A 144179-nucleotide genomic window follows, 5' to 3' on the forward strand; every position below is an offset into this window, starting at 1 on the left:
TTCAACATTGATGGAGTAACAAAGGTATTTCAGGATAAGCAGAACCTCAAAAAATTCATGAATTCTAAGCCAACACTAGAGAAAATACTTAAAGAAATAAACCATAAAAGAGAAAAAAGAAGCAGACTCCAGAACTAGAGAAGAGATGAAGTTGATCAGCAGGTCATCCAATACGAAGAAATAAGACTATATCCAACAGAAGATAGAACACAAAATGTCAGGAAATAAACAACACATTTCAATAATGTCACTGAATGTCAAAGGACTTAACTCTCCAATCAAAAGGCACAGACTGGTAATGTGGATTAAAAAATATAATCCAAATATATGCTGTTTGCAAGAAACACACATTACAGCAAAAGACATTCACAGACTGAAAGTGAAAGGATGGAAAAAGATATATCATGCCAATGGGGACCAAAAAAGGGCAGAAGTAGCAACACTGATATCCAACAAAACAGACTTTAAGCTAAAACACATCAGAAGAGACAAAGAAGGGCACTTCCTTTTATTAAAAGGAACAATCCACCAAGAAGATATAATGATAGTAAATATTTATGCCCCGAATGTGGGTGCAGCCACATTTGTAAAACAAACTCTCTGGGACATAAGATCTCAAATAGACCCAAATACAATAATAGTGGGAAACTTCAATATAGCTCTCACACTGCTGGATAGACCTTCAAGGCAAAAGATGAGTAAAGACTTTGCAGAACTGATGAAAACTATAAACCAAATGGACTTAATAGACATATACAGAATATTTCAACCAGGAAAAACAGAATACACATTCTTCTCAGCAGCCCATGGCACCTCCTCCAAAATAGATCACATTTGGGGACACAAAGAAAGCACCAGCAAATTCAAAAGATGTAATATAATTTCCTGCATCTGTTCAGACCATAATGGAAGGAAAGTAGAAATCAACAACAGGAAATCCAAAATAAACTATTTAAATACATGGAGATTGAATGATACACTCTTGAACGACGAGTGGGTAAGAGTGGAAATTAGGGGAGAAATATAGAAATTTATGGAATTAAATGAAAACAGAGAAACAACTTACCAGAATCTATGGGACACTTTGAAGGCAGTGTTGAGAGGAAAGTTCATAGCATTGAGTGTCCACATAAGAAGAACAGAAAGCCACCAAGCAAATAACCTAATGACATAACTCAAGGACCTAGAAAGACTGCAACAATCTAATCCCAAAGCCAGCAGAAGGCAAGAAATTATTAAAATCAGAGCAGAAATAAATGAAATAGAGAACAAAAGAACAATTCAAAGATTCAACAAAACAAAAAGCTGGTTCTTTGAGAAGATTAATAGGATTGACAAACCCCTGGCCAACCTAATCAAAAGAAAGAGAGAATAAACTCAAATTATTAAAATTAGAAATGAAAAAGAAGACATCACCACAGACAGGATTATTAGAAACTATTTTGAGAATTTATACTCCAACAGACTGGAAAACATGGAAGAAATCGATAGATTTCTAAGCACATATAACCTACCTAAACTGAACCAAGAGGACATAGCAAGCCTAAACCAACCAATAGCAAACAAAGAAATAGAAACAGTAATCAAAATTCTGCCAACAAAGAAAAGCCCAGGCTCCGATGGGTTCCCAGCTGAATTCTACAAAACTTTCAGTGAAGAACTAATATCAATACTTCACAACTTGTTCCGAGAAATTGAAAGAGATTGAATTCTTCCTAATTCCTTCTATGAGGCCAGTATCACATTAATCCCCAAACCAAATAAAGATACTTCAAGAAAGGAAAATTATAAACCAATATCCTTAATGAACATAAATGCAAAAATTCTAAACAAAATACTAGCTATACGTATTCAAAACCATATCAAGAGAATTGTACACCATGACCAATTTGGTTTCATCCCAGAAAAGCAAGGCTGGTTCAACATACACAAATAAATACATGTTATTCACCACATAAATAGAACTAAGAAGAAAAAACACATAATCATTTCAATAGATGCTGAAAAAGCATTCGATAAAATCCAATACCCCTTTATGTTAAAAACACTGCAGAAAATTGGAATAGAAAGAACATATTTCAACATCATTAAGGATATATACAATAAACCCAAAGCCAACATCGTATTTAATGGAGAAAAACTGCAAGAATTCCCTTTAAAATCAGGCACAAGACAAGGATGCCTATTATCACCTCTCTTCTTCAATATAATCCTTGAGACTCTTACCACAGCAGTAAGACAAGAGAAGGAAATCAAAGGAATTCAAATAGGAAGAGAGGAGCTAAAACTATCCTTATTTGCAGATGATATGATTCTTTAAAATATCCAATGAACTCAACCAAAAGACTTCTGGAGCTGATTAACCAATTCAGCAAAGTTGCAGGATACAAAATCAACCTAAAGAAATCAGTTGCTTTTCTTTATGCCAACAATGAATCCACAACAAAAGAAATAAAGAAAACTATTCCATTTACTATAACCTCTAAACCAATAAAATACCAAGGAATAAACCTAACCAAAGATGTAAAAGACCCCTACAGAGAAAACTACAAAACATTAAAGAAAGAAATTAGACTTCCGGGAAGATGGCGACCGAGAAAAGTGGGGCTTAAGAGCCCCGCCAAAAACAAATCTCCATTACCACAAAATCAGTGCCTTTCAAAGCCAGAAAACAACATCACCAGAGAAACAAAAAAAATCACCAGGCTCCAGAGAGAAAGTGGACTAAGAACAGAGCCACAGAGGAGATCCTCACGCCCGAGGACGTGGCCTCACGCCCGAGGACGCGGCAGCAGCGCCATACTACCAGCGGCACCAGCGAATTCACAGGACGGCCACAGCAAGCCGAGGGGAGCCGCTGCGGAACAGCCAGGCGGGATTTCTCGGCGCAGAGGGCATCTAAAGCTCCCAGTGGCTGAGCTCAGCACACGCTGCAGGGATTCAGAATGGAAATCAAAACCAAGAAAAAAAACACCAGCCCCACAGCCGAGGGCGTAGCAGCGGCACCATATTGCCACCGGCGACAGCAGCACTGAATTCACCGAATTCAGTACAGCTACATCTGCGTACTCAACAACAGTGAGTCAAATTGCAGGCCACAGCGGAGAAATCCCAGTACTGTACTCACTGGGACTTGACCCAGTGGGAGAGGGGCGGTGGCAGTGATATCACACCATAGGAGAACATGCAACCTGGCAAACCCCACAGTATAAAGCAGCCTCTATCGACTCTCTGGGTCGGAGACTCTGTGATACAACCCAGTAAAGGAGTAGTGGGGTCTGAGATACTACTGACTCGAGATCCAGAACACCTTAAGTGAAGTCATAGTGACCCAAGGGAAGAACCCAGAGAAGGCACAAATATCCGAAATCATGGGAAAGAGGAATAATACTGGAGCAATGAATGCTCACAACCCCACAACATCAGAACCCGATAAAACAGAAAATCAGAGATTTCTAGAAATCAAATCAGGAAAATAACTGTAGAAATAATAGAGGTGCTTCAAAAAGAACTCAGAGAGAGCCAAAAAGAGATAAAGGATGCAATTAATGAAGTAAAGGCCTCAATTCAAAGCACAAACAACCGATTAGAACACATGGAGAATAGAATCTCGCTCTTAGAAGATGATCATTCCAAAAATGAACGCATAGTTTCTAATCTAGGAAAAAATATCTGACAGCAGGAATCTGATATTGAAGAAATATGGGCCCATTTTAAGAGAGCTAACCTAAGAATAATTGGAATAGAGGAGGGAAAAGAAAGTGAAACCAAAGGGATCAACAATCTCTTCAAGGAAGTAATAGCAGAAAATTTTCCAGACATAGAGCAAGAGGCCGATACACAGGTCCAGGAAACTTATAGAACTCCCTTTAGACAGGATCGGAGAAGAGGATCCCCACACCACATAATTGTCAAAATGACCAATGTGGAAGCCAAGCAGAAATCTTAAAGGCAACAAAAGCAAAGGGCCAAGTGACATTCAGAGGCAAACCAATTAGAATCACTCCAGACTTCCCAAACCAAGTTATGAGAGCCAGAAAGGCTTGGAGTAACATATTCCAAACTCTGAAAGAAAACAACTTCCAGCCAAAAATTTCCTACCCAGCAAAACTTTCTATCAAATTAGCTGGGGAAATAAGAAGCTTCCATGACAAACAGAAACTGAAGGAATTTATGTCTTCAAAACCAGCACTAGAGAAAATACTCAAAGAGATTAACTACAAAGAAGAAATAGGTAACACACATCAGAACTAGAGAAATAAGATTTTCCATCCAACAGACAACTAAGATTGGTTATCTGTGGAGATTCATTATTTATGTTAGTCTGTTACCTATCTCTAAAGGGTATTGTTTGCCTTTATTGTTGTTAATTTTTAGGATTTCTAGTTGGAATATTAATATACCTTCAGATATAGCATTTGGAAATATTTTATCCCATTCTATTAGTAACTGTTAACTCTGTTTACATTGTCTTTGGATATACAATATGTTTTTTATTTTTTAGGGAGTTTGTATACTCTTCTCTTGCCTGTGCCATTGAAATCATAACCAAGAAATCACTGCCAATTTCAATGTTGTGAGGTTTTATGACCCAGATTTTCTCCTAAAAGTTTATAGTCTTAGATTTATATTTAGGTCTTTTATCTATTTTGAGTTAATATTTGTATATGGGATTAGGTAAGGGTCCAATTTTATTCTTTTCCATGTAATTATTATTTTTCAACAATATTTAGTTAAAAGATTATTATTTCCACCACCAAATGTTCGTGGAAACCTTGTCAAAAATAACTTGACAATATAGGGAAGAATTTAGCTCTAGGCTTTTATTTAACTCCAATGGTTTATATATCTGCCTTTAGAATAGTACTACACTGTTTCAATTATTGTAGCTTTATATGGTTTGAAATCAGAAAATATATATCTTCTAGCTTTGTTCTTTTTCAAGATCTTTGTGGGTACCTAGAGTCCATATTCCATATTAGGATAGATTTTTTTCTGAAAAATAAATATATAAATATATGATAGTTTCACCTAAAAATAGAAAAAATAGATTCTCTGGTAAGAAAGAAAGCAAAAAGAAATATTGAAATGTTATCTTTAAGTCATCAAAAGCTTGGTATCAGACAAATGAAACTGTTATGTGAGATTATCATTTTTAATTTTTGATAAATTGCTATAATACTAGATGTCAATCACTAAGCCAAGCATGGGAGGGAGGGATAGGGAGAGAATGGGGTGGGGATCGGGTTGGGGCTGATTGGGCAATGTGTGCATGTATGTCTACAAAAGTATGTATCCCACTATGATGTATGAATACAGTGCACCAATTTTTAAAAAAAGTTAATAAAAGAGACCTCATGAAAAAAAAAAAAGAAAGAAAGAAATTGAAGAAGATCCCTTGCTCTTGGATAGGCAGAATTAATATAATCAAAATGGCCATTCTGCCAAAATTGATCTATAGATTCAATGCAATCCCCGTTAAAATACCAACAACATTTCTCATAGACCTGGAAAAATCAGTTGTGAATTTTGTATGGAGGAAGAAAATCCCCAGACTAGCCAAAGCAATTCTCAGCAACAAGAAGCAGGCAGGAGACATCACAATCCCAGACTTCAAATTATACTATATAGCAATAGTAGTAAAAACAGCATGGTATTGGCACAACAATAGGTAGTCTGACCAGTGGAACAGAATAGAAGATACAGAAACAAACCCACACATCTATAGTCAACTGATCTTTGACAAAGGGGCCAAACTCATACGCTGGAGAAAAGACAGCCTTTTCAACAAATGGTGCTGGGAGAACTGGCTATCCATTTGTAGAAAGTTGGATCTGAATCCTTACTTCTCACCATGCACAGGAATCAACTCAAGATGGATCAAAGACTTATAAATTAGACCAGAGACTGTGAAGTTATTACAGAAAAGCATAGGATCTACACTCCAACATATAGGCACAGGGAGTAACTTTCTCAATAAGACTTCCAAAGCATAGGAAATTAATGCAAGAATTAATAAGTAGGATCTCTTCAAACTAAAAAGTTTCTTCTCATCAAAGGAAACCATCAAGAACCTAAAGAGGAAGCCTACAGAATGGGAGAAGATCTTTACCAGCCACCACTCTGATAGGGGGCTAATATCCAGAATATACAAAGAGCTCAAAAGACTCTACACTAGCAAAACAAACAACCCAGTCAAGAAATGGGCAACTGAAATGAATAAACATTTCACAAAAGAAGAGATACAAATGGCCAATAGATACATGAAAAGATGTTCAACATCACTAGCCATCGGGGAGATTCAAATCAAAACTACTCTGAGATTCTATCTAACCCCAATCAGAGTGGCAAACATCAAAAAATCCAAGAACAACAATTGCTGATGAGGATGTAGGGAAAGAGGAACTCTTTTACACTGTTGGTGGGAGTGCAAAGTAGTTCAGCCACTATGGAGATCAGTATAGAGATTCCTTAGAAAACTGGGAATAGATCCACCATTTGATCTGCCTATACCACTCCTGGGTATCTTTCCAAAGGGGTTAAAATCAGAGAACTATGTTAACATAGGTATACCCATGTTCATAGCAGCACAGTTTGCAATAGCCAAAATATGGAACCAACCTAGATCTCCATCAACAGATGAATGGATTGCAAAATTATGGGAAATACACACAATGGAATTCTATTCAGCTATAAAGAAAAATAAAATAATAGCATTTGCAAGAAGATGGAAGGAACTAGAGAACATTATGTTAAGTGAGATTAGTCAAGCACAGAAAGAGAAGGGACATATGTTTTCTCTAATATATTCTAATATATGTAATATATTCTAATATATTCAAGTGGTAATACCAGAGGGATTCCAGATGATGGAGGGGAAATCTCAGCAAAGCTTGAATGGAAGTATAGGAGAGGAAGAAAGCTGAGGTTGTTCAGTGGAGGAGCTACATGCGAATATGTATAATAGAATACATACAACATGATTAACCTGGACACTCTCTTTGGGGGGGAGGGAGTGGGAGGGGAAAGGGCATGAAGCACAATGTAAATGTACACCACTCTCAATATGTTCCACTTATAAAAAAATAAAAATTAAAAAAATAAATAAAAATTCTACTTATGCACCTATGTATATAACTTTATATGATCAAACCTATCAAAAGGAAAACAAAACAAACAAAGAAAAAGTAAGCCTGAATGGCTGAAGGGGGAAATAGTCTTACATATATCAGTAGGACTGTAAATTACTTAAGGCTTTCTGGAAGGCAGTTTGACAACAAACAGCTTTCAAATTTTAAATGTAAATGCTTTCTGATTCAGGAATTCCATTTCTGTGATTATATTCTATAGATGTATTATCATATGCACCAATCACAAATCTGGCAACATTTTAAAAAAGACTCTTTAAATGTTTATAAAAAAGGAATGGTTAAAATAAATCATAATTCATACAATGGAAATTTATGCAGTCATCAGTAAGAAACAGGTAGTTTTTCATAGGTACTGACATCTATCTGTTGTAAAAGAAAAACAAGTCACAGTAATATTTATAGCATGATTCCACTGTGTAAACAAGTCAACTTCCATAAGACTCTCTGTGTACAAAAGCATAGGGAATTAGTCTGAGATGACAGTGCTGGACATGGTTACCCCTGGGAAGATCAGTGGGGTAAGGACCAAGAATTTAGTTTGCTGTCATAACAAAAGACAACGTGCAGTGTGGCTTCAACAACAGAAATGCATTTTTTCAGCCTGAAGGCTAGAAATCCAAGATCAAGATACCCATAGATCTGGCTTCTTACAAGGCCTCTGGCCTTAGCTTGTAGGGGACTGTGTTCTCAGGTCCCCTTCCCATGGCCTTTCCTCTGTGAGTACACATGCCCAGTGTCTCTTCCGTATCCATATTTTCTCTTTTTATTTTTATTTTATTTATATTTTTTGCAGGTCTGAGGATGGATCCCAGGGGCATTTGACCTCCGAGCTACACCCTCTGCCCTATTTTTTATTCTTTATTTTGAAATAGGTCCTCACTAAGTTACGGAGAGCTTCACTACTTAGCTGAGGCTGTCGGCGAACTGGTATCCTCGTCTCAGCCTTCCAAATGCTGGGATTACAAGTGTGTGTCACCACACTCGGCTTCAGATTTCCTCTTTTTATAAAAATACCAGTCAGATTAGATGAGGTTTACCCTAAGGGCCTCATTTTAAATTAATTTTCTTCTGAGCCGGGCCTGGTGGTGCACACTTGTAATCCCGTGCTTGGGAAGCTGAGACAGGAGGATCGGGCAGGTTCGAAGCCAGCCTCAGCTGGCTTAAGAGACCCTGTTTCCAAATAAAATATGAAATAGGTCTGGGCGTGTAGCCTGGAGGTAGAAGGCCCCTGGGTTCCATCCCTAGTACCACCAAAATAAATAAAATAAATATATAAATAAAAATAAATTAATTAATCGTATTCTAAGATCCGAGGAGTTAGACCTTTAACATGAGGTTTAGGGGTTATTTAATCCATAACTAGGTGATCTCCACATTTTGATCTATATTGTCTCAATTTTTCATGATGAGCATATATACATATGAGCAAATATGTATATTTGGTACTGGGGATTGAACCCCGGGGCATTCTACCTCCAAGTTATACCCATGGCCCAATTTTATTTTTATTTTAAAATAGAGTCTGGATAGATTGATGAGAATCTGTTGAAGTTATCCTCAAATCTGTGATCCTCCTGTCTCAGCCTCCCAAATACTGGGACTACAGGCATGCACCATCATGTCCAGCTTCTTTTGTAATTTTTTTGTGTGTGGGGGTGGGGGTGGGGGTACTGGGAATGGAACCCAGGGGCATTCTACCTCCAAGATACACCCACAGCCCTATTTTTTTATTCTTTATTTTGAAACAGGGTCTCACTGAGTTGCAAAGGGCCTCACTAGGTAGCTGAGGCTGTCCACAAATTGCAATCCTCCTGTTTCAGCCTCCCAAATGCTGGGATTACAAGTGAGCGCCACCATGCCTGGCTTCTTTTATAACTTTAAAAACAATAAAAAAGAAAAAATCAACTAGAAAACAAATGCTAATAAAAATGTTAATATAAATTATCCCTAATGATGACAGGTGATTCTTATTTTTTGTTTTGTTTTGTTTTGTTTTTGGTTCTGGGGATTGAACTCAGTGGAATTCTACCTCTGAGCCACACCACCAGCTCCTTTTATTTATTTTGAGACAGGGTCTTGCTAAATTGCTGAGGCTAGCCGCAAACCTGCGATCCTCCAGTCTCAACCTCCCAAGTACTGGGTTAATAAAAGTGGGCCATTGAGCCTGGCTAAGAATAAAAATTATTTTAATAAAATAAATAAACCCAGAGCTTCCTCTTGAGTATGGAAATTAGTCTTACTCATGGACCTTTTGTAACTGGCTAATGATCTTCAATAATCAATAATGACACTTCACTTAGAGTCAAACTATTTAAAATATGCAATCATTCAGAGATGGCACATGATTCTTAGGGTGTGAAAATTGATATATGTTTTCTCGATTTTTCAGATTACAGTAGTAAAGTGAATCTAGTCTTAAATTAGTAGCCTTCTCAAATAATGATTCAAATTAAAGATTTTTCCAAACAAGCTTTACATTATGCCTATGTTGTTAATCAATTTTGTAAATTGCATACTTTTTCTTTACTCTTTTCCATTAAATAACAAGTCTTAATCCCAACACCAAGGCAGGCATGGTGGTGGATGCCTGTAATCCCAGTACTTGGACAGCTAATACAGGAGGATTGCAGGTTCACAGCCAGCCTCAGCAATTTAACGAGGCCTTTTGCAACTTAATGAGATCTTGTTTCAAAATAAAAATTAAAAATAGGTCTGAGGGTGTAGCTCAGAGGTAAAAATGCCCTTTGGTTCAAACCCTGCTAACACACACGCACGCATGCACGCATGCATGCACGCACGCACGTACACATACGCCACCAGTAATAAGGCCCTACATGGTAATGGTCTCTCTTTTGTTGTACTGGGGATTGAATGCAGGACCTTTCTACCTCTGAGCTATACCCCAAACCCTTTTTTATTTTTTATTAGGAAAGAGGGCATCACTAAGTTGTTGAAGCTGACCTCAAACCTGTGATCCTCCTATGTTAGCCTCTCTAAGCACTAGTTCAAGCCAGACATAGTGGCCAGTGAGCCTCACTTCGACTATTTTATGTCAAGAAACATACAGTATAGGCAGTAAATAATCCTATCATATTATGAAATCATTGTAAAAAACAAAGGCATAAAAGAAAAATACAGTATCTCGTAACTTCAATACTTACCTACTTTGCAGCAGAGGTAGAACTCAGTGGGGTAATACCTGCAGACTGCTGACTCCTGACTTCTGCAATTCTTCCTCTGGGCTCACATAAGCAGACTACTGCGAGGTGGTGGGTTTTCAGTCTCATTCCCAGAAGCATCCACTCTGGGAATGGAGAAACACAGGAGCTTCAAGTGTCCTAATAAGGAAACTGCTGCACTTTTGCCAATCAATGTGGCTACTTGGGAGGATAGAGATGTCTTCCAAAGTGGATTTTATTTTTTTGTTTTTTCTCCTTTTTTGCCTCAGAAATGGCCCTTGGTAATGGTAAGAGTGGATTTCCCAGCAATGTAAGGCAATCTTAAGTAACAAATATGGGAAATTTTGAAATTTTCCTTTCTGTGGTCATTATTCCCAACAATTTTCTTCCTGTTAAGAAGATACCAATAACTCCTGATTATTCATGAATCTACCAGAATTAGAATATGTTGCAATTCCATCTCTCTCTCTCTCTCTCTCTCTTTTTTTTTTTTTTTTGGTGATACTGGGATTCCTGGAAGCCCTTCTACCTCCAGGCTACACTCCCAGGCCTATTTTTACATTTTTTTAAATTTGGAAACAGGGTCTCCTAAGTCAGCACACGCAGCTGGCTTCGAACCTGCGTGATCCTCCTGTCTCTGCCTCCCAAGCGCAGGCAGAGAAAGGAGCGTGAGCCACCACGCTCGGCGAAATTCCATCTCTTTATCAGCCAAGTTTTGTCAGTTGCAGATAGTAGTTTGCATTTATCATTGCTTTCAGAAAAGGTTTTTTTTTTTCACATGTTTAGTTGTAATAAACCAAACAAACACTGGAAAGTTATTTTGGACCGAAGATTTTAGAGGAGCGGGCAGCTTTCAGTATTACATCACTGAATGTGATGTACCACAGTCTTTGGCAATAGCAATACTGTATCTACAAATATTTTCTTCTCATAAATTTTAAAATAAAAGCTGGCTTCAATTTACAGTTATCTAAACATCTTTTTCTATACAATTCTATGCAAGCTGCAAAGGTTACACAGTTTTGTTTACCTGCTGGAAACAGAGTGGGAAAGAAGGAAGGAATAGCCAGTTGCCAAGTGATTGGGAGCTACTGTTTGCTCTTGGCTTCAAGTCCCTTACTTCTTTCAGGTGTGGAACCTACACCCTTTTGTCCCCAGGAAATAAGAAGCCAGGCTCTTCAGCAGGATGAGTTGAGGTGTTTCCAAGTGGCCAAATAATCAGCAATAATTTTAATAAGAGGGACTGAAAGAAGACAGATAAAGGAAGATGGGGCTGTCAGGCAGAACCAGAGAACTGTGTTGGCTGTTGTCTGCTGTTTGAACCTGGCAAGCAGTATGTTGAACCCTGCTTACAAACACAAGGTACTCCTTTACAGTTTACCATGCACTTGCACATTTAACAATTAACTTGGCTTTTTTTCTTTTTTCATTTTTGTCCTGGGAGCTGAAGCCAAAGGCATTCTACCTCAAGCTACACCCACCAACCCTATTTTATATTTTATTTTGAAACAAGGTCTCACTAAGTTGCAGAGGGCCTCACTAAGTTGGTAAGGCTGGCTGCAAGCCTGGGATCCTCCTGTCTCAGCCTCCCAAGTATTGGGATTACAAGCATGTGCCACCATGCCTGGCTTAATTTGGCTTTCTTAACACCTCTATGGTGAAGAAATGGCAGGTCTAAATAGTAAATACTATTTTGTATCATTCCAAGGAAGTTTTCATAATTCAATTATTTCCTGCCTTGGTAGCCTTAAATAAAATAATTAACTTCCTATGTCTTTTTTCTTATGTATACAATAGTAATAATAATAATAATAATAATAATAATAATAATAACTACTTTATAAATTGATGTGAAGACAAAAAGTCCTCAATACATGGCCTAGCATATAAAAATTTCTCATCTTGGCCAGGTGTGGTGGCGCACGCTTGTAATCCCCACACTTGGGAGGTGGAGACAAGAGGATCGCGCAGGTTCGAAGCCAGCCTCACTGGCTTAAGGGACCCTGTTTCCAAATAAAAATATAAATATAGGTCTGGGAGTGTGGCCCGGAAGTAGAAGGGTTCCATCCCCAGTACCACACACACACAAAAAAAAATTTCATCTAATAGTTTCCTACTTAGCTACTATTTGTAATCAATATTTTCTGAAATGGTTTCTATCTTTGGTAGGATGCTGCAAAATTCTTTCTCTTCCTAAGACTGCATATTCACTCACATTTCTTCTTAATGTCTTGTGTTTAATATTTCTATCTCTATTTTTTGTGGTACTGGGGTTTCTGGAAGCCCTTCTACTTTCCGGGCTACACTCCCAGACCTATTTTATATGGTTTTTATTTGGAAACAGGGTCTCTTAAGCCAACAGGCTGGCTTCGAACCTGCGTGATCCCTGTCTCTGCCTCCCAAGCGCGGGGGTTACAAGCATGCGCCACCACGCACAGCTAATATTTCTATCTTTTATGTACTGGGAATTTATTTGGATACACGGAATAAGAAAGGGATGTTGTTGTTGTTGTTGTTGTTGTTGTTGTTGTTGCTTCCAAATGGCTACAGGATATAATACTTTAAACAACAAAAGCATGTAAAATATACAATGTCCCACAAGAGTAAGGATAGCACAATTATTTTAAAATGAGACCAGTTCAATTTTAATTTTTTAAAAAGAAATTCTATATAGGGTGCCTTTTCTCAAAATAATATGAAATTATTCTATTATCTTGGTTCTTGACATAAAAAATAACAAGAAATTATCTTTTCTTTTCATGGTATTAGGAAAAGAATTTTACAAAAAGGTTATTCTTTGGAAATGAAATGAGAAAAATAATGGCATGCTAGTTGTATTAACTCCTATTTATTGCTGACAGGAAGGCTGTATAAATAATTCATGCTTTCAGATAGTTAACAAAGCAACATAACAGGGAAGGGAGGAAGCATGCATTTTATTTGCTTATGCTTACTTTTTAAAATTAATATAGTTAAATGAAATATAGAAAGAGAAAATAAGTTAGACATGGAGAAGAAAAATGAGTAGGAATATAAATAGGAAGTTGGAATAAAGACAATCTAAAAATACCACAGATTTCTATGCATTTTCTATGAAATTGACACAGATATATCTCTGAGCTTTCAACTGTCAATGCAGTATCAACCATAATCTCATTTCTAAAATACCAAGTATCTATAAGAAAAAGTAAGGCAATTTCTCAGAAGCTACTATATGAGAATAATACACACAGGTAGATATTGTGGTTGTCTTCCCAGAATCCATTCTCCCTTTCATCCTTCCTAATATAATCTTAGTTTTGTTTCCTTCCTCATGTAGCATTTACATTTGAAGGAAACTGATTCCAGATGTGGACTAATTAACATAAGCTAAAGAGTGATTTGTTTAGGAATGAACATATGATTACATTCTAGTCAATAGGACAGAAGGAGATGGTTGCTTGAAGCTTTACCAGGAAAATTATTTCTTGACCTTGAGTGACCAATAAGAAACCAGTGTCTCTTACCTGATGTATGTGAAAAGAAGCTGCAGTTGCTGCTGATGTCCATCTCAGCATCATGAGGGAAACCAGCTTGAGAACAAAATAAAACATACAAGAAGAGTCAAGACAACTGAAGAGAAATGGGTTGATTTCACTGCACTTGACGTCTATACTACTACTGGACATCTACCTATATGAAAATCATTCTTTACCAGTTAAATTCCAATCTCTGATATTTGTAGTCTCAAACATGCTGATGCATATACCATGAAATGTGTAAAAACATGCTCTTTTGACCAGGCGTGGTGGCGCACACTTGAAATCCCTGTGCTTGGGAGGCGGAGACAGGAGGATTGCGCAGGTTTGAAGCCAGCCGTGCTAGCTTAAGAGACCCTGTTTCCAAATAAAAATATAAAAAGTAGGTCTGGGAGTGTAGCCTGGGGGTAGAATGGCTTCCAGGAACCCCAGTACCATCAAAAAAATAAAATAAAATAAAATAAAATAAAATAAAATAAAATAAAAATAAAAACATGCTCTTTTTCTCCCAGACTTAACAACTAAGTCAGGTAACACTGTATAACATACCGTTCCCTTTCAAACACCTCTATATCTTTTGAGCATTTATCATGTACCTGTCTAGTGTACTAAGTTTTGGGAAAGTACTGATGCAGTGATGATGTAACAAGTGCTATGGAAGATTACTTCTTGCCGCAGGAAGATCTCATCTGCTCTGAAAGGCAAGCAGAAGGCTGCCATAGAATAATCCATTTATTTTTTTTAATTAATTTATTTTTTAAATTGGTGCATTGTAGTCATATATCAATCACATTGGAGTACAAGACTTGAGAGGATATACAAGCACACATCATCCAATTAGCCCTCCTGCAGGCCCCGTCCCATTCCCTCCCCCTCCCTCCATCCCACACTTCTTTGGTGATTTACTTTGATACATTTGTTTATGTACCTCCTGCATTTTAAAGAGGCTCCGTCCTCCAGTATTACATACCCTCTGATTGGTCACATTAGTTGCTTCACTATAGGGCCCTTTATAGCTCAACCTCTTCCTGTTGCCCGTTTCCTCCTAGTTATTGCTGATTAAGGGAAGCGTCTGATTTATATTTTCTGCGATATTTCTCTGTGCATGCTGCGTTGCAAGTACCAATCCCACTCTTGATGGTCCCAGTAGTGCCCTGGCTACTCAGTGGACTGATCCAGACCTCGCTGGCTCACGCAGCGGCCTTGCCTCATGGGAGGACCCAGTTCTGGTCTCGCTGGCCCCTGAACCGGTCAAACCCCTAAGCTGGCTTTTGTCCCGACCTTGGAGGCCGCAGGAGTGAACTTGCCTCACGCCAGGCTCCGATGCTGGCCATTGGCCCCTGCACCAGTCTAACCCCTTGGCAGGATTCCAGTCCCGGCCTCAGAGGCCCCAACACTGGTAATGCCTCACGGCAGGCTCCGATGCCGGCCTCACTGGCCCCAGCACCGGCCTAACCCCTCGGCAGGCTCTTATCCTGGCCTCGGAGGCCCCAGTACCGGCCTTGCCTCACGGCAGGCTCCGATGCCGGCCTCACTGGCCCCAGCAGTGGCCTAACCCCTCGGCAGGCTCCGATGCCGGCCTCGCTGGCCCCAGCAGCGGCCTAACCCCTCGGCAGGCTCCAATCCCGGCCTCAGAGGCCCCAGCACTGGTCATGCCTCAAGGCAGGCTCCGATGCCGGCCTCGCTGGCCCCAGCACCGGCCTAACCCCTCGGCAGGCTCTTGTCCTGGCCTCGGAGGCCCCAGTACCGGCCTTGCCTCACGGCAGGCTCCGATGCCGGCCTCGATGGCCCCAGCAGTGGCCTAACCCCTCGGCAGGCTCCGATCCCGGCCTCAGTGGCCCCAGTACCGGCCTTGCCTCAAGGCAGGCTCCGATGCCGGCCTCGCTGGCCCCAGCAGCGGCCTAACCCCTCAGCAGGCTCCAATCCCGGCCTCAGAGGCCCCAGCACTGGTCATGCCTCAAGGCAGGCTCCGATGCCGGCCTCGCTGGCCCCAGCACCGGCCTAAACCCTCGGCAGGCTCTTGTCCTGGCCTCGGAGGCCCCAGTACCGGCCTTGCCTCACGGCAGGCTCCGATGCCGGCCTCGCTGGCCCCAGCAGCGGCCTAACCCCTCGGCCGGCTCCGATCCCGGCCTCGGAGGCCCCAGCACTGGTCATGCCTCAAGGCAGGCTCCGATGCCGGCCTCGCTGGCCCCAGCACCGGCCTAACCCCTTGGCAGACTCTTATCCTGGCCTCGGAGGCCCCAGTACCGGCCTTGCCTCACGGCAGGCTCTGATGCCGGCCTCGCTGGCCCCAGCACCGGCCTAACCCCTCGGCATGCTCCGATCCCGGCCTCGGAGGCCCCAGCACTGGTCATGCCTCACGGCAGGCTCCGCTGCCGGCCTCGTTGGTCCCAGCACCGGCCTAACCCCTCGGCAAGCTCTTATCCTGGCCTCGGAGGCCCCAGTACCGGCCTTGCCTCATGGCAGGCTCCGATGCCGGCCTCGCTGGCCCCAGCACCGGCCTAATCCCTCGGCAGGCTCTTATCCTGGCCTCGAGGCCCCAGTACCGGCCTTGCCTCAAGGCAGGCTCCGATGCCGGCCTCACTGGCCCCAGCACTGGCCTGACCCCTCAGCAGGCTCTTATCCTGGCCTCGGAGGCCCCAGTACCGGCCTTGCCTCACGGCAGGCTCCGATGCTGGCCTCGCTGGACGCAGCAGCGGCCTAACCCCTCGGCAGGCTCCGATCCCGGCCTCAGAGGCCCCAGCACTGGTCATGCCTCAAGGCAGGCTCCGATGCCGGCCTCGCTGGCCCCAGCACCGGCCTAACCCCTTGGCAGGCTCTTATCCTGGCCTCGGAGGCCCCAGTACCGGCCTTGCCTCACGGCAGGCTCCGATGCCGGCCTCGCTGGCCCCAGCACCGGCCTAACCCCTCGGCATGCTCCGATCCCGGCCTCGGAGGCCCTAGCACTGGTCATGCCTCACGGCAGGCTCCGCTGCCGGCCTTGTTGGCCCCAGCACCGGCCTAACCCCTCGGCAGGCTCTTATCCTGGCCTAGAGGCCCCAGTACCGGCCTTGCCTCACGGCAGGCTCCGATGCCGGCCTCACTGGCCCCAGCAGCGGCCTAACCCCTCGGCAGGCTCCGATCCCGGCCTCAGAGGCCCCAGTACCGGCCTTGCCTCACGGCAGGCTCCGATGCCGGCCTCGCTGGCCCCAGCAGCGGCCTAACCCCTCGGCAGGCTCCGATCCCGGCCTCGGAGGCCCCAGCACTGGTCATGCCTCAAGGCAGGCTCCGATGCCGGCCTCGCTGGCCCCAGCACCGGCCTAACCCCTTGGCAGACTCTTATCCTGGCCTCGGAGGCCCCAGTACCGGCCTTGCCTCACGGCAAGCTCCGATGCCGGCCTCGCTGGCCCCAGCACCGGCCTAACCCCGCGGCATGCTCCGATCCCGGCCTCGGAGGCCCCAGCACTGGTCATGCCTCACGGCAGGCTCCGCTGCCGGCCTCGTTGGCCCCAGCAGCGGCCTAACCCCTCAGCAAGCTCTTATCCTGGCCTCGGAGGCCCCAGTACCGGCCTTGCCTCACGGCAGGCTCCGATGCCGGCCTCGCTGGCCCCAGCACCGGCCTAATCCCTCGGCAGGCTCTTATCCTGGCCTCGGAGGCCCCAGTACCGGCCTTGCCTCAAGGCAGGCTCCGATGCCGGCCTCGCTGGCCCCAGCACCGGCCTAACCCCTCAGCAGGCTCTTATCCTGGCCTCGGAGGCCCCAGTACCGGCCTTGCCTCACGGCAGGCTCCGATGCCGGCCTCGCTGGCCCCAGCAGCGGCCTAACCCCTTGGCAGGCTCCGATCCCGGCCTCAGAGGCCCCAGTACCGGCCTTGCCTCACGGCAGGCTCCGATGCCGGCCTCGCTGGCCCCAGCAGCGGCCTAACCCCTTGGCAGGCTCCGATCCCGGCCTCAGCGGCCCCAGCACTGGTCATGCCTCACGGCAGGCTCCGATGCCGGCCTCGCTGGCCCCGGCACCGGCCTAACCCCTCGGCAAGCTCTTGTCCTGGCCTCGGAGGCCCCAGTACCGGCCTTGCCTCAAGGCAGGCTCCGATGCCGGCCTCACTGGCCCCAGCAGCGGCCTAACCCCTCGGCAGGCTCCGATCCCGGCCTCGGAGGCCCCAGCACTGGTCATGCCTCAAGGCAGGCTCCAATGCCGGCCTCGCTGGCCCCAGCACCGGCCTAATCCCTCAGCAGGCTCTTATCCTGGCCTCGGAGGCCCCAGCACCGGCCTAACCCCTCGGCAGGCTCTTATCCTGGCCTCGGAGGCCCAAGTACCGGCCTTGCCTCATGGCAGGCTCTGATGCCAGCCTCGCTGGCCCCAGCACCGGCCTAACCCCTCAGCAGGCTCCGGTCCCGTCCTCGGGGGCCCCAACACTGGCCTTGCCTCACGGCAGGCTCCGATGCCGGCCTCGCTGACCCCAGCACCGGCCTAACCCCTCAGCCAGTTCCGGACCCGACCTCGGACGCCCTAGCACAAGCCTTGCATCATGGCAGGCTCCAATGCCAGCCTCGCTGGCCCCAGCATCGGTCTAACCCCTCTGCAGGTTCCAATCCCGGCCACGGAGGCCTCAGTAGTGGCCTTGCCTCACAGCAAGCTCAGATGTCGGCCACTGGCCCCAGCGCCCGCCTAACCCCTCAGCAGGTTCCGATCACTGTCTCTGTGGTTATTATTTCAAAGGTTCCAGTTGTAATGTATCAGATCTCTGCCTCCCCCGAATATTGGCCACTGGCATTGTCACTGCCTCCACCGTTTCAAATCCTTCCCAGGCTCTTTTTCCACTCTGAAAGTTGTCCAGTGTTCCTAAGCATGCGTGATGGTAGCATTCGACATTTAGTGTAATTTCTCCAAAAAAATAAAGTTGGTAAGATCCGGTTTCTGCTTCTCCTGAATACAAGTCTCCACCACCATCGCGAAGAACTCTTTCAACACCGCATTTCTCCTTGGTCTCCGCTAAACTCTCTCCTTATATGTGATGTCTGAGATTCTTAACAATATAGAGAAATAGCAGTCCTCTTTCACGGCGAATTTTTCCATAAGTTCCAGTGCATTTAGATAAGTTTTGTCTGCATCTCCAGTGTCCTGGCATCCATAACGGCTTTCTTACCACCTCTCCGATATTTTTCTTTATCTTTTTCTGTTCTGGGCCCGGTTTCTCCAGGGGTCTGGCGTGCTACTCGCAGTTCGGCCGGGACCCAGAGTCCCGCGACCCGGGCCCCATCTGGCGTGCCCAGCCCGCGACCCCCGCCCAGAACCCAGCGTCTTACTGGGTCCGGTTTCTCCAGGGGTCTGGCGTGCTACGCGCAGTTCGGCAGGGGCCCAGAGTCCCGCGACCCGGGCCCCATCTGGCGTGCCCAGCCCGCGACCCCTGCCCAGAACCCAGCGTCTTACTGGGCCTGGTTTCTCCAGGGGTCTGGCGTGCTACGCGCAGTTCGGCCCGGGGCCCAGGGTCCCGCGACCCAGGCCCCGGCTTTTGTGCGCCGCGCGCAACCCCTGCCCAGAACCCAGCGTCTTACTGGGCCTGGTTTCTCCAGGGGTCTGGCGTGCTACTCGCAGTTCTGCCTGGGGCCCAGAGTCCCGCGACCCGGGCCCCATCTGGCGTGCCCAGCCCGCGACCCCTGCCCAGAACCCAGTGTCTTACTGGGTCTGGTTTCTCCAGGGGTCTGGCGTGCTACGCGCAGTTCGGCAGGGGCCCAGAGTCCCGCGACCCGGGCCCCATCTAGCGTGCCCAGCCTGCGACCCCCGCCCAGAACCCAGCGTCTTACTGGGTCCGGTTTCTCCAGGGGTCTGGCGTGCTACGCGCAGTTCGGCAGGGGCCCAGAGTCCCGCGACCCGGGCCCCATTAGGCGTGCCCCGCCCGCGACCCCCACCCAGAACCCAGCGTCTTACTGGGCCTGGTTTCTCCAGGGGTCTGGCGTGCTACGCGCAGTTCGGCCCGGGGCCCAGGGTCCCGCGACCCAGGCCCCGGCTTTTGTACGCCGCGCGCAACCCCTGCCCAGAACCCAGCGTCTTACTGGGCCTGGTTTCTCCAGGGGTCTGGCGTGCTACGCGCAGTTCTGCCTGGGGCCCAGAGTCCCGCGACCCGGGCCCCATCTAGAATAATCCATTTAAATCGAGACATGAAAGATGAAGCGTTCTTTACCAGAAGAAAAAAATTGGCAAAAGAAAGAAATTTCCTAGGCAGAGGAAAAACATGTGTCTCAGACATAGTGAGGTTGAAATTGGCCCAGTAGAGGTGGAACTGGCATCAAGAGGTAAAGAATAAGATGAAATAGAGCTGAGAGAATAGGTAAGTGTCTCATAAGCCACATGAAGGATCTAGAGCTTTAATGGTAATTGGATAATCTAGAATGGTTTTAAACAGAGGTGAGATAACATATTTTTCGAATAATTCTCCAAAGGGATGGGAAGGGTTCAAAGTGGATACGAGAAGCCACATTAGGAGTCTCTTGCAGTAGTCCATCTGACAGATGATGATGGCCTGGATGCAACTGGTAGCTTTGAAGTGCACTGACTAGAAAAATGTACAGGAAATGTACTCTGGAAGATTTGTTCATAATGTGGATGTGACAAATGAAGAAAAAAGAGAGAAGTAAAGAATAATCATTGGGTCTGTGTGCATAAAAGTGGTGCCATTTAGTTATATAGCAGGAGGGTAAGAGTAGGCTTAAAGGGAGTAGGAAGTGAGATAGAGTTCAGTTTGGATCCTGTTAATTTTTTCCAATGTTTTATTATGAAAAACATTCACACATACAAAAACATCCAAAGAATTCCTCATTTTATATCCATATGCTTTACAACTCAAACTTGTAATTGTTTAATTGTATTTTAACACATCAAATGTCAATCCATCTTACTTACTAATATATTTCAAAGTCACAGGAATCAACACATTTTAATCCCTAACCACTTCAACAATGCACATCATCAACTAGATATTAAATATTAGTTTATGGCTCCTGATTTGAGGTAAAATTTACATGCACAGATCTTGTGTATAATTCTATAAAGTTTGGTACTGCAGTCATGCATTGCTTGATGCAGGGATATGTTCTGAGAAATGTGCCATTATTAGAGAAATGCTCATTATAAGAACATCATGGCATGTATTTACAAATACATAGATGGTATAGTTTATTACACACCTATGCTACATGGTTTAATCATTGATCCCAAGCCACAGATCTGTATAGCTCATTATTGTGCTGAATGTTGTAGCTAACCATAAAAGAATGATGAATATCTAAACACACATAAACATAAAACATATAGTGTAAAAGATAAAAATGGTACATCTGTACAGGGCATATACCATGAATGGAATTTGCAAGACTAGAAGCTACTCTTAAGTTAGTGCATAAATGTGAAGGCCTAGGACATTACTATACACTTCTGTAGAGTTTATAACACCATATAGTCAGGCTATACTAATTTTATTAATTTTTTTTTCTTTCTCCAATTGTGTATTAAAATTAATTTATTGTAGTTCTTTTACTTTATAAATTTAAAATGTATATATATATATATAATTTTTATTGATGCACTGTAGTCATATATCACAATGGAATACAAGACTTGTGAGGATATACAAGCACACATCATCCAATTAGCCTTTATCCTCGATCCCATGCTTGATTGGTGATTAACTTTGATACGTTTGTTTATATACATCATGAGTTTTAAAGAGATTCCATCCTCCCCCATCCCATCCCCTCTGATTGGTCACCTTAACTGCTCCTCTATATGGCTCTTTCTTCAACTAGATCTCCTCCTATTACCTATTTCTTCCTAGTTTTTGCATGTTAGGGAAAGCATCTGGTTTTTTATTTTCTGTGATATTTCTCTGTGTATGCCACATTGCAAGTTCCAATCCCACTCTCGATGGCCCCGGCACTAGCCTGACCACCCAGCAAACTCTGATCCTGGCCTCACTGGCTTCAGCACTGGCCTTGCCTCATGGCTGGCCCGATCCCAGCCTCACTGGCCCTAGCACTGGCTTCACCCCACAGCAAGCTCCGATCCCGGCCCCAGAGGCCCCAGCACCAGCCTTGCCTCACAGCAGGCTCCAATCCTGGCCTCGTTGGCCTCAACACCGGCCTAAGCCCTCAGCAGGCTCTGATCCCAGCCTCGGAGGCCCCATCACTGACCTTGCCTCACAGCAGACTCTATTCCTGGCCTCCCTGGTTCCGGCACCTGCCTAACCCCTTGGCAGGCTCTGATCCCGGCCTCGGAGGCCCCAGAACTGGCCTTGCCTCATGATGGGCTCTGATCCTGGCCTCACTGGCCCTAGCACCGGCCTCAGGCTCCAATCCCGGCTTCACTGGTCCTGGCAAAGGCCTAACCCCTCCGGTACCGGCCTCAGGGGCCCCCGCACCGGCCTTGCCTGATGGCAGGCTCCGATCCAGCCCTTGCTGGCCCCGGCACCAGCCTCACCCCTCGACAGGCTCCAGTCCCGGCCTTGGAAGCCCCAGAATCAGCCTTGCCTCACAGCAGGCTCCGAACTTGGCCTGGCTGGCCCTGGCATCGGACTCACCCCTCAGCAGGCTCTGATCCCAGCCTCAGAGGCCCCAGCTCCAGCCTTGCCTCACGGTAGGCCCCAATCCCGGCCTCGCTGTCCCCAGCACCAGCCTCACCCCTCGGGAGGCTCCGATCCGAACACCCTCTTCACACAACATGTTGTCCCAAGTTCCCCAGCGTGCGCGGTGGTAGCATTCTACCTCTGGGGTTATTTCTTCAAAAGATCCAGGTGTGCTGCATCAGATCTCTTCTTCTCCTAAGTACTGGCCGCTGCCATTGCCGCTGCCTCCACCATCTCATTCTTTCCCAAACTCTTTTCCCACACTGCATGTTGTCCAGTATGTCTGAGCATGCACAACAGTAGCATTCCACCTTTGGAGAAATTTCTTCAGAAGATCAGGGTGGGTTGGATCAGATCTCTGTCTCTCCCAAATACAAGCCTCCACTGCTACCACAGCCGCTGCTGCCAACACTGCCGTCCTCCTAGGTTTCCGCTTATCTCCCTCCTTACAGATGATGTCCAGGATTCTTAAGCATGTAAGGACAAAGCAGTCGCCCTTTGCGGGGAATTTTTCCAAAAGTTCCAGGTCAGTTGGATATGTTTTGTCTGCATCTCCAGAATCCTGGCTGCCGCCATGGCCATCTTAATCCCTCTCCAATATTTTTTCTTTTCTTTTTTCTTTTTCTTTTCTTTTTTCTTTCTTTTCTTTTCTTCTTTTCTTTTGAATAAGAGAAGACAGTATGTGTGGTTTGAAGAGGTTGTGGGATCAGGTACTTAGTAGCAATAAATTTTTTCTCCATTCCAAGAGTGGAGTGCCACAGTCTCATCGCGCAGAGCAGGATCTGCTGTTCTAAGCGCACCACAGCCGGTGCAACACAGAAGTGCTGAAATCCTCAGTATGCACGGCTCGGTCTCCTGCCTGGCACCAGGCCTTCCTGGGAGAGGGCTGGGCCGCCTGCCCCCCACCCGGCACCAGCCTTCCCAGGAGAGGGCCGGGACGCCTAAATTTAAAATTTTTGACTTTAATATACTTTTACTGGTGTGTTGTAATCATACATCACAGTGAGGTTTAGTATGGCGTCTTTTTAAATTTCTGACACTGTTGTAATAATAATTGGTTTAAAATACATAGAAGATTCAGAAACATATCCGCACACTTATAGCCAATTGTTTTTTGACAAAGGGGCCAAAAACATACACTGGAAAAAAGATAGCCTGTTCAACAAATGGTGTTGGCAAAACTGGTTAACCATATGCAGAAAATTAGAAATTAATCCCACTTTCTCACCCTGCACAAGAGTCAAATAAAGATGGATCAAAGACTTGGAAATTAGACCAGAGACCTTGAGGCTCCTTGAAGAGGGCATAGGTCCAACACTGCAACACAGAGGCACAGATACAAACTTTCTCAACAAGACCCCAAAAGCACAAGAAACTAAAAGGCAGATCAATACGTGGGATTGCACTAAATTGAAGGGCTTCTGTAAAGCAAAAGAAACTATCAAGAACCTCAACTAAGAGCCAATAGAATGGGAGAAGATTTTTGCTACGTACTCCTTCAATAGAAGACTAATATCTAGACTATACAGAGAACTCAAGAAACTCAGAACTATGAAAACAAATAACCCAATCAAAAAATGAGCAAGTTAACTAAATAGATTCTTCACAAAAGAAGAAATTCAAATGGCCAATAAATGCATGAAAAAATGCTCAACATCATTAGCAATCAGAAAGATCCAAATCAAAACTACCCTGAGATTTCACCTAACTTCAACTAGAATGGCAATCATTCAAAACACAAACAACAATAAATCCTGGCGAGGATGTAGAGAATTGGGAACTTTAATACATTGTTGGTGGGATTGCAAATGAGTGCAACCACTTTGAAAAACTGTATGGAGTATCCTCAGAAGAATGGGAACAAACTTACCATAAGATCCAGCAATACCTCTTCTGGGTATCTACCCAAAAGGATGGAAACTAAACTACCAAACTAATGCATGTGTATCTATGTTCATAGCTACACAATTCACAAATGCCAAAATATGAAACCAGCCAAAATGTTCATCAACAGATAAATAGATTACAAAACTATGGGATATGTACACAGTGGAATTTTACTCAGCCATAAAAAGCACAAAGCACAATTACATCATTTACAGGGAAATGGATGTAACTGAAGAACATTATGCTAAGTGAGATTAGTCAGTAACAAAAAATAAGAAATTGGATGCTCTCCCTAATATGTGAAAGCTAGGGATAAAATGGATCATAGGAGGAACTCTAAACAAAGAAGGAGATTCCATAGGTGATCTAACTGAGGGGATGGGAGAGGGGAAGAGGGGGAAGATCTAATGTTCATGATGTACATTAATAAACATATCAAAGTCAATCATTAAGCCAAATATGAGAAGGAGGGAGAGGGAGAGAATGGGGCAGGAATTGAGAAAGGGCTAATTAGGTGGTATGTGCATGTATGCCTCCACCATCTTGTACTCCATTAAGATGTATGACCTCAATGCACCAATAATTTTTTTAAAAAACACAATTTGTACAACTATACAAAAATATTTTTCCTTATATCTTTATTCCATAAGATTTTTTCCATTTTCAAAAGTTTTTATTTTCCAAACATTTTTGTTAAAAAAAAAAAACTATGACACAGGGATGGAAGTGTAGATCATTGGTAGTTTTTATTTTCCAAACATTTTTGTTAAAAAAAAAAAAAACTATGACACAGGGATGGAAGTGTAGATCATTGTAGACTTGCTTAGCATGCAAAGGCCCTGGGTTCACTCCTCAATCAATACTGAAAGAAATCAAAAAAACAAAACCCAAGACACAAACACACTCATTAGTATGACTAAACAGGGTCAGGATCATCAAAACTCTTAAAAGATTATCTAATTTCTATTAAATATAAAAGCTAAACACCTACAAAAACTCAAAACAATCAGGCATTGCTTAAAAATGGAGCTACATTCTAAGAAATGAATCATTAGGCAATTTTGTTATTGTGCAAACATTTCAAAGTATGTTGAGACAAACCTCGATAACACAGCCTACTACACAACTACACCATATAGTAAGACCTAATTTAAAATACTTATTTTTTAAGCCAGGCATGGTGGTGCATGCTTGTAATCCCAGCACTTGGGAGGCTGAGACAGGAGGATCACACAGGTTCTATGCCAGCCTCAACTACCTAGTGAGGCTCTCAGCAACTTAGTGAGACCCTGTTTTCAAATAAAATAGAAAATAGGTCTGGGACTATAGCCCGAAGGTAGAAAGCCTCTAGGTTTCATCTCCAGCACCACAAAATAACTGATAAATAAATAAGTAAGTTAGTAAATAAATAAATACTTGTTTGTTTAACTTTCTTACTTTTTACTGGTGCACTATAGTCTCACATCATGATGTGGATCATGTCACTGGCATATATTCACACAGTCCTTGGTGACCCCCCCCCATTTCCCCATTTCCCTTCCTCCCAATACTGAGTGTTCAGGTTAACAATGTTATATTCACATGTATACACATAGTCCCAGGTTAACAATGCTATATTCAATGTGTATACATGTGAATATAACATGTAGCTTTTCCATTGATGAACCTCAGCCTTCTCCCTCCCCTCCCCTTCCTTCCTGGCTTCCCTGAGTTTTCCCTTCCATTATCTGAAGTCTCTCTGGTATCCCTAATACTCCCTAGCTTGAGCATACTAGAGAAAACATATGTCCCTTCTCTTTCTGAGCTTGGCTGATCTCACTTAACATAATGTTCTCCAGGTCTTTCCATCTTATTGAGAATTACATTCCTTAGAAAACTGAGAATGGATCCACCATATGATCCAGCTATACCACTCCTGGGGTTGAAATCAGAGAACTACAGTAAATATGCATACTCATGTTCATAGCAGCACAATTCATAATAGCCAAAATATGGCCACCCTAAGTCTTCATCAACAGATGAATGGATTGCAACATTATGGGAAATATACACAATGGAACAAAATCATGGGATTCACAAGAAGATGGAAAGAACTGGAGAGTATTATGTTAAGTGAGATGAGACAAGCACAGAAAGAGAAGGGACAAATTTTTATTGTTTTGAAATAGGTTCTCACTGAGTTGCAAAGGGCCTCACTAAGTAGCTGAGGCTGTCCGCGAGCCGCGATCCTCCTTTCTCAGCCTACCGAATGCTGGAATTACACAGCATGTGCCACCATACCCTGCTGTTTGAGAATTTTTGAGTTCAATAAACTATGATTTTTTTTGTTGCAGGGCTTCTAGAACCTTTAATATGTTGGTGCATTGTATGTTTTCAAGATGGCAGAGGGTAGACTTTTATGTTTGAAACCCTTTACAAAATAGCAAGTGTTTGATATAACAACATACTTTCAGAAATGCTATCTCCAGCTGGGCTAGTAATCCAGTTCTCGGAGGTAGGATGCCCCTGGGTTCTATCACCAGTTCTGAGAAAAAAGAAAAAAAAAAAAAAACTATATCAGGCCAGCACAAAAATGCTGCAAATAAAAACATTTTTTTTCTGAGTCAAGGAAAAAAGAATTAAGCTTATTAAGGGAAACCTTATATTTTAAGTGATACAAAGCATCTACTTTTTACCTCCAAGCTACATCCTCAGCCCTATTTTTTATTCTTTATTTTTTATTTATTTATTTTTTATTGGTGCACTGTATTCATACATCATAATGGTATAAAGAAAATACTTTTGTAGTCATACATGCACACATTGCCCAGTTAGCCCCTACCCGATCCCTACCCCGTTCCCTCCCCATCCCTCCTTCCCATGCTTGGCTTAGTGGTTGACTTCTAGTTTTATAGCAATTTATCCAATATTAATGATGATAATCTCACATAACAGTTTCATTTGTCTGATACCAAGTTTTTGAAGACTTAAAGATAACATTTCAATATTTCTTTTTGCTTTCTTTCTTACCAGAGAATATTTTTTTCTTTTTAGGTGAAACTATCATACATTTATTTATTTATTTTTCAGAAAAAATCTATCCTGATATGGAATATGGACTCTAGATACCCAAAACGATCTCAAAAAAGAACAAAGCTAGAAGATATATATTTTCTGATTTCAAACCATATAAAGCTACAATAATTGAAACAGTGTATTACTGTTATAAAGGTAGATATATAAACCATTGGAGTTAAATAAAAGCCTAGAGATAAATTCTTCCATATATTGTCAAGTTATTTTTGACAAGGTTTCCACAAACATTTGGTGGAGGAAATACTAATCTTTTAAATAAATTTTGTTGAAAAATAATAATTACATGAAAAAGAATAAAATTGGACCCTTACCTAACACCATATACAAATATTAACTCAAAATAGATAAAAGACCTAAATATAAATATTAAGATTATAAACTTTTAGAAGAAAATCTGGGACATAAAACCTCACAACACTGAAATTGGCAGTGATTTCTTGGATATGAATTCAATGGCACAGGCAACAAAAGGGTAAAGAAACTCCCTAAAAAATAAAAAAAAAATTGTATATCCAAAGACAATGTAAACAGAGTTAAAAGTTACTAATAGAATGGGATAAAATATTTCCAAATGCTATATCTGAAGGTATATTAATATTCCAACTAGAAATCCTAAAAATTAGCAACAATAAAAGCAAACAATACAATTTAGAGATGGTTAAAAGACTAACATAAATAATGAATCTCCACAGATAACCAATCTTAGTTGTCTGTTGGATGGAAAATCTTGTTTCTCTGGTTCTGGTGTGTTACCTATTTCTTCTTTGTAGTTAATCTCTTTGAGTATTTTCTCTGGCGCTGGTTTTGAAGACATAAATTCCTTCAGTTTCTGTTTGTCATGGAAGCTTCTTATTTCCCCATCTAATTTGATAGAAAGTTTTGCTGGGTAGGAAAGTTTTGGCTGGAAGTTGTTTTCTTTCAGAGTTGGGAATATGTTACTCCAAGTCCTTCTGGCTCTCATGACTTGGTTTGGGAAGTCTGGAGTGATTCTAATTGGTTTGCCTCTGAATGTCACTTGGCCCTTTGTTTTTGTTGCCTTTAAGATTCTCTGCTTGGCTTCCACATTGGTCATTTTGACAATTATGTGGCACGGGGATCCTCTTTTCCGATCCTGTCTAAAGGGAGTTCTATAAGTTTCCTGGACCTGTGTATCGACCTCTTGCTCTATGTTTGGAAATTTTTCTGCTATTACTTCCTTGAAGAGATTGTTGATCCCTTTGGTTTCACCTTCTTTTCCCTCCTCTAATCCAATCATTCTTAGGTTATCTCTCTTAAAATGGGCCCATATTTCTTCAATGTCAGATTCCTGCTGTCATTTTTTTTTCTAAATTAGAAACTATGCATTCATTTTTTGAATGATCATCTTCTAAGAGCGAGATTCTATTCTCCATGTGGTCTAATCGGTTGTTTGTACTTTGAATTGAGGCCTTTACTTCATTGATTGCATCCTTTATCTCTTTTTGGCTCTCTCTGAATTCTTTTAGAAACACCTCTATTATTTCTACAGTTATTTTCCTGATTTGATCTTCTAGAAATCTCTGAATTTCTGTTTTATCAGGTTCTGATGTTGTGGGGTTGTGGGCATTCATTGCTCCATTGTTATTCCTCTTTCCCGTGATTTCAGAAGTTTGTGCCTTCTCTGGGTTCTTCCCTTGGGTCACTACGACTTCATTTAAGGTACTCTGGATCTCGAATCTGTGGCATCTCGGTCCCCACTACTCCTTTACTGGGTTGTATCGCAGAGTCTCAGACCCTGGGAGTCAATCGAGGCTGCTTTAGACCATGGGGGGTGCCAGGTTGGGCATTCTCCTATGGTGTGATATCTCTGCCACCGCCACTCCCCCACTGGGTCAAGTCCCTGGGAGTACAGTACTGCAATTTCTCCTCTAGGGGCCACAATTTGACTCACTGTTGTTGAGTGCACAGCTGGAGCTGTAGTGGACTCGGTGAATTTGTTGCTGCTGCCGCCGGTGGCAATATGGCGCTGCTGCTATGCCCTTGGCCATGAGGCTGGCATATTTCTTTTCTGTTTTTGAGCTCCACTCTGAGTCCCTGCAGGGTGTGCTGAGCCCAGCCTCTGGGAGTTTTAGATGCTCTCTGCGCCGAGAAATCTGTCGAATTCCTCCTGGCTGATCCGCAGCGACTCACCTCAGCTTGTTGTCCACCGCTCCTCTCTGGAGCCTGGTGGGCTGTTGAGTGCGTTGGTCTGGTGCCATCTGGTGAGCTCGCTGCTGCCTCCGGCAATAAGGCGCTGCTGCCATGTCCTCGGGCGTGAGGCCGGCTTATTCCTCTCTGGTTCTGAGCTCCCTTATGAGTTCCCTTCCTCTCTGGAGCCTGGTGCTGCACAGGAAAATCGCGCCCGCCGCTTCGCACCGCGGCTCCGGCTGCAGCATTGTGGTCTGGTTTCTTTCTGGTTTCTCATTTTTCCAGCCCTCTTTTCCTCTGTCCCTTGTAATTACATTTTTTGTTTCTCTGCTGATGGTGTTTTCTGGCTATGAAAGGCACTGATTTTGTGGTAATAGAGATTGGTTGTTAGCAGGGCTTGTAAGCCCCGCTTTTCTCCGTTGCCTTCTTCCCGGAAGTCTATTCTTTATTTTGAAACAGGGTCTCACTAAGTTATAGAGGGCCTCACTAAATAGCTGAGGCTGGCTGTGAACTGGCAATCCTCCTGTCTCAGCCTCCCATATACTGGGATTACAAACACACACCACCAAGCCCGGCTCAGATGTGCTCTCTCCTAACTAGCTGTGATCCTGGACAGCATCACTTTAATCTTTTCTAATCTGACTCCTTTCCTACAGCTACAAAAGCAAAAATCCCCTGTTCAGAGATCTTTGTGGCAGTATCCAAATATAAATGCATTTGAATAACACAGAATTAGAGAGAATACAAATGTCAAAATGGAAACCCCCAGACTGTCCAGTTAGAAATTCCCTCTGGTTCTCCTGGCTCATGTACTGAGTATTGAACACATTGTGGTTGGGCTGGTTCAAGTGTCCCTAGAGGCAGAGTAAGGTTAAAGGTGCATACTTTCTGGGACAAAGACAAGAGAGATGGAACACATCAGCAAGCCAATGAGGAAGGGTCCACTCTGTGGGCCTTCCCACCGATAGCTATGCTCACTCCATTGTCCCCTTCTCCATGTGGCTTGAGAAGATTTGTGAGGAAACAGAAGTGGGGTATGTCATAAAGATCCAGAATAAACCAGATGATTAGTCTGGGGATGGGGAGTATCTGGGGGGTGGGGGGGGAAGGCTAAAACATTGGCATAAATACCTGCTCTAAAATATCTTTCATCCTATCTTCCACATTATCTTATCATAGTGAATTCCAATAATCAGAGATTCACTAAAGCTAAACTGATTTCGAAAAGTTTAAATACCTCTGGGAAGTTTAGCATTATTAAGTATCCATTTGGAATGAGAATTCACTCAATTAGGCCACACTGCTCTTAATACTTAGTACTTGACATTATGTACTGAAGTGGGAAGAGTAGAAATTGTGATTGGCAGAATTAGAAAGGCAAGAACTGCCTGCGGTGGAGGTGGGGGTGCTCCTGTGCTAGTGAGGGTGGGGGTGGAGAATGGGTCCAGAGAAGACGTTTCTTCTTTGTAACAGAGAAGCACAAACATGGAAGGGTAATAAAGTAGAGGTTAACAGAAGATTATTAAATTCTACGTGGCTCCTAGGGTATATATTCCTTCCTTTTCGTTTTCCTTGCTCCTTAGCTTTATGGTTTCCTACTGGAAGACTGCAAGAAATCTGGAAATAGGGGTTAGACTACATCATGGGTGAACTTGTTGTTTATAAGTTAGACCAAGAAGCTAAAAAACATCTATCATTATGATGGCAAAATTCCAAAGGACCTTGTAAGATGAGAAATTATGGAATATAACCTGCTTATGAGTTGAGAGTGTCCCAAAACGTTCAGGCAGTACATACCTACTAAATGCCTATTAGGTGCTGAAGATCCAGTGGAGAATAAGAAACATCTCTGGACTCACAAAGCTTAACAATCGTGTTTGCATTTCACAGGTCAGTCAGAAGTACAGAAAGTGAGTTGGAGGGAAACGAGGTTGAAGCCAGGAGTCTGGCCATCGGGCAACTGCAGCAATGCCAGACAGAAACTTAATCTTCATCGAAGAGTTCTGAGTAAAAGGCCATCAGTGGGCAGACTGTAGGATCTCATCACCCTTGAACTTGGGTTTATCATTCCTCCATTTGGTCTGGTGTAGGGCTCTGTATCAGGGTTCAATGCAGGAAACTGAAACAATTCCAGTTATTTCAAATATAAAGAGATTTAGAATAAGGCTGTGGGCCCCTGAGTTCAACCCTAGCACCCCCCCACACACACACACACTAAATGCAGTGCTGGCAGTGGGCAGACTGGACGCTCTGCTCTGCTGTGGGGTGGGTAGCAGTGACGATGGTGATAGCCTGAGGGATGACTGAAGGAATGGGTGGCCATGGTGGGAAGACCTCTGGAACGCAGCAGGGCTGGAATGACCACGAGACCAAAAACCCAGGAGCTTCCTCTCCTCTAGACCTTGCAAAGGCTTTGTAAGCACCTTATTCCTTATTCTAAATCTCTTTATATTTGAAATAGCTGGAATTGTTTCAGTTTCCTGCACTGAACCCTGATACAGAGCCCTACACCAGACCAAATGGAGGAATGATAAACCCAAGTTCAAGGGTGATGAGATCCTACAGTTAAAAAAGCAAAAAAACAAAAACAAAAACAAAAACAAAAAACAACAAAAAAACCCAATAACAACAAAAAACCACTTGTCTTAAAGTAAATGCTCAATAATTTAGACATCTACTAAACTATTCAGATTGTTGGATTAGATTATTGATATTATTACTAGACAAGATTTAAGAATACATAAAATTCTAGGTACCTGATGCAAAAAAACACACTTCTTCTGAAAAATGTCAACAAAACTCATTCCTTCCTGCTTTAGTTGCCATGGCTTATGCCTTTGCAATCAGGTGGGGCCCAGATGCTACTTTAGCCACAATTGCTTGGACCAGGAACTGGTGAAGAAGCCCTAGGACACCATAGTGAGTATGTACAACAGGGAGGTCAATTGACCTAAAGCAGCTGATTGGTGCTGACCCTTCCCATGTGGTCCTTCTTACACTGCAACATCCACTCCTAGCCTGCTACAGACCCTTCTCCATATTGCAGACATGGTGGAGGGTTTTTTGTTGTTTTTGTTTTTGTTTTTGTTTGCAGGTCTGGGGATAGAACCCAAGGACATTTAACCTCCAAGCTACGCCCCCTGCCCTATTTTTTATTCTTTATTTTGAAACAGGGTCTCATTAAGTTGCAGAGGGCCTCATTAAGATCTGAGGCTGTCCACAAACCACCACGATCCTCTGGTCTTAGCCTCCCGAATGCCGGGATTACAAGTGTACACCACCATGCCCAGCTCGACATGGTGGGTCTTTTAAACTTGCAAATCAGATACCACACTTCTTCTCAGTGGCTTCTCATTATACTTGAAATTAAATGATAAATCTTTACAATACCATCACATTGGGAGTAGAGTTTCAATTTGTGGGTTTTAAGGGACACAAATATTCAGTCCTTAACAAAATACAGCCTAATCTGAGGCATGGGTATGAAAGGAAGGATAGTATGAGGTAAGATAAGGTCCCTGTAGTCATTCTCTATCTGGCTTCCTCGTTTTACTCACACTATTCTTCCTCTCTTATCCTTGCCTCAGATTAGGGTGTATTTTGTTAAGGACTGAATTTTTGAGTTCCTTAAAATTCACAAATTGAATCCCTAATCCCAATGTGATGGTATTTGGAGAAGGGGCCCTTGGGAGGTAATTAGGTCATAAGAGTCATCAGTGATGACTCATGAGAGAGATCAGTGCCATCATAAGAAGAGACCAGAGATCCAGGCAGATTTTCTACTGGCTGTGAGTATACTATGAGAAATCAGCAATATGCAACCCCCAAAACATCCCCCAAAACAACCCAACCATGCTGGCACCCTGGTCTTATTTCCAGCCTCCAGAACCATGAGAAAGTCATTTCTATTGTTTATAAATCATCCAGTCCATGGCATTTTGTTACAGCCATGTAAGGTCAACATTCTTGGTCAACATGCTCATTGTTGTAATACAAAACAACTCACCACACAACTTAGAAGGAGGAAGGTTTATTTGCTCACAGTTTTGGGAGATTTCAGGGTTCAGTCTATGTTGGGCTGGTTCTGTAAGGCTCAGGACATGGTGGCAGGAAGAAAGTCGGGGGCTCTGCTCTCACACTGCAGAGGCCAGAAGCAGAGGGGCGGGTAGAGCCATATAATCCTCAAAGCCACACCTTTCCTTAGCAATCAAGCTCCACTTCCAACATTGCTACCTTGTTTCCATGAGGGATAGGGGGACATACTAAATCCAAACACACCAATGAGTTGGTGAAAAAAAATAATCAGCTTTTGGTGGTATTATTACCAAAGTTCTCACTCAGGAAGAACAGATTCAGAAAATTCAGATATATCGAGTGTTTTGTGTGACTGTATTTCTAAGGTTTCCCATCGATGAGGAAACAGAAGCAGGTTTGTCCACCACCCACAGTTTCTGTTCCAAAGCAAAGTCAGCTCTTATTTTAGCTTAGAGCCTCCTAGAAAATTCCCTCAGCTTTTCTAAGGCTGCTCAGGCATATAGTCTCATGCAGACACATTCAATAGTGTCTTCCAACAAATCCTACACATTCTGTTTTGGAACCAGAGGAACTGAGCAGGTTCTTGCTTTCTCTAAGCCTCTCACTCATGACCCCTGTTCACTTAGCGTGTCAGAGCCTCTGGTTGCTCTCTGGGCAGGTGCAAAGAAGAATGAGACCCAGTACTGTCTTCAAAGGACCAACCACTTGACAGAATATTTACTGTTCTGCACAGCCAGGCTCAGTGCTTATGGCACCAACCCTGAAGAGTCTTTGTGAGAATTAAGGACAGCATAATTAGCTGTGAGCCTGGGAGATGGTAGATGCTCCTAAATGTTAGCCTTTTTTTTTTTTTTTTTTTTTTTTTTTTGGTACTGTGGATCGAAACAAGGGGCATTCTAACTCTGAGCTACATTCCTAGCCCTATTTTTTTTATTATTTATTTTAAAAAAGGGTCTCACTAAGTTGCAGAGGGCCTCAGGCTGTGAACCTGGGATCCTCCCATCTTAGCCTCCCAAGTACTAAGATTTACAAGCGTGAGCCACCATGCTCGGCCATTATCATTATTACTGAGGCTAAAATTTTGCAAGCTCCTTCCTAAAACTTATGTCTGAAATAACTTTCATCTTGGAAGCTTTTTTGTTGTTTCCCATTGTTAATTCCTTTTGGTTTTCTCGACAAACATTTAACAAGCATCTACTATGTACAAGAAGCATAGAGAACACGGGAAATAACATCATCTTGGCCCCTGTAGCTCTTATAACCCAGGTGGTGTAACACAAACTTTCATACTTAACAATTTAATGATTAAAAGAAGGGGAAGCAAGCCGGGTGTGGTGGTGCACGCTTGTAATCCCAACATTTGGGAGGCAGAGACAGGAGGATGGTTCAAGGACAGTCTCAGCTACTTAGTGAGGCCCTTGCAACTCAGTAAGACCCTTTTTCAAAATAAAGAATAAAAAATAGGGCTGGGGGTGTAACTCAGAGGTAGAATACCCCTGGGTTCCATCCCTAGTACCTCAAAAAAAAGTGTGGGGGGGAAGCACAGAAGTATCATGAAAACACAAAACAGGGTAAAGACTGACTTAGTCTGGGTGGTCAGGAGGCTTTTCTGGGCAAGAACAGTAGAGCTGAAGTTTGGGAGAGAGGTAGGAATTAACTCAGCCAGGGTCTGGATGTGAGAGGTGGGGACACTTTCAGGCAGAGGGCATAGTAGGAGCAGGGCTATGGAGCAGCAAGGCAGGCCTCCGTCAATGGGGTGTGCATGGGGGGCACCATGGAATTATTAAGCATAAGTATGAACTTGTAGAAGAAATTAGAATGGAAATCCTGGGTCTGAGCATTAGTTCTAGCATTTATCTGACCTCTGTACATATATTTTAAGTCAGTCTTTAACTTTTAGGAACTTCTATTTTGTCATCTATGAAAGGAGGTCAGGATAAAATGATCTTTAAGATGATTATAGGGATTCTATATACTTTTAGATCATCTGATATATGCTAGATATTTACTCATTCTTTCTTCTTTGTATATGCCATGTTTCTGGTTTATGGCCCCCAACCCTTGAACAATCTGACTCAAACTGGGCCAATCAGATTTACTCCCCTAGGGATTTTAAATTAGGCTAGTACCTTGAACAAAGGAGATTAGAAACTGGAAGATTGTTAGGGAAACCACTTTCTTCCCACTGGGTAAAGTAAGAAGTAGAGAAAGGAGAAAGGAGAAAGGAGAAAGGGAGAGAAAGGGAGAGAGAGAGAGAGAGAGAGAGAGAGAGAAGTAAGAAGTATATGGGCAGAAAAAAGCTGCCAAGGTCTTGACAGCATCCAAGTTCTTTTCTAAAACCTGGTGTATGTCTCCTTTGTATTCCATGAGACATCCCTGTATCTTTATAACACCTTTTCTTTAAGCCATCTTGAATTACACAGTGGGTTGAAGAAGCACAGTGTTTAATGTGTCTCCTTACCCCCACCCCTTTTTTGGTTTCTTCTTTCAATTTTCATGAGATCCTAAGTAGTAGGACAAACCATCATTAACACTCCCTTCAAGGATGAGCACACCATACCCTGGCCACAATGACTGGTTTGTGTATGTGCATGAGACCCAGTTAAAGCTAATCAATGGCTTCCCTAAGATGGAAATAAGGAGTTGGAGAAAGAAGTTCTCTTTCTTCTGGGTGGCAACTGAGATGTTGTTTGGGAAGCTAAGCCACCATTTTACCCTCTTTGTGAAGAAACCCTGTCTATAGAATGAAACCAAGCAAGGATAAGCCAACCCATGAGAGGTAAAAAAAGAGAAAGAGCTCTGAATTCAACATTTTGGCCTCAGATTCTACCCTGCCAAAAGCCAAGTCCATTCCTCGACTTTTCTGATTACGTAAACCAATGAGTGTCTTTATTATTTCACTTAAGTCCGCTGGTATTGGGTTTCCATTACTTTCTACCAAACATCCCTAATAGTTAATTTCTACTCCTTGACACCAAAACCTTAATCAATACAATACATACAGAGTTTTATAAAGTCTTGGGAGTTTAAGAACTTTTCCTTAGAATTAATGAGATTACTGTTTTGGCAAGGACTCCCAAGTTGCCCACATTAACTCCTTCCAGATCAGCCTTTGGGTTGAATCATGTGCCTATTTAAAAAAGATATGTTGAAGCCCTAACCCTAGTTCCTCAGAATCTGACCTTATTTAGAAATATGGCCCATTCAAGGGGTCAGATGAGGTCACACTGGAGTAGGGTGTGCCCCTAATCTAACTGGTGTCTCTTTAAGAAGACATCCATAGGAAGACAAAACCCTAAAAAGATTCATCTATAATGCAAGGGACATCTACATGCATCTACAAGCCAAGGAATGCTTGGAAATTTTCAGAGGGTAAAAGAGAGGCATGGAACAGATTCTTCCGCATGGCTCTTAGAAGAAATCCTTCCTCTGATAGCCTGACTTGGGCCCTCTAGCTTCCAGAACTGTGAGGTAATACATTTCTGTTGCTTTGAGCCACCAAGCTTATATGCTATACTTTGTTATAGCAGTCCTAGGAAACTAAGGCCCCAAACCATGGTGCACTGCTTGGATGATGGTTTTAAATATAGAAGGCAATGTGCTTGGTGTTTCCCAACAGGGTTATCATCTAGGTCACAACTGTCCTTAAATCACTGTCCCACTCCACTCGTCCCATTTCAAAATTTATTTTCCTTTGACCCTAAGGAAACCAGAGGCCTTGATGGAAATACCTAGAGGGTAGCCCATTGTCCATCCCAATGGAATTGGGTTTGGAGCCTGTTTTCCCAGAGACTCTGACATCTGAGGAAGATGGCATTCACAGCTGGCTTCAAAGAGGGAGAATGAAGACAATGAGAACCACATGCTTCAGCTCAGCTGGCAAAGCGGGCACCCACTGCTGGCATCCAAGGCCCTGTTTTTGTCCTACGTCTGAGCAGTGTGTGTGGTCACTGTGAAGAACATTGGGATTGTCCTCTTTCCCCAACAGCCAGTGCCAACTCCCAACAGGAGCTCTGGGAGGGCCAGCCCAGGGTGTGAAAAGGGAGAAGAGGAGAAGGCCAGGCAAGAAGCAAAGCACAAAACCTGTACCTCTGTCCCCAGGACAGATACACAGGAGAGAAGACTCAAGCCTGACTGCTTGTCATCTGTGGCAAGCTAATAGTAAACAGGGATGATTTGGCATACCAGTTTAGGATAAAAGGCACCCATGCTGAGACCTATGCAGTTCAACTTGAAATAGTGTCTCAATGTGCTGTAAGAGATTCAAAAGGTGAGCTGGCAATTGTTCTCTTAGAGCCTTTCTTCTACAAAGACCACAATCTCCTCCATCGTTCCTAATCCTTGCTCCACCTGTTTGGAGGACCTGCTGAACTGGACAGTACAGGTTCTCCAGCTCATTGTGGGCGCAGCTACTGAGTGCAATCTCAAGACTCAGCAAAGGGAGAGTGGGCAGAGGGAGGGAAGCCGCTCTCCAACAGAAAAGGGTGATCTAAAGGGCACAAGGACACACTGCAGCTTTGGAAGAACAGACGATCTCCTCCTTGGAGATGTGAGATACGCAAAACATGCTGGTTTCCCAGCAGCCGCTTCATTAAACTGGGGTTTGATTTAATGTTCAAGTGAGGTCAGCACCAAGGAGTAGAGGAAACCATGCTCGCAACTTAAGGCAGAAGAATTTTGGTGACCAAGATCCCACAGGTGCAAGTAGATCAGGGTCAGTATTCTCCTATGGTGCAAGTTGCATGCAGAAGGTCAGGGACCAGCGGCCTCAACTCTGTTGCCCCCACCCCAGCCCACCCATGCCTCAAGGCTCTGTCTAGCCCCTGACTTCCCCCTCACTCATCTCAGCCCAGTCTGAGCCCTCAGCTTTTGGAAATCTGAGCATCTAGGTGAGAAAGATGAGGGAGCTGTGGGACACCAAACTCTTCAGTGTTATAGACTGGAACTGGAATGGCCCCTAAGGTCTCATATGTTCAAGGTTTGGTCCCCATTGCAGCAATGTTTGGAGGCTCTGGGAAACGATCTATCAGACTTAAGAATTCGAATCTCATCAGTGAATTAACCCATTGGCAACTGAATGGAAAGTACACTGGGAGATGGTGGATACTACAGGCAGGTGGGGTGTGTTTGGAGGAAGTAGGTCACTGAGGATGTGTTCTTGGGGACTAGATCTTGTCCCTGGCCCCTTCCTCTTTCTGCTTCCCTCCTGTCATGAGTTGAGCAGCTTTCCTCTGACACACCATTCTACCATGATGTTTCTGCCTTAGAGCCAGCTGACCAGGGACTAAAACTTCTAAAAACATGAGGCAAAATCAATCTCTCCTTACTTGTTTCTCTCAGGTATTTGGCATGGTGACAAAAATCTGACACGATCATTTTGAGAAAGCTTTTTAACCTCCAAGGCAACTATAGATTTCTCTTTTACTAGGACTGTCCTTGAGTGAAGAAATAAAATTCTGGGTCTGGGATACTTTGGGGGAGTGATGCCACATAAGAGTGTGCCAAATATTAAAGCTAAAATTATCCTTGGGAACATCCTATTCCCACACCATACCATGTGCCAATGCTGTAGGCCCTGGGGGTAAAGAGGCAAACACAATATGATCCCTTTCAGGACCTTATAATCCAATGAGGAAGAACCAAAAGCAAACATGGTGGGATAGATGCTGTGGTACTCCACGAGACGTTTGCCCAGCCACCACGGGCATCCAGCAAAGACATCACCTGGTTCAAGGTATACACTACACATTCTCTGTGCATCACAACATTAAATGTTTACATAGGATGCCATCCTATAAATGTTTATTTTTGTTTAAGCCTATTTGAAGGTTTTTCCACTCAGTTATAAAAAAAAAAAGAGCCCTAATTTCCAGGGGGAATTCTTGAGTAAATAACCAATTTGCCCTTGGTTAACTATGGAACCTCAGTTCTAAGAAATCATGAAAAGTTAGAGTGCTGCCCTTCCTACCCTCTGCTACAGTGTTTATCCTCCCACTCCTAAGTAGATATTAGGTGAGATATTTAAAGAACAGTCATTTGCAAGGGCACCAACGTATGATGAGCTGGCCGGTGACAACCATGTGCACGGTTCAGAGTTACTGGGACCAAATCTTGTGTTTGTGCTTTAGTTTTTCTACTCACTGTGCAATCCTGAGTCTCACAGCCTTTCTAAGGCTGAACTGAGAAGTGCGTGAGAATGACACGGGATGGTGGTTATGATTCTGAAACCCATAGACAGTGGCCCATGATTCAAGGTAAATAGAAACATTTGCTGCCATGGAAGTGGCTGCTTGGAGGAAAGAGACATGCTGTGCACCGGGAGGAAGCAACACTTAGCACAAAGCAGGGAGGCGCAACATTTTAGCATCATGAGACCAGGGATGTCAAATGGCATCTCTTTTTGATGAAACTGAAATGATCCCTTTCATGTCTCTTCTAACCTTTCCCAACATAGGCAGTCAACTTTAGTGCCAAGTTCAAAATTCCCAGCACCTTCCAGAAGAATCTCTTGACCAAGATAGGTAAACAGCTGGAAACTACTGAGAAAATAATTTTACAATATAATCGTCATTCTAGCCTTTTCAAGAAAGCAAGAGGACCTCTTGTAAACACCTAAAAATTTCAGACGGTTTCTATGCGATGATAGAATCTGTTGACTGAAAAAGTACTTAATAAGTACAAATGAGTGCTGCTTTAAAATGGATTTGTATGCTAGTCACAATACCAATAGTTCTAAAGATATGGGAAGATAGTCCTACAAGAAGTACAAGGTGTATCCTGTGCTCAGCATTCAGGCAGCCCCACTGGGGCACACAGGTTCCTGACAAACAGATCAAACAAACAGATCAGACAAGCAGGACGGTTCCTGAGGGACTGGAGCAGCTGGCTCCTGCCTATTTTTTTCTGGACCCCCATCCCCCTTGACTTTGCCAAACCTGTTTTCTTAGTACTGTTACCAAAGATTCTTAGCACATACTCCTTTGGTCTTTGGTAACACTGTTTCTCCCCTTTCCTTTCCTATTCTTCCTTTCAGATAAGCGGACAGGGAAGAGTTCCAAGGTCTCATGGTTTTTTTTTTTTTTTTTCGTTTTTTTTTCCCCCCCCTAACCTGGGTTGCATTCAGGGCTCTGACTGAGCCACCCTGGCCCTTTTGGGGGCCTGAGTGTCCCAAAAGACACTCAGGACTGCAAAATAGCACTCACACAGGTTGTCAAGAGAAGAGCTGTGAAAGTGTATCCTTGGCTTACAGAACAACAGCTTTTAAGAGCAGCCATGTAAACGCTACATTTTAAACAACACTCAGTATCCCAGGAGACTCCCGGATAGCTCATCAACAGAAGAGTGGAGCTGGCAGTGACTCTAGACAGGGGCTTGTTTTATGTACAAGCATCTTTGCAAAAGCTCACTTATAAAATGAAGCCTTCTCCCCATTCCCAGCAACCCGGCCCACTACCTGGAAAACCGCATCTTTGCACGTCAGGATAGCTGCAGGCTGGTGGAGCTTTAGTCAGATGTCGCCAAACAAGGTGTTTTGAGGATCATGCTTAGCTTGAGTATGGCCAACCACAGGACTTCAAGGAACTTTGCACGGCTCCCTCTCACGAGGGTTTCTCTCTAAGCTCCTTTAACCTCTTCCTGCTGAGTTGAGGCTCAACTGGACTCCACTGTCATGTTGAGCCTCTGAGCCATGAAGAAAAGTGTGGCTCTCAAAAAATTGTTGACATTTTTACTAATCACATAATAGGGGGGAAAAAAAAAACCCATTCTATCACTCACCTGACCTCTCAGATTCCTGGAAACCCAGGCAAGGAAAGACAGTATGGGACCAAGTAGGGCTGGCAGCCATTGATTTGAAACTCAGGTGTGGAAGTAAATGTAGGCTGAGCAAGGGTTAAACACAAGCTTGGATTTTCCACCTCTGTTCCCTACAACTGCTTTGTTTCTCACAAAACTCCAGTCAAGAATGTAAGAGTTTATATACTCTATTTTCCAAAAAAATTCTGAGGCCAGGAACCCTCAAAGCTGTATCTGCAAAATAAAATCACTAATACACTCTGTTTTCAGGGAAGGGAGAAGGCGACTTGAGCGTGATACGCAGTGGTGTGAGCCGGCCCTTTTACTGCAGGACTTGTCACAACTTTCTCAATGTTAATAACGCACAGTATGACTCTCCATGGCTGGGACAGGGACTGTGGCATTTTCTAACCCTCTGGCAAAGCAGGCCGTGCCGACAGTCCACGGAACATCCTCGCAGCACTATGTGGGACCACTATGTAGAGCACAGTGTACTGACCCCAAATCCTGATTACAGTGCATGAGAGTGGGACAAAGAGGTACACTAATGTTTGTCTTAGAAATGGTGAAAAATTACAGGAGTTATACCTGAAGTTCTTAATATCAATTAGCTTATATACATACATTTATATGTGTACTAGAACAAAATAGTGCAAGTTTGGAAATACAGTATCTCCCATGCCCCTGTCCCTGCTTCTCATCCTCACTGCTCTCTATTAGATCACTAAGAGAAAAGCTCATACACAGTTATGTACATTGTGGGCCAGCCATTTTAATTCTTACATTCCTGGGAATGGGAAGAAAGCCTGGTCCTCCTCCACAGTCCCGCCGACTCTTGAATCTGTCTTCCCAGAGGTCGGGAAAGCTAGAACCCTGATGGAGAACATCACGTGACATTTGCATGGGGACTCCTCTTTCCTTTGGCCAGGCCCCTACCCCCACCACCTCCCGTACCCCACGTGTTGCTCCCACATCCAGGATTGATCATTGTCCTTCTCCATCTATGTTATCATCCAAATTACCGCTCCCCTTTTCAGACAAACAATTATCATGGGCTAAAATAACTTCTGCCAAACTTTTGTTAGTCTTGGCCTTGTGGATGTAATGATCTTGCTTTTGTTGGGCACGGATGGTCATGGAGAATTAATCCTTATATATCATGTCTTTACCATAAAGCTAGAAGATTCTGGATGGCGAAGGATGGTGGTAGGCAGGCAGTATTGTGGCACATCTTTTTGAGGCTATTTGGAGAATTAGACAATGCAGTCTGTGATTTCTGCTAGCCCAGAACCTGTTTTCTTCTTTAAGTGGATAAAAAGGCTCTATCTACTAGGTTACTAACAAAATAATATTAGAGACAAAACTGCTGGAAAAGGGACAACACTGAAGAAAGCAGAGCTGAGAGATGGAAGAAAGTTGAATTCCAATGACACAGACACTGCTGACATTAACCAGAGATGGATGGATTTAGCTATACTTGAAGCCAAATATACTGAACTTCGAAGTTGCATGAGCCTATAAATTCTTTTCTTTGAGCCAGCGTATTCAACTTCTTACTTGTAATACATGCTACCCTATTCCAATGCCTTAGGACTCACCCCGGTTAAAGTGACTTCCATAAACCTGTTATAACATCTCTGGGCTCAAAAATTTTCGTCTTTTATTCTACCAAGAAGGTAACTCATAGTTTACTAATGCAGAGTATGTGCAATGCTTTATCTACACAGCCTTTTACAAGCCATGTTCCTCTCCTGAGGAATCTGAGTAACTTGCACAGAGAGAGGCCTTAGGAGCGAGAGCCAGTCCAGAACCTTAGCTTGTCTGGCTCTTTCTATTATGTGAGGTTCCATGCAGCACCAGAATGGCTACAGGAAACCTAGACTGACATAAAACTTCAGACCTGTCAACTAGAGATTATGGTTGCTTTTCTTTCTTAATGGGAAAGGGTATTGTTCCCTACAACTGTTTGGTGCACATGTAGGTTTAGGTTCTGACGGTCCTGAGCTCAGCCAGGCTCGTCGCTCTGCTGACTAGATGGACACTGGCACTTCGTGCTGGAACACAGTAAAATTAATCGAATGCCTGTGGGTCCTAAAACTATCACATTTGTCATGGGGCAGTGTGACCTCAAGCCACACGCAGGTGCTGTAGCTTCTGTCTGGTCTTCTAGCTGAGCACATCCAAGTACTAGATGTCAAGATAGACCTGTGATTCACCTGGCATTAACCTGAGGGGCATTCTACCTCTGAGCCACACCCTTTCTATATTGAAAGAGAGCCTTGCTAAGTGCCTGAGGCTGGCATCAAACCTACAATCCTTTTGTCTCAGCCTCCCAAGTCCCTGGCTTACGGGGGAAGTACAACCATGCTCAGCAGCTTCATCTTTCAGCTTTAACTTGAACTCTGATTTCTATAAACTTAACTTGCTTTATTAGTTTAAACATATTATTTCCAAAATTGTAGCAGAGAGAAATTGCTAACAAATTAGTCAATCTGAATATTTTTGGTGCAAAGTTCCTTAAGGGCTTAGGAATAGGGAGACAATGCAGAAGAATAAAGTATGTCCTGAGTCCTCAGAGAAACTTAAATGTCAGAAAGACCTAGGATGTTTTAAAACAGGTGCCAATCCAAGGCCCATGCGCAGGGCTCCAGCCAGACTATCTGACGGGGACAGGTCAAATACAACAAGAAGCTGGGCGTGGTGGCGCACGCTGGTAATCCCCGTGCTTGGGAGGCAGAGACAGGAAGATCGCGCAGGTTCAAAGTCAGCCGTGCTGGCTTAAGAGACCATTTCCAAATAAAAATAATATAAGCCCGGCGTGGTGGCGCACGCTTGTAATCCCCACGCTTGGGGGGCAGAGACAGGAGGATCGTGCAAGTTCGAAGCCAGTCTCGCTGGCTTAGGACAAGAAATAGGTGTCTGAGAATGTAGCCCGGAGGTAGAAGGGTTTCCAAAAACCCCAGTACCACCCCCCCCCAAAAATAATAATATATAGGCCTGGAGTGTAGCCCGGAGGTAGAAGGGTTTTCAGGAACCCCAGTACCACCAAAAAATAAAAAATAAAAATTTAAAAGAATTTTTAAAATTACAACAAGAAAAAAGAACAGCCCTAAAACCAGCAACCTGATGAATTGATAGCTTCAGGATGTAGCTTAGAGGTAGAATGCCCCTGGCTTCATTCCTCAGTACCAAATAATAATAATAATAATAATAATAATAATAATAATAATAATAATAGTAATAATAGTAATAATAATAATAAGCCGGGTGTGGTGGCGCACGCTTGTAATCCCCGCGCTTGGGAGGCAGAGAAAGGAGGGTCACGCAGGTTCGAAGCCAGCTGCGCGCGCTGGCGTAGGAGACCCTGTTTCCAAATAAAAATGTTAAAACAGGTCTGGGAGTGTAGCCTGGAGGTAGAAGGGCTTCCAGGAACCCCAGTACCACAAAAAAAAAAAAAAAAAAAAATATATATATATATATATATATATATATATATATATATAATAATGATGATGATGTGTCTAGCCTCCTTAGATGACAAACACTGATAAACTGCTCCAAACAGGCTTCTGATATATTGTCAGTAAAAGTACAAAAAAGCCTGGCTTGCCCACAGGCATTCCCATTAACGATTAATCACTTCTAAAGAACAAGCCAGGGCTGTCTGAACTTCTCATCACAGAGCCGGGTGAGGAGCTATGGAGATGCAGCGGGCGGGCGCAGCACTCCCTTACGCCAGGCAGGTGAACCCCGCCCAAGCACGTATCGGCAGTCTTCATCGGGGCACCATGAAAAAGGCAATGGAGGCCCACATTCTTCTCACACCCTGACCAAAGCCCAGGTACACCCTTCTTCAGCCCACCCAGCCAAGCCGTCCCAACCACGGGCACTGTTCACCTGGGGCTTCAATTTCTCCACCTATCTTTGGTTTTACAAGCCTCCTGTACACCACTCTGCCTACTTCCTCTCCCCCATAGCACATTCAACTCTTCTATTTGGTGACCACAAAGCTAACTGCCAGTGGTCACCTCATCTAGAAAACAGCCACCTCATGGTCTTTTGCTGTAGGATTGACCACGCGAGAGGGTAGACACCAGGCTGCAACTTAAGTCTTTTTTAAAAGGTGGGCCTGTAATTAGATATCCTTTACAGCTTTACATCAGAAAATACTTTGATACTATAGGTAGAGGTGGAACCTAGAGGCATTTTGCCTCTGAGAAACACCCCCAGCCCTTTTTATTTTTTATTTGGAAATAGGGTCCCACTAAGTTGCTGACGTTGACCTCAAACCTGCAATTCTCCTGTCTCAGTCTTCCAAGTACTAGGATTACAGGCGTGTGCCACCACGACCAGCATCAGAAAATAATTTTAAAGATAAAAAAACAAAACTAAGGTTGTTGCCCTAGACGGACAATTTAGGTTTCAGCAGATCTTCCTGTCGCTCTTTCCCAATTGCATGTTACGTCACAGTATGCTAGCTTCCTCCCACCTCTTGGTTCTGAGCATGGTAAGATAATCACGATAGAAGGCTGCCTCCTCCTGCTGAGTGGCAGAGGCAGGGCTTGGCACATCAGAAGAAGGCAAAGGCAATGATGTGATCACAGCACCCAACAAGGCCACGGGTGTTCTCTGCCCGAAAGCTTATTGGCCGCACGGAAGAGGTGCTGCTGTAACTGAGTGGTCTGTCTCTATCAGCAGAGAGGAGCAGACAGACCAAGGCAGAACACCAAGCCCCCAGTACTAGAATCCCTTCATCAAATGACCCCAGGTGAGTAGCCAGACCCACAAGGAGCAACACTGGGCACAAGCAGAGTTCCAGGAAAGGATGACTATTATCCAAGGAGAAGTATTGCTTCCCTTGAGAATGGGCTGGGAACCGGCTGCTGAAACAGACATTAAACTTGTCCTCTTTTAGCAGCTCCGCCACCACCACCAGATGTCCTAACTCCAGAAGGGCCTACGGAAGGGAGCACGCATCCTCTGCCGCTTGCTACAGTCTGCTTGGGCTCTACCCAGCACCATAAGTTGACCGACAGCGCCACCTCCAGAGCTTATACCAAAGGACAGAGGTCCCTGTGGGAGAGTATTTGACAAGTCCAAAGCAACAAAGCTGCTTAGTTCTGTGTGAGCAGAGCTGAGGGAAAATATCACAGCATTAGGTAATATGAGTGTATGTGGTGGGCAAGATTCTAAGATGGCCATCCCCAATTTCTAGCTCTTGGTTATTTAAACACTAATCTAGACACTGCTGTAATCAGCTGACATTAAAATAGGGAGATTATCTGATTGGGACTGTTGTGCTCTGAGTCATTTACAAGCAATGTTTTTTTTCCAGATGTCGGCGGGAAGATGGAAGGAGCCAGGTGAACTGAAATGTGGCCAGCTTCTGTACACTAGAGTCTCTGCAGCAGGAGCAAGCAATGAAGTGCGGACTTCAGCTCTGCATCCTGAATTCTGCCAACCTGAATGAGCCACAAACATACCCCTTCCCGGAGCCGGAAATTCAACCGAGCCTGCCCAGGCTCCTGCTCCAGAGCTGTGAAATAAAAAAATGGGTTTATACATATAAGTGATTTTTTTTACCTCTAAACTACACCTGCAGACCTATTTTACTTTTGATTTAGAAATAGGGTCTCACTTAGTTTCTGAAAGCCTTGATGAATTACTAAGACTGGCTTTGAACCCGTAATCGTCTTACATCTCAGCCTTCTCAGTACTGAGATTATAGGGTGCACCACCACACTCAGCCCATGGACACTTTTTAAGCTGCTAAATCCAAAACCATTTGTTATGTACCAACAGAACACCAATAGAATATATAAAACCCATACAGTAGCTCAGCTCAGAAAGGCCTAGCCTCACTCAAGGCTTCCACTTTACCTCTGCATACTCCTACACCCCTAGTCACCAGGACAGCCTTTCTTGGGCCCCTAGGGGGGTACTAAGAAAGATTGGTGAGGTACAGACCACTCCCTACCAAAAGCCCAGCACTCCAGATGGAGAATACTAAAGGCCTTCTCCTTTCTATCAACTACAGTCCTGTAGATACACCAAACTGAAAATCTATTCGTTGGCAGGGTCCTGAGTATTCTTTCAGTCACACTGGGAAGGCTTCATGGTGTTTGCAGCAAACAGTCTTGAGGAATGAAGTAATGTTTCCATGTGGAACAAAGAACAAGCCTGTTAGAAAGAGGTGGAGTATCCAAGCATACACGTGCTTTGGCCGTGCCGCAAATCCACCACAGCATGGTATCTACCTGGGCCCCTCTGTCCACTGTGCAACTTGGAAGACAGGAGAAATCAGTGTAAACGAAGCTCATGTTGCTGGCTACGCTGAGGAATAAAGCGCCCTGTCTTTGCTCCAGGACTTTCAAGTCTTCTGCTGGCACCCATGAAACGGTAATAATCTACCCTATTATCTTAGTCCTTTAAATCAGGGGAGCGAATGTCTTTTACATTATAAATATCAAAGGAAGAAAATACCCTTTTTAAATCCCCCCCCCAGTGATAAAAAATTTATATCATAAGGATATTATAAGACTAAAATAAGGAAATGTATAACATACTCAGGATATAGAAAATATCCAATTACTGCCCTCCATTCCTGGCCCCCATCCTCACATGAACAATGAACTAGATAAGGAGGAGCATTTGCTCACGACAGAATCCACTCAGAAGACAAGAGATGAAATGGGCCGACAAACCAATTTCTTTTCTTTTCTTTCTTTCTTTCTTTTTTTTTTTTTTGTGGTACTGGAGATGGAATCCAGGGGCCTTCTACCTCTGAGCTACAAGCTATACCTCCAGGCCTATTTTATATTTTACTTGGAAACAGGGTCTCACTAAGTTTCTGAGCGCCTCACTAAGCTGCTGAGGCTGGCTTCGAACCTGCGATCCTCCTGTCTCAGCCTCCCAGGTACCGGGATTACAAGTGCGCACCACCATGCCCCGCCTAAACAGACCAATTTCTGACATTTGCATGGCACTGCACAATGCATGAAGAGATTCCATACTATCATCCCATTTAATGCCAACAACAGAAACCGAGTCAAAGAAGTGCTTGCAGAACACACAGACTTCCCAGATGTGGAAGACGGCCATAGCACAGGAGCCCGGGAATATGAGCAGAGGAGGTAAGAGAAATGCCACGTGATAGTGTTCTAGCAATGTGACCAGGTCCTGAGCCAGCCAAGACTGAGCCTCTGTGGATGTCAATGCCACTGGAGAAAGGGTTGGGAGTCACAGAGAAGAGAGATGACTCAGTTTTTTTGGAGTGGTATACTGATATTTTTAATATAAAACTAAGAAAGTCCTTAAGGAAGTGGCTACCCTGTCCCGGATGAACGTGTCTGGACTTGGCTCCCTTGGTGTCCTTGACAGCTTCTGCTCGGTCTGTAGGCAATGGGGGCTTATCTTGTGACAGGATCACTTGAGGGTCTTGCTAAGGTTGGAGAAGCCAATGCCCACACAGGTCATCAGCACTTTATCCCCACCCTTGAGTTCTTCACCACATGGCTTGGTTTCAATTTTAAACATAATCTGGAAAAAGCTCTTCAAGTGCCGCAAAAATTCTATCCTATAAAAAGAAAGAATAAAAAAGAATTCATTAAAACAAAATTCTTCTCCTTATCTAGAATTCAAGCTTTTAATTTCTTAGATTAAGGAGACTGAAATTAAGAATTTCTAATCAAACCTAATTCAGTAGTACTTATTTACAGCCTGCCAATTTCCAAAAAGGATTTAAACAGCTTGCAGAGATGCACACAATACAGCAAGGTAAGTTCCACTGGGGGGAAAAAAGGTTAGAGACTAGTACATGACACATAAGCCATTTAGTCCTACACACTTGTTAGAGTAGACAGAAATGTGGTAATAATTCTGAGTGGTCCATGCACAAAAACTCATACTTCTGTGACTCATATAATCATAAAAGATAATCAGAATGACTATTTCTGATCCTTTTAAATAAGTTCTCCCTGCATTCCTCAACAATTCCATTCCACTTAACAAGTACTTACTGAATGCCTACTATATGTAGGCATTGTTCTTGATGCTAAAATATTGTAGCCAACTGAAAAGATGAAAATAAAAATTCTCCCCTCATGAAGATTTCAACCTAGTAGTATAGATAAGAAGTAAGTTCAATATTCTTGAAAAGGACTATGGGAACTTAACAAAGTAAACATAGATGGGGCATAGTAATACAGTACTTGTGAACACTTGGCAGGAGGCAATAATAATGTGATCAGGGAAAAGTTCACAGTTAACGTGTCAAAAAGTTTCACAGGGCTGCTTCTTGTGCTCTCCCTTCACATGAAGAGATGGGGCCACCCCTGGCGGTGTGCAGAGACGGCCTTCTCATAGACTGCCCTAACAGACTCGTACAAGACTCTGGTGATTTCACCAAACACACAGGTTCCTGAAAGTTCTGATCAACTGGCAACCAGCAGGGAGGAAGTGTCCACAAGAGGAGCCCAGAATCAGACACACGCAGAAACGTCCCTTCCCCCTGCCTACCAGGCCCTGTGCTCCCTGTGCGAGGGGCCATTAATCTATTACTAGCAAGCATCCTTGGCAATTCTGATTAGGCAAGAAAGTATCATAGAAGCCTGGTATCATGCTGCTTTCCAACTGAAGTAGTCAGATTCCTTACCCCAGCTGGATAATTCTCAACATCAGCTGCACGTGGACTCACCTGCAGAGCTCTAAATATGCTGGTCAAATTTGTGTAGGACAGTGAAGTCAAAGTGAGTCGAGCAACAAACCCACACATTTAAGGTCAAAATGATAATTCAAGTGGGAAAGAGTAATCTCTTCCAACAAGTGGCGTGGGCACAACTGGACGGCCACAAGCAAAAGAATGAAGTGTGATCCCATCTTCACATCATACACAGAAATTAATTAACCCAAATGGATCGAAGACCTACATAAGAGCTAAAATTATAAAGCTTAGAAAATAAGAGTAAATCTTCATTACTTTTGGCTAGGCAACAATTATATTTTTTAAAATAACTAAAAAACAGACAAGAGATGTAAGTAAACATTTCCTTGAAGTGGTCATACACATTAATAAACACATGAAATTATGTTCATCATCATTAGGGAAATGAAAATCAAAGCCACTATGAGATACCATTTTGTATACAACAGGATAGATACACTAAAATATCCAGACAATAACAAAAGTGTAGGTGAGGAGGTTAAAAAAAAAAAAACAGAACCTTCTGACCTACTGGTAGGAATGTAAAATGGTACAACTATTTTGGGAAACAATCTGTGTGAAACACTCCTCAAAATATTAGTTACTTACCTTATGGCATAGTAAGTTTACTCTTAGGTATATATTCATGAGAAATGAAAATATAAACCCATATATAAATATATGTATATTTTAATAAATATATTTTAATATTTTAATAATTATATGTATGATATATAAGCCAATGTAAACAAAACTTCATAACAATGTTTTTCATAATAGTTAAAAAGTAGAAACAACCAAAATGTATATCAACTGATAAATGGATAAACAAAATGTGGTATGTCTAGTTAATGGAACATTATATAGCCATAAAAAGGAACGGAGTACTAATACATGCTACAACATGGATGAACTTTGAAAACGTATATTACATGAAAGAAGTCAGTCACAACGGATTATATCCTGTATGGTTCTATTTATATAAAATAGCTTTAAAAACAAGCAAATCTGTTACAGAGACAGAAAGTAGAGTAGTTGCCTTGGGCTGAGGAAAATTGGAAGAATGGTAAGTTCCTACAAATGGATACAGGGTTTCTTTCTGGGAGATGAGAATATTCTAAAATTAGATTGTGGCTGTGGTTATAAAACTCCGAAAATCTGCTAAACCATTAAACTGTACACATAAAATGGGCAAACTATGTGGTATGCATATTTCAATAAAGTTGTTTAAAATACATATTTGAGAAGTTAAAAATACTACTGCTCCTGGTTCCCGTTTCTATTTGATGGATACCAACTAAGTGTGACGCCTACCGCAGTGAATCCCCCTTTGCCTCTGACCTCAACAAAGGAGGGAAAAGGCAGCAGGGAAGGCTCAGACCAGCTCCTGCCCTCCCAGCTGAAATGGCAGTGACTGCCCTGGAGCGCCAGAGCTCAGGCTGGCGCACATTCCTGGGAAGATCCCCCACCTGCTTGCTTTCTCGTTCACCTCGTCTTTAAAATAAACATCCCATCCGCCAACTCGTCTAGAGCACTTCTGGGCCAGCAACACCGACTCCACAGGACTGCTCCGCCCCGGTCCACACGGCACTCCCTGCTTATAGGACCCGATTAAATGCTCACGTTCAGCTGTCTCCAAAACCGCCCCCCCCCTTGGTCAATTACATAAGCACCGGTGACCTTCTCTCTAGATGAACTCCATTATACTGTTACTCTCTTAGTCCCTCAATAAAGAGGCACCAAACAGAATTCAGGAATCAGGGATAATTTTAAGAAATAACTTCACCATTCTTGGCAATTAAGGGAAGTCAGTTCTCTGCCTGCTTGCCTTCCGGTCTTACTGACATTTTCTTTCCTTTATTTTCCTTCTTCATCCAACCTACCACTTCTCCCACTGTCCTGGGGAGACACACAAACCCAGAGATAAACAGGCCACATCTGTGGGTCAGGCTTCCAGCTGGCAGCAACACAGAGAAGGCCAGCTGTTCCTCCACTCATCTGTGTTCTAAGGAGAAAACAGCCGTTCTCTCTTTGCTGCTGCTGGGGACTAACACAGGCCTAGGGGGTCTCTGCTCCCAGGGCCCCACTCAGCCCGCGTCACTGCCAACCGTCCAACAGTACGCAAAAGGCCTGACACCCCCGGAGAGGGCAGACTTCTAGCGGGGCCTGGGCCTGCTCAATCCCCTGGGGAAGGATGGGAGAAGCACAGGCCTGTGTGCGGGCCTACACGCTGCAGCTTTAGGGTACCTGTAGCCTTTGAAATAGAGAAAGCAAAGTCACTTTTTATATAATGTCCTGCCAAGCCCTCTGTCTGTCTGAGGAAGGCTGTAGAATAGACTGGATTAAGACCCATTTTAGAAAGTCCCTACCTCTAGGACCAAGCCAGGATATTAAAAGGCCAAAAAAAAAAAAAAAAAAAAAAAAATGCTTAGAAGCTAGCAGGGAGTGGTGGTGCACACCTATAATCCCAGTGCTTAGGAGGCTGAAACAGGAGAATCTCGGGTTCAAGGACAGCCTCAGCAACTCAAGAGACCTTATTTCAAAACAAAAAATAATAGGGCTCGGGGGTGTGGTTTAGAGGTAAAATGCCCCTGGGTTTAACGAACGAAAGAAAGAAAGAAAGAAAGAAAGAAAGAAAGAAAGAAAGAAAGAAAGAAAGAAAGAAAGAAGTAAACCAGACTTATAACCTGAGAAATGACTACAGATGATGTAAATTCCAACCAGCAACTTCCTTAGGAAACTGAGCAGCCACGGAAGGACACAGTCGCCACATCTGCGCAAACTGGGCAAGAGCAAAGTCTCCCCAGAGCTGCTCCACGCCTCCTCTACGGCTCCTCCCGGGCTCCAGCTCCTCACGCACAGGGCCCGCACCAGGCGCCTTCGCTCCCCCAGCACTCAGATCGCACACGGGGACGAGGGCGGCGGCCAAGGGCAGCTCTGCCCTCCCTCACATAAATGACAGCTTTTTGGAAGAGCCATTTTGGGCAGCTAGGGCTCTAGGTGACTCCTGTTTTAGTCCTGACTTTACTATTACCTCTAACAGGGCTTGATTTTTTCCTAAAGTGATTTACTTTCAGAAAACAAAACCAAAAGACTTTTCTATGGAAGCCTTCAAGTCCATTGGGCAAGCAGGTTTCAGAGGGTTCTGGAACAGGCATTTTTTGTGTTTATTTTCAAAAGGAAGGTTGTCCCCCCTGCTGCTGCTGGTCAACAGGTAAAGGCCGTCTGGCTCATGGAGAAACCCCCTCCGAATCCCAGCCGGCCACCCTTGCCAGGCCCTGCCCTTGGGCACAGCTCCTGGCAGTGAGGCCCCTCCTGAAGCATGAGTGGGAGAGAGAGCGACCATGAGCTCAGCTCTCACATCGGCAGCTCCCACAGACCGCGGGTCTGGCCTCCTGCTCCACCAAACATCTATGTCCATGCCACTCGGACTGGAACAGAGTTGGGGTGACCTACAGCTCGGTGGAAGAAGTTGAGGGGAGGTTGAGGGGAGCTCAGAGGGTGGAAGACCGTGCTTGACAGGGTTCCTGTAGTCATTACACAGCAGCTTTTAAATATATTGGTCTTCTTTCTGCCAATAGCTGCCTTCCTGACACCCACCTAACCTCTATTTCAAGAATGAAGTTACTAACTTTTGCTACAGTGGCAGGAGGAAACAAACAGGCCGTGCTGTTGGGACTTGGGGGTCCCAGGCAGAATTCAGCCAGGAACTCACCATCAGCAGGTGGCTGACCTCTCTTTTTCCTTTGGAAATCAAGGGCCTCATCTACTATTACGATATGCTGAATAGCTCTGGGGCCCAAACATAACAAAATTGATGGAACCCAGCAGTGTCATAGGCACCAGGGGAGCTGAAGGTGGTGGTGCTGGCGGGAGGCTGCAGTGGTGTCCTTCCCTGGACTGCCTCCCGACTGCATGGGCTGAGAAGCCCCGTCACTAGCATTTAACAAGGCCAGGGGGTTCCTGCTCCACAGACTCTGTAAGTAACAGAAAGAGGTCATGTACTAAAGTTAAGAACCAAAGTGGCATGGTCTATTCTAAATTGCAAATAAAGGTAAGAGGACATCATTCAATAGCAGATTCTGAAACGAGGACTCTCATGGCAGCCTGCCTCAGGTAAAGCGCAGGGAGGCCAGCCCAGAAGAACGGACCCCAGCTCTTACACTGCCTGAACCCCACTTCTTGTCTGGTGTCCCAGGCACAAGACGTGCCCTGTTTCTCAATCCTATCACCTATAAGGTGGAGCATATAATAAATAGCACCTTCTTTACCACCCCTACAGAGTTATGCTGAAAGCTAAATGAGTTAAAGCACTTAGAACAGTATTTGGGATCTGGAGATGCAAGCGGTAGAGTGTGTGCCTAGGATACATGAGGCCCTGGGTTCAAACTCGGCACCACAAAGAAAAGATGGATGGATAGGAGGAAGGGAAAGGAAGGACAGACGGACAAACAATATGCAACATCTGGCTCATAGCAACAGTAATGGATTTTTTTGACAGTACTGGGAATGAAATCCAGGAGCATTTCACTTCTGAACTACACGCCCCCAGGCCCTATATATTTTATTCTTTATTTAGAAGCAGGGTCTCACTGAGTTACAAAGGACCTCACTAAGTAGCTGAGGCTGTCCATGAACCATGATCCTCCTGTCTCAACCTCCCAAATGCTGGAATTACAAGCGTGCACCACCACGCCCAGCATTAATGGTGATTTTTTAAGTGAATACCTGCCCAGCTGGGCGTGGTGGCATAGGCCTATAGTACCAGTACTGTGACAGGCCTGAGACTGCCCTCTCCTAGTGTTCAAAGTGACCTGACAAGGAACAAGGGCCAGGCCGGGGCGAGGTGTCCAGGCAGGATCCAGTAACCCAGTCTCCTGTCACAACTTCTGGATGTGCTAACTACGATGTTTGTTGATACACATATTTTTCTTGCTGTCAGTCCAAGTTTAAATAAAGTTTAAATCCTTCCTAAAATGAAAATGAGCTTTGGAACCATAGTCACCAATCGTAAGCCATCAAAAAATAAAGAAGAAAAAAATCAGCAAATTAACAGAGACAGATTCTTCATGTACCAGTATGTTATCCAATACTGTTTCATTCTATGAGAATCTTTCTGGTCTCCCGCGAGAATGTCACACATGTAGAAACCCACCGACAGTCACCTCCTGAAGCAAAACAGTGGGAAGAGGAGACCGGAGAGGAGCACAGGGCTCCCTACTCTCCAGAAAGGGCTCGGAGCACTGAGGGAAAATCGTCCTTTCTAATCCCAGTGTCCTATAAACACACCTGAAAAAGCTATTTACATGTCAGAACATGTGGAAACTGCCAGAAAAAATATATTTTTGAAACCAAGGAGGGTCTTGCTTCTGGCTTTAGAAATGGGAGATTTCTCAAAACCAGGTTCTATGACTTTACCCATAAATATCAATGTAAATCTGGACACAGTGGCACGCACTGGTCACCCCAGCTACTCTAGAGGCTGACACAGGAGGATGGCAAGTGGGAGGCTAGCCTGGCGACTTAGCAAGACCATGTCTCAAAATAAAAAATCATAGGGCTGGTGGTGTAGCTCAGTGGTAGAGCGCCCTTGAGTTATATCCCCAGTATTGCGCAGACAGAATGAAAGAAAGAAAAGTGATAGTCTGGTCTCCAAAGTTCTTGAAATGGAGCCAGAATTAACTTTTTCCCCCCCTTTGTGGTACGGAGGATTGAACCCAGGGGCTTTCTACTTCTGAGCCCTATTTTTTTTGAAACAGAGTCCCACTACTTGCTGAGACTGTCCTTGAACCTGTGATCCTCCACTCTCAGCCTCCTAAGTACTGGGATTGTCCCATTTTTCCCTCGACTGTGCCCATAAACAGGGTGTTAACTATACCAATGAAATGCCATCTTCCTACTTCCTCACTCTGGGAGCCTTTCACAGTGACTAAGGGCAAAATGCATCCCAAATACAGAGCTTTCTTGAGAATAAGCTCCCTTTCCGTCCTTGTGATCAAAAAGAAAGGAGGCTGTCCTTCCCACCCATGACAGGCTCCTCTGCACACAGCCCTGGGAGTGAGGAGACTGTCTCCTGCTCCAAGCCTAACTCTCCAAACCCTTAATCTCACAACTTGTGCAACTTTTTTTTTTTTTTTTTTTTTTGGTGGTACTGGGGTTCGTGGAAACCCTTCTACCTCCGGGCTACACTCCCAGACCTATTTTTATACTTTTTGTTAATTTGGAAACAGGGTCTCTGAAGCCAGTGCGGCCGGCTTCGAACCTGCACAATCCTCCTGTCTCGACCTCCCAAGAGCGGGGATTACAAGCGTGCGCCACCACGCCTGGCTCTTATGCAACTTTTTTAAAGCTTCGCTCAGAGCAGACAACTATTTTACAAGAGATGCAGTAATTTAGGTATGTTCTCTAGGAGAAAAGACACCGTGATTCATATTTGGAGAAGGGTGTGCTGAGGAGGACACAAGAATCTTTAAAAATGTCCTTGACCACCTCCAGTGAGGCCGTGGACTTAAAAAAAAAATTATACGAGGCTCTAGAGCCAAACGAAATAAATCTCCAAGTGTCAAGAAAAAGTAAAAACATATATTCCATTTTCACATAATGTTCTGCCAAAGCCCATGGTCCCAGGACCACACACATCTTGAGACAGAGGCTCACTGTGTGAGCCGTGAGGCTTCGGCTGCCCTGAAGCAGAGTCTGGGAAGCAGTAGCAGCGACTCCAGCTTGTGCGAGCTGATCAAAAAGAGCAGCTAAGAGCCGCTTCCAGCACTCCCTGAGGGAAGGCTCTGCATTTGGGGTGCTGAGCCCCCAGCCCTCACCTCCTCTTCAAACACTGCGATACCAGCTAGCTCTAGTTTAGCAATGTTGACGAATGATGTTAGCACACCATTTGGGATTACTCAACTTCGGGTTTCCTGTCCTATGAAATACTTTACACAAGTTATCAGAGATAACGTGCTGCTCACCAGTCCCTTGCTTATCAGTCTTCCCCCATTACTAACAGAATGAATTTGCTTCGATTTTCTTGTACTGAAGAAAAAAAAGAAAGAAAGAAAGAAAACTCCCACTACCAGTTCATAAAGTATAAATAAAACTAAGGACCTCCAAAGAACCTCTAGCTCCTGGTTTCCATGCTCCCCCAGCAGCCAGCCCTTGCCGCTTCCTCAACGTGATGGCACCACCATTCTTCAGTTATCACAGTACTGTACCTTTCAGACATACAGCATCGGTACCATGATAACCGAAAAAGGACAGTTCAGTCTCATTACCTGAGTATTCTCCCTCCAACCTGCCAACCACAGATGGCCACACAATCATCTGAGCGCATCTGCACATGCATGCATTTATGTATGTGCGCACTCATGTAGACATGTCAGGGCTCCGACAGGCTGTTTTCAGCAGTCCCACTCACTATCGACGAGAAATGCTTCTTCCACATGTCCTTGTAATTCAAGTCTCCTAAGGAGCTACTCTTTTTGGAATGCATACTTATTGTATCCGCCGACTTTCTTGCAGCTATAATCTGAAGATTAACCGTGTAACTTAGTGGAAAGAAGACTTATTTTCTAAGGTTTTAGGTTCAGTTCCTGTGAGGCCAGGGGCCACAGGAAGCAGAGAAAGGGAGAGCACATGGGCTGTGCTCTCGTCATGGAGGCCGGAAGCAAGAGAGCAGGCCAGGGGAGGAGGAACCATTATACAATCTCTAAGGCCACACTCCCAGGGCCCACCTCCTCCAGCCACACTCTACCAGCCTACTGAGACTGCTCAGGTGAACCCATTACAATGGATTTATCCACTTCTGGGATTATAACCCTCAAGACTCAATTATATCAACCCTGAGTATCAGTAAATGAGCTAGTTAGGGGACATTTTATATCTAACGATAACACTTATGTACCCCAGTCAATTTCTGCCAACATCCTTTTACCCAAACTTATAATTCCCCTACAAGTCTAGTAACATTGCTATGAACTTAGCTTTTCTTTATCCTTTCCAGTTAGGCAATAACCTTAATAACCTATCATCTTAGACAAAAATATGGCCCATTTGATACAGCAAATGAGACTGCTAAGAAAAGAGGGAATTAAAAAACTAAGAACAAAACCCAAATTACATAGAGACAGCCATTTACCTTCAAAATGAAAGCAAAATCTAAAGTACGGACCACAGAATAACTGTCTGATAAATACCATGCAACTTAAATCAACATGGTAATGGCAGTTAAGAAAGAAGGAAGAGAGGAAAGCAAAAAATCTTGTGTGTAAAAATAAACACTAGCCAGGCGTGGTGGCGCACGCTTGTAAGCCCAGCATTCAGGAGGCTGAGACAGGAGGATTGCAGTTAGTGGACAGCCTCCGCTACTTAGGTCCTCCACAACTTAGTGAGACCCTGTTTCAAAATAAAGAATAAAAAGCTGGGCGTTGTGGCGCACACTTGTAATCCCCGCACTTGGGAGGCGGAGACAGGAGGATCGCCCAGGTTTGAAGCCAGCCGCGCTGGCTTAAGAAACCCTGTTTCCAAATAAAAATATAAAAATAGGTCTATGAGTGTAGCCCAGAGATAGAGGGTTTCCAGGAACCCCAGTACCACCAAAAAAATAATAAAAAAATAAAAAAAATAAAGAAAGGATAAAATACAGGGCAAGAGGTATAGCTCAGAGGTTAAATGTCCCTGGGTTCCATCCCCAGACTCACATAAATAAATAAATAAATAAATAAATAAATAAATAAATAAATAAATAAAATGAGGTTAAGAGTGGCAACTGCTGGCTACTTTAAGGATCAGTACAAGCAGGTGCTCATATGACAGGCTAGGTGCAGCTCAACATCTCTGTCATTTTGTGCATTTAGAAAGCTAAACTGGACAGAATAATAAAGCAGAAAGAAACAACTTACGTGTAAGGAGAGAGTGGTCCTAGCAAGACTTTGGAAACATCCTGCTGTCCAAGGGTCATGAGCAGCAGAGCCAGACTTTGGTTGGTTGAGTCCACACATCCACCCTGTAAACACAAACACTTTAATAATTAATCACTGTACAAACCAGAAAATGAAAAACCACAAAGAGAAAGGAGGGGAGAAAAAACTCAGGAACATTCAGAATATCAGAACCCACTGAGCAGGAGACTACAAAATTCAAGCAATAGTAAAACAGGTCTTATTAGAGTGGTCCACATATCAACTAACTTGAGGAAGTTAAGCTAACAATTTACCAAGGCAAGTGTAATAGTTGAGACAATCAGAACAGATAGACATTTGAATTTCCTGAAGTGAATCTAGTGAAAATGAGAACTTTCCCTTAGTAACTGGAGCAACAGTAGGACATCATTTTGAGTATCACCAAAAGTGCCTAATAGGTCTAAACAATGTTCAGTTAATTCCAGAGTTAAGCCTAATATGCTTACATTTACTCAGTGTGTTGCAGAACAACAGAGTCAACCCACATGAAAAGGCCCTGACCTCAGGAGGGCCTCACCACTACACTGGCCCACTGCCCCATGCTCTTACCTTCTTGACCTCTTCCTGGTGCCTTGATCCTAGCGAACTGGATGGTCAGATCCTTCTGTGCTTATTACTTAGGCATTACCTCCTCCCATTTCCCCTTCCTAATCAACAGGGAGGACAGAATTCTCTTCAAAAGCTTTCTCCTCGGGCACAACTGCTTTGGCTGCCTTTCTCCTTTCTTTCTTGACTTTTTCAAGCACGGCAGCTGATTTACCTCTATACATTGTTACTATTAAAACGTGTGTCTTAACAAATGTCATTATTTCTGATCATTCTTTCTAGGATAATTTACAAATTTTCTTTTTCTTTTTTGTTTTTCTTTTGTACTAGGGATTGAACCTAGTGGTGTCCTACCTCCAAGCAATACTCCTTTATTATTATTTAACTGCTTTATTTTTATTTATTTATTTATTTTTGGTGTGTGTATGTATGTGGTTCTGGAGATGATGATGATGATGATGATGATGATGATGATGATGATGATGATGATTTGGTGGTCCTGGGGTTCCTGGAAGCCCTTCTACCTCCGGGCTACACTCCCAGACCTATTTTTATATTTTTTATTTGGAAACAGGGTCTCCTAAGCCAGCGCGCGCGGCTGGCTTCGAACCTGCACGATCCTCCTGTCTCTGCCTCCCAAGCGCGGGGATTACAAGCGTGCACCACCACGCCCGGCTAGGTTCTGGAGTTTAATCTGTAGGCATTCTGCCTCTGGGCCACCAGTTCTAACTTTTTTAAATTTTGGAACAGGGTCTTGCTGGATTGATGAGAGTCTCACTATTTGCTGAGGCTGTCCTTGAACCTGCAATCCTTCTGTTTCAGCGTCTCAATTACTAGGATTAGAGGTGTGCACCACCATGTCCAGCTTCCATTTTCAAGACCCTGAAACAGGGTCTAGCTAAGTTGTTGAGGCTGGCCTCAAACCCACACTCTCCCCTGTTTTAGTCTTCCAAGTATTGGGATTACAGATGTACAATGCCACACCCAGCTAACTTATTTGCAAGTTGAGCTTACATTATACATAGCACAAGCAAGAGAACTAAAATCTCTAACCTACTTCGCACAGGTCACAAGGAGAATCCAATTTCTGACCATGGTACATTGCTGTCCTAGGCCGGATTCTGAGTAAAACAGGCAGCCAGACAATTCTGTTTATGGGGTACAGCCTTCTCCTTTTACATGCATGTAAGGTAGGAAATAAAATTCTCAGTTACAGACACTCACTCTCTGGCTGCCAGACTTCATTTAGTAGCACTGACAAGAATAAAGAACGGAATTTATCCTACTGCTTACCTTGATGAAAATTTATTGCTCTCCCCAAATTACCTAACAGGGAACAAAGTTTATATTACTCAGCAAAATTTAGGACTAAAGTTCTTTTTCCATATAAGATAGAAAATCTGATCAAGAAAACTAACCCTGTTTCATAGACCTTGCTCCTAAAACTAAACTGCTCATTTCAGCCTCTCCTTCCCATCACTGTACTGTTACTGCGCCATTCTCAACTGATTCTTATTAGGTACAGGACCAGTATTTTAATGCCATAAATAAATTAGGGTCCATGTATAAGATACAAAGGAGGAAGCAGTGGGAGCCACAGATGCCAAGGCATGGGGCTGGCGGTGTCAGTCACCCAACATCAGAGGGAGGCTCTGTGGAGCAGGGTTTAGAACTGGTCCTGGAGGGATGGGCAGGCATTCAGAGGAAGAAGAGCAGGGTGATGAAGGAAATAATGGCCCAGGACCAGTGTAGACCCACCAGGAACAATGTCATGAGGGGCTGGGGTAGCAAGACTGAGGTAGGGCTTTCCCAACTGGGCCAAGAGTGCTAACTTTAGAAAAGTGGGAAGCCAGTGAAGGTCTCTGCACACAGTAGCAGCAAAGAGATCAGATCACTGTTTGAGTGGAGATGCAGGCTGAAAAGTAAGCTGGAGAGAAAAGGCCTCCCCCTCTGGAGGGAGGGCCCACGCCCATGCAGGATCCAGGTCTGAGGGGTGAGCAAGGAAAGGAGGACAGTGAAATGAGTTAACAGGTAAAGCAGTGAAGGGATGGAAAAGTAAGGGCAGTTCTAGGAAGCCTGGTACAGACTCAAGAGCGCTTGGCAACCCATGGGCAGGAGGAACTGGATCAGAGGATTACAACTCTGGTGAAAAATAGCACCTTCAAAAGGGAAGGGTTTTTACTACCCATTCAAATCACATCGTACCCTAGATCTATAGAGAATAATTCAAAAAAGCATGAAATATTTTCATCCTTTTACTAATTAAAGATCACAGATACCCAAAAGAAGTTTTCTTGATGACTAAAACAAAACAAATTTGATTGACAAACAATACAATGGTTTAAAGAAGTTTTCAATTAGAGTAAAGAAAAAAAAACAATCTATTCCAGCCTGCATGCTTTTCCTCTTGTGGACTGCTGGACTATGCTTTCACCCTGAGGCTTATAAATCTGCTATTTATGAGGATACAAAACCCAACTCCTGCTGTGCCTATGGGCTCCCACTGGACTGCTCCGTAACGTAATGCCTCTAATTCTCCCAAGTCTATTAGAAAGGGCTGGCCAACCACCACAGGACCAGAAAAAGAAGGCCTACAGAGATCCACAAGGAGTTTAGGGCCACACATACCACATGCATCTCTCCCACTCACAATGTGCAGATGACAAACTTCGTGAATTAGATAATGAAGAGAGGAACCTTTCCATCATTCACCTCCAAACGTTTAACTATTACCCATCTTCCAAAAACACCATTAAATTTAGCATAAAAAATTAAACTGATTGCCAGGCATGGTAACACACCCCAGTGCTCAGGAGGCTGAGACAGGAGGATCGCAGGTTTGTGGCCAGCCTCAGCTACTTAGGCCCTGTTTCAAAATAAAAAATAAAATAGGGCCTGAGGTGTACCTCAAAGGTAGAATGCCCCCGGATTCAAGTGTGTGTGTGTGTGTGTGTGTGTGTGTGTGTGTGTGTGTGTGTGTAGAAGAAAAAGAAGAAGAGGAGGAGAAGGAGAAGGAGGAGGAGGAGGAGGAGGAGGAGGAGGAGGAGGAGGAGGAGGAGGAAAAAGAAGAAGGAGGAGGAGGAGGAGAAGGAGGAAAAGGAGAAGGAGGAAGAGGAGGAGGAGGAGGAGGAGAAGAAGAAGAAGAAGAAGAAGAAGAAGAACAACAACAACAACAACAACAACAACAACAACAACAACAACAACAACTAATTTAGCACCAAAACACTTGCAGCAGGCCTTGACTGCTTAAGATCTATAAAGGAAACTTCCTCCTGTGAGGCCAGGAGGGACTGGCGCAGTCTCCTGAGGATACATGAATGATTTCTCTTCCATTTTTTAATTAGATAGACACTAAACGGAACTGTTTAGGACCTAAATAGTTTAATTAATTCTGAAACACTTTATTCTCACTTGTCCCACCTTACAGCCAATGAGATGTCTTCAAGAACACTGGCTTGGATCAGGGGAGCAGACTGACAGTAAGCTCTGTTCCATCATGAGGCCTATCCAGGGAGCCATACCCAGGATCCAGGCCTCTATCTACCACAGAGATTAATAAACTGAACCAGTGGCAAAAGGGAGGATTAAAAGAAGAAAAAGAATGCCACTATACCTGCTCTACTGATTTTATTTTACTGGGTTCAGATGTGATTTTTGCTACTTTATTTTTTGGCATGTCTGGGGATGGAACCCAGGGGCATTCAACCACCAAGCTACACCCCCTGCCCTATTTTTTATTCTCTATTTTGAAAGAGGGTCACATTAAGTTGCAGAGGGCCTCACTAAGTAGCTGAGGCTGTCCGCGAACCGCGATCCTCAGGTCTCAGCCTCCCAAATGCTGGGATTACAAGCATGCAAATCCACACCCGGCTGATTTTTGCTACTTTAAACAGGGCAAACCTTCTTTGGAGACCACAGAAATTACTAAAAACCAGGAACTTATAAAAGAATGAGAATGAGAGAGGCCAAACAACTTCCCCCCGACTGCTCGTCCCCCAAGACCTGCAGCGTCTGTGACATACCCTGTAGATTTCTTCAAGCAGCAGCCTGGCACAGTTCCTGCCGAGATCCTCTGGGAGCACAGCTGCTCCCTGGCCCTGGGGGTTGGAGGCCAGTTCAGCACTGAGGAAGGTGCCGTTGGTAGTCTCAGCAACCAGTGACAACCCAAAGCCTGGAGACCTGGGGATTCAAAAGCAGAGATGCTGAATAGGTAAAGGCACAAAACCAGCCAACAAAGAAGACAGGCATCTTTTTGATGACTTTGTGTCCTAAGGTTTCCTTCTGGTTATATCAAACCTTATTAGAGTGCCTGCTAGCTTACAATGGAAATACAGATAATACGGTGAGAACAACAAAGGCAGAATCGAGAGAGATGCAAATCTGCACTGCTTTTCCTACTGGCCCTCCATTCCCTACCTTCTCCTTCCCCTCCTATGCTGCAAAGGCCCCTACTCTGAGTGTCTGAAACAATCAACTTAAACAGTAACATTAACAGGGCTACCAGACATTAAGCATCTACTTTGCACCAGTTACTGAGCTAGGGGCTTTGCAAATAATACTTGTGACATTTTTAACCCTGCAAAGTAGCTATTGCTGCCTTCCTTTAACAAATGAGGAAATGTTAAAATTAAGCAGCCTGAACCAAGCCCACACAGCTGGAAAGCACCTGAGATGAGCTGCAAGTGCAGGTCTCAGACTTCACAAGTCCTTCACCACAGCACTTACTTGGCCCTCCATCACAACCAATCCAGGAGGCCCAAGGGCTCTGGAGACCACCTGATTAAAACTCAGCTTGGCAAATAACAGGCATTTCCCCCATAATGAAAAATGCAACACATGCTAGAAAGGGCCTAGAGAAGGTACACCTTGTCCCCATGGGACAGTTCTAAACTCAGAATTCAATTAGCATCACCAATGAGCTTGTACTATGTACCCTCCCATTGTGTTTCAATCATCCAACAGCCAGAACTCATTCATGCTTGGGGGCAGCACTTACAGGGGCCAGGAACTGGAGTACATTGGTATGCACGACAGTTCCTGCCCTCACAGAACCTAGTGATGGCCAGTCTACCTACAAAAGAAAGAAACAAGCACCTAGCCACGATGTTTCATGATATGATCAAATCTACTTTTGCCTGATGCCTTTTAAGTGTACTATCAGGGAAGGAGCAGCCACTTTCCTAGCAAGCAGTCTGCATACAATCACAACATAGATTTGCCTCCTCTACCACATTCAACACTGTTCATACAACACCTTGTAGGGGTCCAGCAGGAAACTAGCCAAAACATTAGTTTTAGAAAAACTACGTGCAGAATTAATGATGTTTTAAGTACACTGTATGGGCTCACTACATAGAAAAACTATATTGGTCAGTCCTTAACTTCTTCAAAAAATTCAATCATCACAGGAGGTGGTGGTGTGTAACTGTAATCCCAGGTGCTCAGGAGAACTGTAGGTTCAAGGTCAGTGTGGACAACTTAGCAAGACCCTGCTTCAAAAAACTTTTATTTTGTGTGTGTGTGGTTCTGGGTTTTCTGGAAACTCTTCTAGTTCTGGGCTACACTCCCAGACACCTATCTTTTTAAATATATTTTTATTTGGAAACAGGGTCTCTTAAGCCAGTGAGGCGGGCTTTGAACATGCACGATCCTCCTGTCTCCGCCTCCCAAACACAGGGATTACAAGCGTGCGCCACCATGCCTGGTAAAAAACTTTAAAAAAAAAGTTTTTTTTTTTTTAATGTCATTTAGTGCTAGCTGGTATGTACAAGGATTGGGGTTCAGTCCCCGATATTGCCAATAAATAATAAATAAATAAATAAATAAATAAATAAATAAATAGTCTATTCAGTAAGGGGTTAGTAATACCTACCAAGGGAAGTGGATGCAGTGATTTACCCATTTAAGGCAAAGCTCCAGGGCACTCATGTCTAGTGATATAACATTTTCACTATCAAGGATACCTAGAAATTTTAGCAAAATCTCAAATTGCCTTCGGGTCACTTAATCAAAAGAAGGGTGAGGGTACATAGCTTAATAACGGGCAGCACATGCAAAACTGAAGCACAGAAAATCAAGGGGTGGGGGAGAACCAGAAAATAGGCTACCACTGCTGCTTTAACCCACTTATCTGCATTTCCAAATTTTTCCATCCAGGTGAATTTTTGTCATTATAACAAATTATATTTAACCACTTAATTTTATATTATGTAATTTTAGAGAAAACAAAGAACACATTAAACTCTATATTATTTCGATTCTTCCCCAATCTGGGGTTTGCGCCTTATGAGGCCTATTTCATGTCATGCCTACAGAGCCGCCATCATCAGTGACCTTGCACAAAAGCAGAGGACCCCCTACAAAGCTTTCCAACTGGTGAAGAATCAGAGGTGGTGTTTTTGTAAGTATTTACTGTAGAGTTAAAATGGGCCACACCGGACTGATATGCCAAATGCTGAGCCAGGCCATCAAGAACTGCTGGAGTCCAGGGCTCTAGGCCATGGCCACAGCATAAGCTCTCACCTCTACGTCTGAACAAGTTTAACTCATGGCTACTTCTCTGAATTAGAAGAGGAAAATACATCCATGGTTTTATATATTGTAATAAATTATGAAAATCACTCTTTGTTTCCTATAACTTGAGATTTAGAAAATTAAACACAAGCTTAAATCATACATTGGTTTTATGTGTAATTTTAAAATGGAGCATGGAGCTGATCTGCTGACCCACAAGTCCGGCACATCCACATGTTGGTATATGTATTTTTAAGGCTTGCATACACTATTAGCAAGTAGGAAAATTGATCACATACTAGAGTCAGCTGAGTCAGTGACGTAAAGAAGCCACACTGTGGCTGGTGACAAGCAACGTGGCCTGCAGGCCTGTTCTGCTTCATCCCTATTTACTCTTTGGTAACGCTAGAGAAGGTACTATCAAGACCCAGCTATTTAGACAGCTACCTATCCTCCCCCAGCCTCTGCAATCCCTTCTCCAGAAAACAGCTGGCAAATAATTGCTGACCTGCAGCCAAGACCAGAGAGGACAGCAGTAGCCAGGTATTATTTCTGTAGCACCTACTATGTACCAGGCATCACATGAACAACTTATGTACATGATCTCTTAATACTGACAATAAAACTGGTATGTAAACATTATCACCCTCATTGTATAAATGAGAAACATACTGTTGATGTTTGAGTAATAAATCAAAGTTTTGGGCCTATCATTGATTTTCAAAGCCTCCACAAGAAAGGGCAGCTTTGCACAGAAATCCTTTCCCAACCATAAACTCTGACACCACCCCCTCTGTTGCTTTGGACTATGAGCCACCACTATTTCTGAATCGCCTTTATCTTTCCACTGGGCCTCATAAAGGTCAAAAGGTCTTCACTCACAATCCCATTCCCCACATTACTCTCTCTTCTTCTTTTAGCTTAAGTTAAAAAAAAAACAAAAAAAAAAAAACCTTGGGTGTAACAGCTGTGGAAAGGATTGGTTGTGATGCCACCTACGAAAAAGTTGACAACCCACTATAGCTAAACTTACATGCTAATATTTTTTATTTTTAGGGCACATAATCTGAAAACTTCAGATTAAAAACATGATGCCATCATTCACATTGAAATGATTTAGCAAAAACAAACAAAAAAAAAACCTACAAGGCAAAGCAAATATAGGAAAATATCTTATTGTTAATTATAAGCAATAGAAAGGTACAGGGGAGCTCACTCTATTCTTTCTCCAATTTTCCTAGAGGTTCAACATTTTTGTAATTAACAAATATAGTTTTAATTGCTTCCCTTTCTGGTTTATAAGTATAAAAACGACTAAAACAGGTATTTTTATTATATAGATCTTTTTTAACTTTCTCTGTCCATTCTAATTTTCCTTGAAGTTTTTTTTTCTAATTTTTAAATTTTTAGTTTCTATTTAGTTTTTATTTTTCAGCAAAGCCTTTTAAGTACTCCAAACACAAATCTATAATAACAATTTCCTCTGGATTTAGGTATGTTAGTCCCAGATGGAGAGAAAAGCTGAGCTGCAATCAGACAATAGAGGATATTTTCCCTGTTATTTACTCAAGGTAGGAAAAATTCTATTCCCTTCAATTATCTGTTAGAAGAGAGTACAGATGGAATCTATAGCTGTTTACTGAAAAATATATGTTAATTCCCCAAGATTAGGAATGCACCCTCTGCTCCCAGTACTAACCACTGGGATGCTTTCCTCGGGACAGGCACTCAAGAAATGTCTGTTGGTGATAGTAGCAATCAGTCAGAATAATCCATTCTGAAATCATTCTCCCTTTGCAGCCCAATATCAGAGCCGGCAGATTTAACTCCAATCAGAAGAAGTGTGAGAAAAATGCTCAGGCAGCTGCAAAAGTGATTCCAAAATGCAGACACTTACTTCCCAGAGTTGACTCCTTTCATGTGGTCCGTGTAAATATAGATATCAGGTATGAACTTGTTGAGGATGCTCCTTGCAGAATCCACAATCCGGTTTGCCATCTGAGGTGACACACGCACAGAGTACCTGCAACCTAGAGTTAAGGGTGTCATGCTGGCTGGACCACGGAACAGAAGAAAGTCAGTTCTAAACCTTGCAAAGTCTTCTGGAGCTGTAATACCAAACTGGGATTTGTTTTTCCATTTTTCCAACCATATTGTCCATTGTGTGTGTGTGTGTGTGTGTGTGTGTGTGTGTGTGTGTGTGTGTGTGTGTGTGTTCCTAGGGATGGAACCCAGGGGCATTGTACCACCAAGCTACACCCTCAGCTCTTTTAGTGTTTTTATTTTTGAAATAGGGTCTGAATTGCAAAGGGCCTCACTAAGTAGCTGAGGCTATCTACAAACCAAGATCCTCTGGTCTCAGCCTCCTGAATGCTGAGATTATAAGCGTGCACCATCATACATGGCTTACAACCATATTTAATTACTTAACATTATAGTATCACAACTCAATTTTTTTTAACTACTGTTATAAAAGAATTAAACCATCAAGGTTTAAAAAAAATCCAAATTCAAAGAATGGAAAGTATAAACAGTTCCTCAACCTTGCCTCCAATTTCCTGTTCACATCTGTTTCTCCAGAAATGGTTCAATTCCAAGAGGAAGGACACTTGTCTCTCCACAAATGGTGACCCAAGGCTTCCTTTGAAGTTCAACACCTGCGAACACTTTTGTATTCTCTGTCCATTACCGTTGCCTCTTAAGAACCCAAGGTCAGAACGGACATCACACTGGGCAAGACTGGGCCAATCCTCTCCTGGTAGGCTGACAGAGCACAGAACGTTCCATGAAGGAGAAAGATAGCTGCTGTTTACACAGGCCCAAGGATTTCCAGACTCAGAGGTCCCACTTTCTATTAGTTGAGTTAATTACTCCATTTGTGCATGATGCCTTGCACTTCTACACCAGGAAAGGAAGGGGAAGATATCAGAACACAACTGAAAAAGTTGGTACTTGAGGATGTGGAAATGAGCATCTAAAAGCAGGTCTTTTTATAAGAGAAACTGGCTTCCCATCCCTACATGTTAAATTAAAAATAAGTTCTAAGTGGTTTCAGTATGCAATATATGGTCAAGAACCAGCTGTACATGTGGGACTATAATTAGAAGAATAACGGCATGTGACTTTCCCATCCTGATCCAAACCTAAGCGCCAAGTACAACAAACAAAGCAAGATGCTCACTCCAGCCAGACTTCAAGAACTACTATCAACAACACATCTGATTCTCATCGGAGCTTCAGAAACAAAATGCCGCACAAGGAGCCTGTCCTGGTATCTAGCCCCCCTGCCTGGCTCTCCTTGGACACTTCACTACAGGAGCACTCTCCCTTCCTCTGCTAAGTCTCCCGGTGACTCCCAGCCCTCCTGCCTCCTGCTGTCGGACCTCCCATCTGCTCGGTGTTGTCCCCAACCTGACTACACTGAGCCCTTCCACCCATTTGAATGGTCCAAACTCTTCAACTGAGTTCTTTCTCCTCTTTCTCCTGAATCCCTCTAGCCAGCGCCCAACTGAACTCACCATGTACCTCCCTTCACATGCAGGCATCTTGCTCTTGCTCCTGAAAGAGAACACACACTCCACAAGGGTAGAGGCTGTACTTCTCTACCCCTCACAACTCTCTAATACATTACTTTTGAACTCGGAAATAGTCAATAAATATTTGACTGGACTCAAAAGGACAAGCCTGAAATGAGGAAAGAGCAAAGAAGGATTTTTCAATACATACAAAGAATCCAGTTACATCATCACCTCTTCTGTTCAGAAGATATTTTTGGCCACAGGCAGTTTAGACAAACAGTCCCTTTGGACCCAGTGGGTGCCACCCTCTGGGGACAGGTCAGGAGATGTCACCATGCTGACATGCAATCCCATGGTGTCCGTGACTCCCCAAGTTTTTTCAAATACATAACCACCTTATTCTACACTCTCAGTAGCATTAGCAAGGACCACAACTGCCTGTTCTAGCGTAAGTCCTTAGGACACAGAACCACTTGGTCAAAATAAGACAGATCTGGCTTTCAAAAAATTATCTTCCTCTCATCCCTCCAGACATATGGAAACCAGGACGGTAAGTGTGTGGATGTGTATGTATGGGGGGGGGAGGGGGGGAGAGAGAGAGAGAGAGAGAGAGAGAGAGAGAGAGAGAGAGAGGGAGGGAGGAGAGAGGAGAGAGAGAGAGAGAAAGAAGAGGAGAGGGAGAGGGAGGCACACAGATACAGAGAGAGACATATTCTCTCTCAAAGTACCTTCCCTACAATCAAAGAAAAGAAACCAGATTATCCCACAAATTCCCATTCATTTCCCCTCTTCTGTATTTCCCCAGCTTCTTCATTTAATTCTTATATACCAAATCATGGGCTCTGGGACAGCACCATGGAACTAAAACAGAGTGCTCCTTTCTCTCTTACCACATGGAGCAACAGAGTGGATGGCACTCAATAAAAAGGTAACTACTATCTATTCACAGCTGCTGGCAGGGACCAACACTGGTTCCCTCAGGCCCTGGCCTCGGAGTCATCATTCTGCTGGGGGGCAACTTGGTTAAAACCACAGTTCTCCCACAGAGAACCACAGCCTCCTATGGGGAAAACCACCAAGCTCAGTCCAACACTCAGTCAGCCAGCCCTGCAAGTTAAAAATCACAAAACTCAAGTTTTTCTCAAAGGTAGCTCTCTTTTTTCCCCCAGGCTTGAAAACTGGCAAAAAAAAAAAGGTGATAATTCAAATCCACCTTTGAGTGTTCGTTAAATGGGCAGCTCTCCAATGGCCGGAACGTTTGGATTACAGACAAGAATCTGAACGAGAATACTGGGTAGACTTTGCTGGGGAGTTGGGAGGAAGTCTCCAGTCAGAGATGTACTGGGGTGGTTAGGTCCCTCTGAGAGAGGGACATGGGACCTCGCAAAGGTCCTTCTTGCTCAAATTCTATACAGGGAAAGTTCAAAAAACACTAGCAGGAGAAGTCAGGAAGAAACAGAGCTGCACCCAAGAGCCCAGGCATCACAGTTTTTTTTTGCTTTTATGTTCTCCTCTATAAAAAACCAGGGTTCCCCATGACCCAACACCACCACCATCAAAGGAGCACCAGCCCGGCTTTTGAACTCCCAGATCTGAGCACAGAGGGTGCCCCATATGATGCTCCCACACAAACCAAGCGCACTGCCGGAGGCCACATTTCCAGACCATGGAGACCCAGACCATGGAGACCGGATTCTCACCAGAGTTCAGTGCCACATGCAGCATTTGGGGAACACATCTCAGGTCCTGAAAGTGTACAGCCTTTCATGTAGGAGACTTTTAACTGGAACACTTTCGGCAACAATGAAAAATGGAACACCCTTGAATGGCCAAGAACAGAGTTCGATTTGGGGGTTCTATATGTGTTAGAATACAATGTGCCTATTAATGTAATCCGTTATAAGTGACTCACATGGATCAATAAAAAAGTATATTTGGTTAAAACACACACACACACACAACTGCCACATGGTACTTCTATTTCTTTATAACTTTCTCTATAACCTTGTTCCAGCAACTCATTATCCAAGAACACTACAGATGAGCATCACCTTAGGAAGTCACCTGACCAATATTCATCAAGCTGGGGGCTTCCAGGACAGGAACCATTTCTCCTCAACCTGCCCACATTTTCATACATAAAAGCTTGACCCTTTGATGGGCCCAGGCAAACCATGCAGAGAACAGACAATTCAAGGACGCTTTGTTAAAATATTCCTCTACTCTTTAGTTTATATATTTGGGGAGAAGGGGTGGACCAAGGATGGAACCCAGAGCCCAGCACATGCTAGGCAAGCACCCCACCACTGAGCTACATCCCCAGCCCTCATTGTACTTTGGGACAGGAACTAGCCTAGCTCCTTCACTCTTCAGCCTAGCTCCTGCACTGCTCACCCTCCCCGTCAAGCAAATCCCTGGACGAAACTGGTGCTTCTGCCACCATGACAAAGTTAGCCAGGTTGGCCTCAAGCTTGAGATCTTCCTGCCTCAATCTCTCGAGCAGCTAGGATTACAGGCACATGCTCCCATGCTCAGCCACTCCCCTGTTCTTAATGATTCTTATGAAGGATTTCAGGCAGCACCACAAGTTTGACCTTTCAATTACCAACTGCTCTCTTCAGCACTGTGCTGCCACTCTGTTCTGTCCTTCACCACCTATAAACTGTTCAAGCTAAGACAAGCCCACATCACATGTCCCCCTCCTCCAAGTAAGGCCATCCTCAAACCTCCAGAGAATGCCAGACTTTACACTAAGCACCCATCCTACCCTGAGAAGGAGGCATCCTGGTCTACCCCCTGCCCTGGCCACACTTCCATCAGGAAACCCACTGCTCTGTTCATCCATCATCTCGGCTGCCAACGCCATCCCTACCCAGACCTCATCAGCACCTAGAGTTCTGCCACCTTTAATATCTAAAACCCTGAAACAGAGTTCCCTACGCAATTCCTTGTCCTTCTGCATGGCACTGCCTGATCCTCACATCTATTAAGGCCTCAATCCCTGGCCTCCTGCCTTCTCCAGGACAGTGAGCCCCACTGCCTTGTTGAGGAAGGCACATGCTTGTCACTATTCTACCTCTTCAGCCTGGCTCCTGCACTGCTCACCCTCCCTGTCAAGCAAATCCCTGGACGAAACTGGTGCTTCTGCCACCATGACAAAGTTCAGCCTCAGCCGAGCCCCTACTGCTACCACCTACGCCTTGTATCTCAGTTACTACACCCCACTATCACCCTCCCTGATTTCCCCTTACCCTTGACCCCATTCTAACTCAATAAAAAATGAAAACTCATCCCCATCCCTTTCTGCTCACCTCCACCACCCCAAATAAGATTAAAAATAATGGCAGCTACCAAAGACTTAGACACCAGACCAGTGCCTCATGCAGTTCATCCCCTACCTTAACCTCATGGGAGCACCACGCAGTAGGTATAACAGGCCCCCGACACACAGTCAACCAAGGTTCTGGGCCAATGTGCTACTATAACAAGAGCACAGCAGAGCTGGAGCCAGAACTGTCTGACGCCAGCCCAGGCTCCTATTCCCCTACCTACCTTCACTCTCCATCTCCCTCTTCCTTACTTAGCTCTGCTTTATCCAACTCAAAAACCCCTCAAATCATTGCTAGTCTTTTTTATTTTAAACAAGGGAGAACATTTTACACTCTCTTCTCATCAAGTTATCACCTTATCTTTATCTTTAATATGTGAATACTTAATCCTGTCAAGATTTTGAAAAGCGCAAGGTGGCATAAGCCTGTAATCCCAGGCTAAGGCAGGAAGTTCTCAAGTGTGAGACCACCTGAAGGAACTTAGCATGACCCTGTCTCAAAATAAAAAAATAAAATAAAAAGGGTTAGAGATGTAGCTCAGACGTATTGTACTCCTGGGTTCAATCTCCAATATCCCCCTCCCATACACACACAGTATTTAAAGTGCAGCCCCAACACATCATCACGTCCCTCAGCTTACCACTTAGAACTGGACACCTGGGCTCTATGTCCACCATTTTGTGGAAGAGCTCTTCCCAAGGGCCTCTGACTCCTCAGGGCTCTCAATGGTGCTGAGTTGGGCTTCCCCAAGACTCTGTTTTCTTTATTCTCTTTATTCTGCTATTTATTGACACTCTCCTCTACAATTCACATGGTAGCCAACTCCAAATCACTCATTCAAGCCCTTCCCTTGCCAAGTTAAGATCTACAGTTCTAATTTCCTTTCTGTACTTACCTCCTAATACCATCCTGATGAACCTCCAACCTCAACGTGTGTGTATACTCTTCTCTACCCTACATTGAACTTTGTAGCTACCGTCAGAGCAAACATCTTTATTCAGGTGTCCTAGTGGGAAACATCAAAATCATCCTCCCTGACTCCCTATGTCTTTACCACTGACCAGGTAAGCCCTGTGTCGGACCCCTTCTGCCTCTGGAACCGCTCTCACCTGTCCTCTGGACTCTGCCCTCACCACCTTTCTACAGGGCACGGTGATCATTCCCTGTTACCTGTGTCTCCAAGTGGTGGCGATTAGGTGATGTATTTTTAACCTGCACTTTTCAAAATTTCCACAGTGGGCTAAAAGTTCTTACATTACCACCAAAGTTGTCCTCTTAACATACAAATTCCTCCTCCATATGCAAATGACTGCGTTGAGAATCAAGGCCGACTCCTCTGAGCTCCATGAGGAGCAAGGCCTCCTGCTCCTCACTGGCTCCTGCCTGTCTTCACACCCCATCTTTCGCATCAAATGCCACTGACTGACCCAACTCCTTGCCATGCCACCTTGCTTGCCCTCCCCAGGCACAGCGCACCGTGGCTGCCTCTGCACAGACCCGCTTTTCTCCTTTCTTGCTCTGCGTCACAAGCCTCTGCCCTTCCAGGCTCTGTTCAAATGCCTTCTCCGTTCTATGGGGAAAAAAGCAGAGGTTAAAGGCCTGGGCTCTAGAGTCAGATCAACAGGGTTTTAATGACAGCTCTGTCATTATTAGCTGTCTGATATTATCAACAAATTTATTAAATTTTTTAGGCCTGTTTCCCCATCTGAAAAACAGGATGTAAGTGGACTCAAGAGTTATGCTGAGACTTAAATATATGGCAAATAAGATGATTATAAGAATGTAAGTACACAGAGAGCCAGGTGTGGTGACACATACCTTTAATCCCAGTACTCTGGGAGGCTAAAACAGGATGATTGCAGGTTCAAGGTCAACCTCAGCAAGTACTAAGACTCTCATCAACCTAGCAAGATTCTGTTTTAAAATAAAAATTAAGCTGGGCGTGGTATTACACACGCTTGTAATACCAGCATTCGTGAGGCTGAGACCAGAGGATCATGGTTCACTGACAGCCTTGCTACTTAGGCCCTTTGTAACTCAGTGAGACCCAGTTTCAAAAGAAAGAACAAAAAATAGGGCAGGGGTGTAGCTCAGAGGTCGAATGCCCCTGGGTTCCATCCCAGACCTGCCAAAAAAAAAAAAAAAAAAAAATTAAAATAGGGCTAGGGATATAGTTCAGAGGTTGAATGCTCCTGGGTTCAATCTCTAGTACTACAAAAAATAAAAGTACCTAGAGAGTAAACTTTAAATAGTAGTTTTATGCCGGGTGTGGTGGCGCACGCTTGTAATCCCCGCGCTTGAGAGGCAGAGACAGGAGGATCGCGCTGGTTCAGAGCCAGCCTCGCTGGCTTAAGAGACCCTGTTTCCACATAAAGTTAAAAAATAGGTCTGGGAGTGTAGCCTGTGGGAGTGTAGCCCGGAGGTAGAAGGGCTTCCAGGAACCCCAGTACCACAAAAATAAATAAATAAATAAATAAATAAATAAATAGTAGTTTTATCCACTATTCCAACTCTCTTAAATCTTTAAGACAAAAGTGGCCACTCCCTACCATAAGCACCCCAGCCCACTGCACAGTCCTGCATCATTTTACATGTTTTATTAGAACCATGTGGTTACATAGCTTGTTTCCTTCACATGAGCTGAGGGAGGGAGGGACTGCAGTACATGCATGGCTCCCAAACCAAAGCTCTCAGAAGAGCATCTCCTTCTTCTTGAAGACACATGCTTATGTATTAAAAAAAAAAAAATGAGCAAATCAATCAATCTAGTTGTGGTGAGGCAGACAAGAAAATATTGTATCTCAACTTACAATCATGGATGCACTGTTAAAACTTTCCCAACACTTTTGTTTTAAATGTAAATAATCGTAGGAAAAAGTAAAGCAGTCAGTCATTCTAATCTTAGTGAGGCAAGAAAAAGAAAGAAAGACATCTAAACCCAATACAAGGATACGCCATTCCTCTGATACGTTTAATTTTTCCTGGATCTGTGAGCTGAACAGGCTTCAGGACCCTCCTTACAGGACAAGAGAAAAGCACTTCACCTCCTCCCCCAGGAGGCATTCCTCGTCGCACAATCTGCATAAAACGAAGAAGGGGGTGAGGCAAGGATGGAGGTGCAGCAGAGCAGGGATTCCCCAGACACCCTACCTGGGAAAGTGCCATTTTACTGGTGAGCTCTTCCTCACAAGGCAGAGAGCTCCTCCATGTTCAATCCATCCACCCCTTCAAACCCAACAGCATCGTATATTAGTTGCAAGAGGGTCTGTACTTGGCAGCACATCCGAATCAATGTCAAAGTGGTTCTGCTCCTCATCTGCATAATCCTGAGGTCACTTCACCGCCATTTGGCACCTATTTTTTCACACTAGTTCATCAGAGGAACCCACTTCATTAGCTGATCCCATTTCTTCACTATTAGAAAGCCCTTTTTCTTATTCTATACAAATATATGACGTATGAAAACTCTATACTTTTTTTTTGGTGGTACTGGGGTTCCTGGAAACCCTTCTACCTCCGCGCTACACTCCCAGACCTATATTATACTTTTTTTTTTGAAACAGGGTCTCTTAAGCCAGCTGTGCTGGCTTAGAACCTGCGCGATCCTCCTGTCTCGCCCCCCAAGCACAGGGAGTATAAGTGTGCACCACCACGCCCAGCAAACTCTACATTATTTTTTAAAAAGTAATTTTCCCTGTTTAGAAACACAAATTGTATCTAGATCATTTAGATCAGAGAGGCAGTAGAGCCAGAACCCTTGCTGCTCCGCTTCACAGCTCACTGACAGGGCACAGCTGCTATGGAGTCAAGCAGTTAGTCCTATGAAATGCTTACAGCAGCACCTGCCACGGGCTGAGTCAACCTGACTGCTAGCTACCACTGGCATTACTACAGGGTCCCTTGCAGTTCAAAGACAGTGTTGGTTCATGAGTCCTGTGGGCCTTCTGGTAAATGACGACTTCAGATGTAACCCACATACACACTGAGTCACACAGCTCTTCCAATGACTTGATAAGAAAATCTTTTACACAATACATACTCTCAACAGCTCAATATACCCTTACCTTTAGCTCAAATGATTCACCATCAATCCCAAACTGTTTCAACAGAGGGAGTGCAGTTGCCTTAAGAACATCAACCTATAATTATTTGAGGGGAAAAAAAAAAGACATAGTTAAACCTTGGGCAGATTAAAAAAGAAAAAGTCCAAAAGGCAGACAAGGCTTAGCAACCAGACAGATGATACAGTTCAAAAAAGAGAAAAGGCTGGCTTTCAACTACTCTGCCCCAAGTACGCCTGCAATATTACAAGCCATGGGACTTCTGAGCCTTGCTTTCTCACTGATGAGACCTATGTCTGCCTTGCAGTCTCCTTAAGCATCACATGCAAAGGCATGGAGAAACACAGAAGGCAAACTGGGGTCTCTGTTTATTCTTAGAGCTATATACACTATGAAAGAAAACAGCCTCTTATTAATCTTTTTGTAATTTTTTTTTTTAATTTGGAAGCAGGGTCTCTTAAACCAGCGAGGCTGGCTTCGAACAAGCTTGCGCCACCATGCCCAGCCGGCAATATGCTTTTTTAATGTTCAGAGCTGATGGCACTCAGAGTCAAAGCAAATCAAATGACTTACACGAAGCTAACCATGGGTGCAGACACAGGTGGTGATTCTACCAGGCGAGGGCAGTGAGAGAAAGACATCCTCGAAATACACAAGGCAGCACAGACCCGGACTGCAAGGACAGGAGCACAGCTAATGGCAAGCCTTTGCTCTTCCCCATTCTGAGCTCCGGGAAGGTCTTTATTACTCATCTGTGGACTTTTCATAGGGTATAAAGATGACATTCAAATGATGTACATCTAGAAAGTCAGAGAATATTGCTCCAACACAAGAAAAAGAATTACTCCCTTACTTATTCCCACTGGACTGAGACACTCCCCTCTTGGCCCTAACAAGGTTAACACTATCACAGGGCATGGAGGGCAGGAAACAGGAGTAGAAGGTACAGAGAAAAGCCCTGGTCTTGGCTCTGCCTCCAATTAGCTACACAGCCACCCCACCCAGTTGAAGGTCATTACATTAACCTACATAGTAAGGCCACTACATGCCTGCCACATGGATGGGCTATATGGTACTGCCCATTTATAATTTCTTTCATATTATTTTTTACTCTTTACATTTTTCTTGTTAGGCCAGGCGTGGTGGCGCATGCTTATAATCCCAGTTCTTGGGAAGCTGAGACAGGAGTATCATACAAGTTTGAAGTCAGCCTCAGCTACTTACTTAATGAGATTCTCAGCAACTTAGTGAGACCCTGTTTCCAAATAAAAGATAAAATAGGTCTGGGAGTGTCGCCCAGCGGTAGAAAGCCCCTGGGTTACATCCCCAGTACCAACAAAAACAAAAACCAAAAAAAAAACTTTTCTTGTTAAAAATGCTGGCCAGGCATGGTGGCACACGCTTGTAATCCCTGCGCTTGGGAGGCAGAGACAGGAGGATCCCGCAGGTTCGAAGCCAGCTATGCTGGCTTAAGAGACCCTGTTTCCAAATAAAAACATAAAATAGGTCTGGGAGTGTAGCGCGGAAGTCGAAGGGTTTCCAGGAACCCCAGTACCACCAAAAAAAAAAAACAAAAACAAAACAAAAAAAAAAAAAACAAAACAAAACAAACAAACAACAAAAAAAAAACTAAAAGTGTGGTGGCGCATGTGGTTTGCAGGCAGCCTCAGCTATTTAGTGAGGTCCTCTGCAACTTAGTGAGACCTTGTTTCAAAATAAAGAATACAAAATAGAGCAGGGGGTATAGCTCAGAGAGCAAATGCCCCTGGGTCCATCCCCAGACCCATACACACACACACACACACACACACACACACACACACACACACACACACAAAGATTCATCTAAATGTGGTGGTACCTGTAATCCCATACTTGGGAGATTGAGACAGTAGTGAGTTTGAGGCAAGCTTCAATAACTTAGCAAGAAACTGCTTCAAAATAAAAAATAAAAAGTTCTGGCGTGTAGTTCAGAGATTCTATAGAATACTCCTGGGTTCAATTCCCAGCATCATACATACAAAATAAAATAATAATGAATTAAATAAAATGACACAAACACACACATTAGCCTAGGCCTAGCGGGCCAGCATGATCAGGATCAGTGTCGCACCTCCACATCCTAACCCACTGAGAGGTCCTGAGGGCACTAACACTCATACAGCTACCATCTCCTCTGATAAGAAGGCCCTCTTCTGGAACCCCTCCTGAACAGCTTACAGCTTGTCTGGGCTGTTTTACAGTTGACTTTTTAATAGGTAGAGGAGTGCACTCTAAAATAACAATTTAAAATATAGTAAAGCCAAGTAGGACAAAAACCATGGAGTTATTTATGGCTCGGGAACTTGCTCCCAGTCTGTCTTCAAATCGTTTTTAGGTTACAAAGTCGCCCTGGCTAATACTGCCCTCCATATCTGCCCCCCTTCCATCCCCAGAATGTCCAAGCTAGCCCATCACCCTCCAATTCACTGTTCACTTGAGCTCAGAACTATCATCTGAAAAGTCATACCACGGTTTTCCCTCTTCTAGAAACCTTATTCAACTGCTAGATTTCTAATCTTCTCTCCAAAACATATTAAAATGTAATCAGCATTTTAACAGTAATTAAAGTGGTAGGACACTTAGGAAATGACTAAGTTGTGAGGATGTCAACTTCATGAATGGATTAAGGATATTATTATCCTGAAGTGGGTTTCTACTAAAAAGATGTCTGGCCTAACTTTTCTCTGTATTGCCACGTGAGGTTCCATGTCACATTATTCTGTATGACAAAGGCCCTCACCAGATGATGACACCATGTGCTTGAAAGTCCCACCCTACAGAACTCTAAGAACCCTCTTTTTTATATAAATTACCCAGTCTCGAGTATTTTGATATAGCAATACAAACAGATGAAGGCAACAACACTCAGCACTTTGGTTGTACCTCTCTAAGAGTCCAAGGTCTTTGTTACCTTCCTAGCCAAATTTATAAGCTGTCTATCCCAGTAAGAATGGAGTCCCCTAAAAATGACTCAGGATATTCATCCTTCTATGAAGTGAGTAAATGGAGACATGAACTGATGGGAAACCATGTGCTGAATTGGAAGTTGGAAATGAAGACACCACAGGTAATGAAGTTACTCTTTACCCACAATTAGGCATATTTATTTTAACCTCGGCCAGAGCCAAGTATACTACACTCTATCATTTAGCCATGCATCTGGCAAAAGCAGACAGTCCTGCAGCATATGAAAACAGATTTTTAAAAATACTCTGCATAAGAGAAAAAATAAGTACCATTTCAGGGGAAATCATCAACTGATCATTGGCACCATCAATATATAAAATTTTTCTTCAAAAACTCATTTAATATTGCCAGAGAGAAGAGCCTTTAAAATTATTAGCAATTACAGAAAAGAATTCAAAACGAGGATATACCACACTCAAGACCCAAGTATACTTCAGGACCATTTCCCATTATTTGAGACACTTTGCCTTCTTGCAATCTAAAATGTAGATGCCTCATCTCATACTTTTAACCAAAGGACCTATTTCCTAGAATTTTCTAGAAAATTCAGGGGGGGAAAAACAATCACTTAATTTAAAATTCTAATCAACTTATGTAACATTCCTTTACAGCAAAGAATTTCAGATCTTGAATTATATTTAGCATGCTGGGAATGAGTTTATGCAGCTGAACTTCCAAGAACTGAGGAATAAGTTTTTTATTTCCTAAGAACACATTAACCATGATACTAGTGGGTATCTTACTGAATGCCAGCAGCCTCAGCTTCGGGGCTCACTCCAGCACTAACTGGTCTTTCCCAGTTAGGAAAGTGACACACCTCACTGTCCACCTCAGAAGCTGCCCGCACACTGGCTGCAGCCTGAGTCTGCAGTGGTAATGAAGAGGGCGCTTCTTTGTTAGAACTTCATGGCCATCAGCTGTAAAATACCTTTTCTGGCAGAAAATATCCAAAAGTGAGATGTCTAAGACTGGCAGTAAGATGGATGTGGGGTGATCAAAATGAACATCTTCGTTATCTGTTGCACCATTCTCCCATACACGTAAGAACATTAGAATGCTTAGTAAGAAGCTTGCGGGTATCCACAAACCATCAAGCTCACACATTCCTTCCCTGCCCCGATGCTGTTTTCTCATCTGCAAACTCTTCTCAGATGAAGCAAGTGCTCGAGTTTATGGCTGTGACAATGCCAAGAGACTATTTCCTGCCCAAAACTTTGGTCTGCTGCCCTCTAGCCTCAGCTCTCCCATGACGCGCACCTCAGCCATGACGCACGCCTCAGCCAACAGAACCGGATCTCATGTCGGACATGAGACGGCAAGCATCTGTTCAGAAGGTTCCTAGACACAACGATGAACGGCACTTGATGGGCGTCAGCACTCATCCTGAATGTGAGGATGGCGAGGCTTGGTTCAACTGCCTCCTGGAGTGAACTAACCTCTAGATCTCAAGGTAAAAAAATATGCTCAAAAAGAAGGTGTGCTTTTAAGAAACATTTTTCTCAGAAGTTGTGAGAGAAGACAAAGGAGACACCATACCATGGTTTGGCCTCAATACTCACCGAAGGGTCTACTTGGTCATTGGTCACTCCGCGCAGAACTATTTTTAATGGGTGCTTCATAAATGGAGCCAGGCAGAGAAGACCCTCCAGGTAATAGCCAATGCTGCGAAGGACACTACAGTCGTGCTCCACAGCTCCACCACACAGGAGGCCGGGCTGATAATACAAGGTCGTCCCTTAAACCAGAGGAAAAACAGCCAGATGCAGCAGGAACGAAACCAAGTGTCACAAGGCAACGAATGCAGGGAGTCCCAAGGGGAGAATCAGACAAGGGCATCCAAGGGAGTTCAAAATGCCACTCCTAAGAGCCCACACTTCACTCCAAAAGCTGACTCACTCCTGTCAAGCCTCTGTAACAATAATAAACTGTGAGTGTAACTTAAGAAACAGTAATAAATTAAACCCTTCCCTTAGCCATCTGAGTTGCCAAAGTCAGGGCAGGGCACAGAGAAGGGCTCCTCGTCGGCACCTCGCTGTTGAACTGTGCTGGTGGTAGGCTCATGACGAAGGTTTTAAATCATCACACCAACAGCTGGAGCTGGCATCCTCTAGGCCCCTTGAGCGAGGTTTCGCATGCATTTCACTTACCAAACAAGGTGCTTAGAAAAGGCAAGTGCTCTGTCCATTCAATGAGTGAGAGCTATTCTAACTTAATATTAAGAAATGGATATATCTGAAATTACTTGGTGGTTTTAGTGAACGCTCTTCATTATCTTTATTCAGTTTTTCACATATTTATATCATCTAAAAACTTATCGATTTACATAACACACAAAAAAAACAAAGTGTAACCCCCTAGATGATTAGGGTGAGGAAGGATAAATGGGTAAACAAAGTATTTCTGCATCTCAAAATCTTTTGCAATATCTTCTGGCATAATTTATCAAAAATAAACTTAACATTGCCGGACATGGTGGCGCATGCTTGTAATACCAGCATTCGGGGAGGTAGAGACCAGAGGATGGCAGTTCATGGACAGCCTCAGCTACTTGGCAAGGCCCTTTGCAACTCAGTGAGACCCAGCTTCAAAAATAAAAACACTAGCCAGGCGTGGTGGCGCACGCTTGTAATCCCCGCGCGTGGGAGGCGGAGACAGGAGGATCGCGCAGGTTCGAAGCCAGCTGCGTGCACTGGCTTAGGAGACCCTGTTTCCAAATAAAAATGTAAAAAAAAAAATAGGTCTGGGAGTATAACCCAGAGGTAGAAGGGCTTCCAGGAACCCCAGTACCACCAAAAAAATAAAATAAAATAAAAAAATAAAAACACTAAAAACTAGGGCTGGGGGTGTAGCTCAGAGGTACAATGCTCCTAAATTCCATCCCCAGTACCAAAAATAAATAAATTTAACATTAAAGGAAAGAGATAAGTTCAGTCACTCAAATGGGAAACAGCTCTTGAGAGTTTCATAAAATACATCTATCTAGGTTTTACTACATTAAACACCAAAGTACAAACAATCAAAATCAGGACCATATTCTGATCAAAGTGACTGATACTGCTCAAATAAAAGGATTCTGGGTCATTTATCCTAAACAGTATTCAAAGTCACAACACCAGCCTTTAGGTAAGAAAGCTATATATAACTACAAAATCATTTAATTCCATCTGTCTATGCCTACAACAACCAAACAAGAAACCGACCAGATAACCAAAATGCTGGCTTCTATTCTGAAGGGGTGCAGAGGACCTGGGATGTCAGCAGGTTCACAGAGATGACTTATTTTTCAACCTACAATGCAAATATGACTAGAGAATAAAATTGTTTGCCTTCTGAATTACAGTATAAGTTGCTGAAAAAAATCTGCAACAATTTCAAAGTGAATAAGGCAAGGAAGATTAAGGGCATTGAAACATCTCATGCCTGAATCCTGCTTCCTATCAGGTATGGGTGAATGTAGCTCCAGGTTAACAATTTCATGTGGTGCTGCGCCACATGTAAATTCAAGTCTGGCCGGGCGTGGTGGCACACGCTTGTAATCCCCGCACTCAGGAGGCAGAGACAGAAGGATCAAAGCCAACCGCGCTGGCTGAAGAAACCCTGTTAAAGAAAAAAAAAAGTATAAAATAGGTCTGGGAGTGTAGCCCAGAGGTAGAAGTTCTTCCAGGAACCCCAATACCACCACCAAAAAAAAAAAAAAAAAAAAAAAAAAAAAATTCAAGTCTGTCATCTTTTTAATGCAGGTAGTATTGGGGATTCAACCAGGACCTCACACGTGCTCAGCAAGTGCTTGACCACTGAGCTACATTTCCAAACCTGTCTTCTTCTTTAGAGAGCCAGCATATGGTAACTGGCATGGTGGTGTGCACCTATACTTGGAGGCTGAGGCAGAAGGATCACTTGAGCCCAGAAGTTTGAGTACAGCCTGGGCAAGATAGTGAGACTCCATCTCAAAACTTAAAAAGAAAAATAATTTTAAAAAGAGAGCCAACATACAAGGAAAGTCTGAGACTCCTTTGTGGAATATGTATGTAAAGGTATAGACTTTATGGAATCAGGCTAAGGATCTTTGCCATAATCTCCTACACAACACAGATAAAGATTCTAGTAGCAAACAAAAAGCTAGAAACAACTCAAATGTTTATCAGTAGGGAACAATTAAATAAATTGCTTATCCATACAATGGAACTCTATACTACAACCCACAGAAATATAAGGATAGACCTGCATGTACCCGCAGGAAAAGTTGTGTGTGACATTTACACTAGTGAAAAACTGCTAGCTGCAGAGCTCTGAAGAGCATGACCCTGCTGACAGCCTGGTTACGAAAGTGTCCCTGTGCGCAGCTGCCGTGATGGGCTACCCTAGAGAAAGGTCTGGAAGAGGAAAGAGGTGAAGGGATTTTCATAATTTTTGCATGTATTTGTATAAACTTAATTTTAAGAGTCAAAACAATTTTAAAAAATAGGTCTCAGCACGTATAACTATCTCAGAGTTTAATAATTTAATGTGTTAATATAAGTAAAAAGACTTTGAAAAGATTTATGTAAATGTTAGGTAGAGACTACTTTGATTGTAGAAAAAGATGAGGTGCTTACTTACTCATTTCAACTTTTCAGTCCTCTACTTTCCTTAAATCAAATGTGTACACTTTAAATTGGGAGAGCTCAAAGGGAATTGGGTCTTTCCAACTGAACACATTATTTTAATAATCCAGAATGAAGACTTCAGTGCAATCTCCTCATAGCTTCATGTTAAATCCGAATGACCCTCCAAACATCCTACTTGATGACAGCTTGTATAACACAGTGATTAGTGACATGTTAAACACAGTATAGTATTTACTCTATATATTAAAAAGAGTGAGAATCAAGAAGACTTTAAGTAGTACAGGTAGCTGCTTTTAAAAATGAAGAGAAATGGAGCTTACCAGTTTGGTTTATTTCAATTCGAGAACCATTAGTTATTTTGTCCAATAGCCTTATGAAGCTGGCTTCAAAATCTGTGAGGGAAAAGAGAAAACAAATTGGCCTCCTGTTAGGGCACATCTGGATCCAGGCTGCAGAAGAGAGCTGGTTGCGTCCAGCACCACACTGGGTTTTCCTCTGGCACTGTGTAGGCATGGGCTGAGGGGCCAGAAGCAGTGGGAAGGCACCAACTAGGATACTGGTACGGAGGGCTGTTAGAAACAGTTTTCAAATTCCACAGAAAATGGCAACTCAACCAGCAATCTAATGTGATGTTAATTTCAGCTCCATAAGACTCACCTCCCAAAACTGTTCTTTGCCCTCAGGCAGAGAGCAGAATAAAGGAGAAATAGTAGAAAGCAAGGAGGGGGTTTTAAAGTCAAAACTCTTTCTTGTTTCAGACTGTCTAAGAGTAGAGGTTGAATTGTGGGTCACTCTCAACAGTCCTATGGAAAAGAGATCTCTGTCTCTACAGTGTCCCTTCTCCCATCCTCTCCTTTCTGATCTGTAATCATCTCACTGGCTCCGTTTTGTATTTCATTAAGGTGCCTGAGTATACAGTATTGCTGTGATATACAGCATTGCTCTATTTTATCTATTTGTTTGTTTGTTTGTGGTACTAGGTATTGAACCCAAAGGAATTATACCTTCAAGCTACACCCCCAGCTCAATTTTATTTCTTATTTAGAAACAGGGTCTCTTCGTAAGTTGAGTCTCACTACTTGCTGAGAATGTCCTCAAACCTGCCATCCTCCCTTCTCAGCCTCTCGAGTACTATTACAGGTGTGCACCACCAAATTTAGTTTGCTACCAACTGTTAAATGCATGGGAAAAGACTGAAAGAAAAAAGACCAAATCTTAATGGATGGGTTTCTCTTGATTATTATATGGTATTTGAGCTTAATTTTATTAAATGTTTTTATTTTTATGTTCATATTTGCTCCAATTCCTTTTATAAATAAACTGCTATCTAAAATATAAAAGCTAGTCATTCTTAAAAGGAAAAGAGCAGGAGGGAGAAAAGAAGGAAGGAAAGAAGAGAACAGGGAAGTGGGAATAGAGTTTAAATGTGAAATTATGGGAGAAAAGGAGAGATAACTCTAGCAGAAGGATTTTTTTTATGTCCTCTGACCTTCCCCTGAGCTGATATCTATCTATCTCTCTCTCTCTCTCTCTCTCTCTCTCTCTCTCTCTCTCTCTCTCTCTCACACACACACACACACACACACACACACACACCCTTTTAGCCTTCCCCTCTACAAGAACTGGAAGACCAACACTCCTGCCATTAAGGGCTCTGTAACTGCCTAACACTTTTACACATTTCCCACTCCTGTAATAAACCAGGGTTTGTGGGCAGACCCCAGCAACCATCTAAATTGACCCCAAAGGGTATGCAGATCAAATAAGCAACTCTGATCTACCTGGTCTGTTACTTAATGCTCCCCGTAACTCCTGTCAGAGATTCTGCAGTCTGCACAAAGAGCAGTGGGCCAGAAATGAGAGAAATGAGAGAAATGTAAAAGGCTGAAACAAATGAAAATACCTAATAATGGCTGCTGGGTACCGAACTCTTCTTTACGCTACAAGTTGTCATTTGGTCCTCATAATCCTGAGGCAATGAGTGTCACTTCCATTTTATAGGAGGCTACGGGTCGCCTATGGTGACACACACCAATATGTGAAAGGCTGAGATGGGGGATCACAGATTCCAGGAGAGTCTCCCGATTGAAGTGAGACTCTCAGCGACCTAGCAAGACTGTTGCAAGAGACAAAATAAAAAGATACAAAGGGCTGCCAGTGTAGCACAGAGGTGGAGTGCCTTTGTGTTTAACCCCCCCACCACCACCACTAAAAGAAAAAACAGGCTGTGACCCAAGATTTGCAGACTCTCCTATCCACTCAAATGGCCAGCAAGTAGCAGAGGCAGAATTTGAGCCCAGCTCTCACCTTCTCCGGAGACCGCGCTCTTCAGCACACCCCAACACGTTTGCCTCTGCTCCATTTAGTCACTTAAAATCAAGTTCTTCCTAGCCAGGCATGGTGGCCCAGGCTTGTAATCCCCATGGCTTGGGAGGCAGAAACAGGAGTATCGCGCAGGTTCAAAGCCAGCCCAGCCTCGCTAGCTTAAGAGACCCTGTTTTCGTATTTTTTTTTTAAAGTATAAAATAGGTCTGGCAGTGTAGCCCAGAGGTAGAAGGGTTTCCAGAAACCCCAGTACCACCAAAAAAAAAAAAAAAACAAAACCCAAGTTCTTCCTCTAGAAAATCATTGTAATTTTAAACTGTAGGCCGTGACCTACTGAAGGGTCTTGCAGTCAGTTTAATGGGACCCCAATCAACATTTATTTTTATTAGACAACATTTTTTATTAGAATAGATGACAGTAGCCCCTCCCCCATTATCTGTGATTTTGCTTTTTGCAGTATGGTACTATCCAGATTCAAGCATCCACTGGGGGTACTGGAACATATGCTCCACGAATAAGGAGGTACTGCGATGTATTGAATTAACTGCACGTACTAATGATGCTGTTTGCAAAACTATCTTAAATTTTATTTCTATGTTTTTTACTTATAGAATATTCTATTTTTAAAAAGCAGATACAATCTGTATCACCATGCCACTTTCTAAGACTCTACACACACATACACACACACACACACACACACACACACACACACACACACACCCCTTTGATTTGCTCAAGCTTTCCAGGTACCTAAATGAAAGAGAAGAACAAGTATGTTCAAACAAAGCCTAAAATAAAAATCCCATGGCTTTTCTAGATTAGGAAAGAAAAGAATGTGTGGACTTTAGAAATGTTTCATTCTGTTTTGCAATCCACAGGGGCTATTAAGCATGAACACAGGCAGAAACACCTAGCAGGAACATGAGGAGAAGAACTGGCACCTAAAGAAAGCAGGCAAGATCATCCCAGTCACAGCAAGCAGGTGTGTCAGAGCAGTTCTTCAAAGAGCCAAACACAGCTAGTTCTGGAATCCTGGCAACTGTGAAGCTGTAGCTCCATCAGCTGGTACAAAAAGATCTCAGACTCACCTAACAATAGTGTGATCGAAGTCCCCAGACTTCAGTAAGCCAAGAGGCGTAGGTCCTCGCCCATTCCCCTCCCTCACATCCTGACACCGCCCCTCCAAGTCAACTCTCTAGGGGGCAAAAGTTCAACATCTAAAAACTTTGAGACAAGTTCCAAAAACAAGCACAATTTCATTTCATTGTTCAGGAATACATCATAAGTTTATGAAACTATTTTTAAAAATCCAAGTAAACGAGACATTGGTCAGGATCACTAAGACTTGGTAGATAGCTATGAATGGCAAGAAGTACAGATATTGACAAGGTTCTATTTCTTGACCTAGATAGGGGTCACCCAGATTTTCATTTTACAATCCCTTAAGCAGTATTTTATGAATTGGGTATTTCTTATCTTTTTCTATTTCACAGTTTAAATAAACTTTTAACTATTGGAACCATCAATCTTGGGATTCCTCAAATACTAACTCCCATGCCTAATGCCCTCTCTCTCCTTATGCTCAGAGAACATCCCCCCGAATAAGTGAACCAATATCTCTCCCTCCCTCCCTCCCTCCCTCCCTCCCTCCTCTCTCTCTCTCTCTCTCTCTCTCTCTCTCTCTCTCTCTCTCTCTCGTGTGTGTGTGTGTGTGTGTGTGTGTGTGTGTTACTGAATATTGAACCCAGGAGCATTCTATCTCTGAGCTACACACCCAGCCCTATTTTGAGGCTGGCCTAGAACCTGCAATCCTCCTGTCTCAGCCTCCCAAGTACTGGGATTATAGGTGTGCATCACAAATCTCAGCTAACTCATTTCTTTCATGTGTCTATGTGTCCTATAAGACAGAAAGCATGTCTCAAAGAAAAGAAGTGGGGTAATGGGATGGCAAGTGGAATATAACCTAAAAATCTAGACTCTAAAAAGAAGGAGATGATCTAGGGGTGTAGCTCAGTGGTAGAACACTTACATAGCATGTATGAGGGGCCCTGGGTACAATCCCTAGCCCTAAGGGTAGGAGGTTAAAAAAAAAAAAACTGACAAGCAAATTTCAATAAACAAAGTTTCAAGTTCAAAGTATTCTAACTCCAATAAATACTAAACTGATTAAGTAAATCATGACAAATCCATATCTCAAAATGCTTTGCAGCCTTTTAATTCATGAGATTTTAAAATATACTGTAATAATGATATAAGTCATCTCCAAAGTACACTCAGTTTAAAAAAAAAAAAGAGGATACAACCATTTATATAAAAAAGGAAACTGAGCGTGGTAGCGCACACTTGTAATCCCAGCATTTGGGAGGCTGAGACAGGAGAATGGCGGTTTGCAGCCAGCCTCAACTACTTAGTGAGGCCTTTTGCAACTTGGCGAGACCCTGTTTCAAAAATAAAGATTAAAAAATAGGGCTAGGAGTGTAGCTCGGAGGTAGAATGCCCTTGGGTTCCATCCTCAAAAAGAGGAGAGAGAGAGAGAGAGAGAGAGAGAAGAAGAGAAGAGAAGAGAAGAGAAGAGAAGAGAAGAGAAGGAGGGAGAGAGAAAAGAAATGTAAAACACTTTCTTGTTTCTTACTTATTTCAGTACTGGGGATTGAACCCAGTGGCATTTTACCTCCAAGCTACACCACAGGCCCTATTTTATTTATTTACTTATTTATTTATTTATTTATTCAATTTATTTACTTATTTTTACTTTGAAACAAGAGTCTCGCTAGGTTGGTGAGAGTCTATTTGCTGAGGCTGTCCCTCTAACCTGAGATCCTCCTGTCTCAGCCTCTCAAGTACTGGGAGATTACAGGGTATACTACCATGCGCAGCTGTTTGTTTATGAAAAGAAAAAATTGCACTGAGAAAAAAAAAAAAGCCACAATGAACTAGTCACACTGGTTGTGCTTAAAAGGGAAGGAAAGTAAAACAGAAAAATGTTGTAACTCTACCATCCTTTGAATTTTGAACCAGGGGCATATATTTTTAAAAATATATGAAGCTTCACTTAAAAAATACAAATAAAAACCATGCGTGGTTGAACACACTTGTAATCCCACTACTTGGGAGGCTGAGACAGGAGGATGACAGGTTCGCAGCCAGCCTCGGCTACTTAGTGAGGCACTCAGCAACTTAGTGAGACCCTATTTCAAAATAAAGAATAAAAAATAGGGCTGGAGGTAAAACTCAGAGGTAGAATGCCCCTGAGTTCAATCCCCAGTATACCAAAACAAAGAAATAAAGTTTCTACAACATAATTTTAAATACCAATTACAGTGCTTTCATCAACTAGCCCAACATAGAATGTTGTAATACTACACAAACTTTAGGAATCAAAAATTATTTAATTACCCAAGAAAATATTCACACTATATTATTAAGGAAAAAGTTAAAAATATATGCAATGTGATTATAATTTCTTTAAAAATAAATGGGAAACAATAAACTGTTAATAAGTGAAATTAACCATCATTATTTCCCTCATTAATCCAACAAAACACAGAAATTACAAACACATACCCAAATCTCAGAATAAATCAAACAATGTCAAGCCAGGCATGGTGGGGCACAGTTGTAACCCCGGTACTTGGGAGGCGAAGGCAGGAGATTCACAGGTTCACAACCAGCCTGAGCTACTTAGTGAGGACCTCCACAACTTAGTGAGACCCTGTTTCCAGGATTCAATTCCTGGTAATAAATAAATAAATAAATAAATAAATAAATAAATAAATAAAATAGATAGATAGATGGATGGTTGGTTGGTTGTAGCTCAGAGGTAGAATCCCTTTGGATTCAATGCCCAGAAGCACCTGCCCCACCCACAAAGATTGCTGTTCGTGGTGGGGCATGCCTGTAATCCTAGTACTTGGGAGGCTAAAACAGGAGGATGGCAAAGTTTTTAATGGTAAACTATTTTCCAAAATTCACTAATAAATTTAGGGTTAAGATAAATGTAATAAATGACAATATAAAAGATAAAATATAAGATATAAAAAGACAGACTTTAAAATAAAAAAATAAGAATATTCATCAATAATAAAAAAGCACAAATGAAGGCCTTGGAAAATGTTTAACGTTCAAATTAAAAAATAGGCAGGTGGGGTTACATGCATATAATCCCAGTGCTTAGGAGGCTGAGATAGGAAGAGCCCTCTGCAACTTAATGAGACCCTGTTTCAAAATTAAAAAATTAAAGTTAAAATAGGGCTGGGAGTGTAGCTCAGAGGCAGAATGTTCTTGGGTTCAATCCCAACACCACAATAAAAACAATTTTGTGTACCACACATTTCAAAGGACAGAAAATATATAAAAGTAGCCACTGCCAAAAAACAAAAAAAAAAAATACCACTAAGAAAAAAAGAGCTAATCTCATTTTATGATAATCAATGAAAATTCCTAAATAACAAGTTAGAAAAGAGATCATCATATGTTTTTTAAACTCTCCTCTATGATAAAGAAGGGAAAATCGCAGAAATGGGTGACAAAATTGCAATATACAATATAATTAAATAGAATATTAAGTACATAACAGTAAGGGAAAAAAAGAAAATTAGTTTACTACTGAAAATTCACCTGAGCTCAGAAGTAGAACGTCCCTGTGTTCAATCCTCAGTACCACACACAAACAAAAAAAGATATTAGATTTAAGAATATGAAGACAAATCACAGACTAGGACAACAGCATATCCAGAATATAATAATAAATCAATAAAAAGGTAAACCCAAACAAAATGAACAAAAGATCTTAACAGATACTTCACAAAAAAGGTTATCTAGTTCAAAAATATATTAAAAAGTACACAGTAAACCTCATTAGTTGGGGAAAGTAAAATTAAAATTATAACAAAGTACCTCCACATCAATGTAAAACAGGCTAAAATGAAAACACTGAGAATAACAAGCACTGAAAACTCTAGCCCCATTTCAACAGAGTATTTCTTTCAGGTCAGACTACCACTAGAGACAGGGAGGGACGTTACATAACCAACCGGCCAGTCTACCAAGATGGCACGGCATTTCTAAACAACCCAACAACAAAGCTGCAGAATACGCAAGGAAAAAAGAACAATCCACAATCACCACTGCAGAGTCCAACTCTCTCAATAATCAGGAGAAAACCAGAAAGGACGGAAGAATTTAAAAACATCACAAATGATGTGTTCTAATCAACATCCAGTCTCTATCCAACACTGGGTATTGAGCAGCCTAACCCAACAACAGAATGTACACGTTCTTAGTGTCTGTCAAATATGTGCCAAAATAGACCATTAAAAAAACCTTAGCAAATTTAAAACTACTGAACTCATACAAAACATGTTCTTCAATAATGGAATCCAATTAAAATCCCTAACAGAAGGGTAACAGGAAATAGATGAACATTTGAAAACTAAATAACACACATATATCAAGCCCCTGGGTTCCATCCCCAGTACCACAAAAAAAAAAAAAAAAAAAAGTAAATAGCCTTGTTAAATGCATAATTTTAAAACTTCCCCAAAACTTCTAAAAAATAAATCTACTACAAACTACAATACATAATTTGAATAGTCCCATAATTATTCAGAAAAGTGAGTGCAAAATTTAAAAACTTACAAAAATAAACCTCTAATCCCATATGGTTTCATTGGAAAATTCTATCAAATATCCAAAGAAAATTAGAATCAACTCTACACACTATCTTCCAGAAAACAGAATAAATATTTCAAAATAGTATTTCAAACTAGTATTACCCAAATACCTAAATCAGACCAAAAGAATACAAAAGATAAAAAAAACTAAAGATCAATATTACTACCAAATGAACACACAAAACTTAACAATATATTAGCAAATAAAATTCAGCAATATAGAAAAAGAATTATAAACCATAACAAAGTAGAATGTATTATAGGAATGCAAGGTGGGTTTTAGTATTTGAAAATCAATCAGTGTGTTATACCATACTAACATACATGCCAAAAAAGAAAATTCACTGATCATATCAATTGTCGAAGAAAAATTTGATGAAATACAATATCCATTCACAGTGGAAAAAAAGAGTAATAAAAGAAAACTTAGCTGGGCATGGTGGCGCACACTTGTAATCCCCAGGCTTGGGAGGCGGAGACAGGAGGATTGCGAAGCCAGCCATGCTGGCTTAAGAGACCCTGTTTCCAAATAAAAAATATAAAATAGGTCTGGGAGTGTAGCCCGGAGGTAGAAGGCCCCTGGGTTCCATTCCCAGTGCCACCAAAAATAAATAAATAAATAAATAAATAAATAAATAAATAAAATAACATACTCGTGTAAAAAAAAAACTAACAAAACATATAGGACTTGTATGCTGAAAACTATTTTGATGCTAATGATTAAGTCAAAAAAGATCTAAATAAATGGAGAAACATACAATGTCCATGAGTTTAAAAAAAACTCAATATAATAAAAACATAAAATCTGGGGGGATAGAAATGGTAGACAAATAGTAACTAGTGCATACTGACCACTCTCTGAAATTGACTTAAGTCAACAGCTGTGCAGTTGCACACTGAAATAAGGAAGCAGAGGGAAAGCACTGAAATCCAATTCAGGGTCAGTGACCAGATGAAGCGCAGAAACAGTGACCTAAAATAATAAAAGAAACAGACTCCAGCAGTGCTAGATGCATGGCTGGTAAGTGGGAGTGGAGGTGAAGCCACCCCCTAGAAAGCTGAAAAATGAATCATAAAGACTTCAAGAAACACAGGCTCCACTACCCAGCAAGTAGCCTTGAGCAGAAAGGAGATCTAAACATAGCACACTGAGCTGGCATGGATCACGAGCTGAAATTAATAGAGAATTTTAAAAAAGCAATACAAATGACTGATGTAATGAAGTTAGTTCTTTGAAAAAACAAACAAAATTAAAAATACTTTAACCAAATTAACCAAAAGAGAGAAGGCCCATACAAATAAAATTAGAGATGAAAAAGGAGATCTCATAACATCACTCAAATCCAGAAAATCATTAGGGACTATTTTTAAAACCTACATTTTATTTTTAGTTTGTTTTGTTTTGTTTTGTGGTAATGGAAACCCTCCAAACACTGGGATTACAAGAGTGCACCACCATGCCCAGCTTTAAAACCTATATTTTAAAATCCTACATTGCAATAAGTTAGAAAATCTAGAAGAAATGGACAAACTTCTAGATTTCACATATGAAACAAGAATACAGAAAACCTAAATAGACCAATAACAGTAAGACTGAAGCAATTACCAAAAAAAAAAACCCTTCCAACAAAAATAATTTTAGACTAGATGAATTCTCAGCTAGATTCTACTAGACATTTAAAAAAGAAATGATTTCATAAATAGAAGGAAGACCCTTCCAAATTCATTCAATGAAGTCCGTATCACTTTGACACCAAAACAGATGAGGACAAGTCAAGGACACAAAACTACAGGTAAATATCCCTGATAGACATAGATGCAAAAATCCTTACTAAAATATTAGTAAACTGAACTCAAATATAAAGAAAATTGTACATGAAAAATAAATTGGTTTCATTCCAAGGATTCAAGGATGGTTCAACATATGTAATCACAACTTGTAATTCATCACATAAATAGAAAAAAAATCATATGATCATCTCAACAGATGCAGAAAAGGCCTCTGACAAAACTCAGCACCCACTCATGACAAAAAACATTTAAGAAACTAGGACCAAAAAGACATCACATCACAAAGGCCATATGTGAAAAACCAAAAGCCAACATCATACAGAAGGGGAAAACCTGAAAGCATTTCTTCCAAAATCAGCAATAAGACAAGGACGTTCACTCATATTCAACACAGTACTTCTATTCAAGCCAGAGAAATTAGACAAAAAAGTAAAATACAAAACAAGAAACGAAGAAGCCAAATTATCTGTTTGCAGATATGTATACAGATTTTGACTATAGAAAATATAAAAACTCCACCTAACGATGTCTAGAATAAATTAAGCAAATGAGCATGATATAAAATCAACATACCAAAAAAAATCAATAGCTTTTCTATATACCTATAATGAATCAGCTAATAAAGAAACCAGTAAAATGATTTCATTCACAGTAACCTAAAAGAAAAAAATAATAAAACCTAGGAATAAATCTAACCAAGGAGATAAAGTATCTCTAATGAAAATTATAAAATGAGCCAGACGTAGAATGCCCCTGGGTTCCATCCCAGGTACCACATATACACACAAAAAGAAAATTATAAAACAATGATTTTAAAAAATCAAAAAAGATATTAGTACGATATTAATCTTCCCATGTTCTTAGGCAGAATTAATATTGTCAAAATAATCACATTACCAAAAGTGGTCTACAAATTAAGTGCAGTCAGTCTCCACCAAAATACCACTGACAATTCTTTACAGAACTAGAAAGGAAAAAAAAGTCCTAAAATTCATTTAAAAAAAAAAATAAGAGCCGGGTGTGGTGGTGCATGCCTGTAATCCCTACACCTGGGAGTCTAAGACAGAAAGATTACAGGTTTGAGGATAGCCTCAGCAATTTAGGGAGGCCTTCTGCAACTTAGTGAGACTATTAAAAAAAAAAAAAAAGCTGGGTATGGTGGCACAGGCTTGTAATCTTAGCATTTGGGAGGCAGAAACAGAAGGCTCATGGTTCTTGGACAGCATCATCTACTTAGTGAGGCCCTTTGACCCTTTAACAACTCAGCTAGACCCTGTTTCAAAATAAAGAATAAAAAATAGGGCTGGGGATACAGCTCAGAGGTAGAATGACCCAGGGTTCAATTCCAGTGCCCTCCCAACACACACACACACACACACACACACACACACACACACACACACACACAAACACACGTGTGCTCATCTATAATCCCAGAATTTGGGAGGCTGAGACAAGAGAATCCAGAGCATCAAAAGTTCAAGGCTGCCGGGCGTGGTGACTCACACTTGTAATCCCCGCGCTTGGGAGGCAGAGACAGGAGGATCGCGCAGGTTCGAAGCCAGCCGCGCGCTGGTTTAGGAGACCCTGTTTCCAAACAAAAATGTAAAAGTAGGTCTGGGAGTGTAGCCCGGAGGTAGAAGGGCTTCCAGGAACCCCAGTACCACCAAAAAATAAAAAAAAAAATAAAAAAAATAAAAAGTTCAAGGCTAACCTAAACAACTTAGCAAGATCCTCGGCAACTTAACAGTACCCTGTCTCAAAATAAAGAGGGCTGCCGGGCGGGTGGCCACGCTTGTAATCCCCGCACTTGGGAGGCGGAGACAGGAGGATCGCGCAGGTTCAAAGCCAGCCGCGCTGGCTTAAGAGACCTGTTTCCACATAAAAACGTATAAAAATAGGTCTGGGAGTGTAGCCCGTGGGAGTGTAGCCGGAGGTAGAAGGGTTTCCAGGAACCCCAGTACCACCAAAAATATAATTAAATAAATAAATAAATAAGGGCTGGAGGTATAGCTCAGAGATAGAATACCCATGGGTTTAAAATCCAGTACCAAAGAAAAAAGATACAAATAAACATTAATAAATACTGGTGAGGATGTGGAAGAAAAGAAACACACACTACTGGTGAGACTGCAAATTAGTACAAACACTACAGAGATCACTATGGAGGTTTCTTAAAAGACTAGGAATGGAGCCACCATATGGCCCAGCTATACAATTCCAAAAGAACTAAATTCAGAAATTATAGCAATCTCAGGGCATGATGGCGCAGGCTTATAATCCCTGCACTTGGGAGGCGAGACAGGAGGATTGCGCAGGTTCGAAGCCAGCCTAGCTGGTTTAAGAGACCCTGCTTCCAAATAAAAATATAAAATAGGTCTGTGAGTGAAGTCCAAAGGTAGAAAGGTTCCATCCCCAATACCACCAAAAAAAAAAAAATTATAGCAATCACCCATACCATATTTATAGCAGCGTAATTCACAATAGCCAAGTTATGGAACCATCCTAGATGTCCATCAACAAATGAATGGATAATTAAAAATACACACACACACACACACACACACACACACACACAGTGGAGTTTTACTGAGGTATATATACAGGATGGAGCTTTACTGAGCTACAAAAAGAACAGAATTATGCCATTTGCTGAAAAATGGATGGAACTGGAGAGCACCATATTTAATGAATAAGCCAGCCTCAAGTCAAGAGTCGTGTGTTTTCTATAGTATGTGGAAGCCAGAGTGACAAAAAAAAAGGGAGAAGGGGTGAGACTAGAAGATGAGGATCCAGAGAAGGAGAAGGAGAGGGCAAGGGAAAGGGAAATTAGTGGAGAATGAACTGATCAAATTATGTTTTGTGCACGTACAAATACAACACAATGGGTCCCACTATAATGGACCGATAAAAATTTTTAAGTCAGTGCTGTCCAAATTGACATTTAGATTTAATATAGTTCTCATCAAGACCCCAGAAAAAAAAACGTGTAGATAAGATTATTCTACAATTTACATCATAAAAGGGCAATTTATATGGAACTAGAATATGTAATTTTAAAAATGAAAATTAAGTTGGAGGAATCAGTCTACCTACTGGGGTTCCTGGAAACCCTTCTACTTCGGGGCTACACTCCAGACCTATTTTTTAATATTTTTTTTAATTTGGAAACAGGGTCTCTTAAGCCAGCAAGGCTGGCTCTGAACCAGCGCGATCCTTCTCTCTCTGCCTCCCAAGTGCAGGGATTACAAGCATGCGCCACCACGACTGGCCGTGTCTACCTGATTTTTAATATTACGTAGCCACAATAACCAAGATGAGTAGTACCAACAAAACAGAATGGAAAGCCTAGAAGGAGGCCTACAAATAACAGAACTGACTCATTAAAAACACTCAAAAGCAATGAAACAGAGGACTGCCACTTTAATAGTGCCACAACAAGAAATGCATGGAGGAAATTTAACTTTAGTCTGATAATTCTTTATGTTGTACAAAAATTAATAAATGTAAATTATAATATTTCTAGGAAAATAAACAGTTGTATTCAAATAGGTTATTCAAAATGCTTGGGACTGAATACTTTTGGATTCTGGAATATCTGTATATGCATAATGAGATATCTTGGGGGTAGGACCCAAGTCTAACAAAAAAATAATTTTGTGTTTCACACATACCATATACAGCTTGATGGCAATTCTACAAAATATTTCCAGAGCACTTGTGTGGTGTTTTGTGTTGTTGAACTCAGGCCATTCTACCTCCGAGCTATACCCCTAGTCCTACTTTTTATTATTTTTTGAAACAGGGTCTCACTTCATTGCAATGAGCCTCACTAAGTAGCTGAGGCTGGCTTCGAACCTGCGCAATTCTCCTGTCTCAGCCTCCCAAATGCTGGGATTACAAGCGTGCGCCACCACGCCTGGCTGGCACTTGTGTTTTGACTGTGACCAGTCATCTGAGCATATGAGGTCAAGTGTAGCTTTTTTTTTTTTTATATATTAGGGATTGAACACAGGGGCATTCTACTTCCGAGCTATCCCCCCAGCCCTATTTTATTGTTATTCTGAAATGGGATCTTGCTGGGTTGCCGAGAGTCTCTCTATTTGGAAGGCTGTCTGCGAACTTCAAATCCTATCTCAGCCTCCCGAGTGCTTGGATTATAAACATGCACCACCACGCTCAACTGAGAACAGCTGAGAATTTTTTGCTTATGGAAGTGCCAATACTCAAAAAGTTTGGGTTTATGGAAGACTTCAGATTTTCGAATTAGCCGTGTTCAACTTGTAGAAAATCTTCAGGATCTAGAGCTAGGCAGAGTTCTCAGATGTGAAATCAAAGCACAGTCATAAAGAAAAAGCTGACAAATTCTAATTCATCAAGATTAAAATCTTTTTCCCCACAGAATGAGAACACAAGGTAGAGAGTGGGAGAAAATATCAGCAAACCACTTATCTGTGGAAGGAACAGATTAAGTAAAGACAGACATCTCGAAACTCAGGAATGGGGTGGGGGGGCAGTGGCAGAGCACACACACTTGCTTGGGCAAGGTCCTGGGTTCAATCCCAGCATGCTCCCACACACACACACAAAAACTCAAGGGAGACTGAGACAGGATAGTAGGTTCAAGGATGGCATATGGCATATGATAACTTGGGAAAATCCTGTTTCAACATAATAAAATAAAAAGGGATTAGGAGGTAGCTCAGAGGCAGAATTCCCCTGGGTTCAATCTCCAGTACCACAAAATATCTTTTTAAAAAAAGTGTTATAACTCAACAGTAAACACCAGTAAACAGCCTATCAGAAAACAAGCAATGATACGAAAAGGCATTTCACTGGACATCTGAACAATCATGTGGAATACAGAAATTAAAACCCTATAAGGGGCCAGGCGTTTGTAGTCCCAGCGCTTGGGAAGCTGAGACAGGAGGATCGCACAGGTTCAAAACCAGCCTCAGCTACTTAGCGAGGTTCTCAGTAACTTAGTGAGAGCCTGTTTCCAAGTAAAGTATAAAATAGATCTGGGAGTATAGCCCGGAGATAGGAAAGCCCCTGGGTTCCACCCCCAGTACCACTAAAAATAAAAAAAAAACCCTAATAAGATATCACTAGGCATGAATCAGAATGACTAAAACTGAAAAGTGACAACAAATACAGGTGAAGATGTGGAGAATCACTCGTACGTTACTAGTGGGAATATAAAATGGTAGAGACACACTAAGATGTTGGCAGTTTCTTTAAAAAACCAAACATGCAACTACCATACAACAAAGCAATTACCATCCTGGGCATTTATTCCAAAGAAAGGAAGACTTGTACTCACATAAAAACCCATATATGCTGGGCAATGGTGGTGCATGTTTATAATCCCAGTATCCGAGAGGCTGAGACAGGAAGATCACAAGCTCACGCCCAGCCTCAGCTACTGAGTGAGGCCCTCTACCACTTAGTGAGACCTGTTTCAAAATAAAAAAAATAGGGCTAGTGGTATAGGCTCGAAGGTAGAATGCCCCTGGGTTCAATACCCAATACCAAAAAGCAAAACAAAACAAAATATACATGAGTCAGGCATGGTGGTGCAAGATTGTAATCCTAGTACTTGGGAGGCTGAGAGAGGAGGATAGCAGATTCAAGGCCAGCCTTAGCAACTTAGTGAGACCCAGTGCAGCTCAGATGTAGACTGCCTCTAGGCTCAATCTGCAGTAACAAACACACACAGGCAAATTTTTGTCAGCCTTATTTATAATAGCCAAATCTGATATTACTCAAGTAAAGCATGTTTGTGCACATATGTAATCCCAGATGCTCAGCAGGCTGGAAGTTGCAAGTTCAACTTGCAATTGCTGGGTAACTTGGCCAGAACCTGTATCAAAATAAAGTAAAAAGGGTTAAGGTATAACTCAGTAGTATAGAAACTACCTAGCATGCACAAGGCCCCAAGTTAAAATCCCAGTTACCTCCCCAAAAGAAAAGAAAAGAAAAGAAAAAGAAAAATTATCCAGATTTCCTTCAACAGGCTAATGGTAAAAAAAAAAAAAAAAAAAAAAATGCAAACAAAAACCCTAGTATTTTCCTGCCATGGTATACTACTTATTAACAATAAAAAGAAACAAACTTGATAGAAACAACAACTTAGACAAATCTCTATAATCATGCTAAGTGAAAAAAATCTCAAAAGGTCTTATACTATTTAATTCCATTTATAAGACATTTTCAGATGAAATATTATAGAAGTAGAGAACAGATCAGTGGTTTTCAACAGCTGAGGAAAGGGTGGGCATTATGGTTTGAAAGCAAAATGTCCCTGGGACCTCACTGCTCCAGGGAGGTGGGTGCCTGGGGGTGTGGCCTTGAGGATTATATTTATACCTTGGTGGCTCTCCTTGCTCTCTCTGCTCAAGGCCAGGATACCCTAAGAAAGACCCCAAAATGGACTGTGACCTTTGAACCTCTGCTTTCTTCCTAAGTGTTACGCGTCAGGTGCTCAGTGCATAGCCATGAGTGTGTGGACTGAAACAGGGGCAGGACAGCAGTGGGAACAGCCACGAAAGGGCAAGAAGGAATCCCTGGAGTGGTGGAAATGTTCTCTTCCTTCACTGCATCAGTGAAAATACTGTAGATATTACTGTTTTTCCAGATGTTTTCAATGGGGAAAACTGGATAAAGTACAGAGAGCATCCCTCTGTGTCAACTACTACAACTGTATGTGAATCTACAATGATCTCAAAATGAAAAGTTTAGGTTTTAAAACATATAGGAGATAGTTCCATGTGGAATTGCATTTTACAGCTTCCAAGCAACAGCAAGATATGAAAATAGGCCATTAGGATTCTTGGCATTTGTCTTTAAAAAATAAGTCTTATTTGGGGAAACCAAAAATCATCACTTGGGAGCACATTTCAACGGTCCCCAGGAAGACAAAGGGTAGGTTCCTAATCAACAGGCCAATCGTCAGCCTACACTTACATTATAGTCATCTAGCCCCCCTCATACCCAGTTGTCTATCTGATAAACAATCCTGAGCCCCAAACCATGCTTGAAAAAACACTATAGGTACACTCTTCTTTTAGAAGATCCAATGTATGGACAACCAGATTTATCCTAAAAACAATGCATCAGTTAACCAAGATGCTTTATTCTTCAAGGAATCTCTAAATAGCATGTTTCCTCAGCACATTTTAAAGAATTCTTTTAATTAAAACTGTAGTTAGCCCCTCCCTTTTCAGAATATCTACTTAAGCCATGTGTAACACTCCTAAGGGGAAAAAAAATTACTCTAATTTCTCAGGGGAGGACTCCAAGGCTTAGTCATGTGACCTCCAGGGTAGAAGCAGTGCTATCTCCTAACTCCTAACCTGATGCTCTTGCCCAAGCCCATCATTTCTGCTATGATCTTTCTTGTGGAATTATTTTCTAATTCTATTTATTTTTATTTTGGTGGCACTGGGGTTCCTGGAAACCCTTCTACCTCCAGGCTACACTCCCAGACCTATTTTATATTTTTATTTGGAAATAGGGTCTCTTAAGCCAGCTGGCTTTAAACCTGGGCTCGCGATTCTCCCGTCTCCACCTCCCAGGTGTGGGGAAGCACCACCACACCCAGCGGAATTCTTTTCTATTTAGACCTCCCATCACACAGAAATTGTTAAGTCGACTGAACTCTGCAAGTCACAGCCCTCAAGAGATCCAGAGACAAAGGTACGTGGGAGATGCTTTATACTATGACGAGATATACCCAAATCTCTCATGGGAGGAGGGGGGTCAAGCCCTCCCGTGTGGAGGTGGCTGCATTCTCTTTCCAGCTGTTACTCAGGAGGTTCAACTTCACCAGCTAGCGTACTTAACTATATTTTGGCTTTTTTTTTTTTAACCTTTAGTAAAATAGCAATAACAAAAAAAAAGTATTTCCTCCTCAATAACTAGTAGAGTATGAGACAACACAATTGGTTATGTTTTTCAAGGGTGAAGTATGAATTATATGTATGACTGCATAATTATTAAAATCACTTCAGAATCATCATTCATTGGGGTTAAAAATTGTTCCCATCATTTACAACCCCTCTGCTTAAGAAGGGGACAGCTTTATTTAAGAGATTAACTACTTTGCCTGAAGTTACAGAACTCATACCCCTTCTAGATCCTGTGTGGTTTTCTTGGTGCCACATGCTGCTATTCTTGAGCATTAGGGATACAGGGGAAAGACAAGACTTAATTAATCAAGTCCAGTAGGCCAGAGTTTTTCAATATTAGCACTACTGACTAATGGGGCAGAATAAGTCTTTGTTGTGGGCCGCTGATATCCTGGCATTGCAGGATATTTAGCAGCAGCAGCCTTCAGCTCTACCCACCAGAGGCCAGTAGCAACCCCCACTCCCACCCCAGTTATGACAACAAAAAATGTCTCTGAACAATGCCAACTGTCCTCTAGGGAACAAAATTGTCATTTAAGAACCACTGTATTATACATAAAAGCCTGTAATCCCAGTACTTGGGAGGCTGAGACAGGAGGATTGCAAATTAAAGAACAGCCTCAGCAAGTAGTAAGACTCTCATCAACCTAGTTAGACTTCGTTTCAAAATAAAAATATAATAGGGCTTAAGGTGTAGCTTGGAGGTAGCATGCCCCTATTATTATACAAATAACACAAATACTTGAAAATAATCACCTAAAGGGAAAATTGAAAAAAGGAAGGCAAAATTATAACTATCTTTAAGTACGTGAAGTTTCCATATAGAAACTGAACAGATTTGGGATACCAGAGAGCAGAAGTCTTACCTACATAATAATAAACCAGCCAATATTTATTATTCCTTTGTCAGGGCAGCATTCACCACTCCTCCTCCTCTTCCTCTTCCTCCTCCTACACACACACACACACACACACACACACACACACACACACACACACGGACTGAACTTAGGGGCTTTCTGTCTCTGAGCTATACCCTCAGCCTTATTTTATTTTCTATTTTGAAGCAGGTTCTCACTAAGTTGATAAGGGCATTGGTAAGTTGCTGGCACTAGCCTCAAACTGCAATCCTCCTGCCTCAAGTACTCCCAAGTACTGGGATTACAGGTATACACCACCATGTGTGGCTTAACTACAATTTTAAGTATTATTCAGTCCTAAAAGTAATTCTATGAGGTAGTTTCAATAGTAGTGACCCTATTTTTTTTTTTTTTTTTTGCGGTAGTACCGGGGATGGAACTCAGGGGCATTCTACCTCCAAGCTACACCCCCAGCCCTATTTTTTTTTAGTCTTTTTTATTTTTTGAAACAGGGTCTCACTGAATTGCGAAGAGTCTCGCTAAGTAGCTGAAGCTGTCCACGAACCGCGATCCTCCAGTCTCCATCTCCCAAATGCTGGGATTACAAGCGTGACCCACCACGCCTGGCGTACTGACCCTATTTTACAGATTAAAAAAAATGAGGTTCAGAAATATTAACAAACTTGCCCAACATCCAAGAGCTAACAGCAAGAAATAGAAACAAGACTCAAACTAAGGTCTAACTGTAGTTAGTCCCTCCCTTTTCAAGCCATGTGTAACACCCCTATGGGGAAAAAATTACTCTAATTTCTCAGGGGAGGACTCCAAGACTTAAGTCATGTGACCTCCAGGGTAGAAGCAGGGCTATCTCCTAACTCCTAACCTGATGCTCTTGCCCAAGCCCATCATTTCTGCTATGATCTTTCTTGTGGAATTCTTTTCTATTTAGACCTCACATCACACAGAAATTGTTAAGTCAACTGAACTCTGCAAGTCACAGCCCTCAAGAGCCCAAGCTCTTAACCACCAAACTATTATGACCATGACAATTATGGCCTCTACCTCAGGAAAAAAATAGAACTTGTTTTTATGTAAGAATAATGATTCTCCTTCCTGTCAGAACAGTAGACAGAGAAAGTCTTCCTCCACAACTTCCAGGGAAATCTCTGCTCTGAATCCCACGAAGCCCGCTTGCAACCCTCGACTTCCTACCTCAATTACTCAAGCTCTTTCACTCAAGCTCTTTCTACTTAAATGGCAAGCTCCTTGAGGGCAAGGGCAACCAATTTCTCACATGTGTACCCCTCATAAAGCCTTGCACATGAGTCTCAATAAAGTTTTTCTCAATGAGTGGCCCTGAGACAGAAGTCCTCCAATACCATCTCCATCCTCCCAAGCCCACTTCACAGGGAGTTTTAGGCAAGAACTTTTGGAAGACTGTGTGATTCTTGCATTTGATCTGAAGATTTTACTGTATATCCTCTGGGTCTTTTCCACTTCCATAATCTAAGTCAGGAAGAGGCAGAAATATAAATGGCAACATGGCCCGTTGGCTATATCTTCAATGAAACTATCAAGAACTTGCTTGAGCTGGGTGTGGTGGCACATGCTTGTAATCCCAGTACTTAGGAGGCTGAGACAGAAGGATCGCGGTTTGTGGCCAGCCTCAGCTACTTAGTGAGGTCCTGTTTCAAAATAAAGAATAAAAAAATAGGGGTACAGGTGTACCTTGGAGACAGAATGCTCCTGGGTTCCATCTCAGTATTGCAAAAACAAAAAAAGAATTTGCTTAATATATGTCAGGAGCCACATATATGTATGTGTATGCTTATAAACATACTCTTACATGTATATATGCATGTATGCAAGTAAACCTATAAATGCATGTATATATACATTTAAGCAAACATCTATATGTAAGTTTGTAAGGCCCAGAAGCCAGCAGAAGGAAGTCTAAATTAGGTCTCTTTTTCTCCCCCTGGTATAGTTATGGGGTAAGATAAATAATGGTCTACAGTGATGCTCCCCATAAAATACCAAATAGTATCAGCCACCCCAGGCACAAGTTTGGCACTCTTTCAGGAAAATGCCAAGTGGCCAAGTTCTGTTCTTGGAAGAAATGGGAGCTTATGCGTGCGGCACTGAAGAAATGTTCACAAACAGTGGAGAAGGGAGGAAGGGAAGCATCCTTTGGGACATTAAATATTAGACCAGAAGCCACCTGTCAAGAAACAAATTCTGAATTGTATTTATAGGCACAATATGTTATAATCCCAGGTTTTCAGGTTAAAGTATTTCTATTCCTCTTTTTTTTTTTTTTTTTAAAGAAGACTACCCAGTGTTCATAGAAAACAGATGCCCTTCTTATCATACTCAGCTGGGGGAAAGGTCTCCAGGTTCATCTGGGGCTGAAGAATGCCACAGAGTAGAAATCAAGCAATCATTTTTCCCAGGGGCCAGGCAGAAATTAAGGAAAACAGATGTTGAAGGGAAGAGCCCTAGCATTAACAATTTAGCAGTCTCTCAATTTCCTCAGGGTCTCGGACAGTAGGAGAAGGACAGGAATCACATAAGCAAGTTTTTCCTACTGATGCCAGGTTTCTCACCACTTTAGGCCTTCTGGTTCTTTCCTTCCTAACCTTCCAGCTCCATGACTGACAAGACACCCCCATCACGTGCAACCAATCACCAGTCAAGAGGCAGGAATGTAACTATCCAAAAACAATGCATTAGGAGATATAATGAAATGGGCAGGCCTCCTAATACAGGAGCTAGTACAAACTTAACACATCAACATGACCTAGGAAGCTTGTGGGACTAGTCACAAACCTCTTCTTCAATTTACAGACTGGTTTTTCCTCTTTTTCTTTACCTGACCCTTCTAATAATCAGACAGACTCTTGTAAGTGCATATCTCATTCCAGAGTACCAGTTGAAAAAAGAAACCATTCAACATGATGTCCTTACACAGTCTCATTTCTAACCTATCTACCTACACTTGCGGGGCAAAAGATGAGAATAGAAGCCTGTAGTTTACCACTTGTCACCAACCCTCTTTTGAAGTCAAAACAATTAGGCCTTAGCATAAAAATCTATCTCAATCCTCCTATCTTGCACACATCACTCAGCCACGGATAAAAACAAACAACATTTTTAAAAATTACTGAATCCACACCCAAGGAGAGGTGCGAGGGCAGCGGAGGTAATAATGGCGAATGGGCAGCCCGGGTGCGGGGTAGGGGGGCTGCTTCTGAGACCCGCTTTGGGGCAGCGCACGGAACCAACCAGTGGTACTTTTTTCTCCAAATGTTTCTCCTTTGGCTTACTCATCCCATTTCGGTCCAACAAACTGTTTTTCTCCTCTGAGAGGTTCACGGCTTAAAGAGTGAAGGAAGGGAGAGGGCGATGCCCGGGATTTATGGCAACACGTAATGCTGAAAACGTGTAGCTGTTTACTACTAGCGCCGGGGAGACGCCGCGGAGCGCAGCGCAGAGCCGGGCGCTCGGGTCCCGGCGCGACCCGCCTCCCCGGGGCTCCCGCGGCCCCGGCCCTCCCCAGGCGCCCGGGGACCCCGGCGCGCCGACCCGGGACCCCGCTCCCGCCTCCCTCTCCCCGGCGCGAGTTACCTCGGAGGCCCGGGTTGTCGTCTCGGGCTCGAATCCTTCGGATTTTGACCGGTCGCCCGCTCAGGGTGGACAGGACCAGACGCTGGCGCAAGAAGTTGCACCCCGCGTAGCTGAGCGAGTGCGCCTGGGTCGCCATGTGCGCGCGCTCCGCAGAGGCTCGGGCGGCCCGAGCGCGGCGACCTGGGACGGGCGCGGGGGTCGCGACCGCGGCGACAGTGGTGGCGGCGGCCCTGGCTGCGGCTCCCAGCCCAGCAACCCCGCAGTCCCCCGCGCGTCCACGTGGTTTGGAACAGGAAGACGGAGAGACAAGACACCGGGTCAGAGGGGAGCGGGGCGGGGCCAGCGGCGCCTCCCTGCCTTTCCGCCCGACTGGGGGCGGCCCCAGCGCCGAGCCACGCTGCTATTGGCTCGCGAAGGATCAGGGCGGGTCCCATCGCGCGTCGCCATTGGCCCGCGCTACGGCTAGGCGGTGCCCACGCTGCGCTGCCATTGGTCCGTAGTGGAGTTGGGCGGTGCCCAGGCCCCGGCAACAAAGCGCGGCGGGAGGGCGCGCGGACTCGCTGCCTGGAAACAGAGGCGCGGGCGTCGCGGGTTGGCCGGTCTGCCCAGGGCATCCCCAGCGAGGGGGAGAGGACTTCGGTATGGTGCTTACTTCATGCCGGTGCTTAGCATCTCTACTTAAAACAACTCTGAAGCGAGGATATATTTCCCCAGCTTTTCCTAATAGGTGAGAAAACAGGGTTGGAGCGCTAATCCTGTTGTCTCGCCAGCGCTGAGCATTCTGCCAGCGCGATCTCTTCGCCCCTGTTGTAACTCTGTGAGGTAGTTCTTCACGTCTTACACAGGGGAGAGCACGAGATCATTGCTTATTTTATTATGAGATATTCCTTTTGATTCTTTCTCATTTGTCCTTTCGCTTATATTCCCTGCACATTTTATGCCAAGCGAGACAGGCGCCCCTCACTTCGCATGCCTCAAAATGGATAGTTGTAATAACTTCAGAATACACACACACACACACACACACACACACACACACACGCCGGACGTAGTGGCGCAAGCTTGTAGTCTCAGTATTTAAGAGGCTCAGGCAGGAGGATCACAGGTTCGAGGCCAGCCTCCGCAATTTAGAGAGGCCCTGTTTCAAAAAAAAAACATATATATATATAATATATATATATATAATAGCCTTAGGAGTGTAGTTCAGAGATAGAATGCCTCTGAGTTCAATGCCCATTATCACAGTACGTATGTACACACACACACACACACACACACACACACACACACACACACAGTTTTTCCATCCTCTAATCCTGCACACCAAAATCCTGAATATTGGAATACTTCACTCTTCTACCTAGAAATCTTCAAAGATGCACAGCTATCACATAACTACAAATTTAGGAGTCCAATTCCATAGTAATGTAGGCTTGCAGCCATTCCTGGACTTTATCACCAGACCTTTTGAGTTCCAGGACACAGGATGAGGAATAGGGCTGGGCACGGGAGTGTGTGAAAGGAGGGGAGCTGGAGTGAGGGCATGGGGTATAACCAGCCTTAACAGGTAAGAATCCATTATGAGGAACCACAAGGTTCCTCCTAAACAGAAGCAGGTTAGTAGAGACGTAGAGAGAATTTCATAGAATCAGCCTTGAAGTACTGACAGAGCTGGGTAACCTATTTATATTAGTGCCATTTTTTGAGATTGCCTTTTAAGGGAGTTAACAATGGTCATGTGGGAAGCTTTGGAAAGCTCCAGGACCCCAGAGGACCACTCCTTAATGCTGTTATGAGAAATACTAAAACCAGGGAAGAAACTATCACCGTAGGCATTGATTTTTTTTAATACCATCACATTTAAATTAAACAACCTCAAGGCCTGGTGGCGGATGTTTGTAATCCCTGCGCTTGGGAGGCTGAAGCAGGAGGATCACACAGGTTCGAAGCCAGCCGTGATGGCTTAAGAGACCCTGTTTCCAAATAAAAAGTATAAAATAGATCTGGGAGTGTAGCCTGGAGGTATAAGGGTTTCCAGGAACCCCAGTACCACAAAAAAAAAAAAAATTAACCTCAGCTGGGCCTGGTGGCACACGCTTTTAATCCCAGCATTTGGGAGGATTCCAGTTTGCAGACAGCCTCAGCTACTAGCAAGGACCTTCCCAACTCAGTGAGACCCTGTTTCAAAAATAAAAAGACTAAAGACTAGGGCTGGGGGTGTATCTCGGAGGTACAATGCTCCTGAGTACTGGAAAAAAGAAAAGAAAGAAAGAGAGAAAGAAAGAAAGAAAGAAAGAAAGAAAGAAAGAAAGAAAGAAAGAAAGAAAGAAAACACTCGAACATACTGGGGTTGTAGCTTGGAGGTAAATGCCCCTGGGTTCCATCCCCAGTACCACACACAAAAACAGAGAGAAACAGAGAGAAAACAGAGAAAGAGAGAGAGAGAGAGAGAGAGAGAGAGAGAAGAAGAAGAAGAAGAAGAAGAAGAAGAAGAGGAGGAGGAGGAGGAGGAGGAGGAGGAGGAGGAGGAGGAGGAGGAGGAGGAGGAGGAGAAAGGAAAGAAATAGAAACAGTTATTGTCCTCTGTAGCTGACCTGTTCATATCCTTCCTACTATCCTCAATTCAGTCCTGCTCAGTTTTCTTCCACCTTCATCTCTGCAGGATTGTCCCCCTCAGTATGTAATCTGCAGGCAAATGGTACTGGAGAATTAATGCTCCAGAAGTCTGCAACCAGTGACTCACTGGAGTTGATACGAATACCTCATCTCCCTTAACCCTTGGGTGAGATAGCTCTGAGACAAAGATTCTGCAAAGCTTCCTAAGGATTCACAGTTGCTTTAGGCTCCAGTGGCCATGTGGGTAAGAGGCTTGGGTAAGCGCATTTTACTAGCTCTTTCCTTTCCTGTGTCATTTCCCAGCTCCCTTCTGATATGTCCTGGGATTCAAATTATTTCCTCAGAATCTTCTTCTGAGAAACTTCAGAATAAATCCTGACTTTTAAAATATAAAAACTGAGCCGGGCGTGGTGGCGCACGCTTGTAATCCCCGCGCTTGGGAGGCGGAGACAGGAGGATCGCGCAGGTTCGAAGCCAGCCGCGCTGGCGTAAGAGACCCTGTTTCAAAAATATAAAATAGGTCTGGGAGCGTAGCCCGGAGGTAGAAGGGCTTCCAGGAACCCCAGTACCACCAAAAAATAAATAAATAAATAAATAAATAAATAAATAAATTATAAAAACTGAGATTCAGAAAGAACACATGACTTGCTAAAAGTAGCATGGCTAGTAAATGGTAGAACCAAAATAAAAACTCATCTACCTATCTGGATTCCTGAACCTTCAATAGAATCCTAGCAGAAAATGGCTGCAATGAGGCTGTCAAGCTAGAGAGACCACACACAGAGTGCTAGCTGCTTCAGTTCACAGCCAGCATCAAGTGCCAGACGGGGTAATGAGCACGCCCTTGATGATTCCTCCAGCAGCCAGCCTCTGACCAGCCTTGGAGCCACCCGAGCAGACGCCATCTGGAGCTCAGATGCGCTCTCCCTGTTGAGCCAGCCCAAATTGCCTATCCACAAACTAAATAAATCATTGGTACTGTTTCACGCTATGGGTTTCTGGTGGTTTGTCACCCAGTAACAATTAATTGAAAAAGATTCACATTTATATTATTTCAGTTTAGATACATTGTAACTATATATCCAGAATAGTTTCAGGTCCCCAAGACACTAAACATCTTTGCATGAGATTACTGAAGTCCTCCTGAGAGTAAAGTTTTGTGCTAAGGGTTTTACATACATGATCTCATTTGTTCCTCACATGAGGTAACTCAAAAGTCAGATTAAAAGTAAGTAGAACTGGATTTAGTGGTGCATGCAAGTAATTCTAGTGCTTGAGAGGCTGACACAGAGGATCACAGGTGAGTGGACAGCCTCAGCATTTTTCTTTTTTTTTTTTTTTGGTGGTACTGGGGATGGAACCCAGGGGCCTTCTACCTCTGGGCTACACAACCAGACCTATTTTATAGTTATTTGGAAACAGGGTCTCTTAAGCCAGCTGAGGCTAGCTTTGAACCTGTGTGATCCTCCTGTCTCAGCCTCCCAAGAGCAGGGATTACAAGCATGCGCCACCACGCCCAGCCAGCCTCAGCAATTTATTGAGGCCTTCTGCAACTTAGTAATAGACTGTTTCAAAATAAAAAAATAAAATAAATGGGATATGGTGGCACAAGCTTCTAATCCCGGTGCTTGGGAGGCTGAGACAGGAGGATCCCACAGGTTCGAAGCCAGCCTCAGCTACTTAGTGAGGCTCTCAGCAACTTAGTGAGACCCTGTTTCCAAATAAAGTATAAAATAGGCCTGGTGTATAGCCCAGAGGTAGAAAAGCCCCTGGGCTCCACCCCCAGTACCACAAATAATAATAATAATAATAATAATAATAATAATAATAATAATAATAAATAAAGTAGGGCTGGAGGTATAGCTCAGAGGGAAAATGTTCCTAGGTCCAATCCCCAGTACTACAAAATAAATAGAGGTTTGTGAGATAAATTCTGCTGATTTTTGCTTATATTTGGAATTGTCCATTGTAATTTTAAAATCCGTTCATAGATTCTTCTTTCCCACTAAGTGATAAATGACATATACCTTACCTTGCAATCACTTCCAAAAATCATGGTGGCATATGCCTGTGATTATTCTTGTGGATGACACGGGAGACTCACAGACTGGAGGCCAATCCCAGCAGCTCAGTGAAACGCTTAGCAACTTGGCAAGACTGCTTCAAAATAAAAAGCAAAAGGGCTGGGGGTATAGCTCAGAGGTAGGGTGCTCCTGGGTTCAATCCCCAGTACCAAAATAAGTAAAATAAGCATAAAAATCTGCTTGACTCAACTACAGGCCATTGGAGTTAGGGGTGAGAGTAGAAATGAATTCTTCCCAGTCCACGCACTCTGCTATTTCATCATCTCATTTGTTCAAACCATCATGGACCCTAGGGCATTTTTCCACGTAAGTCTGGAACTAATACTGCTTCAGTTTTAGGATACATTTCTGTGTTCAGTGTTCATCCTGTATAACCCCACAACTAATATTTACAACTATATTTCACATATATACTCTTATAATTTGTTCATGTGGTAGCCTCTTTAACAATATTTCATGATCCAATGAGAGCCTTTCTATATCCTGTCATATAAGGCATAAATAGTATCGTATCATTGTATCTCCAGTTTCTTAAAGTATGGCTAGAATTAATTGCTTAATCGGTTAATTTTTTATTAATTTTTTTTAAATTGGTGCATTGTAGTCATATATCAATCACATTGGAGTACAAGACTTGAGTACACTTGGAGTACAAGCACCCATCATCCAATTAGCCCTCCTCCAGCCCCCATCCCATTCCCTCCCCCTCCCTCCATCCCACGCTTCTTTGGTGATTTACTTTGATACATTTGTTTATGTACCTCCTGCGTTTTAAAGAGGTTCCGTCCTCCAGTATTACATACCCTCTGATTGGTCACATTAGTTGCTTCACTATAGGGCCCTTTCTATAGCTCAACCTCTTCCTGTTGCCCTTTTCCTCCTAGTTATTGCTGATTAAGAGAAGCGTCTGATTTATATTTTCTGCGATATTTCTCTGTGCATGCTGCGTTGCAAGTACCGATCCCACTCTTGATGGTCCCAGTAGTGGCCTGGCTACTCAGTGGACTGATCCAGACCTCGCTGGCTCAAGCAGCGGCCTTGCCTCATGGGAGGCCCCAGTTCTGGTCTCGCTGGCCCCTGCACCGGTCTAACCCCTAAGCTGGCTTTGGTCCCGGCCTCGGAGGCCGCAGGACTGAACTTGCCTCACGCCAGGCTCCGATGCTGGCGATTGGCCCCTGCACCGGCCCAACCCCTTGGCAGGATTCCAATCCCGGCGTCGGAAGCTCCAGTACCGGCCTTGCCTCACGGCAGGCTCCGGTACCAGCCTCGCTGGCTCCAGCACCGGCCTAACCCCTCAGCAGGCTTCGATCCTGGCCTCAGAGGCCCCAGCATCAGCCATGCCTCACAGCAGGCTCTGATGCCGGCCTCGCTGGCCCCAGCACCGGCCTAACCCCTCGGCAGGCTCTTATACTGGCCTTGGAGGCCCCAATACCGGCCTTGCCTCAAGGCAGGCTCATATGCCGGCTTCGGAGGCCCCAGCACCGGCCTTGCCTTATGGCAGGCTCCAATGCTGGCCTCGCTGGCCCCAACACCGGCCTAACCCCTCGGCAGGCTCTTATCCTGGCCTCGGAGGCCCCAGTACCGGCCTTGCCTCAAGGCAGGCTCTGATGCCGGCCTCACTGGCCCCAGCACCGGCCTAACCCCTCGGCAGGCTCTGATCCCGGCCTTGGAGGCCCCAGTACCGGCCTTGCCTCAAGGCAGGCTCCGATGCCGGCCTCGCTGGCCCCAGCACCGGCCTAACCCCTCGGCAGGCTCTTATCCCGGCCTCGGAGGCCCCAGCACCGGCCATGCCTCACAGCAGACTCCGATGCCGGCCTCGCTGGCCCCAGCACCGGCCTAACCCCTCGGCAGGCTCTTATCCCGACCTCGGATGCCCCAGTACCGGCCTTGCCTCAAGGCAGGCTCCGATGCCGGCCTCGGAGGCCCCAGTACCGGCCTTGCCTCAAGGCAGGCTCCGATGCCGTCCTCGCTGGCCTCAGCACCGGCCTAACCCCTCGGCAGGCTCTTATCCCAGCCTCGGATGCCCCAGTACCGGCCTTGCCTCAAGGCAGGCTCATATGCCGGCTTCGGAGGCCCCAGCACCGGCCTTGCCTTATGGCAGGCTCCAATGCTGGCCTCGCTGGCCCCAACACCGGCCTAACCCCTCGGCAGGCTCTTATCCTGGCCTCGGAGGCCCCAGTACCGGCCTTGCCTCAAGGCAGGCTCCGATGCCGGCCTCAGAGGCCCCAGCACTGGCCTTGCCTTATGGCAGGCTCCGATGCCGTCCTCGCTGGCCTCAGCACCGGCATAACCCCTCGGCAGGCTCTTATCCCAGCCTCAGATGCCCCAGTACCGGCCTTGCCTCAAGGCTGGCTCCGATGCCGGCCTCGCTGGCCCCAGCACCGGCCTAATCCCTTGGCAGGCTCTTATCCCGGCCTCGGAGGCCCCAGCACCAGCCATGCCTCACAGCAGCTTCGATGCTGGCCTCGCTGGCCCCAGCACCGGCCTAACCCCTCGGCAGGCTCTTATCCCGGCCTCGGAGGCCCCCGTACCGGCCTTGCCTCATGGCAGGCTCCGATGCCGGCCTCGCTGGCCCCAGCACCGGCCTAACCCCTCGGCAGGCTCTTATCCCGACCTCGGATGCCCCAGTACCAGCCTTGCCTCAAGGCAGGCTCCGATGCCGGCCTCGCTGGCCCCAGCACCGGCCTAACCCCTCGGCAGGCTCCGATCCCAGCCTTGGAGGCCCCAGTACCGGCCTTGCCTCAAGGCAGGCTCATATGCCAGCCTCGGAGGCCCCAGCACTAGCCTTGCCTTATGGCAGGCTCCGATGCCGGCCTCGCTGGCCCCAGCACCGGCCTAACCCCTTGGCAGGCTCTCATCCCGACCTCGGATGCCCCAGTACCGGCCTTGCCTCAAGGCAGGCTCCGATGCCGGCCTCGCTGGCCCCAGCACCGGCCTAACCCCTCGGCAGGCTCTTATCCCGGACTCGGAAGCCCCAGTACCGGCCTTGCCTCATGGCATGCTCCGATGCCGGCCTCACTGGCCCCAGCACCGGCCTAACCCCTCAGCAGGCTCTTATCCTGACCTCGGAGGCCCCAGTACCAGCCTTGCCTCATGGCAGGCTTTGATGCCGGCCTCGCAGAAAATTTTCCAAACATAGAACAAGAGGTTGATACACAGGTCCAGGAAACTTATAGAACTCCCTTTAGACAGGATCAGAGAAGAGGATCCCCATGCCACATAATTGTCAAAATGACCAATGTGGAAGCCAAGCAGAGAACCTTAAAGGCAACAAAAACAAAGGGCCAAGTGACATTCAGAGGCAAACCAATTAGAATCACTCCAGACTTCCCAAACCAAGTCATGAAAGCCAGAAGGGCTTGGAGTAACATATTCCAAACTCTGAAAGAAAACAACTTCCAGCCAAACATTTCCTACCCATCAAAACTTTCTATCAAATTAGATGGGGAAATAAGAAACTTCCACGACAAACAGAAACTGAAGGAATTTATGTTTTCAAAACCAGCACGAGAGAAAATACTCAAAGAGATTAACTACAAAGAAGAAATAGGTAACTCACACCAGAACTAGAGAAACAAGATTTTCCATCCAACAGACAACTAAGATTGGTTATCTGTGGAGATTCATTATTTATATTAGTCTTTTACCTATCTCTAAATTGTATTGTTTGTTTTTATTGTTGCTAATTTTTAGGATTTCTAGTTGAAATACTAATATACCTTCAGATATAGCATTTGGAAATATTTTATCCCATTCTATCAGTAACTTTTAACTCTGTTTACATTGTCTTTGGATATACAATATGCTTTTATTTTTTAGGGAGTTTGTTTACCCTTTTGTTGCCTGTGCCATTGAAATCATATCCAAGAAATCACTGTCAACTTCAATGTTGTAAGGTTTTATGACCCAGATTTTCTTCTAAAAGTTTATAGTCTTAAGATTTATATTTAGGTCTTTTATATATTTTGAGTTAATATTTGTATATGGTGTTAGGTAAGGCTCCGATTTTATTCTTTTCCATATAATTATTATTTTTCAACAATATTTAGTTAAAAGATAATTATTCCCTCCACCAAATGTTCGTGGAAACCTTGTCAAAAATAACTTGACAATATATGGAAGAATTTATCTCTAGGCTTTAATTTAACTCCAATGGTTTATATATCTGCCTTTAGAACAGTACTACACTGTTTCAATTATTGTAGCTTTATATGGTTTGAAATCAGAAAATATACATCTTCTAGCTTTGTTCTTTTTAGAGATCATTTTTGGTATCTAGAGTCCATATTCCATATTAGGATAGATTTTTTTGTGAAAAATAAATAAATAAATATATGATAGTTTCACCTTAAAAAAGAAAAAGAAAGAAATATTCTCTGGTAAGAAAGAAAGCAAAAAGAAATATTGAAATGTTATCTTTAAGTCATCAAAAGCTTGGTATCAGACAAATGAAACTGTTATGTGAGAGTATCAACGTTAATATTGGATAAATTGCTATAATACTAGATGTCAACCACTAAGCCAAGCATGGGAAGGAGGGAACGGGGTGGGGATCGGGTAGGGGCTAACTGGGCGATGTGTGCATGTATGTCTACAAAAGTATTATTTTTATCCCATTATGATGTATGAATACAGTGCACCAATAAAATAAATTTTTAAAAAAGCCAAAGAGGAAGACAGGAAACTGGAAAGAGAGAGATGGAAAATCAGAGAGTGAGAGGAAGACAGGAAGAGAAAGAGCAAGACAGAAAGCCATAGAGGAAGCCAGAGAAGGAGAACGACATAGGACCTGGAGAGGGACACAGGGAAACAAAGAAAGAGACAGAAATATGAAGAGGGAAATAGGAAACCATAGAGGAAGACAGGAAATCCTAGAGAGGAGACAGGAATCTGGAGGAAACAGGAGGCCAGAGAGAAGTGAGACAGGAAAGTGGAGAGGAAGAAAGGAAGCCAGAGAGAGAGGAAGATGAAGATGAACATAGGGAACCATAGAGGGAGACAGGAGGCAGGAAGTCAGGGAGGAAGAGTGGAAAATGAAGAGGTGGACAGGAAGCCTTAGAGGGAGACAAGAAGCTAGTGAGATGATGATGAAGAGGGAGACAGGAAACCAGGGAGAGAAACAGAAAGATGAAAAAGAGATAAGGAAACCGTAGAGGGAGACGGGAAGCAGGTATCCAGAGAGGGAGAGGGAGATAGGAAGACTGAGAGAGGCAGAAAGATGAGTAGGGAAATAGAAAACTATTAGAGGGAGACAGGAAGCCATCGAGAGAGACCAGAGGCCAGAGAGAACCCAAGAAGCCAGACAGAAACAGGAAGCCATAAAGAGAGACAGGACGCTGGAGAGAGAAAGGGAGACAGGAACGTGGTGAGGAAGTCCGGAAGCCAGAGAGAGACATGAAGATAGAAGAGACAGGAGAGAGAGACAGGAGGCAGAGAGGAAGATAGGAAGTGAAGAGTATGGGGAAAGACATTCTATGCTAATAGCAACCAAAAAGAACTAGAGGATATCATTTCAACATAAATTTTAATTCATTTTGGGCTGTCATTAAAAATAAGGTCAAGCCAGGCTGGTGGCGCACGCTTGTAATCCCCACGCTTGGGAAGCGAAGACAGGAGGATCACACAGGTTCAAAGCCAGCCGTGCTGGCTTAAGAGACTCTGTTTCCAAATAAAAAAGTGTAAAAATAGGTCTGGGAGTGTAGCCTGGAGGTAGTAGGGTTTCCAGGAACCCCAGTATAATAATAATAATAATAATAATAATAATAATAATAATAATAATAATATAATAATAATAATAATGTCTCCGGGCGTGGTGGCGCACGCTTGTAATCCCCGCGCTTGGGAGGCAGAGACAGGAGGATCACACAGGTTCGAAGCCAGCTGCACGTGCTGGTTTAGGAGACCCTGTTTCCAAATAAAAATGTAAAAATAGGTCTGGGAGTGTAGCCCGGAGGTAGAAGGGCTTCCAGGAACCCCAGTACCACCAAAAATAAAAATAATAATAATAATAATGTCAAAATAACAGTGTTTCAAGCATAAATAGTCTAGAGTTGGTGTACCAGTGCAGCATATTACATTATTACTCCCAATTAATATTCCAGAACCTATAAAACATATCTTCTCACCATGTTTCTGTGGAAGGGATTTAGTATTAAGTACTAAGCCTTTATAGTATTGGGCTTTGCTTTGACTGACAGCATGAACAGAGACTTCAAGAGCTCGGCATGTTTCTATCAACTCTCTTGTTCTTTTTGCCTGTACAGTGAGCCCATGTTCTAATTAGAGGGGTGCTTCTTCGGCCTGCATTCTAAAATAAAGATACATGGAAAAGATCCATGACCAGCTCACAGAAACAGTTAGCTTACATGTTCTATGGATGAAAAAATCTGTTGTTATAATTCTCTAGAAATCTGGGGTTGGGTGTTACTACCGCACCGCCTGATCAGTGACTCCATCCATCCTTCCATCTCTGGCTCTACTGTGATCATAATGCAACTCTCAACTTGTCAGAAACAGCAGCTCACAGGCCTTGGCTTCCACCGTAGCATCACATGCTGCCCTGTGGCAGGGTAGAATGGAAAGTAAACAGCACACCTACACCTTCTAAGGTCACCACCCACAAGTTGCACACAGTTCTGCTCCATCACATAGCACACAAGAAGCTGGGAAATGCAACATTTATCTGGGAAGTCATGTACCAAATTAAATATGGTGCTTTATTGTTCTACCATTCCCAGATCACAGTGGTCCTTACCTTACTCTATATAAAACATTAGTTATTATAATAGTAAGAAAAATATAGAGTAGTAAGAAAGGAAATATAAATTCTTGGATTTTGTGAGAAGAGACACTAGTATGTACTGAATTCCTAATAATAGTAGGTATTATTTATCAGTGTGGGAGGGCAAGAGAGAAATAAACTAACAAGGTGTTTGCAGTGTAATAAAGGGAGACAGATAACAAATAAGTAGTCAAACAATTTCAGAGCCTGACAATGTGGCATAATAAAAAATGCACACTTAGTCTCTGCCTCCATTTCTTGACACAGAGCCCCTAAAATTCTTGTCATTTCCTAAATGATAATGGTGCTAGAAGCATTTTTGTTCTAATATGTAGTCAGAGTGACAAGCAGGATGAAATAAAGTTGGAGGGGTAGGCAAGGGGTCAGGTCATGCAGAGCCTTGTAGTTCATAGGAAAGGGTTCCCATTCCATTCTAAGTGAGAGGCAAAGACTAAAGAGTTAATGGTGGAGAAGTGCATGGTCAGACTACTTACATGTTAAGTAAATCACTGTAGCTATTGTATGGAGGTCAGACATTTATTAAACTTCTGCTGTTTCTCAGGACCTGTGGCGTATGATAGATATTAGCTGCTTAATTTTACAAAAAAAGTTATTAATAATTTTAACTATAGGAATTATTTTTCAGATGAGATACTTAGGCTCAGGGAAGCTATGTAACTGGAAAAGATCGTACAATTCAGAAATGTGTAATACAGGTATGGCAGACAGATTGTCCCTAACCTCCCCTTGATATTTACACCTTTGTACAATTTCCTCTCCTTAAATGTAGATGGGACCTGTGACTTGCTTCTAACTAACAGAATATGGCAAGGCTGATAGGATATTGCATCCCTCCTAACAATTCATAAGGTTCTTTATTTCTAGCCAGGCATGGAGGTGCATGCTTGTAATCCAAGCTCTGGAGAGACTAAAACAGAAGGATCGCAGGTTCAAAGACAGACTCGGCAATGTAGCAAGACTGTCAGCAACCTAGCAAGACAATGTTTTAAAACCAAAAACTAAAAAGGACTAAAGGGCTGGGGGAGGGGCATCTTAGAGGTAGAATCCCAGCCTCCCAAATGCTGGGATTACAAGCATGCACCTGAGTTGGTTAAAGTCCCACTACCACCACACACAAAAATTCTGTGTGTCATTCTGATGAGCTTGCTTGGAGTCTCTTTATTTTATTTTATTTTTATTGAACATAAATGGTATACATTTAAACTATATTTGGTGCCCTCTCCCCCCCCTCCGCCCCTGTTTTCCCTCCCCGCCTCCCACCAATGATTTGTCCAGGGTAACCATGCCATATTCATAATTTTACACATATTCGGATGTAGACCCTCATTAATCAAGTTCAGCCTTTCTCCTCTCCTATCTTTCCATTCAAACTGTGCTGATATTTCCCCTCCATTATCTGGAGTCCCTCTGGTATCCTCTGTGTTCCCTAGTTTGGGCATATTAGAGGAAACATATGTACCTTCTCCTTCTGTGCTTGGCTGATCTCACTTAACATAATGCTCTCCAGGACTTTCCATCTTCTTGTGAATGACATGATTTTGTTCTTCTTTATGGCTGAGTAGAATTCCATTGTGTGTATTTCCCAGAGTTTTGCAATCCATTCATCTGTTGATGGAGACCTGGGTTGGTTCCGTATTTTGGCTATTACGAGTTGTGCTGCTATGAACATAGGTATGCATATGTTGCTATAGTTCTCTGGATTCAACCCTTTTGGAAAAATACCCAGGAGTGGTAGAGCTGGATAGTATGGTGGATCTATTCCTAGCTTTCTTAGGAATCTCCACACAGATCTTGGAGTCTCTTTTTTTTTTTTCTGGTGTTGAAGATGGAAAGCCATCATAAATTCTATAGCTGCAGAAACTGAATGCTACCAAAGTGAGAGGAAGCAAACCCTTTCCTTGTTGCGCTTCTAGATTAAAAACCTAATCTTAGCCAGGCGTGATGGCACACACTTGTAATCCCAGCATTCTGGGAGGCTGAGACCAGAGGATTGCAGTTCCCCGACAGCCTCAGCTACCTACTTAGTGAGGCCCTCTGCAACTTAGACCCTGTTTCAAAATAAAGAATAAAAAATAAGGCAAGGGGGTGTGCTCATTCGAGTCATCCTTCCATACAAGTCTAGTATGGAGCTGTACCTATCCTCTGTATTTCTATCTTTTAATAAACTTTTTTAAATCTTCAAAAAAAAAAAAAAATAAGGCAGGGGGTATAGCTCAGAGGCCAAATGCCCCTGGGTTCCATCCCCAGACCTGCAAACAAAACAAAACAAAACAAAACAAAAAAACTAATCTGGCTGACACCTAGATTATAACCTTTCGAGACCCTGAAACACAAAACCCAACAAAGCCATGCCTGAACTTCTGACCCACAGAAACTGTGATGCTCTTGGACTCTTAGTATGTGTTTAAGCCACTGCGTTAGTGAAAGATTATTACATAAGAAAGCACAAGAATATTAATATACTAGGTTTCAAACCCAGGTCTGTCTGGACTCCAAACTTATACCTGATTAGTTTGAACTACAGAGAAAAATAATCGGGGAGTTGATGGGAATTATAGAGGAGCAGAGTGGGAAGAAACTCAAAGGTCAAATAGTCCAGCCTCTCCGGGACAAACAGATCCCCCACTCCCAAGGGAATAGCTAATGTTAGAATATTGAGGTAGAAGATAGCAGCCCAAATCCTATTTATATTTAGATCTCTAACAATGAGTGATAATTTTTAAAATTCTCATAATATTCAGAGAACTTTTTATTATAATATTTAACCTCTGTTTTCATAGATATCCTAATAGGAAAAATACTGATAATGCCGGGCATGATGATGCATGTTTGTAATCCCAGCATTTGGGAGGCTGAGACAGTAGGATTGAAGGTCATGGACAGCCTCAGCTACTACATAGTAAGGCCCTTTGCAACTCAATGAGACCCTGTTTCCAAATAAAGAATAAAAATAGTGTTGGGGGTGTACCTTGGAGGTAGAATGCCAATGGGTTCCATCCCTAGTACCACATAAATAAATAAATAAATAAATAAATAAATAAATAAATAAATAACTGATAACATTTGAAAACATGTTGGTGTGCTTCTTTCAGAGCCTTCAGAAAGGAAACAGTGTAAAGGACCTGGGTTTGATATACAGAAAACCATAAACTATCTTTGTTGTCTGTGGAAGTGAAAAAAGTGGACCACCCACAGGGGTTAGAAAACACAGAGTAGGTTTTGTGGTTTTTCTCATGCTGGAAATTGAACCCAGGCCCTCATGCATGCTAAACAAGGCCTATACCACTGAGGTATAGCCCTAGACCTCAGAGTACAATTTTTAAGGCACTAATTGCCAATCTTGAATCCATTATATATTCTAATTATGAGACATGTGATTTGTAATTATGAAACTTCAAATGGAACTTGAAGCCTAATATACAAATGTGGAATTGAATTATCATAAGCTATATGTTCAATTCATCCCTGAATTTTTAGGGGTGTCTTAAATTCACATTTTTATTCAGTGCCTCCATGAGCATACCTTCACTTATTAAACCACATAATCTACTATTTGATCCAGACTCAAATAGTACAACTTTTTCACTGTTTTAAAGATATTTATTTAAAAAGGATAATATCAGCTGGGCTTGGTGGTGCATGCTTGTAATCCCCGCGCTTGGGAGGCAGAAACAGGAGGATTATGCAGGTTTGAAGCCAGCCTCACTGGCTTAAAAGACCCTGTTTCCAAATAAAAATATAAAAAATAGGTGTCTGGGAGTGTATCCCTGAGGTAGAAGTGTTTCCAGCTGGGCATGGTGGTGCATGCTTGTAATGCCAATACTTGGGAGACTGAGACAGGAAGATCGCAGGTTCGTGGACAGCCTCAGAAACTTATGAGGCCCTCTGCAGTTTAGCAAGACCCTGTTTCAAAATAAAGAATAAATAATCAGCCTGGGGGTGGAGCTTGGAAGTAGAATGCCCCTGGGTTCAATCCCTAGTACCTATATATATAATCAATTTATTTAAAGAGTCAAGAAGTATCCAAATAACCATTAACTAATGAATGGGATTAGCAAAATGTGGTGTAGAGTAGAATACTAATCAGCAATAAACAGTAACAGTACACTGATACATGCATGCTGCATCACAGATGGACCTGAAAACATGCTAAGTGAAAGAAGCCATCCACAAAAAATCCCCAGATAGCATATGATTCCACTTATATGAAGTGTCCAAAATAGTCAACATATATATATATATATATATATATATATATATATATATATATATATGGAAAAGCAGATTATGTAGAGGAAAAGATGTTCATTAAAAAATCTGGACTCAAGCCGGGCGTGGTGGCGCACGCTTGTAATCCCAGCATTTGGGAGGCTGAGACCAGAAGATCACAGTTCGCGGACAACCTCAGCTACTTAGTGAGGCCCTCTGTAACTCAGTGAGATCCGTTTTCAAAATAAAGAATAAAAAATAGGGCAGGGGGTGTAGCTCGGAGGTCGAATGCCCCTGGATTCCATCCCCAGACCCGCAAAAAAAAAAAAAAAATCTGAACTCATGTTCCAGTATCTTAGCAAATCTACCAGGAGCAAGCCACTTTTTTGCCTACAACACCAGCAAATCTGAAGTAGGGCTTTCATTGACCCTGCCTGGGTCACATGCCAATTTCTGAACCAATCACTGTAATCTAGGGTAATGTGGAGCTCTGACTGGCCAGCTCTGGATCTCCAATGTGGAAAAAAAATAGTATCAGGGCCCTTCAAACTACAAAAATGAACCATGAAAGAATGGTGTCTACACTAAGGAAGGTTGACATGCTGTTATGGTAAGAAGAGAGAACAGAAGCCGGGCATGGTGGTGCATACTTGAATTCCAGTACTTGGTAGGCTGAGACAAGAGGATCGCAGGTTTGCAGATAGCTTCAGCTACTCAGGCCCTCTGCAACTTAACTAAGACTCTGTTTCAAAATAAAGAATGAAAAAGACGAGATACAAATGGCCAATAGATACATTAAAAAGATGTTCAACATCATCAGCCATTAGGGAGATGCAAATCAAAACTACACTGAGATTCCATCTAACCCCATCATAGTGGCAAGCATAAAGAAGTCAAATAACAACAAATGCTGGCAAGGATGTGGGGAAAGATTAACTCTTTTTCACTGTCGGTGGGAGTACAAACTAGTTCAGCCACTATGGAGATCTGTGTGGAGATTCCTTAGAAAACTGGGAATAGATCGACCATATGATCTGACTATACCACTCCTGGATATTTTTCCAAAGGGGTTGAAATAAAAGAACTACAGTAACATATGTATACCCATGTTCATAGCAGCACAATTCATAATAGCCAAAATATGGAACAAACCTTGGTCTCCATCAACAGATGAATGGATTGCAAAATTATGGAAAATGCACACAATGGAATTCTACTCAGCTTTAAAGAAGAACAAAATCATGTCATTCACAAGAAGATGGAAAGACTTGGAGAACATTATGTTAAGTGAGATTAGACAAGCAGAGAAAGAGAATGGACATATGTTTTCTGTAATATGCCCAAACTAGGGAGTATTAGGGATACCGAGAGACTCTAGATAATGGAGGGGAAACCTCAGCAAAGCTAGTAAGGAAGGATAGGAGAGGAAGAAGGCTGAGGTTGATTAATAGAGGACCTACATTCAAATATGTGTAAAAGTATGAATTTAGCATAGTTAACCTGGACATTCATTGTTGGGAGGAGGGAAAGGAGAAGTGGGGGGAGGGCACCAAGCACAGTCTGAATGTATGCCATTTTCAATATGTTCCACGTAAAAATAAAAATATAAATTAAAAAAATAAAGAGTGAAAAATAGGGCTAGGAGTGTAGCTCAGAGGTAGAATGCCCTGGGTTCAATCCCCAGTCCTACAAAGAGAGGGTGGGGGAGAGGGAGAGGGAGAGGGAGAGGGAGAGGGAGAGGGAGAGGGAGAGAGAGAGAGAGAGAGAGAGAGAGAGAGAGAGAAAGAAGAAGAAGAAGAAGAAGAAGAAGAAGAAGAAGAAGAAGAGGAGGAGGAGGAGGAGGAGGAGGAAGAGGAGGGGAGGAGGGGGAGGGGAGGGGAGGGGAGGGGAGGGGAGGGGAGGGGAGGGGAGAGGAGAGAATATGCTAGACAGGCAGGAACATAAATTACTGCTTTACCAAACAAACCCACACAAGGCCCAGACAGTCTCACCACATAGAACCTCTTCATGACTTTGTAGAGTTAAAACTTGACAATATATGGATATTTTTCTAATTTGATTCAACCTCATATTTATCTAACACCTACTAGAGTGCAAGTGTCAACTTTGCTAGAAAAGGTACAAGATATCGTGTGAAGCAAGACTTAGATTTTTGTTCTCAGGAGGTTCACAGCCAAATGCACCTGAAGTATCTTATTAAAGATGCATATTCCTGGTCTACAACCTATGATTTAGTAGTTGTGGGCTCAGCTCTAGAAATATGTGTTTAAATAAGATTCCCAGGTGATCATGTTTTAAGGGGGTCTGAAAACTACTCTTTAAGATTCTTTACTCTGGGGGGTGGGTATGCAGAAAGGAACATACAGGGTGTTTGAGAGCTGCTGTAAGTCCAGTGCTACTGTCTGGTGCAGAGGAAGCAGCATCCTTGTTTAGCTTGTTTCATACATTTTACCTAAGATGTAGTTTCCTGTAAAGAAAACTACAGGATTCTATCTAGCTGCCTATGAATGTTTCTGATTTTGATAAGCCTGAGGATATTTGAGACATGAGAAGCTAAGAGTTGGCCTTTGTTCATTTGCTTGGAACAATCCCATATGTCTAATCTCCTTCAATTTCTTGAGAATTTTAATGCTACAAATGATTTTACCCTTCAGAATTCATCCTACCCTTCAGTATTTTTTATTTTTATTTTTTCCTATGGTACTGAGGATTGAAACCAGGGGTGTTCTTCCATTGAGCTACACCTCCAAACCCTTTGTTTTTGTGGTACTGGGAATTGAACCCAGTGGCATTCTACCCTCCAAGCTACACCCCCAGCCCTATTTTATTTTTATTTTGAAACAGGGTCTAAGTTGCAGAGGGCTCCATTAGTTGCTGAGGCAGTCTGCAAACTTGTGATCCTCCTGTCTCAGCCTTCCAAGTACTGGGATTACAAGTGTGTGTCACCACGCCAGGCTTATTTTTTAATTTTTGAAACAGGGTCTCACTAAGTTACCGTATGCTGGTCTCAAACCTGCTATCCTCCTTTCTCAGCCTCCCAAGTATTAAACCTCTCTACTCAGTTATTCTTCCAAGAAGCTCTGATTTACTATTAAGAAGTAGTAATTAGAGGCCTTACCAAAAATCTTGGGGACAGGTATGGTGTTAAAGTTTCAGAATTTTTTCAGTCTGACAGATAATAATATTTCTGTGTGTTTTTAATTTACATTTTTTCTCTTGAAAATAATATATAGTTACAAAGCAAGTGACAGCTTTTTGACTTGAATATAGTTAGATTTATAAACTCATTAAATGTAGCTATTTTGCTCCTTTTTTTAGGCTAGTGAAGACTTGCTCATATATTCTTGCAGCACTAGTATGCAGAATATAGAAACTGTTGTTCTGGGCAATGCTCTTCAGCTATATATGAAAATAATAATATTTTCAAGTACTGTGGGGTAGAAGAGTAAATCTGTTCATGACCAAAGACAGCAGGCTCAGACAGTCTTCTCAGAGATCAAAACCACATTGAGAAGAATGGATAAATAATTATAATAAAAAGGACAAATCCCTGAATTTTGCCTTCAAGGAGTATTAGAACAATGGACTTAGTATATGTGCCAGTATTGGGAATGACCTAGGAAGATTTGGGAAAGCTTTGATTATTAATATATTTCAAAAGAATAATTGGTATATTTCAAAATTAGTTGCGTCAAAATGGAGGCAGACATGGGTAAAGATAGAACTTGGTTTCTGTTGTAAATCAACCTAGCTCAAAGTAATTAACAAGTCAATAGAGGAGAGCTAGGGCTTCCACTTTCTAAAGGCAGATCTACTACATGATCTAGGGAGGATGGGGCAGGGTTTGACCTTGCCCTCCATGAAAGGAGACACCTCACCACACCTTGCTAGGGGAGGTACCTTACAGGGATGTTCACTACGTCAGAGTCACGCAAACAAGATGGAGGTCATGGGTATAAAAAGTCCGGTCCACGTGTAAGCCCTTCGGTGTACTCATTCGAGTCATCCCCTCATGCCATCTTGGCATGGGGCTGTATTTCTATTTTCTGTATTTCTATCTTTCTAATAAACTCCTTTAAATCTTCAGCAGCTGTCCAAGCGATGAATACTTATTCTTAGCTTAGGACAAGAATCCACGGTTTTTCTGTTTGTCTGTTTGTGTGGTGGTGGGGGGGGGGATTACTTCTCCACACCCACATTTCCTCCCCCGCAACAGTGTATAATTTCAGTTGAGTGATTTTGGGGACCAAGGCAGTCTGAAACCAGAGAAGGGAAACCAGCTGCAGTGAATTCCAAGAAATATCAACACGTGTGTACTTTTTGGAGGGAAATTTCCAGGGATTTCTGGGAACATTTAGTAATTTCTATACTTACACATGTTTAGTGTGTGTAAGGAAAGGGCTTTCCTCAGAGATATTGATTTCAGAAATCAACACAGTAGATTGATGTTTCTTTCAAAAAGTGTCCTCTTGGCTGGTGATCTAGCTTAGTGACAGAGTGCTTGCCAAGTATGCAGAAGGAAGCTAGGAACGTATTGGATTCATCTTCTGTAGCCATATGAGAGGTCCTATCTTCAGAGCAGACAGTGTGCCCACAGCACTGCCCCAAAAGTTTGAGCAGGAGGAACAGAGAGAAAGGAATTTCTCCTGAAGGCTCCCTCATCTAGCAGGACCACTCTCTCTAGAGGCCTGTGGAAGACAAATAATGAAGTTCTCTCAACTCCATTCTTCTAAAAGTGGGGCCCCTACTAAGTAGTCCCTTGGAAGCAATTTCATCCAAAAGGAAATGTTGCTCCCTGTTATGGTTAGATATAGAATGTCCCCTGAAAAGCTCATATTTTGATGTTTAGAGTTAACATAATTAAGTCATGAGAGTTGCAATCTCATCAGTAGATAAATTTATTAGGTGATAACCTGGGCAGGTGGGGTATGGCTGAAGAAAGTGGTCCCTGGGGATGTGGCCTGGGAACTGTGCTTGTGTCTTTGAAACATCTTGCTTGCTCTCTCTTGCTTACAGCCTCCATGGCATGAAAGGAGAGCTTTGCTCTGTCCCTCTGTCTCCTTCCTGCCATGCCCTGAGCTCTGCAGACCTAGCCTGATATGAACTGAATCTTTGAAATCTCCAGAACTGTGAGCAAACAAATCTTCTTCTAAGTTGTGTGGCTGGTTGTTTTGGATCACATTAGTGTAAATGCTGACTGAAACACCCCCACATGCCCTGTCACCAGGAAGAAGTAGCTCTGCTTCCCTCATATCTCTAGGGTGTGCTTTTCCTACTGGGAGCAGAGACAGGAAAAGTCAGCCCTCTATGGTTCACAGCCATCCTGAGCTGAGTCCAGGTATCCTGTCTGGTCCAGCACCATTGGCCAGACCTATGCATGGGGAAGACTGCTGGCTGGATGGCTTCCTTAAATCTACCAGGCAGCTCTCCCTGGACAAACTGAAACTGATCTGTTTCCCTGACTCAAAAACATGTTGTGTGGCCCCTGGAACCTGCTACAGACTGTCTTCTCTCACCTCAGCCTCTTTGAAAGGCCTTCAACTTCCTGGAGAGAGAGCTTACTGACATTGTTGTCTCCTCTTCTCACCTTCTCTGAGGCTGAGTGTTTAGACTAGCCAGAGACAGTGCTGCCAACAGCAGGGAGAGAGTTCTCCTGTTTCCAGACAGCTCTCTCCATCCCAGAGCATCTCATCTTCCTGCGATAAGGCTGGAGACATGGACAAAGTATGAAAGATCTGCCACCTGCCAAACCTTCTTTCTCTTCCCAACCTCCTGGTGCTTGACACCATGGAGAGGTAGCTGTAGACTGACCACTCACTTACCATGATTAGTACAAAATTGCATACAGGGGTACCTGGCAGGATACCCTTGACTGTACCTGTGACATGCAGTCCACCATCACCCCTCCCATGTCACCATGCTCTCTGCCCCACCCAAGACAGATGCTTTGGCCACTGGACTCCTTGCTCTCACCATCTCTTGTACATCTTGCCCCTTGACCTCTTTCTAGTTACCTCTAACCTAATGGGCCAATTCTGTGGATATCAAAGAATTCTCATCAAGTATGGAATGATACTGGGATGGGGGGTGAGTTGAGACTTTACCTGCTGCTGTGAGCAGCCCTTTTGGAGCAGGTGTGCTGGGCTGAGGAGGATCAGTTTTCATTAATGAAACATGCATCTCTGACATGACTTACAAGCCCTGTTACCTGCTGTGACCAGGCCACAGTGTGTCAGTCAGGATTCTCCCAAGAAACAAAGCCAACAGAATAAGTGGGATGTTGTGGTGCATGCTTGTAATCCCAATGTTTGGGAGGCTCAGACAGGATGATCACAGGTTCAAGGCTAACCTCAGTAACTTTGCAAGGCCCTTGACAATATAGCAAGACCCTGTTTTAAAATAAAAAATAAGCCAGATGTGGCACACACATGTACTTCCAGTACTTGGGAAGCTGAGACAGGATGATCACAGGTTTGAGGACAGCCTCAGCAAGTAGTGAGATTCTTTAACCTAGCAAGACATTGTTTCAAGATGAAATTGAAAAGGGGTGTAGTTCAGAGGTAGAATGCCCCTGGGTTCAATCCCCAGTACCACAAAAGAGAAAAAGAAAAAGAAAAAGAAAAAGAAAAAGAAAAAGAAAAGGAGTATAGTTTGAAAGTAGAATGACTCTGGGGTCAGTCTCTAGCACCAAACCAAAACAAGTAAACAAACCAACCCAGAATGTGTGTGTGCACACATATACACATGTACAGGTTGAGTATATCTTATACAAAATGCTCAGGACCAAAAGTTTTCAGATTTACAGGTTTTCAGATTTGGGAATATTTACATAAAAATTGCCAATTGGAGCTGGGCACAATGATACACACCTGTAATCCCAGCTACTCAGGGGGTTGAAGCAGGAGGATCACAAGTTCAAGGTCAGCCTGGAAAACTTAGGAAGACTGTAGCTCACTGGTATAGTGCTTTTCGAGCATATATGAGGCCCTGGGTCCTATTCTCAGTACCAAAGGGGGTAGGGGAAGTTGCTTATTGAGTATCCCTAATCCAAGAATCTGAAATCAGCAATCCTTCAAAATCCAAAATGCTTAAAGTTGCAAATTTCAGAGCATTTTAGGTTCCAAACTTTTGGATTAAGGATGCTCTACCTTATATAATAGGAAATTATATGTCTGTGCATATAAGAGATGTATCATAAAGAATTAGCTCGTGTGACAAAGGGAGCTGACAAGTCCCAAGATCCACTTTGAATCATCAGAGTGGAGACCCAGGAGAATGAATGGTTTGCTTGCAATCCAAGTCCAAAGTCTTGAGAATCAGGGGAGTTAATGGTATAGCTCTTGTCCAAAGTCTGGCAACTCAGTTCCAGGAAGAGCCAATGTGTTGGGTTGAGTCCCAAGGCAGGAAACAGTTGATATTTCTGTTTGGAGGTAATCAGTAAGAGGAATTACTCTTAACTGGAGAGCATCAAACTAATGCTTCTTTTTAGACCTTCACCTGATCGGATGAGGTCCACCCATGTAAGGAGGTTTTATTCACTCTACCAACCTGTTAATCTCTTCCAAAAACACTGTCACAGACCCATCCCAAATAATGTTTGATCAGATATCTTGACACCCTGTTACTCAGTCAAAGTGACACAAAAATTAATCTGCAAATGCAGACCAACTGCCTCAACAACCATAACTGAGATGCTGAGTATATTGGAGCCCAAAGGGAAAGGGTCTACAACGGACTAATCCAGTCCCATTGTAGGACAACCAGCCTCAAGATGCTGTGAGATAAAGGAAAAGAAGCAGCCAGATTCAAGATTGCTCAGAGTACAATTTACTGGGAAGACTTACTGGTAGAAACATTCTACATTACTGGTAGAAAAGATCTACCTGGCAGCCAGACCAAGTGGATCCCTGTGATTTGAGACAGAAGTGAAGGTGTATTTATTGGCTGGGACAAAAATGACTTTATCCAAGCTGAAATCCACCTTATCTCAAGTTTCTATCAAAGTCAGGCACATTCCTGGCACCAGGGTCTAGTCATAAAGTTCCAGATACCCCACTCTAACGTTTTTGTCTCTTTTCAGTATGCTGGGAAACTATGAGGGAAATTCTGACCAGGATTATTCAGGGGCAATCACGCTGGTTGCAATCCAAGATGGCTGCAGCCATATCAAGATAGATCCATACAGGATCTGATAGTAAAAGATAGTAGGCCCGCTACAGATACCCAGATGGATAAGATGGTGGGTAAGATCCCACCCCACTTGCCTCAGGAATACACTCGATCTATGTTAACTTTGAGATAGCAGTTGGCTTCCAAGTGTCACATGGGCAGTAGGATGCTAGGGCCTGGAGGTCAGCAGGTTGGGGATGCATACATACGGAAGGGTCTGGATTGGATCCCTGGTGAACAGATCCACTGTGGATCAAGTAAGGGAAGGATGGATATAAATAGAAGAAAACTGAAAAGTACCATGGAGGTTCGGAGGGAACAGGAGAGGAAAAAGCCAAGGAAAGAGTATTTTGAAAATGGTTATGCCAAATGCCACTATGGGATCAATTAAAAAAACCAGAAAGTCCATGGGGTTAGGATTAGGCTACTTTAATTGGTTCCACTTCCCCCAAATGACCTGATCATCTGTTGAATTCTGAGTCTACACAGACAGTCCTCCAAAAAGTGAGGTTGTGCTCATTCCCAAATGTATTATTTTTTTGTGGTACTAGGGGTGGAACCCAAGGGCTTTTTTTTTTTTTTTTTACCTCCGGGCTATACTCCCAGACCTATTTTTTTTTATATAATTTATTTGGAAACAGGGTCTCACTAAGTAGCTGAGGCTGGCTTTGAACCTGTGCAACCCTCCTGTCTCAGCCTCCCAAGTTCTGGGAGTACAAGTGTAAGCCACCACCACTCCCAGCCAAATGTAGTTATTAATGGATTCTCTTTCATTCCCCAAAGTGCACCAGTTTGCATGATAAATTATATGGCCACCCCCTCTATAACAGAAGTCTTTTGTGCACAGGTGAGAAGGGGATAACTTTAGTTGACCTCCTGACTTTCTCCTCCCTATCTTAGGCTTTTGCCCAGGCCTTCCTGAAAATCCTGAAAGTCCTTTTTACTTTTTTTTTTTTTCTGATGAGTTCATGTCTTACCTCCTCAATTTGAACACCAAAGTAAAAAATGATAGTGGGCTGAAGGTACAGGTCAGTGGTAGAGTGCTTGCCTTGTGTGTATAAGCTCCTCCTGCTTCCCCCTCCCTCCTCTTCCTCCTCCTCCTCCTCCTCCTCCTCCTCTTCCTCCTCTTCTTCTTCTTCTTCTTCTTCTTCTTCTTCTTCTTCTTCTTCTTCGTGTGTGTGTGTGTGTGTGTGTGTGTGTGTGTGTGTGTGTGTGTGTATTGAGGGTATCACTATATTACTGTTCTTAGTCTCCTGGACTCAATCTTCTCCTGTCTCAGTTTCCCAAGAACCTGGGACTACAGACATGGTCCAGCATACTAGGCTCTCTAGTTTCACTTTTAACTGTCTTCTTCAAATTGCAAGAAGCTTTGATAAATGTGCTTAGAGATAGCCTTTTCTCTCCACTTGGACTCCAGCACCACATCCCAGCGTGCCTTTCTGTGGGGCTATCCCGTCACCCTACTTGGGCTCTAAGGCCCTTGCCAGTCTCCCCATGATGGTGCCCTCCTAACCTGATCAGGTTCTGGACACCACAGCTCACCTCCACCTCTCAGAGCTGCCTGCCTTACTCCTCTCCCCCCACCCCAGGCCTAGTGACTTTTATACTTGATGACTCAAGGGAGAAAGAGGAAAGGAAAGGAAAACTCTATCTTCTCGCTTATTACTTTTAAACACTTTCATCTCATTTGTGCTTGGTCACTCAGAACTTGACACTCATTTCTACCCTGGATTGTCCTTAGACTGTGTGATGCCTTTAAATTGTGCCTCCCCAATAAGACTGTACGATGCCTTAAACTATGCCTCGCGATAAGGTTGGATCTGTGCTAAGGGCAGAGTTTTCGCCTCCTCTGTTGGGTCCAGCATTCTCTCTCCTTTACCAAGAGCCGAGAAGACACAAGCTCCTCTATCTGGTTCCTTCCCTCAGGCTTCTGGCTGAGAGCTCTGAGTAGGGAAGACAGTGGCTCAGGCCTTCTCTCTGGCCCTGTCTGATAGCCTGCCCAGCAGCCCTGGCCAGCCCTATCAGTTATTTGCACACAGATGCCCCTTGGGAGGAAGGGGTGGAGGAGTTGTTTATGGGGACCCAGGCTTTTAGTTCTGAGGCTCAGAATCAACACCTCAGAAGCAGAAAGTACTTAGCCTGGGACAAAGAGTCAGGCTTTCAGACTTTGGTTCGTAAGGAAAACGATTTTTAAAAGGTTAGTCACATAGGCATCTGACAGCCCATAAAGGAAAGAGCGATGACTAATAGAAATTACAGGATGGCCCCGCCCTTTTGCTGAAATGACATATTCATTTGAATGCTTTCAGTAATTTCACAACATGCAGTGCCCAGTGCTGGCTGGGAGCGGTTTCCCATCATCAGAGTGGAAAAGGGGTAATTAGGAATATCTTTCCCAACCCTCCCTTACTTGCCCAGCTTTCTTCTGTGGCCAGCCTCTTTCCACTGGCTTTTCTTGCTTAAGGCTTTTTAACTTCAGAAATAAATTTGTTTTTACAACAGAGAGAATTGTAGACAGAGTAGGAAAAAGTAAATTCAATTAAGCTGCATTTGAGGTTCCTGTTCCAGTAAAGCAACTGAAATTTCCTGTCTTTCCCCCTCCTTCCTTGTGTGGAAACAGTTGCGTTCACACAGTGCCATCTACTGGCACCAAGAATCATAGCAGTTGTTTCCCTGCCTTTGCGGGTGCTGCTGTTCATTCATTGAAATTAACTCATTCATTGCAGTCATGCATTTATTGAGTTCTAGAAACGTTGCAGACACCGTTCTAAATTATAGAGATGTGGGAACCTATCACCACTGCCATGTGTAGTGTGATCTTTCTTAAACTTGACACAAGTCAGAGTCATCTCAGGAAAACTTAAAATGCAAACTCCCAGTCTCTGCTATGCAGATTCCAAGTTGATGGTTCTGGAGTAGGATCTAAGAGTCTGTATTTTATTCTGTTATTTTATTTTTGGTACTGGGGATTGAGCCCAAGGGCATTCTACTGCTGAGCTATGTGCCCAGCCCAATTTGATCTTTTATTTTGAAATAGGGTCTCGCTAAGTTGTGGAAAGCCTCACTAAGTTGCTAAGGCTATTCTCAAACCTGTGATTCTCCTCTCTTAGCCTCCCAAGTACTGGGATTACAGGCACAGGCCACTACAGCCCAGCCATATTTTAAACAAACTCCTCTAGTAATTCCGAAACAGGAAATCCACAAATCACATTTTGAGGAAAAAGTAAAGATGGAGATAGTGAAATCCATTATTGCAATATAATTTAGTAAGTGCCATGAAGTAGGGACACGATTTTCTGAGGATGCAGACAAGACGCACCGGTTCAGATTAAGGAGCAGAATGGAGAAGGCTTCTTAGAAAGTAAGACTCGAGACAGTTAAGAGTTGGTGTAGGCTGGAGATAGAGCTTAGAGTGCTTGCCTAAAAGTGTGAGGCCCTGAGTTCCATCCCCAGCATGCATAGAACACACACACACACACACACACACACACACACACACACACACACACTCACTCACTCATGGAACTCCATGGGGCCAGCAAGGAGCATGGGAGGTAGAGCCAAGGTGTGGGCGGGGTGTCGGAAAATAAAGGGCCTGGGATACCAAGCTAATTTGACCTGCGGAGCTCCAGGCAACCTGGACCCTTGGTACACAGAGGAATGACTTGTCCTGATTCACATTTCAGGAGCATCCCACCAACAGTAATGCTGGCAGCAGATCCTTTGAGAGAGAAGGTTGAGATCTGAGCGGAGCAGGCACCTCTGAGGGGCTGAGGAGATGTGGATGGCAGGACCTAACAGCAGGCACACGGGGAGGCCGCCAAGTGAAAGAGCCTCACATTCTGCTTCAGTGATCACATACTGTTTCCCAAGACAGGGCACACAGAGGGAGGGGCAGGGATGTTTGGAGGGGATCAGGGAAGAGTAGGAGAGACACAGAAGGGAAAGGAGAATTGTCCCTGCACTCCCCTGTCATCTACTGTGTGGTCTTTATTCTCCCTTTACCCTGCTGGGCCTCCATTGTCTAATCTGTACAATATGGATCTTACTATATCTCCCTCATAGGGTTGGTGCAAGGATTAAATGAAATGATTCATGCAAGGTACTTTTTAAAGTGCCTAGCACATAATCAGTCAATAAATATTAGCCACCATTTCATTGCTTTTGCTATGCTCTCTCTAATAAGGCTTATTCATATGGAGACATTACTAGCAGCTTGAGGCACATCTAATGTTTCAGTGGTCCTTTCCCTCCATGTTATGGACTGTTACATCCCTGGCCTTTGCCAAGTAACCCAACTGCACCTCCAGCCAGGGTGCATCCTCTGCTCAGCCTCCATGAGTAGCTTTTGCCAATGTCACAGGAGTAAAGGTGACATGGCTGAGGCTTTAAATGCGTGTGTGGAGTTTGGCTTCCACTCTTTGGCTTATGAAATTCACTAACCAGGCCCTTGCCAACCAGTGGGCCTGGAATGATGAAGTCCAAGAACCAGTCCTGGGCTAGACCAGAGGCCTCAATCCAGAGACGCCCAGCTATCCCACAGACTTGTGAGCAAGAAAATAGGTGGTTTTTGGTGTGTGCCACTGAGATAGGAGCATTGTCGTTACAGAGTATTACTGAAACAGTTGCCGTTAATATATTGAGATGGGGAAAATACACTGACAAGGGGGAAAATCCTCTGGCTACATTGCTCACTAATTCAGATTCTTGTCTCTTTACTAGGTTCTTCGCAAGCAGAGGCTGCCTAGGAATCTAGATCTGGCAATACACAAGGTCTTCTCAGCCTTTGTGAAGTCCAGCAGTTTTTTTTGTTTGTTTGTTTGTTTTTTGTTTTTTTGTTTTTTTGTTTTTTGGTTTTTTTTGGTGGTACTGGGGTTCCTGGAAGCCCTTCTATCTCCGGGCTACACTCCCAGACCTATTTTTACATTTTTTTTAAAATTTGGAAACAGGGTCTCCTAAGCCAGCGCGCGCGGCTAGCTTCGAACCTGCGCGATCCTCCTGTCTCTGCCTCCCAAGCGCGGGGATTACAAGCGTGCGCCACCATGCCCGGCGAAGTCCAGCAGTTTTATCCAGCACTATTCATAATAGCCAAGACATGGGATCAACCTAAGTGTCTTCCAATGGATGATGGAAAAAGAAATTATGGCAAATATATACAGTGGCGTACCATTCAGCCTTAAAAAGAAGGAAATCTTTCATTTGCACCAGCACAAGTGAGCCTAGAGAATGTTTTGTAAAGTGAAGTAAGCCGACACAGAAAGACAAATATTGCATGATCTCACTTACATCTAAATAAGTGGAATCTAAAAAGGACTAACTCGTAGGAGCAGAGAATAGATGGTGGTTACTAGGGGGGAGGGAGTTGGAGAGGTGCTGATCAAAAGATATAAAATTTCAAGCCGGGCTTGGTGGTGCACACTTGTAATCTCAGCATTTGGGAGGCCGAGACAGGAGGATTGCAGGTTCGCAGCCAGCCTCATTGAGGCCCTTTGCAACTCAGTGAGATCCTGTTTCAAAATAAAGAATAAAAAATAGGGCTGGGGTATAGCTCAGAGGAAGAATGTCCCTGGGTTCCATTTTCAGTAACACAAAAAAATGAATATAAAATTTCATTTAGGGTGCTTGGAGTGTAGCTTAGTGGTAAAGCACATGCCTAACATGCAAGGATCCTGAGTTGGGTGCTCAGCACTGAAAAAAGAAAAAAAGTTAGGCAGGAAGAATCAATTCAAGAGGTCTATTGTACAACAGGGCAACTATAATTAAAAACATGTTATATACTTGAAAATTGCTAAAAATGAGTATGTAGCTAAGTGGTAGAGTGTTTCCCTAGCATTCATGAGACCCTGGATTCAATCTCCAGTACTGCAAGAAAAGAAAGAGAGAAAGGAAAGAAAGAGAGAAGAAAGAAAGAAAGAAAGAAAGAAAGAAAGAAAGAAAGAAGGAATTACTAAGACAATAGATTCTAAGTGTCTTAACTACAAACAGAAAAGCCTGTGGCTTGATCTAGCCATTCCACAGTGTGTACATATATCAAAACACCATATTGTGTATCACAAGTACATACACTAAAGCTGGGCATGGTGGTACACATCTGTAATTTCAGTACTTGGGAAGCTAAGACAGAAGGATCATAGGTTCATTGGTTCAGCAATGTGGGTAGGCTCTCAGCAGTCTAGAGAAACTGTTTTAAAACAAACAAAACAACAACAAAAAATTGGAGCTGGGGTATAGGTCAGTGGGAAAGCATTTGCCTAGCAACCAGTGGATCCTATGTTCAATCCCCAGTACCAATAGATAAGTAAATAAATAAATAAGTAAATAAATACAGATTTTTTTGTCAATTTAAAAAGTAAGTCTAAAAATGAGTATTTATTAGGCTCATTTTAGGGATTTGCCAACTTGTAGTCACTGAGGTTATTGTATGTCTAGGAGCAGAGAGATATCCAGCAGGAAAGATGGCGTATGCCCAACCCACATCTGCTTATACCCTTCCTTTTCCCTGAAGAAGCTCAGCGTGTGGCCCTGACCAGAGAATGACCCAACAAGCTAAATTTAATTATATGTTAGAAACCTAGGAGTTGGTTCAGCTTGGCCCCTGAGCCTCAGAAGAGCAGCAGCACCCAAGACCATTCCTGTACGCCCTGGCAGGGCTGGGTCTCCTTTCCCTTTGTCAGGGAATTCTGAGGTTTTTGCTCATTTCTTGGTTGTAATTGACAATCCTTTTATAGTCTGGACGGCAGAGTGGGAAGAGCCCTGAGTCAGGAGTCAAAAGACATGCCGTGCTACTGAAGTTCCTGATGGAGTTGCTTGCCTAATATCTCTTCTTCTGTGGGGCGTGGGGGCGCTCGCTTGTAATCCCCGCCCTTGGGAGGCCGAGACAGGAGGATAGCGCAGGTTTGAAGCCGGACACGCTGGCTTAAGAGACCCTGTTTCCAAATAAAAATAGAAAAAAAATAGGTCTGGGAGTGTAGCCCGGAGGTAGAAGGGCTTCCAGGAACCCCAGTACCACCAAAAAACCCCAAAAACTCTTCCTCCTCCTCCTCCTCCTCCTCCTCCTCCTCCTCCTCCTCCTCCTCCTCCTCCTCCTCCTCCTTCTCCTTCTTCTTCTTCTTCTTCTTCTTCTTCTTCTTCTTCTTCTTCTTCTTCTTCTTCTTCTCTCTCTCTCTCTCTCTCTCTCTCTCTCTCTCTCTCTCTCATCTTAGTGCTGAATATCAAACATCAAACCCAGGACCTTGCACATGCTAGGTAAGCACTCTACCACTGAGCTAGCTCCCCAGCCCTCCTTTCGGGTTTCTATCTGTAAAATGAATAAAATAGGGCACTGCCTGGCTATTACAAGGACCAAGGGGAAAATGCTCAAAACCAAATAAAAATATTAGTGATGGGTCCTATAACTAGGAACAGCACTAGAGGAAGGGGGCTTCTATTTGTGTGGCTTCAACACACCATTCACTGAAGGCATCCAGTAGGGCTAGCCCCTCCTTGTTATTTTTATTTTTTAGGGCTTTCCTGTATATTTTTATTATCCTTCCAAAAGAACATCAAGATGAAAGCGTCTTAGCTCTCAGGCTCCCCCTTCTGTTGCTTTCGCAAAGTGTTAAATTACTTGACTGTAGTTGTGGAGTTCTGCCGCCTCTCCCCTCTGCCGTCTAGTCCCCCTTTTTGCCTAGACATTCTTTCCTCCAGATATCCTACATCTAGACTACTTGAATAATACTCTTAGAAGCTGATCCTAAGAGAAACCATTTCCTGTATTTCACACGGCGTTTCTGAAGTCACTAATTCAGTTTCTCAATAGATATGGGATTTGGGAAGCAAAACTGTTCTCATATTTTTATCTGTAAAAAAAAAATATACATATACACACACACACACACACACACATTCGGTGGTACTGGGGTTCCTGGAAACCCTTCTACCTCTGGGCTACACTCCCAGTACCTATTTTTATACTTTTTTATTTGGAAACAGGGTGCAGTGGTACACGCCTCTAATCCCAATACTTGGGAGGCTGAAACAGGAGGCTCAAGGCCAGCCTCCACAACTGAGACTCTGTTTCAAAATAAAAATAAAAAGGATTCCGAGTGTGTCTGAGAGGTAGAATGTCCCTAGGTTCAATACCCAGTATCCACAGAGAGAGAGAGAGAGAGAGAGAGAGAGAGAGAGAGAGAGAGAGAGAGAGAGAGAGAGAAGGGAAAAAGAATAGGAGGAGGAAGAGGAGGACAAACAAACCTGGAAGGGATAAAATAAAGATAAATTTTGCAGAGTTAGATGAAAATTGAAGATAAAATTGTGAACTCATAGTTTCAACGATATATGGACCGTCACAGAAATAGATGTAAACATGTGTATGAAAATGAGTGTATGTCTCCATATTACTTAGTCCTGTCCTTTCAGAGGGCCTTAGAGCAGTGACGCGTTAGCAATGAGCTCATTCATCTGCAGCGCAGACCTGGATTCCTAAATCCCACTTTCTACTAACAAGCATTAAGGATTCTTAGAGAAATGGCTCACCTTAAACATTTCCATGTGTTTTGGGTCTAGTAAGTATGAGATGACGAGACCGGGTTGAGGTATTTTGTTGGTTGGCTGTTTAGTTTTTGCTGCAGGGGATCAGACCTTGGGTTTAGTGCATCCTAGACAGGCACTCTTACTGCCCACTGAGCTACGTCCCCAGCCCTTGGGTCTTATGCTAGAAAGGATATAAGTATACAAAGAATAGTGGGGGCATGTCAGAAGGACACTGAGGCTACCTGGAAGGAAGTTTCATTGGCCACATCTGAAGTGAATTGAACATCAAAATAAATAATGATGGCCATGGAGTAAAACTCATTAAATAGGCAATGATACAAATAAATGTAAAAAAATGAAATTTTGAGGAAGGAGAAGGTATTTATAAGGCTTCAAATTACCTTCTCACAGAATACTTATTACTTACAAATGAAAAAGTAGTAACTTCACAGTGGTGAAATTTGGCAGATACCACAATCACTTTTTTTTTTTTTTGTGTGTGTGTGTGTGGTGCTTAGGGTGGAACCCAGGGCCTCACAGATGCAAGGCAAGTGTTCTACCACTGAGCTACATCCCCAGCCCCACATACCACAATTAGATGATCAATGTTAGCAGCATCAATATGTGCTGAGATACTATGTCATATGTTGAAATGCAACTAGAACACTACACCACTACCATGACATTCCTACCAAAGATACATAAGCTGGATATAAGCACGAGAAAGCATCAGATAAACTCAAGTGGAGGGCATCCTAAAAATAAGTTCCCCGTAATCTTTGGGTGTCAAAGACATGAAAGCCAAGGAGGGACAAAAGAAAGAAAATAAGGACATTACAACCAAACGCGATGTGTGATTTTGAAAAAATCACGCAATTAAATTCAATGTGTGATTTTATAGCTTTTGTTATTAAGGGGACATTTGGAGAAAATTGAATGGAGACTATGACAAGATGGTAATAATATGATTTCTCTGATTTTGAAAGTTGTATTGTGGTTATCCAAAAAGTGCCATTGTAGGAAATACACATTTGAGTGTTCAAACATGATGGGCATTTCAAATGGCTCAGAAGAAAAGACTGTACTGTCCTTGTACTTTTTCTCTGAGTTAGAGATTATTTCTAGAGAATGAATCTATGTGTTTGGCTCTCACCATTTGTACCACTTCCACACAAAGTAAACCATTACCATCCCCCGCTCACATTATTTCTCAAAACCACCATGAGCACTTTATTTTTGGGTGGCTTCTGGGGATCAGGAACCTGGGAAGGGCTCAGCAGGGTGGTGTGGCTGGAGTGGGAACGCAGGGGATGAAGCATTCCTGTCTTCATCTAGTCTCAGGGCCCCCTTGGTGGCTTCTCCATGTGGCTCGGGCTAGTTGTGCAGTGTGGTGGCCTTGGGGTCGTCAGATTCCCAATGCGACAGCTGCAGGCTTCCAAAATGAGTGTTCCTCTGAATAAATCAGAGGCCTTGGAAGTCACATTAATGTCACTTCTACCATACCCAGTGGTCAAAACAGTCCCACAAGCCCGCCCACTTTAAAGGTGCGGGGAGCCTGGGCCCGCCTCTCGATTAGAGAAGTGTCAAAGTCACACATAAGAACTCACGGACTGCAAGAGTGCCACGTGTTGCAGCCGTCTTTGGACAAGACCATTCGGCGCGATGGCCGAAAAAGCCCTATGGCTCTGGATCTGGCTGCCTCCCTGAATTCATCTACTATTCTCCCTGATTTCTTTGGCCCAGGCACACTGGCCTCTCAACTGTTCTTTGAAAACACACTCTTCCCTCAAGCCCTTCGCACTTGCTTTCCTCTCACTCTATAGAGCATCCTTCCTCCAGATACTTAAATGATTTGGTCTCAAATTCCCTTTGGGTCTTGGATTATCTCCTATCTGACAAGCCTTTCTTTTCTCCATGTAAAATAACAACAGCCCTATCTTCACCCTACTTTTTCTCTCCCCCGCTGCATTCTCCTCTGCGGCAACCATAACCACCTGCCATCTTGTGTATTTATTTGTGTTTGCCCCTTTTCTCTCTCCCCAGTGCACTGTTAGCTCCACAAGAACAAGAACTTGACCTCTTCTGCTCAGTATTGTAAATGGTGTTTTCAGCCAATAGCCACTGAGGACCTGAGACCTACCAACAGCTACATGAGTGGGCTTGGAAGTGGATCCAAACTGTGGCTTGAGATGACCTTGGCCCCAGCCAACACTTGCTCAGAGCATGTGTCAGACCCTGCTCCAGAGCACCTAGCTAAGCTGTGCCTGGGTTGCTGATCCAGAGAAGAGGTGAGATAATTAATAATTGTTTAAAGATACCATAGCTGGGTGTGGTGGTGCAAATTTATAATCTCAGTACTCAGGAGGCTGAGACAGAAGGATCCAGGTTCGTGGCTAGCCTCAGCCACTTAGTGAGGCCCTCTGCAACTTAGTGAGACCTTTTCAAAATAAAGAATAAAAAAAAAAAATAGGGCTGGGGGTAGCTCAGAGGTAGAATGCAACTGGGTCTAATCCCCAGTACCACAAAAATAAAAAAGAAAGAAAATAAAAAGATACTACATTTGGTGTAGTTTGCTGGGTTGTAATGGATAACTAATACAGAGCCCTTCGGTGCCAGATAATTATAAAAATGGTTCCCAGTGAATTGTCTCTCTCAGACTCCACATGTACATGTGGTCCCCTCACGTCCTGGTTCTGACTTTGGCCATGTGACTTGCTTTGGAAAATTAAGTGTGAGGCAAGAAGAGGTGTGAGAAGCACTTGCGCACTGACACCTGCCCTCTAGAAATCCTGAGTCTGCAGAGTATAAAGAAGCCCAAGACCAAAGATCACGTGGGGAGGCCCAGCTGTCCACCTTGTTCCAGGCATTCCAGCTGAGCTGCTAGTGGCAGCCACAGAGTGGGCCTGGGGAAGACCAGCAAGAAAAGTTATACACTGTAATAGAAATAAGTCATGTTGTAGCTGGGCGTGGTGGTGCATGTTTGTAATCCCAGCATTTGGGAGGCTGAGACAGGAGGATCACAGTTTGCGGACAGCCTCAGCTACTACTTAGTGAAGCTCTTTGCAACTCAGTGAAACCCTGTTTCAAAATAAAGAATAAAGAATAAAAAACAGGGCTGGGGGTGTAGTTCAAAGGTAGAAAGTCCCTGGGTTCCATCCCCAGTACCGTTAAAAAAAAAAAAAAAAAAAAAGTCATTTGTATTAAGCCAGTTAAGTTCAGGGTGGTTTTTGTTTTTGTAGTGTTGGAGATTGAACTCAGGGACATTCTACCTATGAGTTACACCTCTAGGCTTTTTTAAAAATTATTTTAAAACAGGGTCTCACTACATTAAGAGGGTCTCACTGTGTTGCTGAGGCTGGCCACGAACCTAAGATCCTCCTGTCTCAGCCTTCCACTTCCAAGTACTGGGATTACAAGCATGTGCCACCACACCTGGCTTTCAGGGTTGTTCCTTTTTTTTTTTTTTTTTTTTTTTACTGAAGTAGATAACTTTTTACTCTTCCAGGATTTCCCCTTGATTTATCTCTCGTTTATTTATTTACTTATGAATTACAGAGTCTTACTAAATTGTTAAGGCTGTTCTCAAACTTTCAGTCCTCCTGCCTCAGCCTCCAGAGTAGCTGGGATTACATGTGTGTGCCACCACTCCCGTCTTTCTTTGCCCAACTCTTTACCCCATCATAGCGCTAGTATGGCTTCTTGGACCCACCCTTTCTCTTCTTTTGTTCTCAGTTGCCTAACTCCCCGTGTGATCAACATATATGCACATAAACACATCTCCTGGAAACGTGGTGTATCATTTTCCCAGAACTGCCGTAACAGATGACCACAAACTGAAGGCCTTAAATCCATAGAAGGTTATTTCTTCATAGTTCTGGAGGTCACAAGCCAAACTGGAGGTGTTGGCAGGGGCGTGTTCTCCCAAGTGCTACAGGGGACAGTCAGCTTCATGCCTTTCCCTTGGCTTCTATGTTGCCGGAGAGCTTTGGTGTTCCTTGGCTTGCAGCTGTCCAGCTTCCTTCTCTGTCTCCATCATCACATCGCACCCTCCCCCTGTGTCTTCATATCTTCCTGGGTTAAGGACTGACTGTACTCCACTGTGACCTCATCTCAACTAATTATGTCTGTACCAGCCCTGCCTCCAAATAAGGTCCTGTTCTGAGGTGCTGGGCAATCCCCGTGCCTCCATCTATCTTTTGAGGAGATGCAATTTAACCTATGACACATGTCCATTTGTCCATTGTTCCTGTCCCTCCTTGTACATCTTGGAGGTATCTTAGAGGTTTTCTTTCTTTTTATTTTTTCTTAGTGGGAAAAACTGGGAATTGAACTCAGGGGCATTCTACCTCTATGCTACACCCACAGCCCTTTCACTGATTTATTTTAAATTCTTTTTCTTTCTTTCTTTTTGCGGTACTGGAGATGGAACTCAGGGCCATCCTACCTCCGGGCTACACCCCCAACCCTAATTTTTATTTTTTATTTTTAAACAGGGTCTCACTGAATTGCAAATGACTCATTAAGTAGTAGCTGAGGCTGTCCTTGAACCAAGATCCTCCTGTCTCAGCCTCCCAAATGCTGGCATTACAAGCGTGCGCCACCACACCTGGCTTTAAATTCTTTTAAAATTTTTTATTGGTGCATAGTAGTCATACATCTCAATGGAGTATAAGATGGGAGGGGCATACATGCCTCTGAAACAGGATCTCGCTAGGTTGACAAGAGTCTCAGTACTTGTGGAGGCCGTCATCGAACTTGTGACTATCAGATCTCAGCTTCCCAAGTACGGGGATTATAGGTGTATGGCACCACGCTCAGCTTCTCAGAGAGCTCCTAAATATCCCAATATTCAATGTGATTCTTAACATTTCATCAAAAGTCATTTATTGAATGCCTACTATGTGGGAAGTGCTCATCTGGATGTTACTTGATTCAAATGAAGTCTGTATAAACACTTGGTCTCCTACAGTTTGGGCACTGCT

At 43.2% G+C, this 144179-nt stretch overlaps 1 protein-coding gene across 1 annotated transcript; it reads right to left on the minus strand.

Moving 5' to 3' along the window:
- Positions 1-48805: 48805 nt before the first annotated feature.
- Positions 48806-106942, minus strand: RCL1 (RNA terminal phosphate cyclase like 1; the record flags this gene model as incomplete). Its single annotated transcript, XM_080708662.1, has 9 exons — positions 48806-48956; positions 58976-59079; positions 63604-63760; positions 67992-68117; positions 75895-76019; positions 77006-77080; positions 81571-81746; positions 84939-85010; positions 106807-106942. The coding sequence occupies 9 exons, from the start codon at positions 106940-106942 to the stop codon at positions 48806-48808; spliced, it is 1122 nt and encodes a 373-aa protein (XP_080564788.1).
- Positions 106943-144179: the final 37237 nt, after the last annotated feature.

This window comes from Muscardinus avellanarius, assembly GCF_963383645.1.
Source record: "Muscardinus avellanarius genome assembly, chromosome: 13".
NCBI classification, from domain to species: Eukaryota; Metazoa; Chordata; class Mammalia; order Rodentia; family Gliridae; genus Muscardinus; species Muscardinus avellanarius.